Raw genomic sequence first — 144,179 nt, forward strand, 5'->3', positions numbered from 1 at the left:
TTGTACTATCTATCCTTGCCACACTCTGCTTCGTACAAGTACTAAAGTAGCCGACTAGGTTCAGGGACTGTTGACACTGTAGATGTATCCCTGTTCTCCAGGGCTCTTAAGTATGCGGTTTTTAATATGAGGAAGAAAATAACTCATTTGAAATGTGATGTTGGAGAAAAGTTCTGTGAATACCATGGACACAAAGGGAAAAAAATCAGTTTTGGAACAAATCAGACTGAGAAGCCAAGCTGAGACTGTCATACTTTGGCCATATCATGAGAAGGAATTACTTTGTGGAAAAGATTGTAATGCCTAGTTATATGGAGGGTAGTAGGAAAAGAGGAAGATCCCATTCCAGTTGGATAGACTCAAATCAGGTATGACGACTTGGATGTCTCTCATTGATATGGTCACAAGTCAAAGTCAACTTGAAGGCAGTTAATAATAATACATATGATACCTGAGATCAGGTCTTCTTCCCTCCTCAATTGCCCACAAAACACCCTCAATGTATTTGGAGGCAGAAAACAACAGACAAAATAATGCACGGTTTCCCATAATATGTTCAAATATGAATGAAGCCACTTAATATGCATCTGTGTATATTTATCTGAATTTTTCATCACCATCTGTCTCTTTCAAAAATAATACAGGCTGGCATCTTGGATATGATTGACATATGTATTAAGTTTCCTTATGGAAGTACTTGGGCATTTCCATTCCATGTGGAAGTCTGTATTCAGGTAAAGATCGTGGAAGCAGAGTGGGCCACCGGTGCAAAATGGCTTTGGAGTGCGTTTGTGCTACATACAGGGCAATTCTGGAGCCGGCCACTTCACCTGGTGCTGATGCAGCCTAGATCAGCCTTCAGACCATGGTGCTTGCCATGCCACTGCTTTAAGCAGGAGTTGGGGCTGTATTGTCGAAGGCTTTCATGGCCAGGATCACAGGGTTGTTGTATGTCTTTCGGACTGTGTGGCCATGTTCCAGAAGTATTCTCTCCTGACGTTTTGCCCATGGGGATCATGGCGCCTTCAGCCCCATGGGGATCAAGAGATTCTGAAATTCATCTGCTTCAAGCTGATTTTTCGGAGTCATGGGCCAGAGGCAGTGGGTGGCTCCCATGGCAGTGAAGTCACCAATTCTACTCCAGGTTTTAGTGCAAAGGTATGTGAGTTGCCAAACCTATTTCAGGGATAGCATTCAGGACAAAATCTGGACTTTAGTTTAACCTGAGTCATTGTTCCACCAATGTAATTGCTGCTGACTCTAGTCTAACTTTTTTGATTAAGCCATCCATTGTTTTTTATTGGCTGCGCTGTGATCAACTGAAGTTCAGCTTGAACATTTCCTGAGTCACTGGTCAATCTGTTCCTTAATCTCCCCACTGCTCCCTTTCATAGGAAAGCTGTGGCCACAGTTCTAATATAATCGAGCCTTAGTCAATTTACACTGACATTTACATTTACATTTAATGCAGTTTCAAACTGGTACTGAAGGAAGTGCTTCATTGTGTAGATGATTACATGTGCAGATTACAACCTAATGGTTAGGTTGTCTAAGACATCTTTCTCCCTCTCATACACACACTTCATTGGTGTGGAAATATGAGTATCATCCACTATGCAGCAGTGAACTTTGATTTTAGTGCAGCATCCATCCACCATTCCTTGTGGCATGATCTGTTAGAAATTACAACATCCCAGCCACATGGCCTTAGTTGGCAGAACATCTCTTGAGATTAGTTGCTTTGGAACATGCATTTTAAATCGCCCCACTGACATAGATAGCATTGCCATGGTAATTAATACTAACACAGCGAGTGAACAGCACGCTGAGGATTGTGTGTGCACAGTGATGAGGATGGGATGTCTCTATTTCACAAAGAGAATCTTTTGGATTTCCTGTTTTGGAGAGGATGGTTGTTGTTATTACTGACATGCCACCTTCCCTAGTATTACTAAAGGCTACGATTCCTATGCTGAAGTCTTAGCTATCAGTATACATTCTAAGGGACCATTTTGGAAAATGAGAGCAGGAAGCAAGAATGTAAGTTGCTGGATTCATAAAGATACTCTTCTGTAATGCAAATTTGCATTATAGAAAATCCACAGGAGAATATAGAGAGATGGATGACAAAAATAGAAGAATATGGAAAGGTCTCAGGCCTACAGATAAACAAAAAAAAGACTATGATATTGACTAAGAATATCTCCAAAAAAGGACAAGAAAAATCAAAGAATTAACAGGCTTACAGGTTACCAACAAAATTAAGTACTTAGGGATAACCCTAACAGCGAAGAATGCCCAATTGTTGAAGAATAACTACGAAACAAAATGGAAAGAATTAAAAAAGGAGATGGAAAAATGGAGATATTTAAATTTATCTCTAATGGGCAGAATAGCAACTATCAAAATGAACATACTCCCCAAAATGTTATTTCTTTTTCAAACAATCCCAATATTAAGAAGTCCACAATTATTTAAGAATTGGAACAAAGACCTCGCCAAATTCATCTGGCAAGGCAAAAAGCCAAGAATAAAACTTTTAAATCTAACAGATGAGAAGAAAAGAGGAGGATTCGGCTTACCCGACTTAAAATTATATTACGAAGCTTCTACTATGGTATGGATCAAGGATTGGTCCAACCTAAAGAAGACGAAGATCTTGACATTAGAGGGATTTGATCTCAGAGGGGGCTGGCATTCGTATCTGTGGTACGACAGGAAAAGAATTGAAAAGAGCTTTGGTAATCACTTTATAAGGTCAGCCCTCATCAAAACGTGGGAAAAATATAAAAATAGAATTTACCAGAAAACACCACTATGGGTATCACCGTTAGAAGCGATACAAAGAAGAGAACTAGCCTGGGAAAAATGGCCGACGTACAAAGATGTATTACAAAAAGTAAACGGTAATTATACTCTAAAAAACCAAGAAGAAATAAATAAAACATTTAAGAATGTATCCTGGTTCCAATACAGGCAACTTAAAGAATCTTTCAATAAAGATAAAATAATAGGCTTCATGGAGAAAGAATCTTTTTGGGACAAGATAATTCATTTAGAAAAGAAAGAAACGGCAAGAATATATAAAGTACTATTGGAATGGTCAACGGAAACAGAAATGGTAAAAGACTGTATGACTAAATGGGCCTCTAACATAGGTCATCCAATAAAAATGGAGGACTGGGAAAGAAACTGGAACAAAAGATTAAAATACACATATGCATATGAACTAAAAGAAAACTGGTATAAAATGATGTATCGCTGGTACCTCACACCACAAAAACTGGCAAGATGTTATAAAAACCTACAAAACAACTGTTGGAAGTGCGAAACTCAGGAGGGATCCTTTTTCCATATGTGGTGGTCTTGTAAAATTGCAAAAAAGTTCTGGACAAAAATTCATGGGAAAATTCAGGAAATATTAGGAATAAAATTCCAAATGAAACCAGAATACTTCCTTTTAGGAATGCCAGATTTTGAAATGGATCTAAGCAAAGACATACTATTCAATTATCTGGTGACAGCAGCTAGAATGATCTACGCCAAAAACTGGAAACTGAAAGAAATACCCCAGATAGAGGACTGGTTTTTGAAATTGCTAGACATTATGAATATGGACATTTTAACACAATACCTCAAAAGGAATCAAGGACTACCAAAAAAATCAGCCGACTGGACTCTATTGAAAGAATACTTTAAATAACACAAGAAGAAACCCAAATCTCTAACAACAAGATTAATATGACTAATTGGGCGGAGGTGTTAAAGATAAGACACGTACATCTTCAGATGAACATTTGGTCTTTATTCTTCTTTTTCCAAACCTCGATGCAAAAGATCGGAAGTGGACAATTCTTCCCTCCCCCTTTTGTGGTATAACTGTTTCTCTATTTTTCTATTTTTTTTTTGGAACCATCTATGTTGTTGTCTTCCTTTAGATTTTGGTTTTTTCCCTTTGCTTTGTTTTGGTTTGGTTTGCCTTGTTGTTGTTTTTTTGTTTTTATATATATATAGGGCTTCACCCTCATCCTATTTTCCTACTTTCCTTCTCCATTTGTGTTCTCCTACTTTCAATGTAAAGAAAAATACGTGCAGACGGACTACTATATATGTCAAATGGAACATACTGTTTGTTTGTTTGTTGACCTCTTTTTCTTTTCTTTTTTTCTTCTCTTTTTTAATGTATCCCTAATATTTAATAAAAATTAAGCAGAAAAAAAAGAAAAAAAAAGATACTCTTCTGACATTTTAGCATTTTTAATATTTATTTAGAGAGCTTGTTTCTTTAAACATTCAAACTGACCAGTGCTATATGCACATTAACATTCACAACAGAAATTGAATCATGGTATAATAAGAAAATGGTGAAGAGTGCAAAGCTAACTGCAACAGAACACGATAACAGCAGTTTACAAAATAGCCTTCATTGCTCACTAATATAAAATAATTTTGAAATGGCACGCAAAACTTACAGGGTTGCTATCAGATGAATAGATGAGAATTGAACCTTATGAACGAAGCACTGCACTTGCAAATGCAGGAGGAACTGTGAAGATGCAACATCTGGGCAGTAGATAATCCTTAAAAATGCCTTATTTGGTGCCAAATCATGTGCTAATTTCTTTTAAGGGCAATCAAACTGTGTATCAGGAAAAGCTGAATTCTGTGACTTGTGTAAATTAAATGAAGTGAGCTATCCCTGCTTACTCCTCAGGGTCTATTTTGCTTCTCCTGATTGTGGAAGGAGGGAAAGAAAAGGACTGTGCTACGGCAGGAGGAGGAAAATAAATAACAGATACAGCAGCAAAAACAACAGTATGATCTTCTGTTTATAAATAATCCTAAAGCAACCCAAATTGTTAGGTGTTCCAAACAAACAAAGTCTCCTTGTAAACTTATAGTCTATAAATACAAAACATATTAGGAAGGGGGAAGGAGAAAAAGGCCAATCAATGACAGATTAAGGCTAATATATGTGGCTTTAGAAGTGTTTGAATGCAGTAACAGAGGAAGAGAGTCTGCAAGGGAGAATAACCATAGGTGAGGAATATGGTTTCATTCTTTCACGGGGAAGAGGGATATATAAAGACACACTGTGCAATTTTTATTTGCTTGGGTATTTATATTTGAATTTTAAAGATACACTACCTCACTTGTGAGAGTGGCTTATATCTTATAGCCAAATGAATACAAAGAAAAACCAGGGACCTGCAACAAAATCTTGCCATGTTGAATGCCTCTGGGGCATTTCATGGCAGTGTTTCCTTTGGGTTTTGCCTCTTTTGCATTTAAAAAGCACAGTATGGCTCCATATCAGGGAACCGCTATATGTGGTTTCAGTTATCTGATGTTTCACTTATTCACTTAGGACCCCCTTTACAAGTTACCACCTCTTCTTGGTACCTCTGTCATGCAAATGTGAGTAGATCAATAGGTACCGCTCTGGTAGGAAGGTAATGGTGCTCCATGCAGTCATGACTACATGACCTAGGAGCATCTACTGACAACGCCGGCTCTTCGGCTTAGAAATGGAGATGAGCACCACCACCCCGGAGTTGGACATGACTAGACTTAACGTCAAGGGAAAATCTTTACCTTTATCTGTAAGTAGAGAATAACATTACACATTCACATTACAGGAAAAAAGGAAAAAGACATTTTTCCACATATTTGCTCATATCATTCTGGTCTCGCCTGTATTTTTAGCCCTTCCATTAACTATAATTGCCTATTACTTGTTTCTATGTTTCCTCCTCAATCTCCCCCCTCCCTCCGAGAACAGTTGTACCTTTCGTTTTTAAAATATTATTTTATTTGTTCAATCATGAAGATTGTCTGATTCACTTCCTTGTATTTTCCTTTCCCCTTTACTCTGGCTATCATCTATTTCCATTTAGAGTCCCAGTTCCCTTTAGAATATCTGTTGGTATATTTAATTTTCCTTTCCATAATATAATCCTGCAGCATATAATCTGCTAAGTATTCTTACCACTTTTTATCTCCTTTTTTGGTACTCTTTCCATCCCCTAGGCTACCATTGCTTGTGCAGCTTCTATCATATATTTTGTAATTTCAGCACATTTATTCCCACATTTTCCTTCTATTTTCTGGGTAAAAAAATGTTTTTTTATTTATTTCTAATGTTATACCTAATATCTTTTCATTTTTTAAAGTAAAGGTTTTGTACCTTATCACAGTTCCACCACATATATATATATATTGGTTCCTATTTTCCCACATTTATGCCAATGTAGTTTTTAAGTACTTTTTTGTAATATGGGCTAGTTGATGTGGGGTTTGGTACCCTTTTTTCAAAATTTTCCTTTGTTTCCTTAATCGTTAAGTGTTTAATTTTTAAAATTGTGTTTATCTAATTTTTGATTTCCTCATAACTATTTAATTTCTCTTTCCATACCTCGATCAGTATATGTTTCAAATTATATTGTTTTTCTACTATCTTCCTATATATATCCTACAATATCTTTCTCCTTCTCTATTTTCCATTTTAAAATTTGATCTAGATCTGCTTCTGGGCTTTCTCTTCTCTTCCATTCTGTGAAGAGTTTGCTATTTTCCGAGGTTTTATATGTTCCCCTTCGTCATTGCCAAGGATATGCAAGTCATAATGTATTTCTACAAATCCAGGGTTCTTCAAGTATACTGTAGCTACCTCTGGAGCACAGGTGATGCCATTTTGACAACATAACTGTGTTTTCTATGCATCTCTATGAGAGTTAAACAGTAAGAAATACAACAAATACATAGAAGTTTGCATCCTGTCTTAGGTATGCATGGAATAAATATCCACAGGTATATTTCTGTATGGACTGTTCTCTGCAACTCTTGGGGTGAATGGCAGAGAGTCAAATGAATGTGTACCAGAATGTGCAAATGAAAGCACAAATGTACATCAACCTGCAGAGGGATGCTAGGAGCACAGCTCCTGATCTGCAATCTTGAATTGAATGCAAATGTTTTAAATCAGACAAAACAAACAAAATCCAATGTATATATACATTTCAGCAGGATTCTGGTCAGCATGTTCTGTAGGCTGAATGATGATTTGAAATCTATTGGTTAATCCTATCTAAAGAACACCCATTGACTCAATTGTTGACGAGCTGACACACAGATAAATAGCATTCGTTAAATGAGTCTACTCCAAGTAGAGTTAACAATAGAGTTGAAGGCCATATTCTATAGCAAATGGGCTTGATAGACATTGTCACTGTATAATAACAAAACGAGGTGGGCCCTGTCTGCTTACAGTTCAGTTGAAACCATTACCAGATCCTATGGTGCTTTGGTAGGTTGCAAGAGAACCACCAGTGTCCCACCCCAAATAGTTCTGTGAAATAGTTCATAGTTTAGCCACTCTTTGTTATTCTGACACATGTGAAACATGGCTATCTTAACTAAGAGCTATGATGGTCCTAACCTCCATGAATTTATTCAAGAATTTGAAAAGCCATCTATGCTGGGAACATATGGCAGTGAATTCACGTTTACTGAGTAAAGAAGGGTGCTTTTTATTTGAATTTCTCACTATTTGGGTTCTAGGCTGAAAGAATAAAATACTTTATTCATTAGGCATACTATGCACTAGCCCCAATACAGATAGTTAAGATTCAATTGCTCATATCCTTCCCCTGAAAAAACTGAACATTTATCCCTGTGCTGCTTGCTGTTCTTTAAGAGGAAATTTGTCTGCCTCTAGCATTTAAGGTGGCAGGGACATGACAACCCATCACCAGATCAAATAAATTAACAGCTTCTATTTTCTTCAGTGTTACTTTTAAATTAACATCTACAATAATGGAATAGAGGTGTCTTTTAAAGCCATCGTTCCAAGTGCATGAAAAACCAGACAACTGAACTTTTCCATGTAGTGTTGTGGCCTGGTCAGATTCTGGGTGCCCAGATGAGGAGGAAGGGGATGCTGGGAGAGATTTAGAGGGCACAGAGGACACTGGAACCAGTCCCAAGAGAGATGTTTTGGAATCTCCTGGCAGTTCCCAAAAGAATGGTGAAGCCGATCTCCGTTCCCATGGGAACCTGCCAGAAGTGCAGACTAAGGGAAATCTGGGAGACGAGTGTTTGTCGAGGTCAAAGAGATTGGAGTTGAGAAAACAGGGCCTGCAACTAAGAGACTAACTTCTCCAAGCAACTTAGAGATAAGGAATGGGAAGGCAGGTGCAAGAGAAATGATCTCATGGGAGGGATTCTGGATTTTGAAAAGTGGTTTTCACTGGTATGATCTTTGTGAAAGTAACACTGCATTCAGGTGAAGAGTTCTCGGTTCCATGGGCCTTGTTAATTCATGTAGTCAAGGTTTCAAGCTGTTCCTGTGTTCTGGTCTTGTGAGACATAATTTTACCTGCCTTGGATTCATTTACCTCGTCTCAAAATATTTCGGTGGAATTGTTTTAGAGACTTGCTTTGAATTGATTTTTGAACCTTTGGCTTTTATGGAAATAACATTTTGAACTTTGATTCCCTTGTCCTTATTTGCTTGCTTTTCATATATTCAGCTTTTATTATAGCCTGCTTTTAATAAACACTTACATTGGATCAACTGGACAGTGCATGGTTTGTGATGAAAAGAGGCTCCAGGGCCCTAATACAACGTGTAGGATATTTACATGGAAATTAGTTGGTTTAAAAACTCCATTTATTTTATTTTATTTAAATAGCTGAAGGACCACTTTCAGCCAGTGGTGGCAGACTTCTCAAACTACCACATAGTTATGCAGTTAACCTCATGTGAAGCCTTGAGAAAGCAGTCTGAGAGGCCATGTTATAGGATTCCCAAGCACCCACTCATGCTGTGGGACACTTCCCCTCACAGGCATGTAGGGAGGAGACCTCCTTCTGGGGAAGTGTGCCATGCAAGTCGACATGCTTATGGGCCCAACGGCCACAGCTTCACAAAGTTTGAGCTGGAACTGTGCGTTCGGCTCTGTAACCAGGTTTGGGTATATCAAACTAAATTCTATTCTAACGTGTGAAGCTGGGTGCTTTCACCAGCCAATGATAAAATAAGTGCTGTCCAAACTCACTGCATATATAATATGCATGTGTACTGGGCTCACACCAGTAGCCATAAATGATGGCAACAACTCTGTCTGCATCCCGCTCCAAATGATTTCAAGTTTCTAATTGCCATTCCTTTCTTTGTAAAACTCTCCTAAAGGAGGCTTCTCACTTACATGAATCAAGTTTCTTATATGTGGTTTGATTATTTTTCCCACCCCCTAGTTCTAATTTTATTTCCCATGCTCCTAACACAATTCAGTGCTTATTCTTATTTTTTTAGCAACTTTGGGGCAATGTTGGTCTGGAACCACATGAAGCTGAAGATGACGCCCATTGTTTTAGGGAAGGTTTCATCAAATGCAAAATTCATGGAGTCCTGAAGAGGTATTTCCACAACTTCAATCAGCTCTCCTTCTTCCGGTTGACCACCTCCTTCGCTGGCTTTCATCTCATCGGTTACTTCGGCATAAAATAATGTCTGCTTTGATCCCGTCACACCAACTCCAGATCTTTAGGCACACAAAGCAAACAAACATGAATGGATAGAATTTAGACTTAGGTTTATTTTATGTCCTCATCAAACTTAATAGAGCATAGGCTGAACATGAGTCAACATTATTATGCAGCAGTTTTAAAAAAACGTGATTCTTGGCTGCATCAATAGACATAGTGTCTAGATTGAGGGAAGTCAAAGTCCCACTGTATTCTGCTTTGGTCACCTGGAATAATCCTGTGTTTAGTTCTGGGCACCCCAATTCAAGAAGGATATTGACAATCTAAAATGTGTCCTGAGAAGGGTGACCAAAATGGCCAAAAGTTTGACAGCCAAGACCTATGAGGAGCTTTGTTGTTCACACAATGAAAGAGATATTTATTCCTTTCCCCATACTTTAAAAGTGTAAAGCTTCCCTGAAAGCATGAAATTTATTCTGTAACAAAATAAACAGTAATTTAGGTGAAAAAAAATATTCTGTTTATATATATCTCTTTCAGGGGGGAAAGGGAAGGAGTGAATGAAAGAGAGACTGATACCATGCTTATCAGCAAATCCAGGATCATGCTATTCTTTGTTCTGCATTCCAAATCCATGTATTTTCATAATGGGTCAGCTGATTAACAACTAAGGTAATTTTCCAAGGTAATTTCCTCAGAGCTTTTAACAGTTCTGAGATTGTAAGTAGCAGGTGCTGGAAACACACACACACACACACACACACACACACAAAGAGCAATTGAGACAAAATTATTTCATATTATGGTATCTGCAGACAGGTGTACCAGCAGGTGATCTTGCTAATTATAAAGCATTTCATTGTACTCTGGCCATTAACAACAATGCACTGAGGTTAAAATTACATTTGTACATAGATTACCACATAGAGTACAACGCTATGCCACATTAGCACTATATATTGGCAAACATCAAAGCCAGCCTATTGGTTAAATTAAATATGAAGTGAGGCCTTGGTATATGATTTAATATGCTTTGGAAACGTGTCCACAATTTGAGGGAGTATAGCATTATATAAGCATGGTTTAGGGAGACTGATTTTAGCCTAATGTAGCAGCCCCACTTTAAAACACATTCATCCATGCCCATGCTTCCAACTGTCCCAGGCTTAATTCTCTGCCATCTTCCAATGCTTTTCCATTGTACCAGATTCACTTTCTTCCTCACAGTTGAAGAAGCTGAGGACAAAGGGTTATCTCTTTGTCTCCAGCTTCTTCAATTGCTTCAAACCGAGTGAAAAGTGCAAGTAGTAGCTGTCATTCAAATAACTCAGCAGCAGGAAAGGACGAGTGAGATCTTGCCCTTCCCAGTCAGAGCAGGCAAAAGCAAACTGCTGCAGCATCTCCTAGCTTTTCTGTTCATTCTCAGTAATAACCCTTACCATGTTGGCCAGGCCCTGATGTTGCTTGGCCACATGTGTTCTTGTTTACATCTGTGAAATGTTGAGGGGTATGACATACTCAGTGAGCATGTCCACTCTATTTCATGTTGCCACCGAGGAAGCCATCAAAGGGAGGCACATCACATAAGCAATTACTACTCCAGTTTATATTTTCATCAGCAACTGGTGGACTTGTTGCTGCAGAAGTGGTGAACCAACTTTGGAGCTTATCACCATAATCCATTCAAACTAGTGCAGCTGTGAGAACTGGCTGTAAATTCAGATTGAATTTGTTCTCTCCCCATAGTGAATGATCCTACTTCAAGTCCTGAACTAGTGGTGACATGGAAGAACACAAAAGCCCCATTAATATCCTAGAAAAGATGAAGCGTCTCCACTTCAAGTACTTTCAAGAAGTTTGGTTGCTTTTTGTTGCTCAACCACATGCACAGAAAACTTTATTTTGTTCATTTGTTTCAAGAAAATATGCTTCTGGAAATATGGTCAACTTATATTAATATATATGCATGGACAATGCTCAGATCCTATATATTTTCCTTCCCTCTTTTTACTTTTTCTGTTTTCTCCCCATTTTTTCTTTAACATTTTTAACGATCATTGCATCTTAACTGGTGGTGATGTGAATGCAGCCACACTGGTGAGTTATCCCCAGCATCTCAAGGCATTCATAATATAACATAGCCCATCTTTAGATCTATGTTCCCTCTTTCAGGCCAGGGATAGGCTTTTGGTAATCACTTGGTAATCACTGCCTTATAATACCTATAAATGTTGCCACTCTGTAAAGGTGAACTTTGTGGTGGAATGGAGAAGATAACAAAGATGTTGTGAAGGATCAAAACGGCATGTGCTCAAGGGACATCAAGCCTATTTTCCTCCTTTTTGAAGATGCATAATCTCAGACCAGTAATTCTGAAAGTTGGCAATATTTGAATTTTCAGTCATTCCAAATTATGTGGCCATAGAGCTCCTCTATTTGCGTGACTTCTTTTGATTGCTGGAGAGATCAGATCTGGACAGTTCAATATATACTGTGCATATACTCATACCTGAGTCTAGAATTTTAATCAAAAATCATCCTGCCCCCATATTCACATGTCAACGTGTTGTGACTGCGCCTTCGGGGATTATGGTTGATGGTGATGGAATTCGAAGAGGAAGAAAAAACCCTCGTGATGAGGGTTCACTGGAGGAGTTGCGCAGGAAGCGACTTAGAGAGCTATATGGGGGATCTTCTGAGGAAGATTCAGATGGGGAGATGGATGCTGAGGAACAGGTGGTGGCTGGGGAAGCGGGCACTGAATGGGCACAGCCACCGGAGATGTCTGGGGATTTGGGGCTTATGGATACTTCTGAACCTGGGGTTTCTGCAGGAGCTGATCCCAATTGGGATGCTTGGAGAAGGGAGGATGGTTCTTTAAGTGTTCATGGGGCTAAGTGTGGGCAGGATGATTGGGACTCCGGCGAATTGCTAGGTACTCCAGATCCACGAGCTCTAGCTGTGTGGAGTTCAGACTCTGAGTAGATTTGGGACACCTGGTGTTTGGGTGTGAGTGTTTGGTCACCCAGGAGGAAGGGGAATAAAATGGGAATGTTTGGCCACTGCACTTTGCGTGTGGCAAGGTGTTGCTGAGGCGCCATTGGGATCTCTGTGTTTCCATGAAGACTGAACTTGGACTATGATTTGAATCTGCTGATATCATCTAGCTTGGCTCTCGCTGTGTCTTATCGTGGACCTGTTTTGGATGACTGCACCCTCTTCGGACTTTGGATTGAATTTGACCTGGCTTCTGTCTACGCCCTCTGACTGACGGCTACTCCCGGCTTCTGACTATTGATTTGTCTTTCGGAATTTCTGCTGCCTCCTGACCTGACCTTGGATTCTTCTGACGACGGCTATTCATCATCCCTTTGAGGCTCTCGGCTTATCTGCACCGTGGAAGCAGCTTTACTGCTTTTCTAGTTTGTTTATTTTCCAGCAATTAACTCTATTTGTTTTCCAAAGCTGAATTGAAGCGTTATTTAGTTTTTTATTGAATGCCAGCATGGGAAATTAGCGTGGCTCGTTTTTGAGTTATTATTGTCCAATCTACTCTCGAAACACTGAAAAGTGAAGTGTTTCAAGGATATTTCCTGTGTTTATGTTATTTTTTGGCTTATCTTCGGAATAAACTTTGTTTTGTATGTTAACTGGCGTCTGACTCTTGACACAACGTGAGTATTATACCTTAACTTTTATCAACCCAGCCAGTTTTCAAGCATGAATTTTAAATGCGTGTCCTTTGTTTAATCTCCGTTTTGTGTATTTTAATATGTATTTTAAAGAAATACATTTTAATATATGTTTTGGGTTATTTATTTTTACAATGTTTATAATAATAATAATAATAATAATAATAATAATAATAATAATAAGCTTTATTTGTATTTTCCCCCCTTTCCCCAAAGATACTCAATTTAATTACATGTTTTAATTCTTCTGTAACCTGCCTCAAGTCACAAAGAAGCGGGCAAGAAATAAAATAATAATAATAATAATCACAATCAACATAAAAAAGGAACGATTTCCTCCTCTGAACAAATTGGTGAAAAGCGAGAGCTTAAGTCTGTCCCAGGCTAACCTAAAAGAAGCACCAACCTCTTCTACTCTCCCTGTCGTGACACTGCTTCTGGCCTTTTCAAATAAAGGCAAAATAAATAAATAAATGGTGATGGCCAGTGGTGAACTGGCTCTACCCTTGACTTATCCTTGCGTCATATCACAAACCTGCCTTCGACTTATACATGGAGTCGACTTATACCTCAGTATATACAGGATTAAAATAGCACCACACATTCCTTCAGCATCGATGTACGAATGGCACATTGACATGACCAAAATGCAAGAGACGAATTCTGGCCTGATTCTGTGTTTGTCTGGCAGCCAGTTCTGCTTAGCACAGCGAGTGTTATTCCCACGGACGCGTGCCTTTCTTTCACGGTGAAGAAAGCACCTTTTCATCTTGATAGCCCCTTCCTCTAATCTGGCTCCAGGGAGTAACAAGAGGCATCCCCGCTCTTCCCCTCCCCTTCGCCAAAGCTCATTAATCCAGCAGGAAGGGACATTTGCCAGGATTGACAGCTGTGGGTTTGGATTTAATTCTGAGCTTTCTTTTTCTTTTCTTTAAAAAAGAAAATACATGTCAGTGTCCACTTCAACAGAGTCGTCAAGAGGAAAAACCAAAGCAAAGTTTTCCTTCTTTTAGAGTTGCTACTTCTTCAGACATTTCAACATGCATTTCCAAGTCTGGGAACAGATGCTTTTTTCACAAGGCTACAATCTGGGGAGGCAGAAGGCTAGGAGCACATTTTCATTTTAGATTATTTAATTCTTGACATTTTCTTAATTCCAAATACTAGACGTACCCCCCTCCCCGACAGATCTGATTCAATTTACATTTTAGAAAAACAAAAAAACCAAAACAATGTAAAATCAAATCCTTTGTATAACAGTCTCATAATGCTATTATAACAAAATGTATCCCCAAATACACATACTGGCTTTTATAGCACAATATACTGTAGAAACATCCAAGTGCTAGAAAATAATCTCTTAATTCTTGAACCAACGTTGGGATTTATAATTAATCAAACTGTTTTTCTCTTGAGAGTCCAATGTGTTTGTTCACAGAAGAATTTGCCTGCTGTGTATCTGCGTAATTCATTGCTTTTGACACTCTGGCACCTTCTTCCAAACAGCTCTGTAAGATCTTGACCATTTAGCCGTATGTTTACATAGAACTGGACAAGGATGTTATTAGTTGAATATTTCATTCTTACAACCATCTTCAAGGATCCAGTTAGCGGGAATATGAAACGGGGCCTTCTGGGTGTTGTCTCCTAACTTTATAACATTCCCCTTGGGAGACTAGAATGCACCTCTCCTTGTTATGCTTTTGTTGGCATGTAAAGACTTATTTAGTTAGACAGAGTTTTAGAACTGAAGACTTTAAAGGATCAAGCTTGCAAGGGGGTGCTGCATTATTTTTAGCTGCCTTTTAAGCCTTGAACGTTTCAAATTATAATATTTTTCAAAATTTAGTTCCATTTAGAATTTGAAGACCTAAAGATGGTAGTGCACGTGCTGGTAACCTCAGGTTTGGACTTCTGCAATGCACTGTGCATTGGGTCACCTCTGTACCAAGTTCGGACACTCCAATTAGTTCAAAACACGGCAGCCAAGTGGCTACAGCAGCATCTAAGAGTGAGCTTATTATACCAACATTAATGTCATTTCACTGGCTGCCAATGCATTTTTGGACAAAGTACAAAGTGTTAGTTTTGACCTTTAAAGCCATACATAGTTTGGGTCCAGGTTACTTGCCTTCTCCGAGTTCAGCGTTCAAACCACTCCACCAAGATGGCTGTCATGTCAAAATATCTGATAGGCTACGATTTGTATATTTGCATCATATCCCTTGCAGCAGACAGTTCAACAGCTTGGATAGCTTCATATTAATTTATATTAAGATCCAGAGTAGATTCACTGCCCATTGGAAAGCACCAGCTGCCAATGGTTGTATTCATTTTCAGAAAGCTCACACCCATTACCATCTTACCTGTATGAAGTAATCCTCTTCAAGTTGGCGACAGAGACCTCATAACCACATTCTTCCATAACTTCTTTGCAAGCAATTTCTTCCAAAGACAGCTCTGGCTTGTCTACGATACCAGCACAGAGTTCATATGTTACCCCTTCTGAGGCAGGCAAGCAATCTGGAAGGAGGCGCCAGCTCTCTTGACTTTTACTCTCAAAATGTTGAGGACACTTCCGCTCCATCTCACACATGTAGACAGCTGACAAACATGAGAAAGAAAAACTCAGTGTCTTGTCATCTTCTAGAACATGCACAGTCTTTTAGCTCATAGTTTAAGGACAAATAGAGCAAGTGAAACAACCACAAGGATCAGCCCAAGACATTTAGCTGCCAGAGGCAGAGCAGCAAATGGTGGCTCCACCTACCCAAAATCAACCATGTTATTTTTGTATGTACAGTGTTCCCTCACTTATCGGGGTTTTCATGTTTCAGGACCACCCGTGAAAAGTGAACATCCATGAAGTAGGGACGCTATATTTGTGTTGTTTACAATCTCACTGGCAAGTAGCGCTGTCCCCTCTTCGCCTCTCAAGCACGCGCATGCCTTGAGGCGAAAACAAAGCTGCTTCAGCCTCCTTTTGTCTCCCTTTGGCTTCTCCTTCCTTCCTTCCTTAGGCTTCTCTTTGGAAGGAAGTAGAAAGAGGGATTTATAATATTATTTTATGATTTATACTATTATTTTAGTGTTTATTAAAAAACCACAAAACAGCGAGGGCGCTAAAAGCGAACTGCAAAGTAGTGAGGAACACATTGGGGGACTTTCACATTACACACATTATAGCACTAAAATACTACTTCAACTGCCATGGCTACATCATTTATAAATTTGAGATTTATAACTGAGTGGGGAACTGGAACAGTCTGGCATAATTCTAAAAGCCTCATGAAACTAGAAATCTTAAGATCTGATAGGATAGAGTAAAATACTCAAAAGTATTACAGCTGAGTAGTGTGAATGACACCTTGGACTTACTGGATTTTTATAACACTGCTACTTTTTCTTAGCCATTAAAATGACTTAGGTTTACAGCTCAATTGTTTGTCTGATGCTCTTAAAACAAATAAAGGTAAGATCAGACCTGTTAATTAGGTCAACTAATAATGAAAGACTTATATTTCTATTTTTTTTAAATAAAGGAAATATTTGGAAAAAGATGAAAGCATAGTAACTCTAGAATAAGTCATTCATTATCTTTTTCTCCGGTACCACTCCAGGTTTTAATGGTAGAACCATTAAGTAAATACACTTTAATAAAACCCAGTACTTTGCTTTTACATTGCAAAAGATTTTAAGGAGTTTTAGAGGCATGTGTATAAATAATCTGAAGCCACTTAATGCGGTGAGCACATCTGAATTTCTTATAATTGAGCACACAACTGGGAAGTAATAGCTGCACTTAAAAGGGAAATAAGTAGCTAATGTTCTGCGTATTTTGGAAAAGAGGGGAATCGATTAATGTTGTTTAGCAAAACAGAGGGCTTTTATAAAGTTTGATTTCTTTTCCACTGCCAACATTACTTTTTTAAAATTCTTTTTTGGGAGCAACTTCCGTTTCAGTACAACTTTCCTTTTGTCAGCCAACATGTGTATTTCATAGAATTCGCTGATACTTGCTGGGACGTTGGGCTGCACATGATGTACCATGTGCTTAATTATGAGTTTTTCAACCTGTCAATTCAGCTGCTGTTTTGGCAGAGTTATGAAAAGCATGCATGTTTGTTTGAACACCGCCACCCTCTTTGAACATATACTCCCCTCCTGCACAGATTGCTGGGCGGAATTTGCTACAGACTTTTTGCATTAATCTAGAAACAGCTGTTGTGGTAATTTGTTCCTAAAGAACACGCTAAAAGCCAAATAACATCAAAGAAAACACGAAGGAATGGATTCTATCTGTACTATTGATTCGGTTTCTATGCCATTGGGCAGGCTGTTAAAAGACAAAGCATTATCACCGGCAGTCTTCGTTACAGTGATGCTACCTTTATTATTAGTCCTGTTCTTGTTCCTTTAACAGCTGCTGGACATGTACAAAGTTAAACAGCATGAAAAACATCACCTGCTAAATTTGTAAGAGTTAAGTTGTTATTTTTATCAAGTTGTCTTCGACTTAGAGCAACCCTAAGAACGAGAGATCGCCAACAACCCTGCTCAGGTTTTGCAGACTCAGGGTTGTGGCGTCCATGATTCCAGACAGGCCCCATATCCTAGGATCTGATCCCAGGTTTTCTGCTTTAAAGTGGATTGTATGAGTCTGCACTGCCAGATAATCTGGGATAAACAGAAAACCTGGGATCAGATCCTGGGATACAGGGCCTGTTTGGAAGAGCCCTGAGTCTGTCCACTTGGAATGTAGGCTTTCCATTTTTCTACTGCCTTCAGCTTTAACAAGCATTATTGTCTTTTCTAGTAAGTTATGCCTTCTTGTCAAAATTATGACAGTCTCTTTTAGTCATCTTGGCTTCTGGGGCTGTTATAAGAGTGAAGACTGTTGTTAAAACCATAGGAGCAAGCCTACGGAAAATGTTGGCAACTCTATTTTGCAGTGTACCTTTTGAAATGTTGATACAGATGGGATGGGTGAGGGAAGGAAGACTCTTGCAGTCCTTGGCAAGCAAAACACAAAACCCTTGGTGGATCTCTGTACCTTATTAGTGGTTGCCACTAATGCTCAGCTGTCTAAGTCACTGCTTCTTAAACCGTTCAGCTCAACATTGGGGATCCCGAAAAATCTGACAACAGTAAAAGTTTTCTAAATACCATCTAGTGACCATCTTAAATATTTACATTAATCTATTAGCAAAAAGATGCAGCGTTTAGAGTGGACTCTCAATAACATTCTTCAGCTTTACTTCATAAAATGCACAATCCGCCTGTTTAAGAAGCCTTGCAAATGCTGATTTTTTTACCAGAGAAAGTTTGTTTTTTATACCCATTTTGGAGAACTATATATCTGGGGTTGAATAAAAAAATTCAGACTGAAAAGGGTCATGAGTGGTAAATTTTAAGAAGTCCTGGTCTGGGTTAATAACTCAGACTATGGAAAGTTTCTTTTAGGAAAAAGGTGTGTGTATCTTACTATGCATTTATGGACGGCTCTTCCATGCAGAATGATAGTACCTTTTTGAAAACATAACCTTTTAAACTGTGCACATTGTAGGTCTAGGATGGTGTATTGGATTTGCAAACAGTAGGGAGGAGGAGCTTTTCCTATGGAAATACTCATGGTTGAATGGGTATTTCAGCTCCTGTCTTCCAGCGTCCTAGCTTCAAGTATTTACACCACACTGGACGACAACATGAACAATTTTCATGTTGACCAGAAGATTTGGGGAGTGGCTGCCCAAAAGTAACCTTTCCAATCTTTTCTCAGTGACAGAGAAGAATATAAATATGACATATTTCGTCTCTTTCCGAATGGAAAGGCCAAAAGCTGCTGGAGATGTTGACTGGACTCAGGGTGGAAACTCCCAAACAGGCAGATGAGCCACAGCAATTGAACAAGGCTGAATGTAACTTCTTTGGCTGACAGGGGGGAAAAGGTAAAGTAAAACAAAGGAATAGGATTACCTGGACGGAACTGCTTCACCATAACAAAGCATTGCCGAGAAGTATTAAAAATCAGAATGGACACACTGGAGAAGGAGGAGACAAAAACAAAACAGAAAGCCAGATCAATGGACTTGTTAGAGAGCAACTTGCCATGCTGGGAAGGTTTTAATGATGGTAGGGCTAAGCCTTAAAAGTCACAAACACATTAGCTAAGGTAATAATTATTAAATTACAGTTTGAGCAAATGAAGAAGCTGGCACTGAAAGATGTGTAAGTCTGGTAAAAACGTGAAACTAGAAAGCTTTGAAACACCTTTGTTTCTCAAGTAAAACTCCCAGACACCCCCAACCAGCATAGCTAGGAGTCATTTTGGCTAGAGGAAAGGGACACAGGGTTACAGTTATTTTTTTTAAAAAAAAGATTCTCCATGCTCTGCTAATTTGGTGAACATACAATAAAGAGATCTCAATGAATACAGAAATCTGGGAAACATTGAAATGATTTTTGTCCTGCGTTGTGTTTTTCAGCCAATTTGAATGCCAACTTCCTGACAAACACATTTGTGAACTCATTTCCATGATAGCTTGATGATTATCTAATGTTAACTTTGATTGATATTTTGCCCTATCACAAAGACTTAGAAATCTCTACAGATGGCTGAAGGGGTATAGCTGAAAACCAGCAAAGAATAAGAAGATGGGATTTTGTCTTTAGTCCCGCATCTGTGTTAGAAATGATCACAAACCCTTACAACTATGAGTATGGTTTAGGAATGTTTCAAGTGAAACTGTACTATTTCAGGGGAAAAACTGGAAATATGGGCAAAATCCACAAAATCTACATGGCTTCAAAATATTCAGAAATGTGATAAAACTTATGATGGGGCTAATGTTACTTCTCTTTGTCATTACCATCTTGATTGATAATAATAATAATAATAATAATAATAATAATAATAATAATAATAATAAGAAGAAGAAGAAGAAGAAGAAGAAGAAGAAGACGACTCTGGCAGAAACCAGTGCAGGTGGTCCCGGTGGTGATGGGCACACTGGGTGCCGTGCCAAAAGATCTCAGCCGGCATTTGGAAGCAATAGACATTGACAAAATTACGATCTGCCAACTGCAAAAGGCCACCCTACTGGGATCTGCACGCATCGTCCAAAAATACATCACACAGTCCTAGACACTTGAGAAGTGTTCGACTTGTGATTTTGTGAAACAAAATCCAGCATAACTATCTTGTTTGCTGTGTCATACAACGTCGTTGTGTCAATAATAATAATAATAATAATAATAATAATAATAATAATACCTTTATTTTTATACCCCGCCCCATCTCCCCGAAGGGACTTGGGGCGGCTTACATGGGGCCTGGCCCGATAAAACAAACAAATAACAGTAACAAAGCAATAAAACAATTGGTACTTTACTAAGAGCAGTACTTTAAAATACTCATGAAATTAAGAATATATATTCCAACAACACTGGCAAGGGATAATGAGAATAACGTGAAAACAAAAGAAAGTGTCAATTCATTGAAGAATGAGTTATTATTTCTTTCCTAAGACTCTCTCACTTAAAGACAAGCTCAGAACAGATGGAACAATCAGAACCAAGCTGTCAAAGTTAAGGAACGAGATCAAATCAAACTTGAATGAAACTGTGTTTTCATTACAACTGCCTTCTTTTTGTGCCATCTTGAAACAACCAGGAACACTGGAACATTAGGTTGGAAAAATTTACCAGATTAATCAGCAAAAGAAATCCAATTTATTCATCTTTACAATTAATTAGTGTGATTTTTTTTAAAAAAAACAATAATTAAAGGGACTACAAAGGGGTGTTCTTTATGTATTTAACTAAAGATATATATATAATAGGGAGAGGAACAGACACTGTAGCAGGTGGCACAGTGGGCTTCAGCAGAATCCTTCTCCTCTGCAATTCCATGTGTCCCCAAAACCAGCTCTAGGGGATTCTGAAATTTCTTGGGAGTTTTTCTTGATGTGAAAGATAGTGAAGGAGAGAAAAAGATGAATGTGCTGCAAGCTCCATAACAATTTGGATGCAGCCCACTATATTTTACTTATTTATTTGTTGCATTTTACCCCCATTTTCTGGTTGTCAAGTTCTCCCACTGCTGAAGTAAAGAGGATGTAAAAATAATAACAAGATTTGGCTGCATCTACATTGCAGAATGAATGCAGTTTGTCTCTTTTAACTCTCATGGTTCAGTGTGGTGGAATTATGGGATCTGCAGTTTTAGAAAGTCGTTGGCCTTTTTTGCCAGAAGGTGCTGGTGCCTCACCAAACTACAATTCCAATTGTCCCATAGCATTGAGCCATGGCAGTTAAAAGTGATGCCAAACTTTATTAATTATACTGTGTAGATGCACTCTGAGTTAGCCAGAAATTTAGGTTCCAAACTGTGTAATGTGGTACAGTAGAGTCTCACTTATCCAACACTCGCTTATCCAACGTTCTGGATTATCCAACGCATTTTTGTGGTCAATGTTTTTGATATATCATGATATTTTGGTGCTAAATTTGTAAATACAGTAATTACTGCATAGCATTACTATGTATTGAACTACTTTTTCTGCCAAATTTGTTGAATAACATTATGTTTTGGTGCTTAAGTTGTAAAATCATAACCTAATTTGATGTTTAATAGGCTTTTCCTTAATCCCTCCTTATTATCCAACATATTCGCTTATCCAACATTCTGCCGGCCCGTTTATGTTGGATAAGTGAGACTCTACTGTAGATCCAACCCTAGGTAAATGTGAGGGCAAGTAACATGGAAAATGCCTGTACATAAGTAATGGGATGAGAGGAAGGATATCAAATTAGCTTGATTTTTTGCTGCTCCCCAACTGGTTTAAACATTGATTCTGAAGTATGTGTGTGTTTCCACTCAAAGCTAGCAAAATCTCAAGAGGGATTTTTGATGTTCACAAGGAATACTCAAAAAGCCCAAATGTGTGATCTGTCAAAGTGCAAGGCCAGGAAGGGACTCCTTCGCCCAGCCAAAAATCATACATATATCTATATCTATATATATTTAAATGCCCACTTTGGTACAAGAGCAATGGGTGACCACCACAAGAAATAAGATCTATAAGACCTCTCTTATTAGGAAATGATGTCTGGGAGTCTTCTGTCTTCTTCAGCTTGAGAGTGGGGCCTCCGGACTAGGTGTTGCTCTAAAATGGGGCTTTTCTTTTCATCTTGGTACAGACTTAGGAAGACTGGCACAGAAGGTTGGGTAATAACAGGCTGTGTCTGAATATAATTGGGACTAGGGAGACTGGAAGTGAAAGAAATTCACTGAATTATCGTGGCCTGGAGCTGAAGATTGATTTGGTTTGGTCTCCTTCCCTCTCGGGTCCTGTTTAGAGCTAGTTTGAAAGGAAAGCAGACTGAATTAGAAATAAAACAAAGCTTTTTGAATGGAGGAATTTAACATTTCAACTTCTCCCGTAGCCCCATAACGTGAAAATAACATAATCAATTTGACGCTGCATGAATTCCAGTTCAGATAACGAGGAAGAGGTTTTCATCACACATACAGGAGTTAAATTTATTTAACCAGAAGACCTCACTTGATATTTTCCCTATATTGTAGCAGAAACATATTTGGAAACATAATGCACAAAAGATTATATCCGACCAAAGTATTATGTTATCAGAATGTCAAAGCATAACACAAGAGCAGGAAAAGAGCACACTTTCCTTGGAATGCATGAGGCCTATACAAGAATTTAATCTGTAATTGACATCAAAAGGTCCTAAACAATAGGTCTCATGTGCAAACATGCCAGAAATGCATACAATGTTTTTGGTTGTTGTTCTTATCCCCTCCCTAGAGAATACAGTCAACAAAACGTTTTGTTTCAGGTGCAATGGGATGCCGAGAGATCTATGAATCATTTCAAGGGTACAGAAAAATTCATGGGAAGAGAAAACTTGGTTGATTTGAGTCCCGTGATTGCATGTAGTGCACCCTAAAAGGCCTACCAAGAGGTCCTACAGTATAAAGGGAATATAAATACTTAAATGATGAAGAAATAAGAGTTATGTTAAATTTTAAATAACAACAATTTAGGGGTTTTAATCGTTTGGATGGTGAAATTGGCTTTTTCAGATTATTGTGGAAAGAATTTATGTTAATGGCATTCTAAATAGTGCACCTAGTATATTCTTGAGCTGAAGATAAGAAAACAGATTATAGGCTGTTTTAGTCAATAATGGTTGCAGGATAAGTCCTGACTCAAAGGAAGACACAGCCAGAGTTTACAATGATTCATAGGTTCCCCAAATAGGCATGTGAAACCTTCTCAAGTCTTGATTTGCTTAATTCTCCACAAGGAATAAATTGGCCCTTGGTTTGGTATAACGGAGGAGTACTTTGCATTTATCCCTGTTAAAAATCAGTTGGTTCTGGCCCAACTCTTCAATCTATCAAGGTCAAAGTTAGCAACCATCCTGAGTAATCTGGAAATTTAATATGTATGCCTTGTATTCCATCATCTAAGTAATGTATAAAGATTTAGACCACATTGGCCCTAGGACAGAACTCCAAAACATCCCACTAGTCACTTCTTTCCAGGATGAGTACTCTCTGGCTTCAGTCTGTCAACCACCTAAACGTAGCCCACAGTTCACCAGCTTGATTTAATTTCCCGTGTGTGTGTGTGTGTGGCTACATGCCATCCCGATTATAATCGGGATGGCATGCAGCCACCCCAAAGCCCAGCAAATTTCCCCCTAAAAATAAAATAAAAGTTACCTGGCCACCATAACATTCCTCCTTGCGCCCGCCTGGCGTGAGAAAATAACACGGAGTTGACGCCATCCCGGACGTTTAGGCCCCAGGGGCCCCAAAGGTTCGGGATGGCAAATGGTCATTCACCCCTGGGTAGTCCCAGAATTACCTAGAAATGAGTCCCCACAGGCCCAATATCCCATTAGACCTGAGCCTTTCAGGAAGGGGATCTAATGGGATATCTAATTAATTTGGTACAAACCAGGGAAATCCTGATTTGGACAGGTCCGGCAAAACCGAGACAGGTTCCAGTTTTTGGGCTTGTCTGGATGAGCCCTTAGATGCTGAGTTGCTTTTTACCTCTTTTAGACAGAGTTCAGTTGACTGTGAAGTTCTGAATTATATTGGTAGCAGGGGGTTAGGTTAATATAAGTAAACATTATTTAACAAAATAGATTGTAGACTGTATTCCTAAGCATTACTTCTTTAGCATAAAATGTGGTACCATTTTCAGAGTATCAGAAGTGGGAAGAATAAGGATAGAGTCATAAGACACAAAAAAGGAACAGTTCGGCATGTCTCGGCAAACTTTATCCAGAACAAACAATATACCAAGGTAAAATTAAACAACAATGTCAGGGAAATCTTACATAAGTACAGATTTTTTTGAACCTTTTAAACATCTTGAATCTGATTGTGTATTTTTAATTGGTGTTTGTGGTTTTGTCTGTGTTAAGTGTCTATTTGGTGTTTTTTTTAACCTGGTGGTGAACTAGAAAGGAAGCTTATTTGCTTTCTCACTTTTCTTTCTGTTTTGCAATTCGTGCACACTCAGTATGGAATTCTTAAGGCACCTGCTGTTTACTTTACCTGTTGCAGGCACGCACCCACAATTACACAGCAAAGGTAGAATCCTATTACTTCCCAGCTCAAGTTTTATTTAGTTTATTAAATGGTTTTACTGGGGTGGTGGTGGTGGTATTTTATAAAAATGAGCTTTTCGTCAGTGACTTTTGATACTGAATTCTATTTCTATTATCTGTGACCTATAGACTGCAGGATCAAAACTTGAGACTTAGGGATGGCCCTCAATGATGTCATATACCAGGGGTTAAAATACAGCAATTTTATCATCATTGTCATTATCATCATCATCATTTAATTACTTATTAATCGCCCTCCATCCACGATGCTCTAGGCGATTTACAAGATAAAATTGTAAAGGATAAAAATATATACATACAAATATTGATAAAATTAACATAGATTAAAAGCTCTAGTAAAGAGCCAGGTCTTGAGTGCTAGGGTAAAAGGCCCTAACTCACGCATGGCTCTCATATAGGGCAGCAAGGCATTCCATAAGGCAGGGGCAGAAATAGAAAATGATTATATGATTATATAATTCTCCTTGAGGGCTGGAAAAGAAAGTCTGGGTTCTGAGAATTGGGAGTATAAACTATTTGGGAGTATCAACTAAGCAGAGCCACTGAATCTCTTGCTGAATGACAAGTTAACATCTAGAGAAATCTCACTAATTTTGTATGTCTACTCTCACATATCTTTTAAAACGCACATACAAATTAGCTGTGTCTGTGCTGAAACAGAACAAATCAACGGACAGAAGGAGAATACATGAAATATGAACTAGTATGGGTCAAATGAACAGCGATGACTCCCAACATATAGCAGGGATTTTAAAAAATCCCATCAGGCAAAGCAATGAAGCAGAAAAATCCTCGTGGTGCTGCAAGTAACAAGGCCTGCTGCTTTAACAATGAGGCTTGCAAGAGAACGAGAATTCACAATAAATTTTAAGACATGTTAACAACTCCATATGCATCTATCTTTGAGAAATAAACTGCAGATAATTATTATTACAGGGGCTTGAGCTGCCTACATTATTTTATTTAATCAGCATATAAAACAATGAGCTGATGGAGAAAATTTCAAATAAACAAATGCTTGACAATGTATAATAATGGATAAAATATAGAGTGTAAAAATTCAACAACAAAAAAAGGAAATGAAGTGTCGGAACAACATTCAGTATAAAATATACTGCATTAGTCAGAGCATTTTAAAGTACAATATACTCTCTGTGTTTGTGTGTGAGAGATACCTTGGCTCACATCCCAGGATCCACAAGGCAAGGAGACCTTACAATTCAAAACCATTTCTGCTGGGGCGGGGGCGTAAAATAAATTTCAAACCTATTGTGTTTATAGTTTCAGTAAGCTCCCTGATGGTGGTGTTGGCAACACATGTTGTAATGGCCTTTAATTATTTGTGAAAATTGCTTTCTCACAAAAGATACTACACAAATACCTTAACCCTCTAGGAATACAAAACTGTGAAAGCACAGTATAGCTTGCAGTGGTGTTGGTAGAGTGGCAAACTTGATCTGGGATGTAATCTGCATGCAGATAGTGCAGAGAGTTCTGCAGAAATTGAAATAATTATGGAAATGTGTTGGCGCAACATCCTAAAACTCTAGACATAAGCATGAAAGAAAAATTAGGAACAGAAATTTCTCCACACCAGTATAGACTATTCATTTTGCCCCATATCATCTACATAGATTGAAAGCTATGGTTATGAAAAGTTATGAATGTCTGATTATTATTTGCCCCATTTTTTCAGTATCTCACCAACATTCTTGTCTAATCCACATTCCATATCAAATTGCGAGATTTTCACTGCTTCTCTTCCCAGATAGAAATTTGTATATATGTTTATGAAAACTTTGCCCAGCATACTTTAAAAAAATCTGAATATATCTTTTATACAGTTTACTATTATTTGTATTTAGTGTGTGCATTTACTTGCATATTAATCAAGAATATGCAAGTGAATGCAGGAAGGTAGAAGAACCATGTTTTCCTTCTTATAATGGCATACTAAAAGCTATTTCCGTGCTTTTGATATTTGAAAACCACTAATTAGATCTCTTATTTTGCTTCAAATCAAACAAAAGACCTGAAAGAGACCAGCTGTACCTGCTCAAGAAAGGTGCAGGGAAAGCTGGAACTGCAGGACCTTTCTTAATGACAGTTGTGACCATGGGATACAAACAAATCAGATGATTATCTCAGTTGAAAGAAACTTTTGATGGGTGGCTTAGCTCACCTTCTTCAACAAAGACAGGATAAAATTCATGATCCCTGCATCATCCTCGATAAAAAGGTGTCAAGTCTGGACTCGATCACCATCAACAATGCTGATTGCCCAACGTCCCTTCACAGCTTGTTCAAAAAGCCTTTCCTTAATGTTTAACCTGAAACGTTCTATCCTCAGCTTTATATGCCTACATGTTCTGGTCTCAATGGCCAAGGAATATAATTGATATCTGTCTCTTCTAAAGATCTCTTTACATGTTGACAGAAAGTACTCTCATCTCCCCTTAAGCCTCTACTGCCCAAGTATGAACATGCCTTACTCTTGAAACCATGCCACTTGCTTTGTTTTTGGCATCCTTGCTAGTCTCCTTGAAATCTGGATCATGTTGATAGTATTGAGTTATTTAAAGTTACATTCCTTTTTATTATCTTGGTTCACATAACCAATAATTTCCAATGGGAAAAGAATAAATTCCCAAATGACACAACAGTAGGAGAACATGAGGCAACATCAAGAGAGCCACAACACTGTACAATATGTTCCAGGCAAAAATGGGTGCAACACTGTGTATTGTAGTATAACAATGTTGTGTGATAAGCTCCTTTATCTTATGTCTCTGTCTGTATAAGTTCATGCACAAATGTTGTTTTGAGGGCTACGCCTCCCAGACTCCCCCTCTCAGCATGCCTACTTTGAGATATGCTCCTCCTCTTTTGTTTGGGTATTTTCTGTACATGGAAATTATACTCATGTAGGAAAAATGTATATGTTCTATTGTAAATATGAGAATATTGAGACATCATACTTTTGTCTTGGCAGACATTGAACTAAGGGGTGCTTTTGAGACAGAATGCATACCTCAACATCCAAGTGAAGCCTTCCAGATGCTATAATCTGCTATTTCTCTTGCATTGATGTAGGATATGTCCATATTGATTGATTCCATGCATATTTTATTTTAAAATATTTAATGGCTAGTGCAATGCTAAGGTTTGAAAAGTTACATTTTGAATTACAACTCCCAGAATGCCAAAGCCCGCTGGCAGGAAGATGCTGGGAATTGCACTTAATTTAGTAATTGTTCAATTGTTTGGTACAACCTACACGAACCTAGTGTTAATGGCTAAGTAATTAGTGGCTACTCAAATTTGGAATGCTATGGGCACATATAAAATAAACTTGTTGCAATCGTAATGTGCCATTACTATAAAAGGAAAATTTTGTTCAACATGGATCCATACCTTAACTCATACTGCGTCACAATGGAGACCACAAAGATAGAAACAGTTACCAAAATCATTCCCCCTCGGCAACCAACCTCTAGTTATTTGTTGATAGGAAGAAAGAAAAGAAAAAATCAGTAACTTATGAGAAAAGGCTCATGAACGAATCTGTAAAAAAATGTCATACTGTTGCTTCATTCAATTCTAAAAACTTGCTGTCACAGCTAATTTGCTGGTTTCACTCAGGGTACAATCTGCCAATGAACATGGGTTGTTCATGGCATGTAATTTTGCCTACATAACTTTATAATGTCATGGTTTTGAGTTATCATACAGACACAATTTTGCTTGCTCAGTGAATAAGGCAGTTATAGTGGAGGCCAGATGGAGGAACTTCACTCATGATATTGCCTCAGTGCTCGCCCATGGATGCTTTCGATGTGTTCACATTGTAGGTAACACATTCACATCAAGGGAGGGGGAAACATATGTAGACACATTCAATAGTGACTTCTTAAGACCTTAGGAAGGTCAGATTTTAGGGTTACACAAATTCCCCCAGTCATCATGACCCAAAACAATTAGCTCAAGTTCAAAAAGCGGCTGGACAGCTACCACTGGAGATGGATACTCAGCTCTAGCTGGACTTCTTGCATTGAGCAGGGGGGTTGACTCAATGGCCTACAGGGATTGCTTCCTTTCTGGTTTTCTGCATGTAGTTAATACACTTGCTGACTGTAAACTGCTCTGCATTCACAAATTATAGGAGCACAGGGGGGTATGGGGGGAAGCTTCTTCCAGATTGACTGCTCTTGCTTGCGTGCCAGCTTGCGCGCATACCTTGAGATGCCAGATTTGGCCATGGTAGTACATGCCTTAGTTACATCTCAACTGGACTACTGAAATGTGCTCCACGTGGGGTTACCTTTAAAGAGCACTCGGAAGCTTCAGCTGGTTCAGAGATCAGTAGCCATGTTACTAATGGGAGCACCGTACAGGGAGAGAACAACTCCCATCCAATGGCAGCTCCACTGACCCCATTTGCTACTGGGTGAAATTTAAAATGCTGGTCGTTATCTTAAAAGCCCTGAATGGTTCGGATCCAGATTACCTGGCCAACTTCTTCTCCTCATATGAACCTGCCTGGACACTACACTCATCAGGGGAGGCCCTCCTCTCGGTCCCACCCCCATCTCAAATTCAGTTGGTGGGAACAAGAGAGAAGACCTTCTCTGCAATTGCCCCCCACCTCTGGAACTCCCTCCTGAAGGAGATTAGAATGGCCCCATAGCTATCCACGTGTATGAAGATGAGAATATTTAAAAATCCGGCCTCATGAAATAAGGAAGGGAATATGGACATGGTTTTTAATCCTGGTTTTAATGATATTGAGCAATTTGCTTTATTGCTATCTATGTGATTGTTTGTATGGTTGAATGTTTTATGCCATTGTGATTTTATGGCACTGAATGTTTGCTTTTATGTTCTGAGCCACCCTGAGGCCTCATGGTGAGATTGGGCAGGATATAAATAAAGTTTTACTTACTTATTTGCTGCACTGTAGTATAGACAGATGAATGCTAAACCAGCCTCCAAGACAACTGCTCTAGACCTCACTTTCCATGAATGATGGAAGCCAAAATTATTATCTTATCATAGGATAAAATGGAAAGCTGGCATGGAATAATGGCTAGAGCCCCAGATTGGGGGGTCGGGGTCAAAATTCGTATGAATTTTAGAAAACCACTTCTGTGTATTGTATCAGTGGAGGCAATACGAAGTGGAAAGACATGGGAGAAAGCCTTCTGAGCTGTGGAGCCCTTCTTATGAAACACACTTCTCCTGGAGACCTCCAAGAGAAGGGTGTTTCATAAGCAGGGTTCCATAGTTTCCTTCTGGCACTAGGCTAAAACATGGCTATTAATAAACGCCTTTGGGGACTAATATATTTTAAGTGCACATATACATATTACCTTGATGCAGTTTTTTAAAAAGTGGTTTAAACTGATGTTATCTTTAATATAAGCACTATGTGTGGGATTTCTCAGTGGCTGCTTCCAGGCTTGGTCATTCTCTCCCTAGGGAGGCCACAATGGCCCTGTCCTTGCTTTCCTGTCCACAGGTTAGTAAATTTTTTTGCTGTCTGGTTTTGTTCATACTTTTTGTTTAATGTTTCAAACTTTTATCAGTTGTTAAATTGTTTTTAATATTTTTATATTTATTCCTATTGAACCTTTTGTATAGTTTTTTTATGTCATCTTCAAATATGATGTTAGCCTCGAGTCTCATTATTTAGAGAAAGGTGGGATATAAATGCTAACAATAATAAGAATAACCTTAAAGGTATCGGATTCTGTTTGGTCAGCATTATTTAGTCCTTGGACAGAGGAACCCCAAGGAATACCAGGTGCCATAGAGTATATTTCACAAGAAAGAATTGCCACAACCATCTCTGAGTATTCCTTGCCTAAGAAAACTCTGACATTCTGAATGTTGCCATAAATTGACATGCTTTTTGAAGACATGTTTATTTATGCTTTCAATCTGAAAATTGTTTCCAGTGCAAGGAAGGTACAGATGATGAGATTTACTTGAACATAGAACTTATCTGGTATTACCAGGTTTGGGGGACAAACTTGGGAAATTGATAGATGGAATGAAGACATTTTCATTATTCCCAGGATGGCAGCCTGCAGCTTGAACAAGATGGCCTGGCATTCTCTCCAAGCTGAAAGCTGTACTCTGCAATCACTAAAAAAGTTAGAGGATGACAGCTGCTGTACATGTAAAGGCAACAAATGTTATGTGACCAGAAATGACTGGCATGACATGTGCACCTTACGTAATCATGTTCCCAGCTATTCTAAAAATGTCCTGTTAAAAAGCCCTTTAAAACAGATCCTTGCACCATGTCAAACCACACCAAAAAATAAACCAACCCCACCTCCTATCGCATTGGGATCAGGTCTCTTGAATGCTTTTCTCCCCAATAAATATTATTTTAAAAATGGTTCCAATGAAGCAACCTTTTTTTAAAAAAATAGGCAGTGTCATCTCCTGCAGAAACAATTTATGAAATATTTCTGTCTCAGAATAAAGAGAACAGTGAAGTATTGTATTTTCAGCCATCAGTGATCTATATAGTCTTTAAAGACGCAACTTCTTGACATCTAAGTACAATTGTGATTTTTTGGCTTTGCAATCCCTTTTCCCTGGAGACATGAAAAAAGGAGGTGAAAACTAAAACTACATTGAATGGCATGGTTTGTGTGGGAGTGGAACACCTCAGAATGACCATGAGCAGGAGGAATGGCATGTTTGAATACAAAGCCATGTTTGATGTTAAGCAAACACTCCAAGGTGCTGTTTGTCTGTCTATCTTTGTATGAATACGCAGGCAGGCAGACAAACAGGCAGACAGATGGAGGGATGGATGAATTATGGATTTCTTCGAAAACATTCTGGAATATAATATTTAGCCAATAAATATATTGTGTGAAATTTACCTGTCATGTGTCCTCATGAAGTCCCAAATTTTGGGAATCCCATTCTGGAAAACAGAAAGCCATCGCTAACAATTAGTACAGAGTGGTAGTCTTTGATCTTCACTCATATAAATCAATCAATGTAATATACATGTGCAAGTAAAGTATGGTTTAGATATGATTGCAGGTTGAGTATCTCTTATCTAAAATGCTTAGGATCAGAGGATTTTGCATTTCAGATTTGGAATATTTACATGTACATAATGCGATATCTTGAAGATGAGAGCAAGACTAAACACGGAACTTATTTATGTTTCATTATACATCTTATAGACATAGTGGGAAGGTTATTTTATAAACGATATTGTAAATAATTTTGTAATATTGTAAATAAATTTGCACTAGCTTAAAAACGGTCCATGTGAAAGGGACCTATGAGTCCTATTAGATCACAAGCTGAACAGTGATACAGAAACTAAAAAAGCTGCATCAGAGTATAGTGTCTAGACTGAAGGAAGTTATAGTCCCTTTGGTCATACCTCATCTGGAATACTGTGTCCAGTTCTGGATATTGCAATTCAAGTAGGATATTGACAAGCTAGAAAGTGTCTAGATAAGGGTGACAAAATTATTAAAATTTTGGAAGTTAGGGAGCTGGGTCTGTTTAGCTTTGAGAAAAGAATACTGAGAGGGGACATGAGAGCCATGCGTCAATATTTGAAAAGATAGCACATTGAGGAGGTATTCAAATTGCAGGAAAAAAGATTCCACTTAAGCAGAGGCTGGATGAAAAATATAAACACTAGCTAGTCTGGCTAGTAATCACATCTGGTTACAAGATAATTGCAAGAGCAGTGATTGAAGGTTGAAGGACAATGTAAGATAGAGCCATCCTGAAGGGTAACAGGTCTTTAATAACTAGGGAGAGAGTTTTTATATCGTACTTATTTGTACTTTGCATTATGTTTCTCCTTAGGTTTTTGTGGCCTGTTTTAAGATTATCTTGTACATTTTTCTTCATGGCAGAATGCAGTTGGATCGGATGACCCTTGTGATCTCTTCCAACTCTATGATTCTATGACTGAACCATCAGAAAGCAAAGGGATCATTATCTCATTCATCACTGTGGACAATCTTGGAGTTTGAAGGAAAGAGGAAAAATATACCAACTTCTTCATTGGCCAAAAGTGCAGACCAGCCATTATTTACTTCTACAGAAATTGCAATATGGGATACTGAGGATATAAAAATAATAACAGCATCCTGCTTTAGCAAGTGATCTAATGCTCATTATCAAATACATTTTATTGAGGGAATATGTATTTATTTCTCCTAACATGGGGTCCAAATTGGGAACAATCAGGTTTAAACAAGACAAAGCAACAAATCTAGTGTTAAAACAGTTAAAACACAAATAAGTAATTTTGTTGAATGCCATTAATTTTTAAAAAGTATACATTCATGTAAAGACATAACAATAAAACTAAAAATATGACACACACACTTATGTCCCATAGAAAAGACTGTTGAAAAATCAGTCACCTATCTGTGGGACCATTGTCATTTGCGATGTATGACTTGTGTCATGCCTCACCTAATTGCTGTGACCCAACTAAATCAGCAGAGAAGTCATGCCTTGTAAGACAATCCGAACTGGTCTGGTTTGTTGATGGCCAAGAAGTTCTTATGGGCTGAGCTGCTCATTTGTCATTCATTGTATAGTATGGCACAGACCCATCTAACCTCCAAGGTGACAGCTTTCTGTAAGTGTAAATCTTCACTCTCACACTTATTTATCTTTTCTTTAACAAGACTTAGAAATGAATCATATTCCTCTTCCCACTGGAATGTCTTAACAAAGCCCATAGGGGTTTCTGTTGATGCATTTTGAAAGAAAAACTGAGGTGGTATTGAAAAGGTTCAAAATGTCCTTCTTTACTTATGTAAGACTGACATGACCTGGTTGCTTCATTTCATATGTGGAATATTGTTAATTTTGAATCAAATACTTGCTGAAATATGTTGAACTGCTCTTCCTAGCCCTATTCTTTCCATGCTATTTCTACCTCATTTTCTGTTAAATAAATCATACCGAGGAATATTTGTAAACTGAGTTATAGATGTACCTTTCATTGAACTTTCTAGCTGGAAAACAGGTATTTATATGACAAAAGAAAACAACAACAAATCCCAAAACACCGGCCATAATATCTACAGAGTCTGCATTCCTTTGGGGAGGGGGGGGACACACATATTTTTGTATGTTAAACAGTGCAGATAGGTTCCAATGTATCTGGAGCAGAATTCAAAGTGCTGGCTATGACCTATCCAGCCTTTACAGCTTTCATCTACACAATCCTAGATCTGGAGATCAAGGGTCTAGAGAACAAGTCCTATGAAGATAGGCTTAAAAAACTGGGCTTGTTTAGCCTGTAGAAGAGAAGGCTGAGAGAAGACATGATAGCCATGTATAAATATGTGAGGGAAAGTCATACAGAGGAGGGAGCAAGCTTGTTTTCTGCTGGCCTGGAGACTAGGACACAGAACAACGGCTTCAAACTACAGGAGAGGAGATTCCACTTGAACATTTGGAAGAACTTCCTAACTGTGAGAGCTGTTTGGCAGTGGAACTCTCTGCCCTAAAGTGTGTGGGAGGCTCCTTCTTTGCAGGCTTTTAAACAGAGGCTGGATAGCCATCTGGCGGCGGTGCTTTGAATGAGATTTTCCTGCTTCTTGGCAGGGGGTTGGACTGGATGGCCCACGAGGTCTCTTCCAACTCTACTATTCTATGATTCAATTCAAAGGACTATGACTGGAATCCTGTCGGAGACTCACATTAACATAAGCAGATTTACATGTGTAGAAATTAGAGCTGGGCAGTTCCATAATGTCCATGTTCAATAAAGGACTGCAGTCATGTTACTACATAGGGGATCCAGCAAAGTGATTGATGCATACTGTGCATCAAAACACCAGCTAAGAAGTGTGAATGTGCATTGATAAAGCCTGAAGCACATCAAAATGCTGTTGGAGGTGTCCCATTATTCATCTTTGCAATTCGCTTACATAGTTTCTTAGTGTATCTGCTATGTAGATAACCACACATAAAGTCTGATAACGTTAGCCGTGAGTGAGGATTTCAATTTGTATCTCCCAATATAAACCTGCCAAAATGCAAAGATCCTCAACTGAGGGCTTTCTCACGGTCTCACAATTGTCCCCGTCCGTCTGGTGAGGACACATGAGACGGCCTTCTTAGCAGCTGTTTTCACGCACTGGAATTCCCTTCTATGGAAAGTTAAGCTGGCTCCCTCTCATTTCTCCAACAGGTAAAAACTGTTTTATTTCAAAAGGCATTTATCAATTAACTACTTGCTCAGAAATGTTTCCTAAAAGGGTGCGCACTACATATTTTAACAAAATTATTATTTTTTAATCATCAGATTTTAGTTCCATTGTGTTTTAACTATCTTGTAAGCTGCCTTGGGTCCCATATCAGGATTAAAATGGCATACATTTGAAATAAAATAAACAATTTGTGAGATGAATAGCCCCTAACAGCTGCTTAACCCTTTTTTTGGGCGGCAGGAAGACGGTTCTTCTGACAAGACTGGTAGGATTGAGAGCTTCTAAAGCAGACTTAGGTACTGAAAATTATTTTCTATCTACTAAAAGCTAATGCACAAATACTTAAAAGAACTAAATAAATAATTCCACTGTATGTGCTACCAAGAGAACCAGTGTGGTACACTGGTTTGAGTGCTAAACTTGGGTTCCAATCTCCATTCAGTCATGGAAGCCCACTGGGTAACCGTGGGTAAGTTACTCTCTCTCAGCCTCGCAGGAAGACAAAAGCAACCCCTCTGAACAAATCAGGCAGGTAACAAATAAAATATCCTTAGGTTGATTCAGTGAGGAGACCTTTTCTTTCAAATATGTTAAACTAGTTAAACTGATTATTTAGTTATACATTTCAAAACTCCTCTCCAAAGTATTAATAAGACTTGGTTCAGATTTCTGCAGTGCAGATGCCCCTGCGTTGCCATTAGAAAGGCAAGCTGACCGGCACTGACTGGCTGAGGTGTGGCAGGAGGCTTATTTTGGAAACAACAGAGGTGACCTGAGGGGGAAAAGAGGGAGAAGCAGAATGCACAGGCACAGGCAAAGAGGAGGAAGGGTGCCCTGCATTTGTCAATACAGCCTTTTTGTGTGTATCTGTTAGGATTTTCAAATTGAGGCGCACATTACAGTCAATGGCACACTAAACTCGAGTAACTTTCTGGTTTGATCAAGTTATAATATTTAGAGCATTAGAAATGATATGCCTGATTCAAGACAAAGACTGAGATTCCTATGAGGAAGAAACCATCTCTGAACCCAGTGAGGCTTCAGAGTAGACATTTGTCACATTGGTTGATAACATTCATTTTGATGCCACCATTTCCCAGGCACATGGGCGTGGACAGTGCTAATCTGGAGGCACCAAATCAAACTAAAGCTATGTTTACAGGATCATTTGTGGAATGAAAACTTTTTGAAAATATACCTCCTGAGATCCTGTTTCCCTTTCCTATCAAGGCTTGGAAAAGAGCCACCTATAAATGTGAACTGGCCTTCAGAGTTTCCTCCATTCCCATCTTTGTGCTGGCGTTCTGGTAGTAGCACCTAAGTGTGAAAGCAGGTGTAGATATACTTCCTGATCCTTCTTGCTATTTGTTTGCCACTGTTCTATCCATTAAACTATTTGCCCCAAATTTCATTTAGTTATGTGCGTGGTGTGCCTTCAGGCTGCCTGTTGACTTGGTGATCCAAAGAATTTTATAGTTTTTTAAAACAAGGAATACTCAGAGGAATAATGCAGTAAAAAGGTTTCCTGGTTTGTGGACTCTTTGATCTACAATAATGAAGCCATAAATAGATTAAGAGTGCCACTCTTAAGATAATGCTAGTCTATGCATGACTCTGATTCTCCCCATGCAGTGATCTGATAATGCTTGTAAAGGCACCTCGAGCTTATCTATGAATAAAATCCAATTTTATATGGCCAGCTTGCACCTGCCCAAATAAATAAAGCAATAAACAAATGAAACTGCCCAACATTCTATTGTTTGCAGTGGCAGAGACTCAAAGGAGTACCATTTGCTCCTATTGTCCAATGTAAAGTAATTTCAACTTGGCTATATTCTATCGTGCCAAACACTTGGCACCTTGATTAACAGTCTAGGAGAAAATCTGCTAATTATTAATAGCAAGTAAACAGTTACCAATGGTTATATAGCTCTGTGTGCTTTACAGCACACTACATCCAATGTATTTATAGTGATTTTATCAGGTAATGGGCAAGATCAGGACAGAGATTTATCTTCACACTGTTATACAAACTTGTACATTGATAGTGTAATGAAGAAAAAAGGCCCTTTCACACTACAAAGTTAAGGCACTATGATTCTACTTAAAGTTAACATTTATCAATTTGTTCAATGGGTTTACTTTAGCTGGGAATAAAAATCGGATTTAACCTTAGAGTATGCTTATTTGAGAGGGCCTGAGCATCTGTCTCCTTCACATGAACCTCCTTTTGTTTAATTTCTTTTCTTCTTGTCCGCTATGTTCCTTGCTCCTAAAAGGCAGAAAACCATTTTGTTTATCCACTTTCCATTTAGCCTAATGGAAATTGATTTCACATCTATTGTGGTTTGCAAGAGAAGACAAAGTGGAGTTTCATAATTTGATGGAAAAGCATTTTTTTTTTTGCTGGCTGCATTATTAATGCCAGTTACTGTCATGTAGAGTCAACAGCTAACATCTCCAGTGACTATGGCAATGCCCCTGAACACTCTGTACCTTCAGGTCAATCTGAACTCTGTGTGATTCGTTCATGTGCATTTCCATTAGCATACCTTCACCTCTGCATTGTTTTAATTAGCTTTGCTCAGGAGGAATTTGTGTCCAGTATCACTCTGAGCGTGGCCTTCATGTAAATATAATATAATGAGGGGAAAAACAAGGTTTTACATTCACTGTCAATCACCACTTAAAACCATAGGGGATTTTGAAAAGCAGCATAGAGCCAACTCTCTGTCTGATGTTGTGAAATCGGAATTTTGAATATAAATTCTGCCTTGCAAGACAGAGGCAGCACGTTTGGACTTGTACTGATTTCTATGTAACAAACGTAAGTAAGCTACATTCTACACATGAATAAGAAAAACAGGACATCCCAATGCCTCCTGATGGGGAAAGAAAGACTGCTGCTATTTCAAAAGAGACATTTCCAACATTACTTAAGAATGGAGAGCCAGAATGACATAGTTACATGGCTAGATTTGAATTCCTTGGTATATAAGATCACTGTGCTGCTCAATCAAATTTAACCCACAGTGTTCTCCTTGGGATAATTTAAGGTGCAAATACCAACGAGAGTTCCTTGGAAAATGGGTGAAATATAAATGCCATCAGGCCATAAGTGGATAGAGAACTATAGAGCTTAGATTGCTGCATTTAGTTTAGATGTGGGTCTGGGTGATTTAAGGAGCTCAGAAGTGCCCTAGGTTGATTCTCAGCTTCAGTGCAACCCTGGGTAGTTGAATAAATGCGTATTGTGGGAAAAATGTCATCTATACACCTACTGTCTCTTTCCTAATTGTTGAGGTGCTACATGATGCAGAAAGATTACGTACTAAGGTATGCAAGTTACTAATGGAGAGTTTCTTAACCAAGGTTCCACAGAATGATAAGGTACTGTTAGGTTTTACAAAAGAGATGACTGAAAGATAATACAGCTGGCCGTCTATTTTTTCTGGGTTTAACTTTTGTGGATTTGATTATTTTCAGATTTGATCATAGAGTTGCCCTGGAGGACCTAGAGATTATTAGAGAAGTGTTTTCTCTGGTAAAAAGGTGCTTTTAATTAATGATTTTCCCTCACTTTCACAGGGGCCCTTATCCCTTAACCCCCACAAGCTGTAGATTTAATAGTTTTTATTCAGAAGTTCTGCAAGACTTCATAATTATTTCAAGAGTTCCCCTAGGGAAAAATAGTTGAGAACAGTTGAGTGTCACCTAAAAAAGAGTAAAAAAATTACCAGAGAGGACAAAAGGTAGCAGAAATTTTCATAGTATTTGCATGTACTGATTTACCTGTACAGATGCAAATCAACAATTGGGCCACACAGTTTACAGAAAACCCCCACACACAGATAGATAGATACCTACATAGAAACTCCAATCATCACCCAAGTAAAAAGAGAAGTACAATTAAAGCCCTAGCAGACCGTGCAAAAAGAATCTGCGAACCCCACCTCCTCCAAGGTGAATGGAACCACCCAAACTGGGCTCTACAGGCTAATGGATACTCCACCATAGATATCAGAAGAGCTGCACGGCCAAGAACAAGCGACAAGAGTCAAGACAAAGATCCACCCAGAGGAAAATTGTTCTTACCATACATCAAGGGAACCACTGACCGCATAGGGAAGCTGATGAAGAAACACAACCTGCAAACTATCTATTTATTTATTTATTTCCGATATTTCTACCCCGCCCTTCTCCCCGAGGGGAGACCTGTAGATAGTTTGTCATATTTTATATTTAACCAGTTCTGGACTAACCAGCCTTTCTGTCACGACCCAGGCTGCAGAGCACCAATAACCATACACAGAGGCCAGAATCTATCTAATATCTTTATTGAGGAAATATATAAAGTTAATAAAAGCAAGTGTAGGAAATAGTTCAGAAGTAGACCTTTCAGGGAAGGTCAAAATTAGTCCAGAGAAACAATGTCCAATATGAAATATTAAGGTCCAAAGTTGTAATCCAGTAACCGAAACACTCACGTTGCCAAGCAAAGTGAGGGGAGAAGACAAGGTCCTTTAGTCCATGAAACTTAGGCAAGGCAAGGAAATAACTTGATTCTTGGATACAAGGCTTAATTCAAGGCAACAAAGAACAAGGAGCAAAAACAGGATCCGTGGTAAATTCGTGGCGAGGTCCGGAAGGCAAGGCTGGGTTCGTGAAGCAAAACAAGGTCCTGGGAAGCAAAGCAAGGCTGGAAACGGGAGCGTAGTCCACACACAACCTACTCCCGTAGTTGACGAATTGACTCCGCAAGATTCCTACGAGGGCAAAACACCTAAGTAGGGTCTCGTTTTCCCGCCAGAGAACAATTCTCTGGGGAACCAGAACCGAAAGCCATTCTCTGAGTCCAGATGCATGACTCCCTAAAGATTCCCATGGGAAGCAGGTTTAATCAACCATTTGTTTGGCCGCGATTCTCAGGCTTCTGCGATTAGCCTGTTGAGCTCCTCTCTGTTGTTGACAATAATCACGGCGAGAAAAAGGGGGAGATTTCGGCTCAGTGCTTGTTTGGGAAACTTCTGGGAGGCAAATCTCCTAGAATCATAGAATCATAGAATAGTAGAGTTGGAAGAGACCACATGGGCCATCTAGTCCAACCCCCTGCTAAGAAGCAGGAAATCGCATTCAAAGCACCCCCGACAGATGGCCATCCAGCCTCTGCTTAAAAGCCTCCAAGGAAGGAGCCTCCACCACAGCCCCGGGGAGAGAGTTCCACTGCCGAACAGCTCTCACAGTGAGGAAGTTCTTCCTGATGTTAAGGTGGAATCTCCTTTCCTGTAGTTTGAAGCCATTGTTCCGTGTCCTAGTCTGCAGGGCACCAGAAAACAAGCTTGCTCCCTCTTCCCTATGACTTCCCTTCACATATTTGTACATGGCTATCATGTCTCCTCTCAGCCTCCTCCTACACTTGCTTTTATTAACTTTATATATTTCCTCAATCAGCAGGTGCAGGGGCTCCATCTCTGGCTGTGAAAGCTCCAATTCTGGCTGAAACGGTGGGAAACCTAAGTTTTCCTCTTCATCTGTCACAACAGCGCTAGGAACGGGACTACATGGCCCATGAGTCATCACACTTTCAAACGGAGAATGCTTACTAAAATAACAGTTCCCTCTGATAATCCTTCAAAAGTAGGACACATAAGAATTCCAGTAGACTATTACATAATCAGCTTATTATTTATGTGTGCTACCATATAGGGTTTGGACATCAAGTAGTTCAGGATTCATTTTGGTGAAGCATCTGGTGAAGCCTTGCTAAGAAAATTCAAGTATTGGACCCTAGTAAAAAGAAAGGCAATGGATCTCCCACAATGGTATGCCCAGCACATGATAAAATCAGAATGAATTTATTATGATAATGATGTTTATTTCGTGCTTATTATGTTTAATGAAATCACATTATTATTTTAAGTTCATGTAGTTATTCTGTATGGGGACAAAAAGAAGGCATCAACAAGAGGAGGCATATAAACACTTCTGGTTGCTGAATAATGAAAGGCACACATTACAAATCACATACGGTAATTTTTACAAACCGTAACCATGCTAACCTTCAAAGTGGGAGTTATTTTTTTTAACTAGTGGACTGAGATCAAACTGCTTCCAGATGCCTGTGGTGGTATATTTTACTGCTCCAAGATGCTATTTTTTTTACCCATTAGCAGGTAAAACAAACATCTGAGAACACGTTTGCTTATTCGACTGTTAATGTGATACAGTGGAACGGGCCTCTGTATTCGTTTCATGCCTATCAACTCCTAGGTCAAGTACATTAAAACCTGTATTTGCACGTTAGCATTTCTCTTTATGGTTAAGACAATGTTGTAATCATAAGGCTGCTTTTAGGGACAAACTGAAACTCCTTTTCTCCTAAAATTTATAAGCCCTTGATTTACTTTCTGACCATAAAGTAAATAAGTAGTTTATGCCAGCTGAGTGGAGCAGGTAAGTGCCATACTAGGGAGACCTGTGATCAAATTCCCACTCATGATTGAAGATCAATGGGTACCTTTGGGCCAAGTATTATCTGTCAGCCCAATCCATCTTGCAGAATTGTTGGCAAGATAAAATGGGATTGAGTCCATCAAGAAGTGAACAAGTGAGTTAACAAATACGGCCTGTAAATAGGAAATATTAACCAACAAACTGTGTATAACAAGTACCATCACCAACAAAGCAATTTCATTCTTCCCATAAAGCCCATTCTTTTTCTACAAGCAACCATGCATTAGTATATTGAAACCGATACCTGAAATGGGAAGGATATGCTGCCAGCATTAGGAAACGTGATAGGCATTAGGCGGTTTATGTTATGACTTTTATTTTTGCTAACTTCAGTTTACCACTAGGTCAGCAATTACATTAAGGTTACAACTTGGGATAGGGATATAGGGCAACTGGTACCAAAACAAATGAGGTTTAACCAATGAAAGAGCTGATGCCAAATGTTATTGTTTACGTTCATGTTTTTCATAGTTCTATCCCACTCTTCCTACATTTGGGCAGAAGTTCAGCACATGGATGAGAGCAGGTGTACACATAAAATAGTTGTGCACGGCATCAGAGATGACCCTTACTAAAGTAAAGAAGATTTTGATTTCCAATGTTTGTTTTCCAGGGGATAGAAGAATCTTTATTGCTAGAGCCAGCTTTCTTTTGATACACTTGCATTCAAGCATGCATGGCTAAACTCTTCTTGTACAGAAGGGAAAACTGAACAGTAGTAGAACCGGAGCAGACCCCACACAATATATATGCTGTACAGGTAACCTGAGCAAGGATACAAAATGGACAACAGAGATCACTGACAGTTATTAAAATGGATTCAAGAGAATTAAACATTTTTATACTTCCTTTCTGCTGCACAGTGAAGTTTACAATGCAAAATACCAGCTGAGATGCTAATACAAAAAGAAAAAAAGGGGCAAAGAGACAAAAGAAATGCATTGAAGGTATTGACTCTTTCATGAGCTATGAAAATTAAGGATGTAATAGATTCAGAGGCAACAATTTTGGGAGGAAAAAAGCATAATGGAAAACAATGCCCCTGAATCACTTGATGGACTTGGCCATCTTGCCTCTCCTAGGCTCTCAAAGGCAATGTCCATATAGTACATGTTCTGGTAGATTCTACTAAGATGTTTGGCTTTGGGTATGGCACTGTCATCCAAGAACCAGGCTAGCTAAATACAGTGACATCTCTGTGACAAACTTCTTTGTCTCCTTCTCCTCCTTCATCTTCCCTTTTCTATTTATTAGAAACATAGCAAAACATATGCTGAATTCAATCATTAAAATACATTCAAACTATTCAGAAAATCAAAACCACTTAAAACACAACTATTAAAACAATTAATAAACAAGACACATGAGAACCACCACTCCTCTTGATGTTCCTCCAGCAATAGCAAGGGTGTCTCTCTGGGCAGCTAAACCTGGCAATTCTAACTGGATGGCCCTCCAAGAGGGTCTTCCTCCAGGGGCAAACCAGGAATGGGCAACTTGGAAGTCCCTGAACAGACTCAGAAGTGGAGTGGGCAGATCTAAAGACAACTTGGCAAGGTGGCACTACCTGGAGGAATCCTCCACCTTGTGTGACTGTGGAGCTGAACAAACAACTCAGCATATGTATGCTTGCCCACAATGCCCTGCCTCATGTACGGAGGAGGAGTTGTCTAAAGCTACAGACAATGCGGTTGCTGTTGCCCGCTTTTGGTCCAAAACTATTTAGTTGCTTGTGATTTCTTTTCTTTTCTATTTTATTTCCATTATTTGAAATGTATTTGCTGTACCAATGCTTTTGACACGAAATAAATAAATAAACAAAACACAATTTTGCGGGGCCAAGTCACCTTGAGGAAAAAGCATTAAAAGGCATGCCAATTTTTTAAAATAAAAAAGGTCTTCATCTACCTGCAAAAGCAAGGTTACTAGTCTAACCTCTCTGATGAAGGAGTTCAAGAGCATGGGAGCAGCCAACCAGAAGGCCCTCCTCCATTTCCATACTAGATCTACCAGTGAAGGTGGGGACTGAGAGAAGGCCTTCCAGAGGATCTGAAAACATGAGCAGGAGTATAACGAAGGATACAGTCCTATATATAATTGGTCACAACAACTATGTACAAAACAACAGCATGGGACAGTTATGATGTACATATGTGGCAGGATGTCCTGCACCTCCTTCAGGAGAGATAAAGCGAGGTATTTTTTTTCTTTATTTTTATACCCTGCCTCCATCTCCCTGAAGGGACTTGGGGCGGCTTACATGAGGCCAAGCCCAGATAAAAAACAGCAAACCAAAATAAAATAACATCAGGAAATACAGACACAGGTATTAAAATTTAACACTCTAGACATAGTAAAAGTATAAAATGATAATCATAGTAAAACACGTATTTGGCACCCAAGTAATGGGGGTAAAATGAAATGGGAAAAGTGAAACGAGTGAATACTGTAACACGAGGTAGTTGATTGCTATCGTCAATGAGAGAGAAACTTGGAGTGGGGTGGACCCTGTGAGTATAACAACCTGATAGAGCAAGATAAAGTGCAACAGATGAGGAAATGGTCATAGGTACAACATCTATCATGAGGATGGGGAATTCATTCTGTATAAATAAACATAAACATAAACATAAACATAATAATAATAATAATAATAATAATTGAAAGTGAGGGCATAAATATGCCTAATGGCCAAACAATAAAGTGTCACCAGCCAGAGGCCTATAAATATCTGGGCATACTACAGCTGGACAACATCAAGCATGAACATGTGAAAACTGTGGTCAGCAAAGAATACACACAAAGGGTCAGAAAAATTCTCAAAAGCAAGCTCAATAGAGGCAACACCATCAAGGTCATAAACACCTGGGCCATACCTGTCATAAGATATACTGCTGGCATTATAAATTGGACACAGGCGGAACTAGACAATTTGGACAGAAAAACAAGAAAACTCATGACCATTCATCATTCACTTCACCCTCACAGTGATGTTGACCGGCTATATCTGCCTAGAAGATCAGGGGCAGAGGACTCTTACAAGTAAAACAAGCAGTCAAAGAAGAAGAACATGCCCTGGCAGAATATGTAAAGCAAAGTGAAGAACCTGCTTTGATTGAAGGCAAAAATCTGAAACTCCTCAAAGCACAGCAGACAAAAAGGAGAAGACCTGGCTATGGCTCACGAATGGGACACTGAAGGAGGAGACAGAAGGCCTGATCCTTGCAGCCCAGGAGCAAGCCATCAGAACAAATGCAATTAAGGCCAAGATCGAAAAATCAGCTGATGACCCAAAATGCAGACTCTGCAAGGAAACCGATGAAACCATTGATCATATCCTCTTCTGCTGTAAGAAAATCGCACAGACAGACTACAAACAGAGGCACAACCATGTGGCTCAAATGATTCGTTGGAACTTATGCCTCAAGTACCACCTCCCAGCAGCAAAGAACTGATGGGATCACAAACCTGCAAAAGTATTGGAAAATGAGCACGCAAAGATACTGTTACTGTGGGACTTCTGAATCCAGACTGACAAAGTTCTGGAACACAACACACCAGACATCACAGTTGTGGAAAAGAAAAAGGTTTGGATCATTGATGTCGCCATCCCAGGGGACAGTCGCATTGACGAAAAACAACAAGAAAAACTCAGCTGCTATCAGGACCTCAAATTTGAACTTCAAAGACTCTGGCAGAAACCAGTACAGGTGGTCCCGGTGGTGATGGGCACATTGGGTGCCGTGCCAAAAGATCTCAGCCGGCATTTGGAAACAATGGGCATTGACAAAATCACGATCTGCCAACTGTAAAAGGCCACCCTACTGGGATCTGCACGCATCATCCGAAAATACATCACACAGTCCTAGACACTTGGGAAGTGTTCGACTTGTGATTTTGTGATACGAAATCCAGCATGTCTATCTTGTTTGCTGTGTCATAAAATAATAATAATAATAATAATAATAATAATAATAATAATAATAATAATAATAATAATAACTGATTGCATATTTGTAAGACACTGAAGGTAGGAAATGATTAAGCATGCTTTCAAAATGGCTAGTGAAAAGGCTTTAGTAATGATCCTCTCAAAATGACACTGTTGCATTGTCTCTTTGGCCCTATGACCACAACCTAACACCTTCAAAGATACTGAGCTGCTGAAAACTGCTGGAGAAGAGGAGAAATCAGATACATGGCACTGGATAGCAGCAGTTGGCAGGTTATGTTTTGCACATCACCAGTGGCATCTGAACTCCAAGAATGTTGCAGTCCAGCAGCAATTATACAATTCTTTGTTGAGTCGATGAAGTAAGTCGTTTAGCACATCAGATTAAGACCAGGAATGGTCACTCAAATCTTAACTTTGCTACATCACTAACTCTCTCTCCTGAACTACATGACAGGTGAATAAAAAGACAAGCATTCTATTGTGTCGAATTCTACATTCCGCTGAAGGGAAATAATTGCTCCGCAAACAATTTGACAATTTCTGAGCTCTTCTAGGTAAGAAAACAGTGTATACATTTGCAGGTCCTTTGTGCCCAGATACTATGGGAGAACTGGCTTGGAAAATCACCTGCATCAGTGATTTTTTTTCCTAAGAAATTTTTCTAAGCTACCTCGCACATAGTATGTGGGCTCTCAAAAATCCAAATTCATAAACCAGAGGACTTGGAACTGGTGTCCTCCTCCTTTTGGTGCCTTTCTCTGCTTCTCAATTTCCTCAGTACAGGCAGTCCCCGAGTTACAAACATCCGATTTACATATGACTTATTGTTAAGAATGTGGTGAGACAACAGGAAGTGAGTGAAGTCTACCTGTTGGAAGATAAATTCACTCCTGAAAGTGTTATCATGGGATAAAGATGTCTAAACTAAAACTTTCTTGCCAATACTTGTTTCCACAACAAGCCAAAATTTTCAATATCCAATTACAGTGTTCCCTCACTACTTTGCGGTTCACTTTTTGCGGACGAACTGTTTTGCGGTTTTTCAATAAACTCTAAAAGATAATCATAAAAAAATTACAATTTACAGCCTAAGAAAGGGAGGAAGGAGAAGCCAGAAGGAGAGAAAAAGAGCCCAAGTGGCAACAGGAGGAGAAGGAGGTGATTTATCAACACATGATTGGTTGATAAAGACTTAAAATAGTGTTTAACTACTAAAATAATTAATAAATATTAAAATAAATATAGTGTCCCTACTTCGTTGATTTTCACTTATTGCGGGTGGTCCTGGAACCTAACCCCAGCAATAATTGAGGGAACACTGTATCACAGGGACAGAGAGTGAGGTGAAACCTTTTGAACAGGGACACAGACAGCAAAACAAACACCACAGGAGTGTTAACTCTTCCCAACTCTATCCAAAGCTATAGCTGGAGTTACATTTAAAAATGTACTTATTCCAACCTTTTGTACAAATTCAACTTAAGAACAAACCTACAGAACCTATCTTTTTTTTTTGAAATGTAATCTTTATTAAAAGAAAATTTTTCCCATTAATACATTGACCTATCTAAAGGAAAGGTTGGGGTGGGAAGGTCGAGGTAAGTGGGTAAGGGAGGAGGTAATGGGTGGTGAAATGGGTAGTCCTATCCTGTATTTGGGGGGATGAGGAGGCAAAAAGGTGAACTCTCTTGTGGGCCAGAGAGGGGTTCTGGATTGGGAAGGGACAGGGGAATGTTCGGGGAAGAATAGGAATGGGGGCCGACATTCGATTCCCGGATTGATACCCTATCTACAGTGGGGGGAGGGGTTGATTAGATGGAGGGGATGGACTTCCACTCTTCTTTCTTCCTTCTATTCTCGTGCTTCATTTTCCTTTCATTTCTTCTTGTAGGTAAATTTCCAATTCAGACCAGTCCGTTTGTTTCATTGGTTTCCCTGTGCTTCTTCTTGTCAGATAGGTTAATTTATCCATATTTTTAATGTCTAGTAATTTTTCCAACCACATTGTTACCGTGGGGCTCTCTGGGTTCTTCCAGTTTTTTGCTACTACCATTCTTGCGGCAGTTACTGCATATGTAAAGATTTTTATCTTATTTTCTTTTTCTTTTAAGGAGTCTAATGGATCCTGCTCTTGCATTTCAAGTAACCCTAATAAAAAATATTCAGGTTTACATTCTAAATTAATTTTTAGCATTTTTTTACATTCTAAGTGGATTGATTTCCAATAATTTTAAATATTTTTACAATTCCACCATATGTGGAAATATGACCCAATTTGTTCTTTACACCTCCAACATCTTTTGTCTCTGTTTCGATACATTAATCCCAGTTTTTTGGGGGTTAGATACCATCTATGGATAGTTTTTAGCCAATTTTCTTTCAAGTCAATTGAGTAGCAATATTTTATTTTTTTATTCCAAATATTTTCCCATTCATCCATTGTGATGGGTCTGCCTATATTCCTAGACCATTTTAACATTGATTCCTTGACTATTACGGATTCTGTATTCCATTCTATTAATTTGTTATATAGAATCGTTACCAATTTCTTGTTTTTCTGAAGTATATTGTCCCAAAAATTGTTATCCAAATTGAAACCCGTTTCTTTATCTCTGTTATAACTTTCCTTTATTTGGTGGTATTGGAACCAGGATATATTCTTGTATTTTTTTTGAACTTCCTCTATTTCTTTGATACCTACTATTCCAGATATTAAATTTGATTTTTTTAAGATTTCTTTATATGTTGGCCAATTGTTCCAGCCCAATAATCTACGTTGGTTAGCCTCTAAAGAGGAAAGCCACAGTGGAGTTTTCTCATATAAATATCTTCTATATTTTACCCATATTTTAATCAAGGATGACCTCACAAAATGGTTTCCAAAATTTTTATCAATTTTCATTTTATCGTAGCATAGGTAACCATGCCAACCCCATCGCAGATTGAATCCTTCAATTGTCAGTAATTTTTTATTTTCCAATTTAACCCAGTCGATTACCCATTCCAGAGCACACGCCTCATGGTAGAGTTGTAAATCAGGCAGTCTGAAACCTCCTCTCATTTGAGGGGTGATCATCGTGCTAAATTTTATTCGGGGCTTTTTATTTTTCCAGATAAATTTTGACAGTTCTTTGTTCCAGTCTTTGAATACCTTAGCCCCTCTAATAATTGGGATGTTCCTGAACAGATATAACAATTTAGGCAAGACATTCATTTTAATAACCGCAATTCTCCCCATAAGTGAAATATTTAGATTTGCCCAATTTCCTAAATCTTTTTTTATTTCCTTCCATTGTGCCCCGTAATTCAGATCTAATAGTTGGTTGTTTTTACTAGCTATCCAGATCCCTAAATATTTCATTTTTTTTTACTATTTCCAAACCCGATTTCTCCTTTAATTCCCTCTGGCTTCTCATAGACATATTTTTAGTAAGGATTACTGTTTTCTTTTTGTTTAATTTGAAACCTGCCAGATATCCAAAATCCTCTATTTTTTTTAACCAATCTTTTATCGTTTCTTTTGGGTTTTCAATTACACAAATTACATCATCAGCAAATGCTCTAATCTTTATTTCTTGTTTGTCCAATTTAATCCCCTTTAAATTTTCATCTTTTTGAATTGAGTTTAACATGATCTCCAATGTAAAGATAAAAATTAGCGGAGACAGGGGACAGCCTTGTCTCGTTCCTTTAGTTATTTCAAATTCTTTAGTTAATTGATTGTTTACTCTAATTCTAGCGCTTTGCTGATGATATATTGCGTTGATTCCATTTTGAAATTGATTTCCTATGTCTATTTCCTTTAATAGTAGTTTAAAAAAGTTCCAATTGACGTTATCAAAGGCTTTTTCAGCATCCACTGCTAAAAAGCCCACCTCCTTTTGATGATTTACATCGAAATATTCTATCGAATCTATTATTAATCTGACGTTGTTCTTTGTACTGCGATTGGGAAGGAATCCAGTTTGGTCATCTGAAATCCATTCTTTTAGAAATTCGGTAAATCTATTAGCCAGCACTTTTGTGAAAATTTTATAATCGGTATTAAGTAATGAGATGGGGCGGTAATTTGATACCTTATTTGGATCTGATCCTTCTTTATGTATTAAAATAATTTCCGCTTTTTTCCACGTCTCTGGAATGATTTTTTTTGTTAGGGCTTCATTCATTACCTTTTTCAAGTGTTGAATTATTTCATCTAATTGTAATTTATAGAAGCCCGCCGTGAATCCATCAGGACCTGGGGATTTATTGGCGTCTAAATTTTTGATAGCCATTTTTATTTTGTTTTCTGTAATTTCTTTATTTAAAATTAATCTTTGTTCTTCTGTAATTTTTTGCAATTTTAGCTTACTTAAATATTCGCCAATTAAATCTAAATCTATATTATCTTTTTTATATAGATTGCTATAAAAACTTTCAAAGATGTCTCTTATCTTATCATCTATGTATATCAATTTCCCTTGTGATTCTATTTTTGTGATTTGTTGTTTATTTTTCTTTTTTCTTATCATTCTGGCCAACCATCTCCCTGGTTTATTTGCGTTCTCAAATGCGTTCTGTTTTGTCCATTTCAGTTGGTTAGCTAAGTGCTCCAATTCTAAGTTGCTTTTCTGTTTGTGTAATATTTTTAATTTTTTCATAATCTTTCCATCACTTGAGTTTTTTTTAATTGTAATTCCTCTGCTTCCATTTCTTTTTGTATGTCTTGTAGTTTTTGATATTTAATTCTATTTTTTCGTGCTTTCTGCTGAATAAAATGGCCCCTAGCTACTGCTTTATAGGCATCCCAGGTTGTTTGTGGATTTGTCTCTTGGTTATCATTAAATTGAAAGTATTCTATAGTCATCCTTTTAATTTTTTTAATGTCAGTTTCCTGTTTAATTAAATTATTATCCAATCTCCAACTTACCGGTTTCTTTTTATAATTTATATTCATAATCAATGGGCAGTGATCTGAAAGATCTCGTATTAAGATTTTTATCTCATCTACTTTAGGTTCTAAACTTTTAGATGTCCAGATCATATCGATTCTAGACCATGAATTATGGCGATTGGAGTAGAATGTATAACAATCGATAGCGTCTACAGACTACATACAAATTATGCAAAAAAAAAATAAAGTGGCCAGAGACGTCATCGCACATTTTGTAAAGAAAAGTTTTAGAAATGAAATATTATACAATTCCAGAACAAAATCAATTACCTACAACACAAAAAGAATTATGATCCTCAAAGAATTCCCACCATCCACTATCAATAAACGGAAAAAGTACTTTTTCTTAACGGATGAATTGAAGCGCCTCCAAATCAGGTTCCGCTGGGAGAAACAAGAAGGTCTCATGTTAACTTATAAAGGGGAAAAAATTTGGATTAAAACAGAAGAAAAAGCAGACCAATTTTATAGGAAGCTAAAAAAAAGACCTAGCACAAAGACTATCACCACAATCATCGAGTGAAGAGAAAAACCCCAAAAAGGCAAAAAAAAGAAGACAAGTGTCGCCAAAGGAAGTTGTGGAAGAACAACTCATATCAATTTTAGGCGAAGATCAAGAAGCTCTTTCAGAGGAGGAAGAGGAAGGAGAGAAAATGGAAGATGCCCTTAATGAATAGTTTTACCCAATCAATAAAGATATTTTCGAACAACATCAACGGTTTGAACTCGCCCATTAAGAGACAGAGAACCTATAACTACTTAGGTAAGAAAAATTATAATATTATTGCTCTCCAAGAAGTCCATATCGCCCAGAAACACTCAAAATATTTAATACATACTAAATTGGGAAAATTATATTACTCTCTGGACACAAAGAAAAAACGTGGGGTGGCCTTATATATAGATGAAAAATTTAAATCTGAAGAAATATTTAAGGATCAGGAAGGAAGGATAATAGCAGTAAAAAATGACCTAGGCATTGAAAAACTATTAATCTGTAACATTTACGTTCCAAATGGCCCCAAAAGAAAATTTGTTAATGCTCTAAGAACCAAAATTGGGAAGACAGATTTTGACCACATTGTAATTATGGGAGACTTCAACGGAATATTAGATAATAATTTGGATAAATCGGTAAAGAAAAAGAAAAATAATAATAACTCTCTTCCAATAAATTTTTCACAATTAAAAGATGAATACGATCTAGAGGACATTTGGAGAATACGTAATCCTACACAAAGAGATTATACATTCTACCTACAGAACCTATCTTGTTGTAACTTGGGGACTGTCTGCATTGTGGTTGCTGATGCCTCTACCTTCTGTGCAGTTTTGGCAAAGAGGCTTTTATTTATTTGTTTATTTATTGGATATGCCACGTTTTTCCTAGAATGAAATCCATGGCAGCTTCCAAAATCATTAAATAAAAAAAAACATTTACCATACAAATTAAAAAGAATCAAAATTGTTTCATAATACATTTTAAAATAAATTAGAAAACATAAAAAATAAAAAAGATTAGTAAAACATATTCAATAAAAAGTCATATACATTAAAATTTGCTTAAATAAAATTGTACACAATCTTGTCCATAATATGCAGAAGAAAAGAATTGTACAGGGAAAGGATAATATAGACACGTAAATAAAATGTGAATGTATTCTTTTAAGGATTCAGATTTATCATAATGTAAATCATGAGATTTCCCCATGTATGGCATTGCCTCGTTATGGCATGAGAAGTAAACTATTTTAATAATATGCAGCTAATATCTCCACTAAAATAGGATGAATGAAGGCAACAGGGACAGATTATTATTTCACCCAAACAATCCTTCTGTTGGTACACCTGTTGATAGACTCTATAAGCTAGCTGGCATTGCCCCCCCCCCCCCCCCCCGGATGTGCAATGGGAAGTTGCTGCCAATTGCAAGAGAAATAAGGTTGAACACTGTGATAACCACCCACTGTATGACTACCAGCCTCCTCTCAGTAGACTTAAGTCAAGGAAAAGCTTCATGAGAACCACCACTCCACTAAATTTCTTCCAGCAACAGAAAGAATATCCCTGTGGGCGGCAAAATCAGGCAATTCCAACTGGAGGGTTTTCCTCCAGGGGTAAAGCAAGAATGTGCAACTTGGAAGTCCCCAAACAGACTCAGAAGTGGAGTTAGCAGATCAAAAGACAACCTGGCAAAATAGCACTACCTAGAACAGTGATGGCCAACCTATGACACGCGTGTCAGTACTGACACGCCTAGCCATTTTTGCTGACACGCTGCCGTATGCAGATTGATTGGATGACTATGTATTTTGTGGCCAAATTTGGTGTGATTTGGTCCAGTGGTTTTGTTGTTTACTCCATGGGAATTATGCACATTACATTTATATCATTCTATTATCATTCTATTATTACTGTAGTATATTATCATATTATTATTATTATATTATTATATTATTCATTATTCATTATTATTGATTCAATATCATCATTATTGAAACTAGAATAGAGAGAAATCAGCGTGGAAACTGCAAGAGGTACCATAGATTGTTGTACATGGAAATAATGGTAGTAAATAGTTTTTGATTTATTAAATACTACAATTATATTATATATATTACAATTATATATTTTTGTTATTTAAACTATACATATTGCGAAATTATGTTGTTGTTTTTTCTCAAAGTGACACACCACCCAATCATGCTAGGTTTTTTTTTTGGTGAATTTCGACTCACTGAGCGCAAAAGTTTGTCCATCATTGACCTAGAAGAATCCTCCATCTTGTGCCACTGTGGAGCAGAACAACTCAGCATCTGTATGCTTGCCCACAATGCCCTGCCTCATGCACAGAGGAAGAACTGTTTAAAACTACAGACAATGCAGTCGCTGTTGCCCTTTTTTGGTCTAAAACTATTTAGCTGCTTGTGGTTCCTTTATTTTATCAGTTTAAAACTCATTTTATGCAATGCTTTTGACACAAAATAATAAATCCTTCTAACATAATTTTCGCTACCTCTCCTTTATTAAAAAAGAAAGTATATCCAATATTTTTAGCAAAGCACTTTAAAAACAAGAGTATTTTACAGGTGAAAATTCTAATCTTTGGATATTTACAACTGATGTCCTTTTAAAAAAATGCTTTCATATTTTAAATCAGAATCACAGGAATATTTTAACAAGCATCAATATGCTTTGTTTCAAAAGGAATGGCAGTTTGCAAGTCAGCTTCCCCAAAAAAGTTCTAGAGAAGCCATTTTCCGCTCACTTGCTTTGAAAGCCATTAAAATAACTTGATGCAGAGCAGCAGCAGGGGGTTAATGGAAGGCAAGGCTCAGAAATAATCTTTAGATTTTCCCCTAAGACTTTCTCATAAGACCCTCTTTACAAAAAAAGGATCACAAGGACCTTTCACCTTTTCCACTTCTTAACAAAAATCAATATGAAATGGACAGATGCTACCAACCCCAAAATTCGAGCGATGACTTTCATAACACGAGACAATTTACCATCTCTCTAAACTCTGAAAATGCAAAAGATATCTTAGAAGGATAATCTGTTTGCCATTGTTATTGTCATGTTAAATATGTAAAAAATAATCTCCATTCACAGGGTGTCCAGATAAAAACCCACAAGTGTCTCAGCATTGAGAGTGACTTCATCCATACACATTTATTACCTAATGTTTAACTTAATTTAATGATTAAACTAAGCATATAAATAAACATAAACAGGGCTTGAAACTTGAACCCACTTTTTGTAGCTTTGGAAATATCTCACTCCCAGCTGTACAAAGAGCTGTGACCACTGTAGTCTAAAAAGCATTTCAGAGAGCTCTTAAAACACCTAAAAGCATGACAAAACATTCAAATAAGAAAACAGTTCTGAGCTTTACGGTGAGGAAAGATGCTTCAGACCCTTTCTACATCACAGGGTTGTTGCTCAAAAAATCTGAAGCAAACATAGTGGTACAATGAATGGGTGCACCACTATGAGAGAATATAACGGCAACACCTTGATATCTAACACCTTGTAACCTCCTGCTTATAGCAATGCAACTTAAGGCACTGGCTCATGGACTGCCATGAACCAAAGGACAAATTTCCACAATAGAAAAAAATGGAGCTCATGAACACAAATATGGGGGGAAATGTTACTCCTCCACATCAGTTAGCTTGATATGCACTGGTAATCACTTTTCTCCACCTAGCATATATCCTAGCATACATACCGTACACAGTAAATGAAATCAAGTTGGAGGTAGATCAGAAGGGATGTTTACGTTTTGATTTTAACAAGTTCATTTAGACCAGTGGTTCTCAACCTGGGGTCCCCAGATGTTTTTGGCCTTCAACTTCCAGAAATCCTAACAGCTGGTAAACTGGCTGGGATTTCTGGGAGTTGTAGGCCCAAAACATCTTGGGGACCCCAGGTTGAGAACCACTGATTTAGACAAAGGGATTATAACAAATATTGATCATAGAAAACATCAAAACAATCCTTCCAGATGAAGGGAGCTATTTCTTCTCAGTTTGCAATGAGCCCAATATGTCTTCTGTGTTCCCACATATAGCTTCACTTTATAACACCTTGCCATCATTATTCTTCAGAACCCCAAGTATGAGAAAGCTTCAGCATCCAATTTTTTCCCATACATTCATGTCAACATCCACATCTAAGGGACTAAATTTAGTTATCAGCCTGATCAAAATTTCATTTAACATGTCCCCAGTATTCGCATATATGTGGGTAGGATCAGATCTTTAAGCATGCCATGGAAGATGAGATCTTTAACAAATATGATTGATTATAGCATATCTACCTCTGCATTTTCTTGCCTGATCGACACATTTTTTACTGTTTAATTTTTTTATTGTATGTAAGTGACAAGCAAAAGTAGAATTACATTAACTAGCTATATATATATATATATATATATATATATATATATATATATATATTACAATGCTTTAACGAACACTTCCCCTCCTTCCCATCACCCACGAACCACCATCAAACTAGATGTAGCATGGCTATCTTTACATCTGTCTTGTTCTTAAACAAAATCATGGGGGGTGGGGTGATATTAGAGTCTTACTGTCATTTCCTTCTTTTTCCTTTTAAACAAATCTGGCCTAGATGTCCTCTATGAAACAAAAACACACAGTGGCTATGTTTCTACCTGTCATTTTTTTCTTCATGACACTGATTTTTCAAAATCCTGATGCATAAAAGGTAGTCTGTAACAAATTAGCTCCATATGAACCTCACATTTATGATCAGCATCGATGATACTATCTAAAACTGACAGATCTAAGTGGATAAAACTTTTTAATGGGGTTTGTGTGTCAAATGAACACATTCAGAAAAGTCAATCAAGTGTAGGTTAAGGTGTCTCTGCTTTTGTTCAGTTAGCAGCTGCATGAATTCATCCTACTGACTGGTTTCAGGGGCAGATACTGCACCTGCAAGTTACTTAATTGTAGGAGGTAATCTTGGGTGAGAATGGTAAATATCTTCCCTATGCTAATCGCCACTGATAAGAAAGGGCAAGTAAGCACCTGAATCAGACAAGCTCACTTTGGGATCATCTACCTGGATTAGATCACTTCATTTGACCTAAGGGCTGTATTTTTTCTGTCTCAACCTACCTCAACTGGAGGCTGCCCATGACAGTATTTTAAAAGCAAAAATATTCCACAAAACATAAGGAAGATTAAAATCCTCCAGGTAGAACACAACCTGAAAGCCCCTATTGAAAAGTGGGTATAGAAACCCCTCTGAAATGCCAGCAAGAGTTCTGCTGAGCAGACTTCTTTTGGTAACCTGTCTCCACATCTCCCACATGCCCAGGTAGGAACTGAGAATGCCCTACATTCTCTTCATCTCTACACGGATGGCACACAAAGAAGAGACCCTGATGAAATAGTTAAAAGGGTGGGGAGGGAGAGGAAAAGTCCAGGGATAGATAGTTCCACGTGGAAGCCTATGCAAGATATTAAAAGGTTAAAACCAGCAAATTGAAATGGGTTTTCAGATGCAGTTAGTATACTATATTGGTGCATTTTCCAAATAAGGTATGTTTGTTTTTTAAAAAAAGTTCATTTATAGCATTCCTTACAAATTGACTAGATCCAGGCTTGTTTTAATGAAGTTGATGAACCAAAACATCCCCTATATCTTATGTATAGAAATCTTAGTGAAAAAAAATCCTAAAAACATGGACTTATTTATGCATCAATGTGAGTACTGGGGAAAATGGAAGGAAAAAGGAATAGAGGCCGACCAAGGGCGAGATGGATGGACAGTGTCCTTGAAGTGACTGGCTTGACCTTGAAGGAACTGGGGGCGGCGACAGCTGACAGGGAGCTCTGGCATGGACTGGTTCATGAGGTCACGAAGAGTTGGAAGCGACTATGCGACTGAGCAGCAGCAGCAGCAGTGTGTACTGTATCAAACCTCTTGTCAAAAAAAGACCCATCTACTACTCTGAGTAAAGTGCAGAAAAGCAAGATAATAATAATAATAATAATAATAATAATAATAATAATAATAATAATAATAATAATTTTATTTTTATACCCTGCCCCATCTCCCTGAAGGGACTCGGGGCGGCTTACATGGGGCCAAGCCCAGGCAAAAAACAATATAAAAACGTAACAATAAAACAAGTCATAAAACAAATGAGGCCACATACAATAAATATACTATGATAAAAGAGCTTAGTTTGTGCCTGGAAAACCAAGAAGCAGCACCGACTACCTTTCTCTCTCCACTGGTGGTGCCATTTTTGATCTTTTTGAATCCCTGGACAAGGAAATGGCAAGAGCGGCCAGAGGCATCTGCCCCGCTAAGATGGAATTGACACTTTCCCCTTTACATATCATGATTATGGGATATGTTCACTAAAGGGGAATTATGTGTCTTTACGCCCTGAATAGAAGGGAATAAGAGATATGGTCCCTTCTCCCTTAATACCATAGTGCTTGTAAAGGAAAGGGAACATTTTGAACGATTTGCTGTATAGTAGCTGCTCGCTCCTTAGGCTTGAAATTTAATCAAATTGTTAAAATATGACAGGAAGTGCTGGAGACCATCAAAGGATCCAGTAAATTCTCTTAGCATTATACAGCAAAGTTGTATTGTAAAGATACATAAATCAAGGTATCAACAGCAGGCAACAGTGCCTAGGTAACTACAGCTGCCATATATAGTTTTAGTTAAAGCTGGAAGGAATTGGATTTAAGTGTGTGTGTGTGTGTGTGTATATATATATATATATATATATATAGAGAGAGAGAGAGAGAGAGAGAGAGAGAGAGAGAGAGAGGGAGAGAGAGAGAGTCCAAAGGAGAGAAGTTGATTTAAATCCAGTTACTTCCATCTTTAACATAAAATCAGTGGACCAGACTGTAAATATGCTGCTGTAAATATGAAAGGGATGGCAGGGTTCTTGTGCCTTCAGTCACTGGACTGGCAGTCTGTCATACACTAAAATTTTCCTTTAGCACAACTAATAGTTGCAGGTAATACACACTTTTGTTGTTGTCACACTTAGTTGTAAAAAATTCCCTGCCCAAGTTCATATTTGTTCTATGTGACAGAAAACAATCTGCAAAACCAAATGGACTAAGAAAGAAACTGAGAGAACCCTGCTTTACACACTGAAGCTAAAGGAGATAAAACATACTAGTGTCCCAGATAAATGTATTCATCTGTGCTGTTCAATGTTATACACAAACACAGACCATAAATAATATTTTTTTTAATCCCCCAATCTCTCCTACTCTTCTTTTATTCTTTGGCTCTTAGCAGAATAAGGATTTTATTAAAATTAATGTTGAAACGTGAGCCCACACTCTCAAATTAGTATCATCTCTTTCTGCCGTGGATATCCCAAAGGCCATCTTTTGAAAGGCAAAGACTTTCCCATGACTATATTGAACAGATTCATGGAAAGAACATCACTCACCTTGAGGAGTTTTGCCTTTCTTTGGCCTATAATGTATTCATCACCGCACATCACATCTGTCCCTGCAAATCCCATTTCCTCTTCTATTCATGAGGCGAAGCAACCTGGAGCTTTAGTGATTGCCGCCACACTTTTCCCATGGCCTTCTCACCTCTCATCTCCCCCCAAGTACCCCATTCCCATTGTTTATCATCTGTTCTCCCCTGCTGGAAACTGCTGTCAGATGTTCACTTATCCCTAATCTTGCTTGCTCCCTTTGATATTCTTTCTAATCCAACAACCTGTCAACTGGGGCATCAGCCCATGTCCAGGCCAGCTGCTCTGTCCCAGGCTATGAGAGTCTCTCCCAGACTCCACATGAAATATTTAGATGTTTGGGACTCAGCAAGGAAAACCTGGAGCAAATAATTAATGTCGTTTCGATCAGAGCTCATGATGTTGGTGTGCCATTAAGTGAGCCATTGAAGGAAACTAACCTTTAAAAGTTTGTTTAAACTCAAACGTTAATATATTAATGACATTCTGGTCAATGTTTAAAGGACATGTTTGAAGACAAGGAAGTGCTCAATAAAGGCCAGGATAAGATGCTGTCTAAATTAAAAGCAATAAAGAAAATCAAGTTCACATACAAACTTGATATTGTGCACAAAGCTCCCTGTAATCATTTGCTGTTCATAGGACAAAGCAGTACTCACAAAATAGGCATTAATTAGCAAACATGCCTCATCCTGATTGTAAAATATGGATATTAAACTTGAGTAAAGATATGTTACTACAGCATGTTATTTGAGTACAGCAAAATGTCACTTTTTCCTCAAGCCTGGGGTAAAGAACAAGGCTAACAAATCAACAGCCTGCGGGAACTTGTTCACTTTTAAAGTTGGACAGAAGGCAGAATTTCGTCATCTCTTCCCAGTAAAGTTCTGCCATGATGGGAGATGGTCTCTGACTTGATGAAATTCCCCCCTTTTCAGTAAGATTCTTTGTAAAGACTCTGAGATCATTACTCATCATTTCTGAAGAAGTACTCAGAGTCGCTGTGAAGATAATATAACTGTAATAAAAGACCTTTTATATGCAAGGACAGAAGCCAGCAGTTCCCTTCCAAATATTACACTGAAGAAAAAAGCTTTGTCTCTTGAAGGTGGCGTATGCTATTTGGGTTCTACATCCGGCAAACATAGCATATAATTTTTTTTTAATTAATGAACCTTGTGTAATCTACTGCCTCAGAGTGTTGTGGAGTTTCCTTTTCTGTAGGGTCTTTTAAACAGAGGTTGGGTGGACATTTGTCAGGAGTGCTTGGATTGTGTGTTGTGTTCCTGCATGGCAGAATGGGATTGGACTGGAGAATACCCCTTGTGACCTCTTCTATTTCTATGATAATAAACGTTCTTGAATTTAGGGCTTGGCTATACTAATGGGGGGAAATATTCTATCAAAGTTTCCAACCTTGCATAGATCCTGTTGACACTACATACATTACACACATTATTGTATCACCCTAAAAGTCTGTATTTCCAATTCTTTGAATTATTTTCAGCCAAATAGCTATAAACGTTCCACTTTTATATATTTTCTGTTAAGCGTGGATATAATAATAGGGATACACTACAGTGCAAATATCCATGTGCGCACACATCTTCTTTAAACAGCATTAAAACCACTGACTCCTCTCAATTTCACAGTGAAGTGATGCCGCTTGGAGAGGTGGCCACAAGTCAAAACATCTGGGTTTTCTGTAAAAGTGTGAGGTAAAAGGCAGGTTTCTTGACTCCATATTAAAATTCAAGGTACCACATTGCACATGAATTGTCGAAAATATGTGTCAGGATTGCAGGTGAGTACAATTTTTTGTCTGTTCAGACAACCTCTTAATTTCCAATCAACCCATGTCGTTGATTTTCCTCACTAGGCTTTTTTAGAGTTGCAATCCAACAGTATCTACAGCTCACATTACTGAATTATATAAAGTAAAACTAATAAAGCAGCCACTGGATTTCAGCATTTAAATACAGCCATCATTCAATAATTCATACCCATAAACAGAATGCATATTAAGTTATTGTTTAGTACTCTTTGGAGCTAGGTATTCTGGATAACTTTATATAAGAAAGATGACTGGCCTATCTAGCCAAAGACAGATCAGGCTAGCAGAAGCCAGGCAAGGTTTGCTATCTGAGATGTTTTCAAATAGAGGCCAAGATTGCACCCAAGGCTGCAAACAGGACATGTAGCCTTCTATTGAACTTAAATCCCTTCCCTCTTGAGTACAGATCAACTTCTCTCTTTACATCAGGAGCAGAGTATGGCACATAGCTAGTCACTCAAGTGCCAGCCCGACTACAGTCTTGGTGCTATATGACAGGACATTCTGCCAAATGCAGACAGTAGCTCTGACACCTAGCAGAAAAAATGTCTACTTTTAGCATACACAGCTACAAAACAAAAGAATTCCTTGAATGAGTCATGTCCTCCAAACAAAGCATACAATGTAATAGAGGACTGCACATCTGGTGAGCTGGTTTACTGTATTTGAGCTGATAGGTTATGCCGTGTGTAAATCTGGGCTATAACATCAGTATCTTTTGTATAAGGATCTTCATATTTTCTTCCAAAGAAGCAATAAGGTAGAAAACTTGCTGATTTTATCAATTTCCAGATTTGATTATCAGTTCTCGGAAACAAACAAATATGGTTTGTAACCAAATCCATTTTATATATATATAAAAAATCATATTACAACTTCCATTGATACTTTCAGAAACAAATGCGTAGACACGGCAACTTCACAACATTTGCTACAATATACAATTGCATATTTGCATTGGCCACTACTGACCTACAGTTATGAGCTCAGTTGTAACTTTTCACAGAAGCACTGCACCAGATTCATCAGTATTCAATCAAAAAGCCTAGAATGAGGGACATGTACCATCTTATAAATGGCAAGTTGCCTCAGATTTCTCTTATTTTTCCAGAGAGCTCAAAATTATAAAGCTTTATATTTTCATATACAGTAGAGTCTCACTTATCCAACACTCGCTTATCCAACGTTCTGGATTATCCAACGCAATTTTGTAGTCAATGTTTTCAATATATCATGATATTTTGGTGCAGAATTCGTAATACAGTAATTACTACGTAACATTACTGCGTATTAAACTACTTTTTCTGCCAGATTTGTTGTATAACATGATGTTTTGGTGCTTAATTTGTAAAATCATAACTTAATTTGATGTTTAATAGGCTTCTCCTTAATTTCTCCTTATTATCCAACATATTCGCTTATCCAACGTTCTGCCGGCCCATTTATGTTGGATAAGTGAGACTCTGCTGTAGTTATAGAGGCAAGCATCATGCAAGCCGTCCTGTTCTAAAACTCTAGGTATGGCTCAAACACTTAGGGAGAGTGTTAATTATATGTGATTTGAAGGAAGCAATTAACCAATATACTTTTGTATAACTAGAAATCTGAATCAAATCACACAAAATATCTGGATTGACTTATCCTTGAACCTGTATACATATAAAAATGAACTAATCCTTTCTCTGAATAGAGTGGAAAGAACTTAGTCCTTCCTGGAAAACCTAAAAGAAGTTGTGCCGTCGCGCCTGGGGCTGTACTCTTAGTGAAAGAGGCATGGACGTGACATCTTTCCCCAGGGGATTGCTTCTTGCCCTCCTTTAGGGAAACTGGAACTCCCAAGGACCAAAACACTGTAGTTAACTCAAAAACTGGGTTTATTCTTCACAAAGGGGGTAAAAGAAAATATACATTACAGTCTTTGATTGTTTAAGTCCATGAAGCTTGTCCAGATCCCTCTTTCTCTGGCTGTGAATGCCGGAGCAAACTCAGCCTCAGTCCAATGACCTATATCTGAAGACAAGAGTCTTCCTCTGTTGCCAAAGGACTGATGTGAAGGCGCTTGAGACTCCTCAACGTTGTTCAGGTTGGCCCTGAACATGAAGTGTGAGTCCCAAGGGTAAGAACCTCAGAACTGGTGCTGAGAGGTAACTTTTGAAGGGCTTTTTGAGCCAAGCCTCTCTTTCACGTCCATCCGATAAGAGAACTTGCTGATGGAATGAAAAGAGGAAACACAGTCCTACTCCAGGAAGAGGTGGAGCCAAATAGTTTAGCTAAGTGAGCAATGTAACAGGTACAAACAACATTGATTGACAGATATAAATAACCAATCCAACTACATTTACAGGGTAAGGGCAAAATCAGGCATGATACAACAATTCAAATCTTGCAACTTATAGTTCCAACACATAGATGGCGCCACTCGCGCCGTCACAGAAGTACTAACCCACTGAATTATCCATGGATCAAGCCAAACTCAAAAATTTTCACCCCCAAACCTGCCATCAACTTATACATGAGGTCGACTGATACATGAGTATATAAACAATTTTTATATTTTGATTGGTATGGAGTCTTGGGGGGATAATAGGAGAATTAGATTAATTAGAACAAGGACATATCCTGAAATATTTTTTTAAAATATGGATAGATTTTATTTGTTTACAATCTGCCCTTCCATACAGGAACCTAGGGCTAACAACCACCATGAAATCACAAAGCACACTGCAGCACATTAAATGTCATTAATATGAAAGTGAAAAGGGATCAGGATACTCAGCAAAGAGATTAGATTGAAATATATGATACATAAAAAGCTGACTGGAAGCAAGGAGAGGAAAAGACAGAGTGAAAGGCAAATGATACATCAAAGAAAAAACATACAGGTTGCTGCCTCAGATCTTGCTCGGTAGCTTTCTGGAGACATTTATTGAGCCTCTGGAGAAAGTGGTGTGCCGTCGCGCCTGGGGCTGTAAACTCTTAGTGAAAGAGGCATGGACGTGACATCTTTCCCCAGGGGATTGCTTCTTGCCCTCCTTTAGGGAAACTGGAACTCCCAAGGACCAAAACACTGTAGTTAACTCAAAAACTGGGTTTATTCTTCACAAAGGGGGTAAAAGAAAATATACATTACAGTCTTTGGTTGTTTAAGTCCATGAAGCTTGTCCAGATCCCTCTCTCTCTGGCTGTGAATGCCGGAGCAAACTCAGCCTCAGTCCAATGACCTATATCTGAAGACAAGAGTCTTCCTCTGTTGCCAAAGGACTGATGTGAAGGCGCTTGAGACTCCTCAACGTTGTTCAGGTTGGCCCTGAACATGAAGTGTGAGTCCCAAGGGTAAGAACCTCAGAATTGGTGCTGAGAGGTAACTTTTGAAGGGCTTTCAGAGCCAAGCCTCTCTTTCACGTCCATCCGATAGAGTGGAATGAAAAGGAGGAAACACAGTCCTACTCCAGGAAGAGGTGGAGCCAAACAGTTTTGCTGAGTGAGCAATGTAACAGGTACAAACAACATTGATTGACAGATATAAATAACCAATCCAACTACATTTACAGGGTAAGGGCAAAATCAGGCATGATACAACAATTCAAATCTTGAAACTTATAGTTTGACATATAGATGGCGCCACTCGCGCCGTCACAAGTGGACTAAATTTTTTTTGTCTCTATTCATAGATTCACAAAGAAAAACAGAATGATCAAAATACACGCTTTTGCCCACATTAGAGAAATAGCCCTAAGGAACAGAACATAAAGAATCAAACAACAACAAACTTGTGTTCCCAAGCACTACAAAAGGAGTCAGGCTGGACAAAAATTAGTCATCTGGTAGGACTACACAGCCAATATGTTATCACTAGAATTTAATACTAAGAGTTTATTACACAACAATGTTATACCTCAATTAGGCTGCATTAGTCCTGTCTTAGCCTGGGGCTTATTGCACAACATTGTGGTTTTTCAATGCTGTACCATTCTATAAGGCTGTTAAGACTATCTGAAAGTCCATTATTTTCCAAATGGCAAGAATCTGTTAATGATCTGCAGCCTACATTCTCACTTCAGGTGAGAATGCTTCATCCTGTGTTATTATAATACTGGGAATATTGTGGTTGCAGTATATATTATTTCATTATTCCTCCCTTGAGAATTTCCTAAGAATATTTAGCAGTACACGCCCAGACAACTTCTTGTGGTTGCATTAGGAACACAAGCATTTCTAAGAGAACTGCTATAGGCTCATCTACTGTTTTCCAGCTTGATTTTATGAAATTTGTAACTTGGGGATTGCCTGTATATAAAAGTTACATGAGTGATATACAAAGCAGAACTGGGCAAGTGCTGATTACAATTGGAGGGGAGGGCAGAGCATTGAAATAAATGGTGGAAGTGGCATGATGTGTATTCCTCTTCCTGGTTGGGGTTGGAAGTGGGGGTGTTTCCATAACAGAGTCATTATGTAATTGTGTGATTATGCAGTTGCATAATCATGGAGCAGGATGTGGACCAAATGGGACAGTGTAAGTGGTATTGTCATGATTCAGGTGCAAGGAAGCAAGCATGAGAACTAACAGAAATGCAGTGAGGGTGTAAGAGAGCTCACTCCCATTCACTTCCAAGTGTGGGAGAAACAGTTTTCAAACAAAACAACCCAGAATAACTGCCTAGTGTGATTCTATATGAGGATTTGGATGGAATGACACTTCTTTTCTTTAAAAATCATGGAGATGAGTACTTTCTGCATAATTTTTGTGGATACTGAAATAATAACCCACACAAAGCAAGAGTTAGTGATGTAATTGAAGAATTCAGCCCTTGGGTGTATATTTGCTCTTGTGTGCCTTTAAGTAATTTTCAACTTATCACAGTATTTTCTCAGCAAGATTAGTTTGGGGTGGGGGTGGGGATGTCATTGCCTTCATCTGAAGCTGAGAGAGCATGATTGCACATAGTCACTCATTGACTTTCATGTTATTGAACCCTACTTGAAAAGGTCAGTTGGGCTTGAAGGATCTCACTTCCAAATACATGTGCACAGGATTGTATCATTAAAACACAGGTTAAGTGCTCAGCTATTATCCACTGAAAAATACTGAGGAAGAATGAGAACGGACAGCTTGATTTATCTAACTCATAAGCTGTGAACATTTAAAATCAGGAAAACCTGACTTATCCAATGTAAAAATGGATGAACAAAAAGTTGTTCATCTTTTTAAAGAATTACTTGTAACCCCTCAATTCAGAGGAAGGAGCACAAAATATTTTCTGGGACAATTTATTGTTATTTCAACTTGTGTTTTGAATTCACAACAGTGCCGAAGACTTCACCAAGGGTTTTATGTTTCTATTGCAATAGTTGTGAAAACTGCAAGGAGTTTTGAACACTATCAACTTGTTAGAAAAACAGACTTCCACTATTGAAACAGGAGAAGACAACTGTACTGAAGACAAACAATTGGAGGGAGAAGTCTGTGGCCTCTATGCCAGGAATACGCAAATGCTTTGGACTTATCAGTTCCATCAAACATGGTTAATGAAAAAGATTTATTTGGATTAAGATTCCAAAATACTTGGAGGGTAAAACCCCTGCTTGTGGGTTTTTAAGAGATGGTTGGTTGCTACTATCCTATCTGGACGAGGGCTAGGAATTATGCAGCCTTCCAAATGTTTCTCTAGCTACATTTGGTAGCTAGAACTGCTGGGAATTGTATTTCAACAGCTTCCAATTCAATATATTAATATTTGATTTTTTTTCCTTTTCAAAGCACCATGCATCATTGACATCATCAAAAAGGTATACAATGAAACGGAGTGGTTAATTGAATGTCTATTTGGAAGAAGGAAACAAAGACAACTCCAATGGTACCTTTAAAAACTAGCACAGCAAAGACTAAACTGAGGCTGTTGTACTTTGGACACCTCATGAGGTGATGTGATTCATTGGATAAGATAATAAGGCTCAGTACTGCCAATGGTAGGAAGAAAAGAGGAAGACTACGCTAGAGGTATATTGGTTCATGCAAGAATCCATACTCCTAATTTTGCAAGATCTGAGCAGAGGTCTCTTATTCACAAGCTCACCATAAGTCAAAATCTACTTGACAGAAAATAACATCACCAACAACAAGATATAACAGTTGAGCCAAGCCCCCTGAAACCACATAAAAAAAGGCTAGAAGCCATCTCTCAGAATATTACTGAGGCAATTTTGTGAGGATGGGTTTTATATGGGGAAAGGAAAACAAATATAGAGTAATAGAACTGGCAACTTTTACAACTATCACACAAACAGGGAAAGTTTTAATGTTGAAAGAGATGTTAATGACAACACTTTAGGGGAAGGAGAAATGCACTTCTCTTTTTATGCCAGAATGTGCAAGACATTATTTTCACAACAATGTGTGTGAAGGAGAAAAAATAAAATGTAAACATATTTGCAGGTTTTAAAGATTAAGTAAAACACTGAGATAGCAAGGCAGATGAAGAAACGGTCTAAAATAAGATTACAATAGTATTTTCAATCTTTCTCTTTGCAGTAGGAAGTCCATTTTAATTTTTAAATTGTATTATTTTGATTAGGATTTTTAATGGGGAGGTTGGGGGAAGCTAATTTTAACTGGTGTATATAGTGATATAAGTCACATATAGGAAAATTACTATCTTCATAAATTATATAAGAACACTTAATAGTGCTGAAAAAGAATATATTCTTTTTCAGCACTATTAAGTGATAAAAATAAAACAGATTAAAGAGTCAATTCTAAATGTTCCCAGATCTCATATACACAGTAAAATGGCTAAAATGTTAGAAAGGGAGTCCCCAAGAAACTTAAAATAGTTCATAAATTTTCCCAAGCAATAATATTTTCTTCATCTCTGCTACAAAATAAATGACTCTGTGATCATAAATTTGTGACTTTTAGATCCCAAATCCAGGCTCCAGCTAAGGAGATTTGTCAAATGCAAACACAATAAATATATACCATACTGGGCAGGGGCACCTCAAAAGTGAAAGTGTGCAAAAATGAATTAGCACCAATATTTTTACGTCATGTAATGTGGCCCCAAAATGAGAAAGTAGGAATAAACTCCCATCTCCAGCCAGAAGATAATCCTCCGAGTCAGAAATGTTATCCTCTTGGCAGATCTAGAAGCAGGTGAGACACAGATCTCTATATCAATATCTATATCTGAGTGGTTCATGCTACAAATGTGTGTGTGGTTTTGCTGGCGTAGCCACAGTGCTTACCTTTGCTCTAAGAGAGCCACAGTTGTAGGGTGGTGCACTAGGAAGTTATTGCCTTTCTTCTGACCTCAAGCCACCCCTCTGGCAGCACAGCTGGCAGCTGTAAAACCTATGAGGCCAGAATTCCCCTCCTCTGTCATCCCAGAAGGAAAAAAGGATGATACTGAGTCATGCTTAGGAAACAGGCACCCACAGCACACTTAGTCCGTCTGGCAAGGAAGCATTTCCTTTCCAAAAGAATGTGAGGGGAGCAATCTACACAAGCTCTTGAAAGGGGCTACAAATCAATACATACAGACCCTAGGGCAGTGGTTCACAACCTTTTTTTGGCCATGCACCACCTAAGCATCTCTAATACCCTGACCCCCATGACATAGAATTCATATTATTCAAAAACTGAACTATTTATTCATGTGGATAAATGGTCTAAAAGGCCATTAATTTGGTGCAAATAAGCTTCCAAAGAACATGGCATCCATGAAAGAGAAAAGTGAAATAATGCATCGATTTGAATAACGTGCATCAAATTCAGGGTAACCTAAGTGTCCAATTTGGTGAGAATATGCAAGAATGATATCCTGTCACCTGATGTTCATTTTTTTGTGGCCGATAATCTCCCCCCCCCCCCCCCCCCGTTTTTTTTTATACAAAAATATGGATTTACCTATGAAAGTAATAATTGTGTTTTGGATGTTTTCACAGATTTCTTGCTACATTCATATGCAGAACAAAAAGACCTCTTTATATATTTTGCATAATTGTCATGTTAAAAGATCACTGAGAGTGGGGTATATGGAAAGAAAGTGGCCTTTCTTTTCTGGACTCATGTGCTCTCTAGTTCATTTTATGCTCTCTCCACTCCTTCCTCACGATGAGTGGACTTTTCTTCTCTCTATTGTCACTAGCTGACCGCCGTGTCCATTTTGATTTACATTTTTAAAATGTGTATGTCACAATAGATATGTATATATTGTACACAAGTCCCCTAGAACCATAAGAAATGCAAACAAAAATCACTGTTAATAACTCATTGTTGAATTGCTGTCATTAAGAATGAAACCAGGGTTCTAGGGGCAGGAATTCTGTGTATGCTCATAATTGCTTGTCCTAGGTTTCTTTTACATTACACAATTATAAGAGTTTGATATGTCATTCAGGGCCCTTTGGCTCCATCCTACGGAATCCTGGATTTGTAGTTTGATTTCTGTAGCCTCAACAAACTACAAATCCCATGATTCCATAGGAGCTAAAGCAGTATCAGTTGAGTATCCCTTATCTGAAATGTTTGGGAAGTGACCAGAAGTGTTTTTGATTCTTTAGGATTTTGGAGTACCTCTGTTGCATACTATGTCTATAATGAAATATCTTGTTGACGGCATTCAAGTCTAAACATAAGACTCATTTATGGTTCATAAACACCTTATGCACATAGCCCGGAGGTACAATATTTTAAAAATAATTTTGTGCACGAAACAAAGATTGTGCACGCTTCACGATCAGAAAGAAAAGGCGTCAGTATCTCAGCCATCTATGTGGACAAATTTGGATTTTGGAGTATTTGTAATTCTGGATAAGAGATGTTCAACTTTTTATCAAAGTGGTGTTATAACAATGTAGGAGGGGAAGATCAGCTTTTTGGTCAGTTTTTTTCTGGGAGGTGTGTATGTGGTATCTGTTTTAGGGAAACTAAAAATTGGCAATTTCACTAGGAAAGAATGCCCCCAGTCAGAGCTACAAATGCACTTAAAAGCTACTTTTACTCATAAACCCCCCAGAAGGAGTAGGAATGCATAATCTCCTCTTGAGCTAGACTACACTGTAGAATTAATGCAGTTTGACACAACTTTAACTGCCATGGCTCAATGCTATGGAATCATGGGAGCTGTAGTTCAACAAGGACTTTAGCCTTCCCTGCCAAAGAGTGCTGGAACTTCACCAAAGTACAAGTTCCAGGATTCTGTAGCATTGAGCCATGATAGTTAATGTGGTGCAAACTGTATTAACTCTACAATGTAGATACACTGTGGGAGGGACAAGCCCCTCAAATGACCACGTCATTTTGGCTTTTGATTATAATCTTGCATATTTTCTCCTTCCCTTGATAATGTATATTTATGGGTTGCTGTTGTACGTCAGGAGAGAAAGCTTCTGGAACATGACCATACAGCCTGAAAGACTCACAGAAACCCAGTGATTCCGGTCTTCGACAATACAATGTATATTTATATTATGCTTTAAACAATTGTATTTAAACATGTATGTGGTTATCTTTATGATAACAACATTACAAGTTGATAATCCCTTTATCCAAAATGCTTAGGACCAGACGTCATTTAGGATTTCCCCAGATTTTGGAATATTTGCATACACATAATGAGACATCATTAGAGTGGGCTCTAAACACGAAATTCATCGATGTTTCATATACACCTCATACAATGGCCTGAAGGCAATATTTTAAATATTTTTGGGTGTGCAATGAAGTTTGTGCTCACTGATTCACCAGAAAGCAAAAGTGTCATTATCTCAGCCATTAAATAACCTCAATTTGGGAGCATATGGCATTTCTGGATAAGAGATATTCATAGAATTTCTGAATAAGAGATATTTGTTGGAAGAGATCACAAGGGCCACCCAGGTCCACCTCCCTTCTGCCTTGCAGGAAAATACAAAGAACTTCTGATATATGGGCATCCAGCCTCTGCTTTAAAAACTCCAGATAAGGAAACTCCACCATACTCTGAAGCATTTCATTGCCCTTCTCTGGACCTTCCATCTTTTCTTGAATTGTGGTGCTCATCCTGTGTCAACTACCATACTTCAATTGGTGGAAGGGGTAATAATATCAATTACAATGATAATAATCCAGCATTAGGGCATATATACCTTTCTAAAAAAGGAACCAGATCACACCTGATCTTGCATGCTGAGAAGGGCCAGCCCTAGCTATTACTTGGTTGGGAGACCAAAAGAAATTATCAGTCTTAAAAGGGGAGGTATTTTAGCAAGATCGATGGTTTTAACATTTTTAATGCTTTTATTCTAGCAAGAGCACCTATTTTTGATGTTGATGTTACAATATTAATAATAATAATACAGTAGAGTCTCGCGTATCCAACGTAAACAGGCCGGCAGAACGTTGGATAAGCGAATATGTTGGATAATAAGGAGAGATTAAGGAAAAGCTTATTAAACATCAAATTAGGTTATGATTTTACAAATTAAGCACCAACACATCATGTTATACAACAAATTTGACAGAAAAAGTAATTCAGTTTGCAGTAATGCTATGTAGTAATTACTGTATTTATGAATTTAGCACCAAAATATCACGATATATTGAAAACATTGACTACAAAAATGCGTTGGATAATCCAGAACATTGGATAAGCGAGTGTTGGATAAGTGAGACTCTACTGTAATAATAAATAACTTTATTTGAATTCCGCCCTATCTCCCCAGTGGGGACTCAGGGTGGCGAACAACATATAACATATTATGCTATATAGTACAATCAACTAATAAACAAAACATACCATCCATTAAAAAACATTAAATATCGACATCAAACGATAATGAGACAATAATGTTATATTCTTATATGTTTTCAGTAACTGCAATGGTTCTATTTTAAGTTATGTTAATTTGACCTGTGTACTATTGTTTTTTTTTATTGTTTTAACTGATACTTGCTGTAAGCTGCTCTCAGTCCCTTCTGGGAGAGGGGGTGGGATATAAATAAAATTCTTCTTATTATTATATGTCAGAGGAAGGGATGAGCAAAATTTCAGTATTCTTGGCTTAAGAAAGACCTATGAAATTCACAGGCTGAATTAATGTTCACATTTTCATGCATCCACCTTGATTTAATTGCATTGTGTCATGTTCGCTGTCCAGCTGCCTTGAGAGCCCTCATATTGGAAGAAAGGTGGGACAACAATAGAATCATAGACTTGGAAGAGACCACATGGGCCATCTATTCCAACCCCTTGTCATGCAGGAAAAGCACAATCAAAGTAGCCCTGACAGGTGGCCATTCGGCCTCTGTTTAAAAACTTTCAAACGAGCTTCCACCACACTCCGAGCCAGAGTGTTGAACAGCTCATATGGTCAGGAAGTTCTTCTTAATGTTCAGGTGGAACCTCCTTTCCTGTAATTTGAACCTATTGCTCAGAGTCCTAGTTTCAAGAGCAGCAGAAAACAAGTCTGCTCCCTCTTCCTTATGACACCCTTTCACATATTTATACATGGCTCTCATGTCTCCTCTCAACCTTCTCTTCTGCAGGCTCAACATGCCTAGTTCTTTAAGACACTACTCATAGGCATTGATGGTCTCCAGACCTTTGATAATTTCAGTTGCCCTCCTCTGGATGCCTTCCAGCTTGTAGACATCTCTTTTGAACTGTGGTGCCCTGAACTGGACACAGTATTCCAGGTAAAGAAGTCTAACCAAAGCAGAATACAAAGGCGCAATGACTTCCCTCAATCTAGACTGTGCATGGGCAAGCTTCGGCTAACAGCCTACCAGCTGTTAGGAATTGTGGGAGTTGTAGTCCAAAACACCTGGAGGGCCGAAGTTTTCCCATGCCTGATCTAGACACTAGACTCCTTTTGATGCAGTCCAAAATCCCATTGGCTTTTTTAGCTCCTTCAGCACACTGGCGGCTTATGTTCAATTTGTCCACAAGGACTCCAAGATCTTTCTCACATGAACTGTTGTCGAGCCAGGCATCACCCTCCTGTATCTTTGCATTTCATTTTTTCTGTCTAAGTGTAGTACCTTACATTTGTCCTTATTAAAATTCATTTTGTTAGTTTTGGCCAATCAGCTCTCTAATCTATTAAGGTAATTTTGAATTCTGATCCTATTCTCTGGAGTATTAGCTCTCCCTCCTAATTTGGTGTCACCTTCAAACTTGATAAGCATGCTCTCTACATTGATAAAGATGTTGAATCGGGCCTAGGACCAAACCCTGAACAACTTCCAGGTTGTCAATAGAAGTAAGAAACTAAGGTTAAAGGTAGAGGTTTTCCCCTGACATTAAGTCCATTCGTATCCGACTCTGGGGGTTGGTGCTCATCTCCATTTCTAAGGCAGAGCTGGCATTGTCCTTAGACACCTCCACGGTCATGTGGCCGGCATGACTGCATGGAGCACTGTTACCTTCCCGCCGGAGCGGTACCTATTGATCTACTCACATTTGCATGTTTTCGAACTGCTTGGTTGGCAGAAGCTGGGTTAACAGCGGGAGCTCACTCTGCTCCCCAGATTTGAACCTGTGACCTTTCGGTCCACAAATTCAGCAGCTCAGTGCTTTAACACGCTGCGCCACCGGGGCTCCAAGGAACTAAATAACTACAGTAAAGTCTCACTTATTCAACATAAATGGGCCGGCAGAACGTTGGATAAGCGAATATGCTGGATAATAAAGAGAGATTAAGAAAAAGCCTATTAAACATCAAAATAGGTTATGATTTTACAAATTAAGCACCAAAACATTATGTTATACAACAAATTTGACAGAAAAAGTGGTTCATTACACATTAATGTTATGTAGTAATTACTGTATTTACGGATTTAGCACCAAAATATCACAATGCATTGAAAACATTGACTACAAAAATGCGTTGGATAATCCAGAACATTGGATGAGTGTTGGATAAGTGAGACTCTGCTGTAAATAATAATGGCTATTATTATTATCCATACATCCAAGTACAGTAGAGTCTCACTTATCCAACACTTGCTTATCCAACGTTCTGGATTATCCAACACATTTTTATAGTCAATGTTTTCAATACATCGTGATATTTTGGTGCTAAATTCATAAATACAGTAATTACTACATAGCATTACTGCATATTGAACTACTTTTTCTGTCATATTTGTTGTGTAACATGATGTTTTGGTGCTTAATTTGTAAAATCACAACCTAATTTGATGTTTAATAGGCTTTTCCTTAATCCCTCCTTATTATCCAACATATTCGCTTATCCAACGTTCTGCCGGCCCGTTTATGTTGGATAAGTGAGACTCTACTGTACAAATAATCCTTCTAATCTGGCTCCATAACAGTCCCCTGACACTGTTCCTGCCCATGTCCATGGTGCAAACCCCCTTCTACATAAACAACAGCCAGCATGCCTTCCTGTGTTCATCTACACCATAGATTTAACGTAGTTTGGCCCCACTTTCCATGGTAAGGAATAATGGGAGTTGTAGTTTGGCATTCTTGAGGATGCTAATGACACTGTCGAACTACATCTCCCACGGTTCGATAACATTAAAGGTACGGAGTTCAGTAACGTAGGCGCAGCTCTGGCTTACTACTGTCTCGGCCTGGATCGTGAGGCGCCGTAGGCCCCGAGAAAGCCTCGGCCTTTCGTGCCGCGCTTCCCGGCCTCAAGGCGCGGGGAGGCGGCTTGCTCCTTCCTTACCTGCCGGTAGCGGAGGCGGAAAGGCCTGATGTATTGCGAGGCGGTGCAGGGCCCCAGGGAGAGCTCCTCCAGCGACTCCATGGCGGGAAGGAGGCAGGGCGGAAGGCGGCGATTCGGACCTGGAGGGAGCCGCAGGAGAGCGATGCAAGGCGGAGGGAGGAGGAAGAGGCCGCGAGGGAGCAGGCCCAAGCTGAAAACGTCCACACAGAAATGCGGCTGTTGTTGTTTGTGAGGGGAAGCAGTTCCCTGCTAAGCAGGCCTGAGCCAACTTCGGCCCTCCGGGTGTTTTGGACTCCAACTCCCACCATTCCTAACAGCCTCAGGCCCCTTCCTTTTACCCCCCAGCCGCTTAAGCGGCTGTGGGGTAAAAGGAAGGGGCCTGAGGCTGTTAGGAATGGTGGGAGTTGGAGTCCAAAACACCTGGAGGGCCGAAGTTGGCCCAGGCCTGCTCAGTGGGTTTCCCTCAAGACTCCCACCTTTGTATCAGCACCTTTCCCTTATTTTATCGGGCCTTGAGTGCACACACAGAGAAACATTGATAGATAGATATACATATACAAGTACACACCCTATATGTCTCATGTACATATGAGACAGACATATAAACACACATGCACACAAACATGCATTCATTACACATCCAAGACCTTTCATATGTGTGTGGTACATACACCAGTGTGTGTGCTACATACATACACCAGGCATGGGCAAAGTCCAAAACACCTGGTGGTCCGAAGTTTGCCCATGCTTTTTTTTTAAAAAAAAATTATTATTATTTCTTCATACAGATAGCAAAACAATACACTGCAAACCTTTGCCATCTAAAAAATAACACAAAAACTGATTACAAACTTTATGGCTGGGATACAGGTTCCAATTGTGATTCCCTTTACCATATATCTTAATTAATTACCCCTTTAAACCCCCCATCCCCCCACCCTTACCACCCTCTTCCAACCCCCCTCCCACCCCCATCTGGGTTACTTGAATCAATACATTGATTTAATTGTCTGGAAGGCCTGATTTAAAGTTTTGTACCTATCTTTTCCTTCAGTTTTGTCAATTAAACAAGACCATTTCCTATGCCAATCTTGTCTTGACTGATTATTCAAATATTTATTTTTCTTTTCATGGATGAAATTATTAATTAAATATTCAGTGAGATGCGACCACCAGGTTTTCGGGTCCCACCTTGTTTTATCTTTCCATCCTCTGGCAATTGTGGCATGAATAGCAGCTATCATAAATTTTAATATATCTGACCATTGGTTGTTCCCCTCCTTTACCTCTAAGTTAAGGGACAAAAATCGAGCTTTATCCCAATATAACTTTTGCTCTATTATTTCCTCTAGTACTGCTCTAACAGTATTATAGTATTTTTGGATTTCAGAGCAGTCCCACCACATGTGAGAAAAGGTACCAATTTCCCCGCATTTATGCCAGCATTTGTTAGAAATGTTTTTCATAATGTGAGCCAGTTGATAAGGGGTCCTGTACCATTTTGAGATTATTTTCTTTTGTGTTTCTTTTATTTTTAGATGTTTGATTTTTTGGGTTTTATTGATCCAGGAGTTTACTAAGTGTTCATTGAAGTTTATATCCTATTTCCAGGCCTCTACTAAAGTATGTTTTGTATTATAGGATAAGGCTATTAATTCCTTATATATTTCCCCTATAATGCCTTTCTCTTTTTCTATTTTGCAACCAATTATTCTATCTATTGGGACATCTGATGTTTCTTTTCTTTTTTTTTATGTGCTCTTTGTGACAGGCCTATCCAAGCTAACCAATACTTTAAACCGCATTTGTCCTTTATCTTATCCCATTTTTTTAATATCTCCATTAGGTTCCAAGAGGTCTCCTACCTTATTTACTCCATTCTCTTTCAGGGACCTAATTAAGTTCTTAAATGTTTTATCTTTGTTTTCTAGGGTTTCTAGCGGAAAGGGATCTATTTTATTTATTTGTAATTTATTTTGCCATCTTTTCCAAACCTGCAGTGTTCAGAGAAGGGGGCCATCTCTTAACTTTTTAAGCTCCCTTTTATCAATTTTTTCTCCCATAAATGAGCCCTTTTTCCAATCATTTAATTCTTTCTCTAATTTCACCCATTTTTTTCCCTTTCCAGTTCCAGTTCTATTAATTTAGCAATATGACATGCCTCATAATACAACTCCAGGGATGGGGCTCCCATGCTTGACATACACACATGTACACATACATACACACACACACACGTAAATACACAGGTCCCCAATATATATGCAGGATCATGAATACACAACTAGACTTAATGTCAAGGGGAAAGCTTTACTGTGTATGTCTATATACACACACAAAATTAGGTAGATATTTACAGTAGAGTCTCGCTTATCCAACGTAAACAGGCCGGCAGAACGTTGGATAAGCGAATATGTTGGATAATAAGGCGAGATTAAGGAAAAGCTTATTAAACATCAAATTAGGTTATGATTTTACAAATTAAGCACCAAAACATGATGTTATACAACAAATTTGACAGAAAAAGTAGTTCAATTTGCAGTAATGCTATGTAGTAATTACTGTATTTACGAATTTAGCACCAAAATATCACGATATATTGAAAACATTGACTACAAAAAAGCATTGGATAATCCAGAACATTGGATAAGTGAGTGTTGGATAAGTGAGACTCTACTGTATACACATGTACACACATCCTGTATGACCCAGAACCATTCATATACAGTAGAGTCTCGCTTATCCAACATTTGCTTATCCAGCGTTCTGGATTATCCAATGCAGTCTGCCTAGTAGTAGTCAATGTTTTTGTAGTCAGTGTTTTCAATATATCATGATGTTTTGGTGCGAAATTCGTAAATACAGTAATTACTACGTAGCATTACTGCGTATTGAACTACTTTTTTTGTCAAATTTGTTGTATAACATGATGTTTTGGTGCTTAATTTGTAAAATCATAACCTAATTTGATATTTAATAGGTTTTTCCTTAATCCCTCCTTATTATCCAACATATTTGCTTATCCAACATTCTGCCATTCGTTTATGTTGGATAAGTGAGACTCTACTGTATATAGACATACATAATATCCCCATTTCAATACCCTGCTGTAGTGCTGTAATTCCACTTTAATTGCCAAGGCAACATCCCTGGGATGGGTAGTTTAGGGAAGGGCCTAGCAGCCCTATGTATAGAGCTCTAATGCACTTCTAAACTATACCCCATGATTCCATAGCATTGAGCCATGGTAGTTAAGGTAGTATCAAGCTGCATTAATACATCCATGCAGATGCGCTCTAAGCTTTCTCCCACCACCCTCTCCTATGTATGTGGTGGGAATCTTGAGTACAGGGTAGGAAAAAAACAGTAGGATATAAATACCCTTTATAAAAAGATATTTGAGCTAGACTGAATGTCTGCCTTTCCACATTGTGCAAAGAGAATAGTATAGACAATTATCTGTAATCTTTGTAAAGTGGTTATCAGTTTTATTAATCCCATATTGCTAAGGAAAGTGCTAGCATAAGACTATAGTGATTTTATGGGAGAGTGAAAATTTGATTTCCAATATTAGACAGAGAGAGAGAGAGAATCTTCATGTAGGGATTCAGTGCTTATCTTCTACTGAAGCCACAATTTTTCATGTATTACACAAATATTATACTGTAAAGGTGTAGTGGCTCCAGTGTTGGGCTATGACTCTGGAAGCCAGAGTTCAAATCTCCACTCAACTCTTTTGGAAGTCGCACTCTCTCAGCCTAAGGGAAAGGCAAACCCACTTCTGAACAAATCTTGCCAAGATGGAAAATACTTTAAGGCACACAATGAAAAGTGCAAAATATTTTCATTGTGGAACAAAACTGTTAGTTTTCCGGGCTGTATGGCCATGTTCCAGAAGCATTCTCTCCTGACGTTTCAGTCACATCTGTGGCAGTCATCCTCAGAGGTTGTGAGCTTTTTTGGAAACTAGGCAAGTGAAATGTATATATCTGTGGAAGGTCCAGGGTGGGAGAAAGAACTCTTGTCTGTTTGAGGAAAGTATGAATGTTGCAGTTGGCCACCCTGATTAACATTGAATGGCCTTGCAGCTTCAAAGCGTGGCTGCTTCCTTCACTCAAAAAACAAGGGAATTCCAGACAAGAAACAATCAGGGTCAGCTAATGCCTCTTAACAAGCCCCCTCCAGGCAGGAAGCAGCCAGGCTTTGAAGCTGCAAGGCCATTCAATGCTAATCAAGGTGGCCAATTGCAACGTTGACACTTTCCTCCAACAGACAATAGTTCTTTCTCCCAACCTGGACATTCCACAAATATGTAAACCCCAGTTGCCTGGTTTTCAACAGGCCTCACAACCTCTGAGGATGCCTGCTACAGATGTGGGTGAAGCATCAGGAGAGAATGCTTCTGGAACATGGCCATACAGCTCAGAAAACTCACAGCAATCCAGTGATTGCCTTCAACAATAGAAAATTGTTAAAAAGGCAAACCAGATTGGTACTTACTGGTTGATGTATCTCATGTACCTCAATCTGTAATAAATCCAATTAAATCCATTTCAATTTTGGGTTGTAACACAACAAAATGTGGAAATGTCAAGGGGTATACACTAAAAAATATTTTGCATTTTTTGTTGTGTGCTTTTAAATGTTTTCTGTTCTGAATACAAGACATGGCGATTGCAAGAGAATGTGACTAAGCTTCTGTACAGATGTCGCACCGAATAAGGGGACACACATTTTTTTATTTTGCATAGTATTTGCATTACCTGATTTTTATATTTAGATGCAAATATAGCAATCTACTTCAGTTGAAATGGAAATACCATAAATATTGAGGAGGAATATGTCTGGGTGACCTGTGTGCCTGCCGAATGTGCTCTCCAGGTGGTAGCTGCAGATGGGTAGCTTCAAAGTACTCCAGCGCCTGTGGTCTCCTTCCTTTATCCCTTTTTTGCCTTTAAAGTAAACTTAAGACTGAACATATTTTCAAATGGGTAACTGCCCTAGTTTTGTAAAGTAGGACGCAGGACATTGTGTTCTGTTCTTTTAAAAAGTAAAACAGCAAAGAGTCCTCTGGTACCTTAAAAATGAATATACCAAGGGAATCCGGGTGCTTGTGTTAGAACTGAGTTCAACAGAATAGGAAATCAGCACTCTCTAGGAAAGGACAGAGGCACACAGTTTAGGAGACGCCCCACAGAGAAAAGACCCCAAATCTTCCTTTCTTTAAATCTGTATGACTTTCTGCATTTTATTTTCTAGGTATCCCTGTGTCCTTGCTTTGAGGATAGGCAAATATAACAACAACTACTACAACAGTCTTCTAGTTCTTGAATATCTTCCACTTAGCAGCCAGATCAGTGCATATTTTGCTGACACTTTGGCTCCAACTAAAACTCGGTTCATTACAGAAACCAGTAGATCTAACTCTTATCACACAGATCCATACATATATGTGGGTTTAGGGTATATTAATGTCTTGTTACATGGTATAACATGTTTCAAGCCTTTTAAAATCCTTTTTTGGTGTGCAGGGTTCATAATATTTTAAGCTGGCTTGGTTATTTTATTGTACGTTGCCCAGAAATTTTTAGACCGAAGAAAAGATATAAATATTTTAATAACTAACTAAAAGAAATAAGAAGCCTATTTTGTAGTAACAATCCAATAACAATGAGATCTGTACCTTGAAGAAATTATATGTAAAACCACAAGGCAAGGTGGCTTTGGAGATTTTTTTTATAGACTTCGTTGTTATTCACAGAAAGAGCAGAGTAGAAAATTGTTTTCAACATGGATCAACATAAAGGGAAAAAGAAGGGCAGAAAGAACTGAAAATATCCAGTGAGCCTGATGTGAAAGAGACAGAGTTTTGGGATACGTGTGTGTTTGTGTATATTTTTAGGTTTTTGTTCCACAAATGAACTCAACACATTCCAGGTAATAAATATTTGTATGGGCTTCTTCGGGGATTGTTAAAAGATAAAGGCTGGGGAACAATAATATGCTCTCCTTTCATCTTTAAGAGACCCTTAAAAAGTTGTACAAATATTCATTGTCCAATTTGTGGAGTAAAACTTTAAAAAATACATCCTGAGACTCTGGGGGCATCAACACTTCAGAATTAATTCAGTTTGACATCACCTTAACTGCCATGGTTCAATACTGTGGAATCATAGGAGTAACCATTTTATAAGGTTTTTAGTCTTCTTTGTTAATTGATGCTGGTACTTCATCAAAGTACAAATCCCAGGATTCCATAGCAATGACCCATGGCAGTTAGTGTTTCAAACTGCATTAATTCTACAATGTATATGTATGCACGCTTAATTTTTCTTCCACATCATGGTCCAATTCTTTATTGTTCATGTCTATTCTTTTCTCTCCACCTGTAACAAACTAAGGCCCCATCTTCACTGCCATATAATGATTGTAGACTCATATAATGCAGTTCAACGCAGTTAAACTGCATTATATGAGTCTACACTGACCATATAATACAGTTTCAAATTGTATTACATGACAGTGTAGATAGGGCCTGACGGCTTCCAGTTTGAAAATGATTGCTGTGCATCAGGAATAGTTGGATTCTCCAGCTGTTCTAACACAAACAGAATAACTTTGCATACCTCCGTCTAATTTTGTACAACACTTTGCTATTTGGCCTAGTTTGCATATTTTTGTTTTGTTTTGTTTTGTTTTTACTGGTGGCAGTTAATGCCCTGCCCTCGACCAATTCTTTGGCTTCAGAAATTCAAGGATTTCAGCAGATACTTTCTTTGCTCATTCATGCAGATCTTTGCAGCTGTAAAAGCTAGTAGAAACTTGCTCAAAAAAGGGTGGGTTTTGGAAAGCAGCTGAAATTCTCAGCTGAATTTTGTGCTTGGTGCCTGCAGAATATATGCACCCCTTTATGTGGCTGTGTGTAATTATTATCAAATTGGCTATTGTATAATCAGTTTGTACAAACAAAGTATCTTAACTTTATCCTGTTGAAAGATCACTTGTAGAACCACAGTTGGGCATATTGGTATGCCTAGCGTAGCCATCCTTTTCAGATTTTCTGTTACTGGAACATAAGTTATGTGTGTGGGCGGGTATGTTGATTAAAACTGGAGGTGCACAATTGTTGACACTCAGAAAATAATACATATATTCTTAATCAGCTGCCAGTAAACTGTAATACTAGCTAATTTATTTCAGGAATCAAATTTCTGGTTTTCTATTTGAAATCATAGAATTGGATGGGACTATAAGGTTCTGCCATGCAGGGATGTACAACTAAAGCACTTCTGAAAGATGGCCATCCAACCTCTGATCAAAGACCTCCAAATCTGAAGGGTCCAAAACCCTCCAAAGCAAGTGGTTTGATTATCAAACAGCTCTCACAGTAAAAACAGCCTTTCCTAATGTTTTTTTCTTGTAATTTGAATTCATTGATTATTGTTCTAGTACAAAAAAAACAAACAAAACAAAAACAAAACAAGCTAGCTTCATCTTCTACATGGTATTCTGCCGATATTATGCCACTTCTCAGTTTTCTCTAAGCTAAAGAGATGCAACTGTTCCTCATAAGCCTTGTTTTTCATATCTTTGATAATTTTTGATGGACTTCTCTGGGCACATCCCACTTTGTCAATGTTTTTCTTGAACTGTAATGCACAGAACTGGATACATACAGTATTCCAGGTGATGTCTGACCAAAGCGGAATACTGTTGGAACTATTAGTTCCCTCTGTCTGGACACTATGCTTCTATTGATATATTGCAGACCCAATGGCTTTTTTGACCATTGCATCATGCTGTTGATTCATGTTTAGCATTTTGTCTACCAAGACCCATAGCCCCTTTCCCCATGTACTACTTTCAAGCCAACTGCCACTCATCTTATAATTTTTCCTGTCCCCTTTCAAAAGCTATTTGAACCAGTGGTCATCATTCCTTGCAGCGTATAATGAAATATGCATCCCATATGTTGGCTTACCATCTTATGTCACATTTTTGCCCCTTTGTGGCCTGGGCTTTGTTACCTATGAGTAACAAGGTACAGAAGGGTCTGGGGTTGGTGAGGGTGGAATAGGTATTATATCTTCCTTCACAAGTGATAATTACGGTGCCTTTCTTGTAATCATGATGGGAAATCTTTTAACTAAGACCTGAAATGCCAATTAGATGATGTCACTGTCACATTAAAAGACAAAACAGCAGATGGCCAGAATTTCAGAATAGTGTTTTAGTACAATCAATACATTCACCAAGTAGTTTAATGTAGTGATTAGCAAACAGTTGTGCCTGTGGTTCATCTGTTTTGTGGTTGCCTAGAAAGTGAACACAAAACCAGAGACAAATATGCTTTTGACTCATTTTGAACTTCTGTTCAAGGATGCGAGAGAAGTTGTCCTACTGAATATTATAAAATACCAGAACAAGTTTATTTTATGGTCAGCCAAGCCTCTGCAAAAGAAAACCAGGGTGTTGAACCTAATGATAATCAAGTTTGTTGTTTTTTGTTTTTTTAAAAACAAAGCTACATTAAAGGAAAAATGTTTTTAAAAGCTTTCTTTTTTTTAAAATGAGAATAGCTGGGTTTGGTTTTCTGCCAGAGATTTTTGCTCTTTGGTGTTTCCGTTCCAGGTGTTGTAGGCATGAGCCATTCAATGAAAGGATATTTGGTAATCCTTAGGAAGGACATTAATTACTATTCATTTTACAATTCAAGTGATATGTAGCCAATGCTACCTGGTTTGCTTTTCTTTGAATAAGAGATCAATGGCAATTCATGGTATGTTTGAGTTACACATGTGCAAATTAGTAGGTGCAAATCCATTTCTTGAATCGGCCAAATAACAACCAAAAATAATAATGGCGTATCACCTATAATCAGCTACAGTTGGCCCTCCTGTTTGCTGGTTTGACTTTTTACAAGTTAATTATTTGCAGATTTGATCCAAATGTTTTCTCTAGAAATCTTTTTATCTTCTAATGCACTGCTTCTTAAATGGTGGGTCCCGACCCTAAGTGGAGTTCCCTTAGCCCAATGTTAGGTTCTTAAAAATTGGATATAGTGGCTGTTTTAGCCATTAATTATTATTATTTACTTTATTTCTATCCCATTCTTCTCATCCTTGCAGGGAACTCAGAGTGGCATACAAATGGCAATATTCAATGCCGCATATTCAACAGCATAAAATACAATATATCAATAAAAAGCAACAATTTAAACATATAGATATCTTAAAACTATTGAAACATCAATCCCAGTCCTATGGTCATCATTTGCGTGCTACATTGTGCTGGTTCTGTACTGCACTACCCAAACACCTGATTGCAGAGCTATGTCTTGACTTTTTCCTAAACACCAGGAGGAAGGAGGCTAGTCTGATAATTATTATTATTATTATTATTTAATTTTATACCCCACCTCCATCTCCCCGGGGGGACTCGGGGCGGCTTACAAATATAGAACGAACATACAATAACATCAAGTACGGAATAAAAATGTGCAAATGTAAATTAAAAAGACATAAAATAAAGTCACAATCATTAATAAAACACAGGTTAAATTACAGCAATATCACTGGAGAGGGAGTTTGACAACTGAAGGGGCTACTACAGAGAAGGCCCTGTCTCTTATTCCCAACAGTTGCGCTTGCGACGAGAGTGGGACCGAGAGAAGGGCCTCCCCTGCAGATCTTAACTCTCTAAAATAGGGAAAGATACATTCGGACAGATAAGTTGGACTGCAGCCATTTAGAGCTTTATAGGCCAAAGCCAGTACATGGAATTGTGCTCAATTGCAAACTGGCAGCCAGTGGAGTTGACGTAATAGGAGGGTTGCATGTTCCCTGTACATCACTCTGGTGAGCAACCTGGCTGCCGCTCGCTAGACTACTTGGAATTTCCAAATAGTCTTCAAAGGTAGCCCCAAGTAGAGTGCATTGCAGTAGTCTATTCGAGATGTAACAAGAGCGTGGACTACTGTGGCCAAGTCTGATTTTCCAATATGAATCTGTTGTGCAGCATTTACAGTCAACTCTATGGAAGATGCTTCAGTTGTACTTCATAAAACGGAAAATTAGCCTGCTTAGCAACCATTGCAAATGCCAGTTTATTATCAGTATATATTTGATTCTTATATATATCTTATATACAATAGAGTCTCACTTATCCAACATTCGCTTATCCTATGTTCTGGATTATCCAACGCAGTTTGCCTCCCGCCCCGATCCACAGCTGTTTCTCTAGGCAGCAAGGATTGAACTTTTTATGCATTTAATTTCTGACAGTGTTGCTACTGTAAGTTCATTTTATACAATTCTGTCTTTATTTGTAGTCAATTTGTTAGTAGCCAATGTTTTTTATATAAATGTTTTCAATACATTGCAATGTTTTGGTGCTAATTCATAAATATAGTAATTACCACATAACGTTACTGTGTATTGGACTGCTTTTTCTGTCGATTTGTTGTAAAACAAGATGTTTTGGTGCTTAATTTGTAAAATCATAATGTAATTTGATGTTTAATAGGCTTTTCCTTAATCCTTCCTTATTATCCAACATTTTCGCTTATCCAACATTCTGCCAGCCCGTTTATGTTGGATAAGTGAGATTCTACTGTACATATATACCTGGGGTCGTGTACAAATTTCTTGGTTTGAAAGGGGTCATGAGTGGAAAAGTTTTAAAAACCCTTCTCTAATGTGACTCAATGGTCAACTTCGGGCGGCATTATCTTGGGTAAAAAAGCATAGCAATTTTGATACTCCTTAGTCACACGTGTCGCAATTTTCATCAGCAAAACATTGGAGGATGTGGAACAAAACTACCTTTATGTCCTTCCAAAAATACCAAATTTAGTTTCCTTCTCTGCTGAGCCTTTTGTGTTGGGTGGAGAGCCTTCCCCTGCCTGTCTTCTCTCTCATCCTTTACAGCCCCTTCCACACAGCTGAATAAAATCCCACATTATCTGCTTTGAACTGGAATATATGGTAGTCTGGACTCAGATTACCCAATTCAAAGCAGATATCGTGGGATTTTTCTGCCTTGATATTCTGGGTTATATGGCTGTGTGGAAGGGCCCTCTTTCTCTTTCTCTCTCTCTCTCTATTCACCTTAGACTGTCCTTCCCTGCTCATCAGCTGCTGTGCTTTGCTCAGGTTACATTGCTAATAACAGTGTTTGTTTTCACTTTTACTGGCTTGGAGGTTCTGCTGCTTAAAGAAGATGCTTCCAGCGTGAACTTGCTCCCGCCTCCCTCTGCCCTGTTCCCGCCTGAGGCAGCTGCGGAGAGGGCACAACACACCGCCTGGCTGCACCTGTGTGAGCGTGCGGAGCAAGTGAGTCAACCTGGCTGCCCGGTGCCCTGCCCTGCCCTGCCCACCCATCTGCTCAGCCAGCAGCTTGATGTTTATCTTGGACACACAGGAATGTCTCTTGCGGTGTGTCTCCCTTTCTGCTGCAGCTTTTCGCCTGGGTGTCTGAATCGCCTGATTCATTTCTTCCTAGATAACAAACTGTTAAAATGCATTAAAAAAGAAGAGGCCATAGGGCAAACTGTTTTACCCACAGAAATTACAACAGGGTGGCTCAACACTGGGAAAACTTGGGCCCTCCAGGTGTTTTGGACCTCAACTCCCACCATTAGAAAATTAGCCTATGGGTCTGCTGTTTTCTAGGAAAGAGGGAATATCAATCTACAGTAAGTTTCCATAAAGCATGCAGTCAAAGACAATTATGTATGGCTGGTTTATGTCAGTCTTGTTTTAACTCGGTTTATAGTCTAGAGAAGTAAAATCTGCTCAGACTGCCAATATTACTTTTCAAGGTTTGGGGCAGGGGAATTCCCAATCTGGCAAAGATCTTTTTGGCTAGAGGGGGAACTGGATGAAGGGAATCCTCATTGCAAAGCTGATGATCTTCCTGTGTGCTAAAGCTCCTTTTTACAAGTTATATCACGTGAACATTTTGCCAATCTTTGTACCTCCAGATTATGTCCATGCCGTTTTTATCATCCCCTTTCCTCTTTCTAGCCCCCATGTCTCTTTCTTTGGCCTACTCATTCCCTCATTTTCCGATGCCAGGTTTCCCCAATGTAATATACTCCAGGTGATATGATTTATAACTCCCATCATCCTCTGCCAGGGGGAATGAAGGTACACCTCCAAAACATCAACCTATGTTCAGTAGACACGAGATACTGGATGTCATTAGGGGGGGAAATAGAACTTGGTATGTGTGTGCATGTGTATGTATGTTTGTTTTTGAATTGTCATATTTGAGCTTCTTGGGGCTTTATAGAATCTGAGAGTGTGTGACTCAACCATGGTCACTGACTCGATTTCCATGACTGAGTGGGAAATTGAACCCTGGTCTCCAGAATCATAGTCCAGTACCTGAACCACTACACTACACTGACTGCACTATTTGCGTATTCATCATCATGCAGACGGGATCTGAAACTCAAAAGTTGTGTTCCCTGGACCCATCTTGTTCCGCAAGCCATCAACTGCCAGTTCCTATTGAGTTTCCATGAGAGGAATAGGACTAATATGGCACAAATATGGTAGTGGTCCATGGTATACTAGGGAAAAATATTGCTGCTTCCTGCATCTGATAGCTTGAGAAGCCCTGATGTAGACAAGCAGGGACTTGGAACCAAATGTTGCAATGCTCTTTGTGCAGGAGAGCAAAAGCTCCAGACTTCTTATTCCTGCTGGATGATAATGCCCATCATTCTTGTCGAGGATTGGTCATGCTGCTGGGAGCTGGAAAATATTGGAATGTGGCATCAGAAGGGTCACAAATTCTCCGCTCCTTCCTTAGTTGGAGAGTTTTAGGAAAAGGAAAGGGGAAAGACTTGCGTCCTCACACAGGTTAACTTTGCCTACCGCTTTTCTCTTGCCACCTAAACTGGATTTTTATATGCTCCAATGAGGTTGTAAGTGAATGCACTAAAGGCTTAGTCATATCAGTCTGTTATATAATTGTATAATTATGAGAAAAGAATATTTTTTAAAAAGAAAAGAAAAGCAGAGTAAAAGCAACCTGATGTGATCTGGAATAGTGAAGGGGAGAAAGGCAGAGGAAGAGACTCTTATCCATTCATACCATATGACTGAGGTGAAAGAGACCTGTTACAGTATTGGATAATAAATTCCACACCCTATATTTTGCTAAATTAAGCAAAACTAACCCACATAAATGAATGCAACATGCTATCATTTGGAGCCACATCATATTTTACAGTTTCTGACAAAACTGGACTAATTGTCATAGGACAAAGGGGCATCTTATTTTCTCCTTGAAGCAGTAAATAGCTTTTAAAGATCTAAAACATTCAACTTTCATCAAACAATTGATTAACTCATTTTTAAAGCCTTGATGAAACATGTAAGCGAATTAGTGTCCCAATATAGAATGCACAATTTGCATGGGAGTTAATACTAAGTGTTTGGCAGTTTAAATGGTGCCCTTGCTAGTCTGTGGTGCCTGTTGTATCCTGCCATTGTGTTCCTGTGTGAAAGGACAGGGCCTGCCCTTTCCCATAAGAATAAAATCACATTTTCCAAATGTGGAAAAGAGGTAGGTAGGTCTTGCATGGGGTGTATTTTGAATGCGATTTTAAAAGAAATATGTAATAATAATAATAATAAGAAGAAGTATCAAATTGGATCATTCTGCAAACTATTATGACTCCAGAGTATTTCCCATGGATGTATTTCTTAAATTGCGATGATTGCTTTAGAGAACTGAAAATTGAGAAAAAGAGTAAAAAAAAGAAGAAGAAGTAATAAGAATTAAAAATTAGGGCTGTATAAAAGCTTCAATATTTTACTTCTTTCCTTCTTTTGATTTAATAGACTTTTATTCTGCCTTTTAGGACTTAATGCTACGGGACTGGGTTTTGCAAGGTCTTTAGTCTTCTCTGCCAAAGATTTCTAGTGCCTCATTGAACTACAGTTCCCATTATTCCATGGTATTGAGCCATGTCAGTAAAAGTGATGCCAAACTGCATTAAATCTATGACTGGAGTGCACTAAAAATGTGAGCCCTGAAAGTAAACAGTTAATGTAGACACCAAAGTAATTGCAGTAATGAAAATTTCCTCTGATCCTACACTTCACAAAATGATTAAAGTATTGAATTGCACCATAGACTTCCAACCACTGGCAGATGAAGCAATGCTCCTCCAAAAGAGTGATAGGAAACATGCCTAAAAGGCGTGTTGAAAGACGGTTTAGATGTAATTATCCAGAAATTGAATTCCTTTGTTAATTTCAAAGATTTCCGAAACAACAAAAAAAGCAGTCTTATCTACCATCTTGTTATTAAATTATATATAATAAAATTTCTTCCAGGTAGTTGTTTTCAGACAGCTCATGCTGCAGCTTTAAAATGGTTGGAAAGCATCCCTGTCTGTGAGGGACTTTCACATGAATATCAAAATTATCCTGTTGTATAATGGATGGATTCTCCCTTTCACAGCTGTGGTTCTTGGATTATGCTTGAATAACCCATTACGTATACAGTCAGTCCCCGAGTTGCAAACATCCAATTTACAAACAACGGATAGTTACAGACAACAGGGAGTGAGAGAAATGTCCTGAGGGGGAGGATTAAATATAAGACTATCATGTGGATATGTTGTTTGGCTTTAAAGTGTCTTTTAACCTTTCTCCAACTTTAGAGCCACAGGTGCTCTATTATCTCCAGTCCGCATGGCAGATAATAAAAAGTGATGGATGTTGTCATTTAACAACATATGGGGACCCAAATTGGGTAAAAACTAAACAGTAGTCACCACTACCAAAAAAACATTTATAGTTGACCCTCTATATCCATGGATTCTCTGTCCATGGATTCAAAGGCCCTTTGAAGACAGCCATAACACTGATGTGGCCCTTGATGAAAAGAAGCTTGACACCCTTGGTCTAGAATCTCCAGTTTCATCACAGCAACTATAGTCAATGTCCAGCAGAGGTTGATCATAGAGAAGCTGGAGGAATCTCTAGGTCTTCCAGCTTGATTGTATTATCAACATCTAGCAGAAGCTGAACATAATTTTTCCCAGGAGGATCTACAGCAGTGGTTTCTAACCTTTTTTTGACCAGGGACCACTCTCCAACATTAGTACCAAAAGGATTACGAATAAGTTTTTGGTCAACTTTCAATTCGGTTTCGTTATTTGGGGTCCTGATTCAGAAAATTGCATTGGGATAGACCACATCAGCTCTAGTTTCTGACACAGAACATATGCCATCCAGTAGTCGCCATCTGCTCACCCACAGAAAACCATATTTAATAATCTAGAGCTGATGTGATCTATCCAATGCAATGGTCAGCTCTGTGGAAAGGAGCAGAAATAACATAAATAAAATAAATAAAGAGGAAGGAGGTTCGCAGACCGGATTTTCGTTATCGTGGCCCACAGCTGGGCCATGACCCACAGGTTAAGAACCACTGATCTAGAGACTTCTAGAGAGAACATATTAATAAAATCTATAAAAGTTAAATCTACAAATGTGGAGGAAGGACTGTGGTAGTTTCCTGGGATACCCAAGCTCGGAGTTGGCCCTGCCTTGTGATGATGAGTAGCAGAGCTGGGATACATCAGGGTCAACTTCCTGGCAGGAATTTGTTCAGGAAACCAGAAATTTGTATAACAGCTTGCATATGTATTCAAGCTGACTTCCTTAGGTAGTCTCCTTACAGTAGCTGCAGTGTGTGTGCTTGCATATGAATACTTTTCTCTTAGGTCAGAGGTTCAAGTTCCATGTGGAGGTTTAAACCTTGGTGGAAGCATCTTCGGAATGCTCTTTAAAATATTTAGAACTTTTCGTCCACCACCACCCTTTAAAGCTGGTGTACAGGATTCACCATTTCTCCACCCCATCCTCTTATTCAGCGCTACGCCCTACAACAATGGGCTGTAAATTTCAATATTGAGCTTGTACTGTAAACAGGAGGCTCTTTAAAAACTGGAAACAATAAGGGATTTCTTGGAAAACACGGAGTATGTGCAGAAACGTCACCTTCCAGTCCACAGTAAACCGTTTATGATTCCCTCTTGGGACATTTGGAAGGAGATTGTTGTGTCAGTAACCCGAGCTGGTATGTGAAAATCAGAAGCAAGCAAAGTCAAAGGGAGCAAGGGGGAAACATCCTGCAATGTAGAACAACTGCATACAGTATAATGTTAGAAATATGCTTCGAAAGGGAGCTTATCTAGTTAATTTGGGGTGCAGGAAAGGAAATGTCTTGGTCTGTACTCTAAAAAAGTTGAATATGTTCTCTAGTGCAAGACACATTGCCAAAATAGGAGAGGAAAACATCACACAAACAATGAAAGCTGTCCAAACTCTCTTAAGGAGTCATAAAAATTATGAAAACAACACAGTGATATTAATTAATAGCATGCACTCCCAACTGTCAAAGTTTGCTAAGGACAACTCCAGTTAATCCTCAGTCATCCCACTTCCCAAGTTACTTTTAAAGTATCCCGGTTTCTCTCTTCACTATCTGCTTTGTACTCATCTTATTTCAATTGCTGTAAACCTCAGCCTCAGAGCCACAAGTGAAGAGTGAATGATGATTATAAACTACTTTCAAATGGTGAAAGTAGTTAACACTCAACTCAGTAGGACCCAATCTTGCACTTTCCAGTAGACTCAGAAAAAAGCAAACTGGCAGCCTAGCTTGTTTCTACATGATCAACTTTTGCCATCTTGACCACACTGATGTTGTTTGACCATATGTGTCCCAGTTTTGATCTATAAAGTATTGGTGGATATAGGCTTCTTCTTTGTCCTGTAATGCAGGAAATAACTCTGTTGGTGATTACATCAATTCTGTTTTGATGCGTATATGAAAAGAAGGTGGTGGTAGGAATCATGTACGAGATCTCGCTTCCTTCAGATGGCCAAATGTTCTTGTTCATCCTTGAGGAAAGAAAGGAAACATGTCCTAGTCATGCATTTCTTTTAAGATTCCTTTGTTTCAAAAAGAGCGGCTGCACCTGAGTGTGAGTGGAGGCACTGGATTATTAAACAAAGGGAGCTTTATTTTAATTTTAGCAACTACTTAATTAAAGCGGAAACCAATAGACAACTTTGTCTTCCTCCAGCCGCAGGGGAAATGATGACCAAAAAAAGATATATTTGGATATGACTTATGCAACTAGCCTTAAAAAAAATAATCTAGGAGATATAACGATTATAGGATATGAGTACTATCAAAAAAGGTCCGAGGTTTATTACTCATTCTGCAGAATGTGCAAAGACGTTATTTCCTCCCCGTATTCCTTATTAGGTTATCTTAATTAAATTTCCATCCGTTTATCTGATTGGCATGAATTTTCCCAATGGAATTGGGTTTATGTAATGCTACAGGGTGGAAAAAAACAAGGAAGAGGAAATGCATAAGAGGAAGAAAGGAAATAAGGAAAAATATATGAAGCTTCACCTGGATAACTGCACCCAGTGCTTATTTTAGGATGGATATAGAAAAGTTGGAGAGAATTCCGAAAATGATGATGATAATAAGAGGTATCAAGAACAAGCCATATGAAGAGAGGTTGAAGGAGCTGGGCATGACCTGCCTCATGAAGAGAAGATTGAGGGTGACACAATTGCATTCTTTCAACATTTCAAGGGCTGCCCCAGAAAAGAAGGGGAAGGCCTGTTCGCTGCTGCCCCAGAAGTTAGAACTAGGTTAGATGAATTTAAGTTATAAGAGGGTAGGTTTTGATTGAACATTAGAAGGAATTCTTGACAATGAGAATGACTTGGAAATGGAACCAATTGCCTAGAGAGGTGATGCTTCCTCTTTGGATGTCTTCAGAAAGAGGCTGGACATAGGTGTCTTTCAGTGTTTAATTTTGTCTTCATTTGCACAATTGCAGAAAAATAATAAAAGAGAAAAGAGAAAGAAATATAAAAGAAAATAAAAAATTGAGTAAAACCAACCTTGCCCTGCTCTCAATATGACATATAGTCACCTAGTTGCTATATGCATGACTATTGTTTGATGCAGGGTGTCTTGATTAATGTGTAAATGGACTAGATTGCTTCCCTGGAGGTTACTATAACATTAAGCCATGGCAACTAAAGTAGTGTCAAACTATTAATTATGCAGTGTAGATGCATCGTACCTGCATATTAAGTCATCATCAGTTGGCTAATGGGTATTTCATGGATTCCATAGGGTGTTCTTAGGCAAGGAATATTCAGAGGTAGTCCCTTTCTTGAAAATATATACTCTACAGCACATGGTATTACTACAATTTGAGCTTCACTTATTTAAAGTGTCAAAATCTAAAATATTCCAAAATCCAAAATTGTCCACATGGGTGGCTAAAATAGTGCCTTCTTTGCTTTCTGGTGATTCAGTGGAAACAAACTTTCCTTCATGCAGAAAATTGTTTAAAATATTGTGTATAACATTACCTATGTATATTAGGTGTGCGTATATGAATTTTACATTTAGACTTGGATCCCACCTCCAAGGTATCTCATTATGTAGGCATATGCAAATGGAGATATAAAAATATCGCCAAAATCTGAATCCCAAAACATTCTGTTCCCAAGCATTTTGGGTAAGAGACACTCCAGCTGCATAATAATAGTTGCAAATTGCAAGAAAAAAGATTCCATCTAAACCTTAGGAAAAACCTCCTGTAAGTAAGAGCCTAAGGGACTGCTTTGGAGGTTAGTGGATTTATTTGGAAGTTTTTTTAACAGAGGTTGGATGGCCATCTCTTGAGAGCATTGCGTTGCATCTTCCTCCTTAGCAGGGGGTTGGACTGGATGACCCCCTGCAGCCCTGTCCCACTTCTTTTTAAAACTCTTGCTTCAAAAGATTTTAAAGGAGCCAGCATGCCCAGTCCTAGGATATTTTATTTTCCTTCTGAAAGCCAGAGGTTTCCTGAAAAAAAAAATCTGCAAAACAGCCAGAAGGAGCTCTGTCTTTTTTTCTTAAGTCACTCAGGAAATATGAAAAGGAAACACAGTTCCAAAAGCTGGCACGGAAAAAAGAAGCCATAGAAGTTGCACGAATCCCTCAGCCTCCATGAACTGAATGTAGAGTTCGAAAAAAGATAACCAAAAGGGTATCGAAACCCAGAACCCAAAGAAGGTGGGATTTAAGAACCTTCATGTTTTTTTCCTGTGTTTTCAAAATGGACTTGAAGAGAATTGATCCTTCAACCACTTTCAAATAAGAGCCTGTCCTTTACCAGTCTTTCAAATACATGAGTGTCCTATGTAAAGGAGGGCTCAAGACCATCTGAGTTGTTTACCACTGTGACAACACATAAGGACTGTAATCTGGCTTGGATTACTGTTTAGATTTTGGAATTTCCTAGCCAAAGAGAAAGGTCAGAGGGCGCAGATGTGTCTGCTGACTTCTGGTGTCCCGGCAGCTCTTACATCTGCCTTTTTCCATACTGTTGCTCTAAGGAGGCTGTGGAATTTATGGAGCTTTCTCCCAGGTCACAGCTTCTGCAAACAGTCCATTACCTTCCTGTCCCGGTTAGAGTCCTGAACAGTAGCAGCGCTGCCTGTCTCAGCGGAAGTGTGTGTGTGGGGAGGAGGGGGGCTGGGGGCTCATAGGTACACATGCATCTGAGAAAATCTCCATGAACCCCAAACCTGCAAGGTTTATCTGTCCATCAATAGCTTGTCAGAATCTGGACTCTGCTTTTATTAAAGAAATAGACATTTAGAGCCTTATTTGTGTAAGGTTGGGATAAGATGAGCTATAAATAAGTTTGAGCCTGCTTATTGAGAAAGCAAAACCTGATGTTATCTATAAATGTAAAACTGAGCAGAAGGACTTTTCTTTCTTATCCCTTTTGGACAAAAATGCAATGTATTGTTGGTTGTAGGCTAATCTCATGTTGTTCTGGCAGCCCCTCACAGCCACAGATAAATCCCTGTTCTTTGTAACAAGGGTCCTGCCTAAAATGTTTATATGACAGCTTCCTTGCTTAGTTTCTCCATACCTCACAACCTCTGCCATAAATGTGGGCGAAACGTCAGGAGAGAATACTTCTAGAACATGGCCATACAGCCCGGAAAACATACAACAACCCAGTTTTCATACTCTCCAACTTTCTTGCGTTGGAGGGGACAGTCCTAATTTATCCTTTGTCATCCCACTTTTTCTACTGCTTTGAACATTTCCCAGTACAGGCAGTTCCCAAGTTACAAACAAGATTCTGTAAGTTTGTTCTTAAGTTGAATTTGTATGTAAGTTTGTTTTATCATGTTAGAAGTGACTTGGCAAGTCACTTCTAGTGTGAGAGAATTGGCAGTCTACAGAGATGTTGCCCAGGAGACACCCGGGAGGCTTCTTTCATGTCCCCACAAGTTAGAGTTGACAGACGAGAGCGAGAGCTCATCCCATCTTGTGGATTTGAACCAGCAATCTTCAGGTCAGCAGTCCAGTCGGCACAAGGGTTTAACCCATTGTGCCACCATAACTCCATAACTCCAGCTATAGCTTTGGATAGCATAAGGAAGGATTAACACTCCTGTGGTTTTTGCTTTGCTGTCTGTGCCCCTGTTCAAAAGATTTCACCTCACTTTCTGTCCCGGTGACAATTGGATTTTGAACAAATTGGCTTGTTTTGGAAACAAGGATTGGTAAAAAAGCTTTAGTAGAGACACCTTTCCCCCATGATAAGTCTTCCAGGAGTTAATTTCTCCTCCAAGGGGGTAGATTCCTCTCACTTCCTGTTGTCTCACCCCTGAGTTATTTGTAAGTTGGATGTTTGTAACTCAGAGACTGCCTGTATCTCTCTCCTCCTTCCACTTTCCTCTTTTTGTCCTCACTTTGCTTTGATTGCTTCAAATGGCTGTGGATTTTAAGGGTGCATCTTGACAGGGCAGAAAGGGCAATGTTGATCTGGAGTGGGATACTTAGGAGATGGGTGGCAACCGCACTTCTGACTGGCAGCGGGACAGGTTTGGCACTGTTCGCCCACAGCCTTAACTTTGGCTCCCTCGATCTGGCACTTGCGGTGCCACTGGGCATGAAAATATCCAGAGAAACAAAGTGAGAGAAAAAAGAAAAGACAGACAGAAAGGTAGGAGATGAATTGCCCCTTTCCCCTCACTTCTCCAATCATCTTATCACTCTGGATGTCATCAGGCACTGAGTGGTGTCTGGTGCCATTTTCATGCCAAGTGGCACCACAAATTCCAGATTGAGGGGTCAAGGTATGTGTCATTCCCTGTCCCCAGGCTGCTTGATCCCAGAGAAAACAAGATGGCAGTGTGAACAATCATGGTCACTTCCGGAATAGGAAGCGGGACAGCTGTTTACACATACCCAAACTTGTGGGTTACTACAGAAATTTGGGGAAGTTCCAGAGTATCCCACAATTTCTGCTAATGTTTTTAAAAGGCGTTAATCTGCGTTAAGCCCCTGGTGGCAAAGCGGGTTAAACCACTGAGCTGCTGAACTTGCTGACCAAAAGGTTGGAGGTTTGAATCCAGTGAGTGGCGTGAGCTCCTGTTGTTAGCCCCAGCTTGTCAACCTACCAGTTCGAAAATATGCAAATGTGAGTAGATCAAAAGATACCACTTTGGCAGGAAGGTAACGGCACTCCATGCGGTCATGCCATCCACATGACCTTGGAGGTGTCTACGGGCAACCTACGGCTTAGAAATGGAGATGAGCACCAACCCCTAGAGTCAGACACTATTGGACTTAATATCAAGGGGAAACCTTTACCTTAACCTTAATCTGAATCAATTCCATGCATCATACAACTGCCACGGAGCTGATTCTGATCACCTTTGTGCAAAGTGTCAATGAAGAGGCACCCTTAATAACTTAGTCGGAGAGGAGAGTAAAGAAGGGGTGAGGTTTTGCTTTTCCCAATTTACTCAGGCATGCACAAACTGTCACAGTTTCTTATGGTTTGTGTGATCATTCCTCTTTAATAACTTTGGACATTTTGATCACAATGTAATGTTACTTAGTCTTAGTTTTTTGTCTGTGAAACATTGGAGGGTCTTCAACTTTAGGCACAGCTATGAGCAGGAAAAAACGGACCATTCTACCAGGTTGAAGCCAAGCTTTGGCCATATAAGTTTTGAGAATGGCGTATCTTGGCATTTCAGTCTGTTTCAAATGGCTTCCTGTCACCGAATGCCTGTTAGGTATCAGCAGGAAATTACACATTATGAGTGATTTACTTCTAAACAAACACGGCTACTCAAACAATATGTTATTGAATTGAACTGTTAGCTTTTTAAAGTATTCCAGTGAAAGATTGTAACAGCTGTCTCAGCTGATAACTATTGCTTTGGATAAGAATATTGTTGATAGAAGTTATTAGGCAATTGTTTCATTAAAGTCCGACTACTGCTTTAGTACGAGTAAGGGGAAAATATTTTTAAAACTTTATTAAAGCATTGCATGTGATTTTCTTTTGAACAGCATATATATCTCTCTCCAAAGATTAGTTATTTGGGTGGGAACCTTTGACTTAAAACTTGTATCATAGATCATATCAAGATTTTCTTCTGAAATTTGAATTAATTGAATGCTGGAAAAGCCATGAAAAATATTGAAATAAGGATACAATTGAAATCAGGGTTATTTTTGCTGGAGATGTCTAATGAACAATTTAATGGTGTGAAAATTAGGGTTTTTTACTGTATGATATTAGCTGCAAGATTGTTACATGTTCAGAAATAGAAAACTAGGGATCTACCTACAAAATAAGGTTGAATTCCGAAGATCATTGCGATGGTAGAAATAGACAAATTATCTAATTTGGATTAGAAAGAAGAAGCTGGATACATTTTTAAAGTGCCAAGAGTTCTTTTTGAACAACATAAAGAAGAATGAATGAAGGAAAGATTACATTTCTGGGATTTGAAAACTGATATGTATGGAATGTTCTTTAGTTAGAAGAAAAACAGTTTACTTTGATATATAGAAAAGTTTTAGAAACATTTAGATTTAGATCTTTGGGTTGAAGGATGAGAAGTCAATTATGTATATTTTTGTCATAGTTTAGTTAGTGTTTGGTGATCATTCTTCAATATTAGTAGTGGTTTGAAAGGTTGCTATCTGGTAGATGTGTGTTATTTGTTGTGTGTGTGTGTGTGTTTTTTTTTTTTTGGTAGAATGAAGGCAAAAAAGAATATAATGCTGGGAAAGGCAGAGAAGAGAGAAAGTTATGGAACAAAAGCACTTTACACAAAGCTTGGATTAATAAAAATGTGAAGGTATGCTGCCATGACTCCATGCTCACATGAAATTAATGATATGGTAGGGGAACAAATTGTTTTTGCTGCAAGAGTCAGATTATGAAAGTTAAGATCCAAAAGTCTGCAGGTTTCTACATTTATGAACATTAAGAGTGCTTCCAAAGACAGGTCAATTGCTTTGATCTTTCTGAGAATCAAAGAATACCATTCTGAAATAAAATGAGCTGATAACAGAGAGGAACCTTCTCAGATGTTTTGTTCGTATTTGGTTCTTATAGTCTCTACATCATATACACACAAATGAAGCATATGTTTCTAAAATTATTCTGTTTTCTTGCACTTACTAATATATTGTAGCCTAGAGCAGGGGTGTCAAACTCATTTTCATCGAGGCCACATCAGCCTTATGGTTGCCTTTAAAGGGCTGTTGAATCAATGGGCGGTGAATCCGTGGTTATAGAGGACCAACTATACTTTTTTTTACATAGTGGTAGATGCTCTTTCGCTTTTATCGACAACTCTTATTACTTTTGATGATCTTTCACATAGACTGGAGATAATGGGAATTGCAACCCAACAGCACTTGTGGCTCTGAGGTTGGAGAAAGGTTAAAGGACACTTTAACCTCAGGCATCATATCCTCAAGCCTTGTATATAAATTCAAACCTTACAGCCTTCCAGATGTTACTGTATCCCAATTCCCATCAGCTCTAGTCATGATATCTAATGATGAAGAATACAAGAGTTGTAGTCCGGTATCTTGTGGGCCATGTAAAATGACATGGCGGGCCAGAGGAGTTAGACCATATGGACCAGAAAAACTGGCAAAAACACTTCTAAATATGCTTTACCCTTAAAAAAAATTGTATGAAATTCATGGGGCTACTATAAGTTGACAGATGATTCGAAGGCACATATACAGTTAGTCCTCCTCATTCGCTGGGGTTAGGGGCTCAGAAGCCATGCAAAAAATGGGGAAACCATGGATTAAAAACTACTATTACCTTTAGCTGAGGAAACACCTCATTTATATTGAAATGATCTTTGAAAAAAATCTTAAAATGTATATAAAATAAGCAAAGCATTTCAGCTTTGCCTTCTTCATATGTGAAAGATAAAACTGGGCTGCATCCAATGTGGCTGTTCTGAGATGAAGTTCTATCATGGATAAGCCAAATAATGGGGGAAATACTAATGTATTTAAAAGTAAGAATAAGGATTTGTAAATAAAAATCTTATATTACTCACATTATGTGCCACAAGACTTTAAGTAGTCAGAACTTGGAAAACAACAAGTTTTGGTCTATAGTCCTATGAAAAAAGCTAACCTATAAATTGAGATTAAGCAAAAGGAGAAAAAAGAAGTCTATGTGATAATCTTTGGAAACAATTTATTAGCTCCATATGTTAAATTAATGGCGAATTCAAACCACCAAATGGCCAAGAAAGATTAGGGATGAACAATTAGAAAATACTTTCCAATAATTATATGTAATGAATGAAATTAGATCAAGTAGAACAGACAGTTGTATTTTTATAGCACCATGTGAATGATGTTGGAGACATGGGGTAGTATAGATTTGAGAATAGTAGATGTAACAAGACAATTGTAGTATGTCAAATGATTTGTAAAATTAAAAAATGAAATAAATTAGAAACTATTCATCAATGGATGATGGTACAATTGATGCAATGCTTTGAATTGCAAGAATGTAATTCTGGATTGGTGATGGGAATTTTCCAAGGATGTATATATACCTACACATACCTGAGCTATTCCAGTAATTTTCCAGGTCATGGACATTTTCCAACATAATCTAAATTGCTGAGATCCCACCCATCTCATCTGTTTACCCCCATCAGGCAAGCATTTACGTGTGCAATCTCCCACATTCAATCAGTTCCCGGAAGAGCTTTACGACATGATTTACTATTTGTCTAGACGAGGTCTTACTCATCATGTATGGCACAGCAAGGAAGGAAAGCTGAAGGGTAACGGGGTGGGTTTTTTGATCTTTTTTTAAAATAGACATCATATTTGGAATATTTCCTGTGATACTTTTACAGTTTAGAGTCCTGGACTGATTCATCAGCACCTTGGCTTGTTGTTCTTTGGTCTCTTTCTTTTGTTAAAACAATAAAATCTACAAACAACAAAAAAGGATCTCAGTTCTGTGTTGACATAACCCTGGGGCTTCAAAGCAGACACAGACAGATAGAAACGTCATCCAAAAGATGAACAAGGTGCTTGGGATTTGGCAAGTTTTCCATAGGAAGGGGATTGTAACTAGACGTTGTTGTGTGCTTTCAGGCCATTTCTAACTTGTCACAAAACCTATATAGGGGCTGAGAGAGTGTGACTTTCTCAATTCTTTGCTAGATCTAGCGCCAGGGTTTTTTGAGAGTTTTTAAACTTCCTAACCACTAACAGAAAGAACTCCAAACTATACTATAAATCCTGGGTCTCTGTAAGATGGACCAGTGACCATGGAAGTAAGATCAAAGCACACTAGACTCTTGGACTGTGGCTGGATCTACACTGCCATACAATTCAGTTTGGAACTACATTATTTGGTCAATGAAGATTCATATAATGCAGTTCAAATTGCATCATATGAGTCTCCAGTGGATCCTAACCTTTGGTCCTTCAGGTATTTTGGACTTCAGCTCCAACAGTTCCTAACAACTGGTATGATGGCTGGGGTTTCTGCGAGTTGAAGTCCAAAACAACTGGAGTAACAAAGGTTGGGAATCACCGGACACTCATATAATGCAAATTGAACTGCATGATATGAGTCTTCATTGACCAAATAATGTAGTTCCAAACTAAATTGAATGGCAGTGTAGGTCCAACCATGGACCAAGAGTCTACTGTACTTTGATCCTACTTCAAATTGCATCATATGGGTCCACACTGACCATAGAATAAAATTCCAAACTGCATTATTTGGCAGTGTAGTTCTAGCCTCAGTTAACCAGCACACATGGGAACTGGTAGATGCAAATTAAATGTAGTTTCTGGTTTTCAAACAACCAGAAACACATAGTTTCTGGTTGTTTGAAAATAGGCATAACTAAAACTATTCCTCATATCATAAACTCTGTATTGACTTGATATTAATATTGAAATATAGTAATTAAAAGCAAATGAGGACAAATGTAACTTAATGTAACATTTCCTCTAAAATGATTTAATTTTAATTTTAAGTATTTGTTCTTTGGATTTTTTGGCCAGTTGCTTGAGATTTCCACTTGCTTGAGCTCTGGTTAACTGAGAGTCTACTGTATCATTATTGTAGTGCGTTTTGCCTCTGGGCAATTGTTAGTCAATATTCCATTACTACTGAGCTTAATAAAGTATACATGTGGGGAGCACACAACTTAAAAAAACTAAATGGGCCTTTCACATTATACAATTATAAAATTATGACTCCCAGTTAACATGGCAATGTCCTGTCAAAAGTTTGGTGAAGTACTAGTTCAGAGGTTGTGTTCAGTGGGATTTACTTCTAGTTAAATTTGTGTAGAATTAGAAATTATGAGCCTTTGGCATGTTAAAATAACTGTGCCATTTTGCATCTTGTTAAATCTAGCCTGCATAATTTCTGAATTCAGGTTTAAATGCTGAACAAAAGCAATTGGATATCACAGGTTTTGTTTTCCAAGTTAAACCATTCCCCCCCCCCTTTTTTGTACTTGGATGTTCTTTGTAACAGGAAACCTTGATTTTTATGAAGCTCTTTTATTACATGGAAGTTAAGTGAGCTGTCTTCAGATTTTTATTCTTCGAGACAAGGTCATTTTTCAAAAGGTTTGAACATTTGATCATCATAATAATGTGGGTCGTGACAACCTGAACTCTGGAAAAAAGGCTTTTCAAAAAAAGGGAGTTCTGGCAAGGAAGGTGTTTTCAAAGAAAGGAAACAGCTATTTACAACTTGTCCATATATATATATATTTATAGGACTTGGTCTCCAACAAGGAAAAAACAGAGATAGGTTAATTTTTATTTAGTTTGGGTTTGATAACAAGTTAACACTCTTCACAAATTTCATTTTTTTCATAATTATGAAGAAAAGAATTTGAGATATTTATTTTGGAAATTAGCGTATGGAAGTGTTGCTCTGTAGCCCTGGTACACCTTTTCACCCAACACCACGCTATATCAAGATAATTTAATAAGTAAAAGTTTATTAATGAATAATTATAAAAGGAAAAAGGCAAGTCAAAAAAGAAGCAGCAAAAGTACAAAAAGTAATTACCAATGAGTTCAAGTGTCCATCAGCTTTTGAACCAAAGCACCAAAAAGCAATCCACAGAGACATAAGTTAGCACCAAGCAAAAGAATTCTGTCCAAAAGCTATATCCATAGACATAAAAACAGGAACACAAGAAAGGCAAAATCCCCAAGAACATGAAGTCATAAACAAGAATCAAACCAAGAATCCTGAAATATATGAACCAAGAACTTAGGACTAGAAACCAAGAGCTGTTTCCCCCTTTTACAACGTTCCCACCAAAGGCCTGAGAGCCCAGAAACCACTTACAAGGCCTCAGTCCCTCCCATGACATCACTTTGCATACACCTGCTTTTTCTCTCCTTATCTTTAAGCCTCCGAGAAAAACAAGTTTGTCTTTGTTTAATATTCTGCCGCCTAAACTCAAGGCGACTGGATCTGGACTTCCCCATTCTTCTCCAAAGGCCACTCTGGCCTATTCTCATGGGAATTGATATGACTTTCTCCCATTGCCTGGAAATGGCCTGGAGATTCCAAAACATCTTCCTGCAGGCCCCTGCTATCATCCACAGACTCCTCAGAAATTATAGGTTGCAACCCATTAGACCCTTCCTCATTCTCTGAGTACTCAAAAAGCTCATCCGATGCTTGCCAGGCTACAACAGGGAGGAACACATCCATCCAGGTCCAGGAGCTTTTGGAACATTATTCTTTAAAACTCAGGTTTAGTCCACCTTTTTTTAAGCAGAGAGAACAAATTCCCAGGAATATCTTAAGGCCCCCATTGTGACTTTATGGTTAACTTTCCCCAGAAGGACCTACACATTCATACAGAGAACATATTCATCAAATTCATGAATAATCAAATCTGGGGACATTAAAGACACAAAGAGGAGGGCTGGTTGTATATTCAGTTGTAGTGCTCCAGTTGCAATGCTAGTTTTCATGCCTTGTGTAATAATGTATTTTTCTTTGTCAGGGCTGTAGCTGGGGGTGGGGTGGGGTGGGGTGGGGTGGGAGGTTAGGGATTCAAACTTCCCCTGAAATATTTCAGTTTTTTTTATTAAAAAAAACATGGTTTACTCATGAATTTTAACTATTAACCAAATCCCCATGAGTGTCCACTGACGTTTATCTGTCTTGAGTGTCCACTGAAGTTTATAGATAGCGCCTGATTTCTAAATTATTTTGCATTATAGAACTACACTTCATGATTAAAAAAAAAATCAACCCCCCCCCCCCCCTCGAATTTTTTTTCTGGCTATGGCCCAGCTTTCGGTAATCTCTTAAGAGAGTTGTGTGAATATTTCTTTCCCAAATTGTATGAAGTTATTTTGTTGAATAATGTTTTCAAACATCCTGAGACTGGACTTACATCCCTTTAGTGATTTATGCAGTTGGAAGTCCAACGTGCATGTGTGTTGACTAATTTTTTCTCTCGTTGTGGAGGTCACAATTTTCTGCCAACCTTGTGATCCAACGCAGTAAAGGATCATTTCTTTATACAGTTACCAAGTTACTGACAAAATAGATTCTGTAGGTTTGTTCATGAGTTGAATTTGTATGTAAGTTGACACATTTCAAAATGTAATTCCTGCAATAAAGCAAAGAAAACAGGGGTGTTAACAATTCCCTATGCTATCCAAAACTTATACTGTATATACATTCCTGCCTGTGTCTGAATTCAGAAGATTTCACCTCACTTTCTGTCCCTGTAATTTGGGTTTTGAAAAAAAAAATGACTTGTTGTGGAAACAAGGATTGGGGATAAAGCTTTAGTGGGTTAGGGACGTAGAACACCAGCAAATGTGGAAAAACTGAATAAAAACTTCGTTTTGATGTGAGAGAACTTCTCTCTAGGAATCTGTAGGTCAGTGGTGTTCGGAACCTGTTGCCCGCTAGATGTTCTGGGACTTCATCTCCCAGAATTCCTGACCTTTCAACAAGCTGGGTAGGGTTTTTGGAAGTTTAAATCTCAAATACCTGGAGGCCCACATGTTGTGCATCACTGCTCTAGGTCAGGCATGGGCAAACTTCGTCCCTCCAGGTGTTTTGGACATCAGTTTCCACAATTCCTAACAGACAGTAGGCTGTTAGAAATTGTGGGAGTTGAAGTCCAAAACACCTGGAGGGCCGAAGTTTTCCAATGCCTGCTCTAGGTCCTCCAGCATAATTCTGTAACCAAATTCAGCTGGAAGTTGACACAGACAACGATCAAATCTGCAAAAGTTAGCCCCATAAATGTGAAGGGCATTGTACTATACTAAAATGATCTTGCCCTGGAAGCCATACCCTGCAACATTGATAAACTTAGTTAAGTATTGAAAAGTAACCTCATAGTGTTGTTAAGATGGCAAAAGTCATTTAAAAAAAGAAGAACTCCCAAGCTAGGAGACAGCAACAGTTGGCTTCGTGTAAACCTACTGGGAAGTGCAGGCTCCAGCCTTCCTCTCTACTTCTTCTGCAATGATTGGGTGCATAATAATTACTTTTGCATTTTGAACTTATGCCCCAGAAAGAGTAAAATGAAGACAAAGGGGAAACATGGAAGGAGGAGAAGGAATCTGGGACATTTTAAAAACAGGTGAAAAATGAGACAACAATGAATTAATTTGGGACATCCTTGGTAAATTGGAACAGTTGGAGCGTTTGTCTGGAAGCCAGTTGACCATATTCAGCCTCCAATCTTCTTCATTCCTTACCTGAAACAGGACAAATCACAATACTGGTTAATAGGATCCTCTGGAAGGAGTGGGTGAGTAAGTAAGGTAACTTGGTTTGTAGATCTTGGAAAAAACAAAACTTTTCTAAATGGTTCTGGGTCTTGAAACAGCAATAAAACAATGTTTTCTTAAACATAATGTTGCTTGCATTCCACACACGAAACCATTGCTACAGTTGTAGTCCATTTGAATTCGAAATAGGCTGTTGTTAGCAACTCCTTGCATGGGGTGGAATTTGAATCAAAAACTGTAACTGGATGGCAACAAGAATAATAATAAAAGAAAGCGCAGTGGCTGGTTAGCCCAGGCTGCATCTTTTCTACTGCCGTTAATTCAATCAATAATTAACCCGCCTCTTAGCAGGACTTGTTATCATAGCAATTCAAGTAGAAAAAATGCTGTATACCTGAATAATTTCTTAAGAAAATGTCTTCAGGGTGTAACAACAAGCCAACTTACAATTTGAATGCGAACATGTCGTGCAAACCGTGAAAAGCTTGTCGACATGAACGTGGCAATCAAAATCTGCCCTCTATCCAGAAGCAAAGGTTTGCGTGACTGAAAGAGTATGTGGTTGGCTGCTTATTTATAGCTCAAGATGTGAGAAGACAGGAATCTTCTTCCACATTTATTCCAGCAAACAAGACACTGACCAAGATTCTGCAGCATTAGATGTAGCTGTGATGATAGAGATCCATTGTTGTAGCTATTTCTTAACCCCAAACCCTATCTTTTAAACCAGGGACTGCCACAACCAAAGGGTTTTCAAGGTGCTGTATATTGGGGTACTAGGGAACCTTGGCTCAGGCATTAATCAGAGTGGAGACTACAGTCAAGAAATCAGAAGAGGACTAAGATGTGGAAGGCTATTCTGAAATAATATACTCTATACTGACGTTAGGGTGGTTCCTGCTATTATATCTCTCATTTCTATGTATGGTTGTGAAAGCTGGACAATGAATAAAATTGACAGAAAGAAACTCATTTGAAATGTGCTGGAGAAGAACTCTATAGATACAGTGGACTGCTAAAAAGTAAAATAAATGGACCCTAAGACAGCTCAAACCTGAACTTTCTCTAGAAGCCAAGGCTGTCATACTTTGGACATATCATGAGAAGACATGCTTGACTAGAAAAGGCAATAATGATAGAATGCATTAGGAAAAGAGGAATGCCATATTCCAGATGTATAGACTCAAACAGGGAAGGCACAGTCCTGAGTCCGCAAGATCTGATCAGGGCTGTGGATGATAGCATGAATTGAATGGCTCTTCTCCATGAAGTCATCATAAGTCAAAATCAACTTGACAGCAGTTAATAACAGCAAAGAAATGATGAGTGCAGTGTTCTCTTGGTCACGAAGAATACTGAAAAAGAGAGTTGGAGAGTTGAGGTCCTACATAACTGCTTGTCTGAACACACCTTGTTGTAGTTTTTTCCTAACACACTGGTGTACAGTGCCTTGGCAACTCATTTCTGGGATCATATCTCGTCACTAACAACCATAAACATGAGTTTGTGACATTGTAAGTCCAAGTCATCATCTAGCATATGGGATTTCATCCAATGACTCTTTTTCCCTAGCCCTTTCAGGTTGGGATGAGTCACTAATTGACCACCTTTTCACCGTATTATATGGAATGGTAATCTTAGTCCAATGACTGCCCCCAATTAGAATAGAATAGACCAAGAGATTTAACCATGTTGCAATTTCTTCTTGAGAGCCAACATGGCAATGTTGCTAACCTGTAGAGCAGGGGTCCTCAAACTTTTTAAGTGGAGGGCCGATTCATGGTCCCTCAGATTGTTGAGGGGCCGAATTATCATTTGAAAAAAAAAATACAAATTCCTATGCACACTGCTCATGTCTTATTTGTAGTGCAAAAAAAAATAGCATTATATATTACTATACTGCACTATAACATTATACCATAATATTATTAGTAATATTACATTTAATATTTAATATATAATTAATATTATTATATTATACAATATCATTATATTGTATTATTATTATTAGCCACCCTGAGTCCGCTATTGGGTGAGAAGGGCGAGGTAGAAATACTGTAATAAATAAATAAATATTATATTGTATTAAATTATTATCAATATTATATGTGTACACAATATATAATATTATTACCATATTATTCATTTACAATATTAGTAAAAGAAAGAACAATACAATATTTAAAAATAAAAACAATTTTAACCAACATACTGTAAACTTATCAGGATTTCAGTGGGAAGTGAGCCTGCTTATGGCCAATGAGATAGTCAAGTAGGATTGTCGTGTGCCTTCAAGTCATTTCAGACTTTGGGCGAGCCTCAATCTAAAACTGAGGGCGGGGGCCAGGTAAATGGCCTTGGAGGGCCGCATCCGGCCCCCGGGCCTTAGTTTGGGGACCCCTGCTGTAGAGCATTACAGAAGGCAAATATACACATTTGATGATTCTGACACCTGCAATATCAAAATAAGCTATTTTGATGGGATATCCTTCATACATTCAAAAACATGCCATGTTCTTCATACTTGAGGAATTAATCATCCTAAAAACAAACAATGGTCAGAAGGTCCACCAGAAAACTCCAGGTGGACCTTATGAAGATCCTCTTTTTAAAAACTGATTTATGTATATCTGTCTCTTTTAGAGTTGTATGTAATTAGAATAGGGATGCGTGTTTGTAGGAGATATTGTGTAGTTAGTTTCATAGTTGTTTCCTTATATGTATGTACAGTATATATGTATAAGTATTATAAGTAAATAGCCACCCACTTTTGTGGCTGGCGGATGAGTCTCCAAAAGTAGATGGGAGGGCTTTCTCCCTCAAGTGTTCATCATGTTTGTTTTTGCCCAAAGTGTACTTTTCTCAGGATCTTGTGTCTTGACCCTAGTCAGATATTTCCACATAAAACACTTCAGAAAAATAATAATAATAAAGGTTGCTTCTTGAATTTGACCTGAATGGACATGAAATGAGTTTGTTGTTTGGTCTCCAAGGTGATAAACCACTTTAGCTGAGTGGCGTATGATCAGCGAGGCGGCCTTCGCACTGTATTTTCCCCATTAGTAAAGTTGAGAACAAAATGAAAACATATGAATTGCACATATTCCGAACAACAAAATACACCATCTGACCCTGAATTTGATAGCTCTAGATAGATCAAATGAAAACTCCTCCATCATCTTCAGACAGTGGAGTCACTGGATGATATACATCTTATTTTGTTTTAAAATGGGGAGAGGGAAGAGCAACAAGTCAAAGCTGCTAAAATTGAAAGGAAATCTAGAATATATGAATTTAAGAAAGGCAAAACTCTACCCCTTCCTCTTGCCTCTCTCTGGCTGAATTTATTGAATGCAAAATACTTTTGTACTTTGAACTTGGTTTTCAGCAATTGAAGCAAGCTTGAGAACAAAGGGGAATGAGGAAAGCAAAACCAGGGCATTTAAAAAGCAGCTGGGAAAATGAGCATGAAGAAGTTTAATTGGGCTTATCTCTGCCAAACTGGCATGTTTGGAGGGCATGGAGATTGAGATGCACCAGTAAATTCCAGGTTGATTTAAAGTAAAGCAGCACGGGCATCAGCTTCTCAAATGTTTTACAACAGAAAGTAAAAATGGCAAGAAGCAGGACAACTATGTGCCCATCCTCACTACACATGATTCCACATTACCAATTGCCATAGGTTCATCCTATGGAATCTTGAATATTTGCAGTTAAGGTAATTAACAATCTCAGTCAGAAAGCTCCGTGGGATTCTCTTGGATGCAGCTACAGGAATAAAGTGGGATGATAGTGTTATAGTTGTCTAGTATGAAAAGGCCAATTGTCATAAACTACTTGACATTAATAACTCATTTCTCAGCCTCAAGAGTTTCTCATATAAAAATTGCATCCCCACTGGATATCAACATCTAGGCATATTCAAGTTCATTATATAGTGGCATAGTAAATGGTGTCCCTTATATAAAAACAAAATCAAGCATATTGCTTTCTGGATTTTGGTGACCTCTTTAAAACCATGGATGGTTGAATCCATGGATATTGAGGGCCAACTGTATCCAGAATTTTTGAAGGGTGATGGGAAACCTTAAATATTTGTGCTTTCTGTAATGATGGAACAAGAAAAGTGAAATATTTGAGGAACGGAATCCACACTGCACCCAAATATCAAGAACTGGGTGCTTCTTCTAGAAAAAACTTTCTTCAGATGGGTGCCCTCTAGATGTGTTGGATTTTATGAATTAGTCTCCTGTTTTAATATTGTATGTTTTTTGTATGCTTCTTGCTGATTTTAACGATTGTTTTATTGCTATTGATGTTTTACTGGTATAATGGTTTTATAGTCGTGCTATCGATATTGATTGTTTTATCGGGCTAGGCCCCATGTAAGCCGCCCCGAGTCCCTTCGGGGAGATGGGGCGGGGTATAAAAATAAAGTTATTATTATTATTATTATTATTATTATTATTATTATTATTATTATTATTCGTTCATTGTGGAGAGAAGACTGATTGTCTATTTATTTTAACATGGGATGGGAACTGTCAGATTACTCTATGTTAACATATGGTGTTCCTGTGGGTAGATTTGAAATGTGCCTTCATGCTCCTTTTGTCAGTATTAATCCTCTTGCATGAAACTTTTACGGTACTTATAAAAATAATTCTTCAGGAGGTGGGTGATTTCAATATATTACCAGTTTGCTGTAGCTATATTTCCCCCCCTTATAGATGTAGATTTCACACTTCTGCTATTCTGAGTTTTCCCCTTTTTAATTAAAAAAGAAAAAAGGAAGCTGTATGGGCAAGGACTACACTCACCTGTGTGAAAGCTCAAAACATGGAGGATTATTGTAGAAATGGACAAAAGTATATCACATGTGATGAGGGTGAATATATTATCAGTTTTCCTTATAAACTGACCAAAAGAAGACGATTCCCCCAACTGTCCGCCTCTTATGGGATGAGGTCTAAAGAAGAGACTGGACCTCTTCTGGAGATGATTAGAAAAAAGCCAAATCTGCATGCAGACTGTCATTAACAGATTTGTAAGTTGCTACTTTTTGTCGACTGCCAGTTTATTTTCTATCCCATGCCTCAATAACAGGCTGGGTCTACAGTGCCATATAATGCAGTTTCAAACTGCATTATATAGTCAGTATAGACCAGGCATGGGCAAACTTTGGCCCTCCAGGTTTTTTGGATTTCAACTTACACAAGTCCTAACAGTGGAACTCGCTGCCACGGAGTGTGGTGGAGACTCCTTCTTTGGAGGCTTTTAAGCAGAGGCTGGATGGCCATCTGTCGGGGGTGCTCTGAATGCGATTTCCTGCTTCTTGGCAGGGGGTTGGACTGGATGGCCCATGAGGTCTCTTCCAACTCTATTATTTTATGATTCTATGATTCTAATTGTGGGAGTTAAAGTCTAAAATACCTGGAGGGCCAAAGTTTGCCCATGTCTGATGTAGACCATTATAATGCAGCTAAAGTGCGTTATATAGGTCTACACCAGAGCTTTCTGAACTGTGTGTTACATATTGTGTGGCTGCAATGTATAGATATGTCACACAAACGTAACAAGAAACTTTTGAATCTATGTAAAATAAGCAAAAAATAATATATTTAAAAAATATCAATGATTGGTTTTCATGAGATATGTTGTGTCCCCATACATTTTGTTATTATGTATTTGTCCATATCTCTTATAAGGGGTTGGTTTAACTTCTGGTTTGCTACCGTGTTTCCCCGAAAATAAGACAGTGTCTTATATTAATTTTTGCTCCCAAAGATGCGCTAGGTCTTATTTTCAGGGGATGTCTTATTTTTCCATGAAGAAGAATTCACATTTATTGTTGAACAAAAAAAAGAACATTTATTATATACTGTACAGTAGTTGTCATCACAAACCAGCATAACCAGACAAACTGTGAATCCTATCAAGAATTTCTTGTTACAGTAGAGTCTCACTTATCCAACACTCGCTTATCCAACATTCTGGATTATCCAACGCATTTTTGTAGTCAATGTTTTCAATACATTGTGATATTTTGGTGCTAAATTCATAAATACAGTAATTACTGCATAGCATTACTGCGTATTGAACTACTTTTTCTGTCAAATTTGTTGTATAACATGATGTTTTGGTGCTTAATTTGTAAAATCATAACCTAATTTGATGTGTAATAGGTTTTTCCTTAATCCCTCCTTATTATCCAACATATTCGCTTATCCAACGTTCTGCCGGCCCGTTTATGTTGGATAAGTGAGACTCTACTGTACTACCATTATTTCCATGTACAACACTCTATGGTACGTACGTTTCCTGATCCTGCATGCTCTGGTGTTCTGTTCATTGGGCATGCTTCCAAACAAAAACTTTGCTAGGTCTTACTTTCGGGGGAGGCCTTATATTTAGAAATTCAGCAAAACCTCTACTAAGTCTTATTTTCTGGGGATGTCTTATTTTAGGGGAAACAGGGTAGTAATAACTAAATTACTGTGTCACAAAATGATGCATGTCTAAAAAGATGTGGCACCAACATGAAATCTTTGGAAAACCGGTCTACACTGACCATTTAATGCAGTTTTAAACATTATTACATGGCATGGTAGTTCCAGCCTAACTCTCAGGGCAGTATCTCACAAACAAAGCTTCAGCAAGGCAAGTTGAGAACTGTACCTGTTTACAAAGTGCTCTAAGATCTTGAAAAAAGGGAGAGGACGACCAACTGTTTCCCCTGCGAAGCATTTCACTTCCATTGCCCATTCTGTAGTGACCTCTACTGGGTGATGGCCGCACAGTGCGATGCTAGACAAACCTCTGTGGCATTTGTTATCATCCGTAAACAACCTGCTTCGATTGCCAACCCCCAGGAATGTACTAGGAATGTTCAGAATTCTGGGAGCTGCACCTACTTGTAGGAGAGGTGTGTGCATATGTGTGTGAGTGTGTAAGAGAGAAAGCATTTGTTTGCATAGGACTCCGTTTGTTACTAAAGTGAAATACGGGCTCGGTTGAGTCAAACTGAGACCTTATTTGGTCCTGTTCAAAGTAAACATTAATAGGATTGTGAAGCTTTGCCAATATCTTTACAGGAAACTGCTTTTTCTTTTTCTTTGTCCAGCCTTGTCACAATGTTGCTATCTTAGGGTGCATCTACACAGTATAATTAATGGAGTTTGACACCACAGCTCAGTGCTATGGGATCATAGAAATTGTAGTTTTACGAGATCTTTAGCCTTCTTTGCCAAAGAGTGTTGGTGTTCCACCAAAATACATCTGCCATGACTCCATAGCAATGAGGCACGTCAGTTAATGTGGTATCAAACTGCATTAATTCTACAGTCTGGATGCCACCCTCTGATACTAAGGAAAGGAAGTTGCTTGAAAGTTATTGGATTCCTTCTTTTATAAGGCTCAGAGAAGCATTTGTGCTGGCATGACCACAGGTTATGCCTAGACAAGCCACTAGAAAGACTCTGATCTTAAATTACCACCCTGTAGTCTCAGGAGTAGGTTCCTTTCAATGAGTAAACATGCATGGTTTTGTATTGGCAGGGAAGGAAGAACAGCTGCTAACTGTTAAATAAATGGACAGAGCTTCACTATCCTGTGCACGTTTACTTTAAGCAGCACCAAAAAGAATATTCTGAATGCAAAACATCTTTGCATGTTAAACTCAATTTGCAGCAATTAGTGTAAGAGGGGGAAAGTGGGAGGAAATGACAGATACTGGGGCATGTGAAAAGCAGCTGAAAAGTGCAATAACAGAGGTTGAAGCAGAACTGTCCCTGACAAATCACAGAATAGAATTACTGTATATACTCGACTATAAGGGCTGAAAAAGCTCCCCTCGGCTTATACTAGAGTGAGGATTCTGGTTGGCTTATGTTCGGGTCAGCTTATACTCAAGTATATAGGTAATCAGACTTAGACAGTCTTATCTTATTAAATTATTATTATTATTATTATTATTATTATAAATTACAATTTTATATAAACATTCAAAAAATGTAATAATGTAATTTTATTAGTACAGTAGAGTCTCACTAATCCAAGCCTCGCTTATCCAAGCCTCTGGATAATCCAAGCCATTTTTGTAGTCAATGTTTCCAATATATCGTGATATTTTGGTACTAAATTCATAAATACAGTAATTACAACATAACATTACTGCGTATTGAACTACTTTTTCTGTCAAATTTGTTGTATAACATGAAGTTTTGGTGCTTAATTTGTAAAATCATAACCTAATTTGATGTTTAATAGGCTTTTCCTTGATCAGTCCTTATAATCCAAGATATTCGCTTATCCAAGCTTCTGCTGGCCCGTTTAGCTTGGATTAGTGAGACTCTACTGTATATATATTTATTTTAATTTTGAAATTTGCCAGTAGCTGCTATATTTCCCACCCTCATCTTATACTCGAGTCAATAGGTTTTCCCAGTTTTGCGATAAAATTAGGTGCCTTGGCTTATATTCAGGTTGGCTTATACTCGAGTATATACGGTATGTAGTTGGAAGAGACCACAAGAGCCATCAATTCCAATCCTCTGCTAAAATTGGGCCATTTGAAGGATATGAGTCCAATGATTACATTGGCCCAGATTAAGGATGCATCTACACTGTGGAATCAATGCAGTTTGATATCACTTTAACTGCCAAGGCTCATTGCTATGAAATCCTGGCAGTTGCAGTCTGGTGAGGTACCAGCACTTTTTGGCAGAGAAGGCTGAAGACCTTGTAAAACTACAATTCCTATGATTCAATAGCATTGAGCTTTGGCTGCTTTGAAATCATGGAAGTTGTAATTTTACAATGTCTTTAGTCTTGTCTGCTAAAGAGTGCTAGTTTATCCCAAACTGCAAATCCCAGTGTTCTCCTTCATTGGTGGACTCTCCTTTTCTGGAGGTATTTAAACAGAGGTTGGATGGTCACCCTTTGGAAGTGCTTTGACTGTGCATTTGTATATAGCAGAGGGGTGGACTGGATGGCCCTTGAGGTCTCTTCCAACCTTATGATTGTATAACATGTTAGATCCTCCAATGCAACGTCTGGGGGAAGGATAACATAGAATCACCCAGAGGCCCTAATAAATTTTCAGAGAGACTATTGATTGTGGTTTTGAAATTACAGGGGTCCTATTGTATAATGCAAAGCTAGGCCATCTGCTTTTGTCAGAGGAAGATCAGGCCTAGAATTTCTAATGCAGACCCATATTAAGTAACACCGGCATTGCCCTGGCACTTATTCAGATTCCCCGCAGAAAGCTTCATTGTTGGAACTTGCCTCCATACTTGTTTTCCTTTCTTTGATCCCAATTAATCATTTCTATTCACTTTGTGGATGGCCTTGTATGTATTCTACAAAGCCTTGTTTACTTCTGTTTTGCCCGTAGCTGTGCTGACTTCTCCGGCACAAAAGGCTGCCTTTTGATTCCGATGAAGGGCACTGACAATTCTACCCACGCCTGAATTCACAACCTTACAGAACGCCTGTCAACTTCCAAGCTGCCAATGGGTCTTAAACCAGGTGACCTGAAGAATACCAGGTAGGAATTCCTCCTGCATGCTGTCATGTCCCAGATTGGCTCGAAAAAGGGAAATGCAAGGGCAAAAGTCAGGGAACTCTCCTTGCAACAACAGCAATAGCAGAGCGGAGTCAAAGCTTCCAGATTGTATTTCTTCACAGGTCTAAGCAAAGGGTAGACTTATTTGCATCCCCCCACCAACTGTCCCAGTTTGGCCTCTGATGATCTTTTATTTTCCAACTGTCCTGATTTGGCATGGACAGGCCCAACTAATCCTCCTTCATTCCACTTTTTCAGAATTTTGAAAAATATTCCAGTTTCCCTCTCCTCCTCCCATCCTTTGTCCTCAGGCAAAAATATCCCCAATGCCACAAGTGGAGGCATTTGAAGACCAATTTCCTTCCCACCGCTGTCTTTGGAATGACTCTCCTCTTTATAATGCCATCTTTTTTTTCTTCTCTAGTTAGCATCCCATTCTGAAAGGTTGGAATGCCTCTCCATAGGCTTATTTCTGGCAGCAGCAGCTTCAATGTAAAATATGCTGGTATTTTTCATCTTACCCTTTTGCTTGCCCCTAGAATGTGGTCCAACCTTTGATGCAAATGGAGATGGAGTGGAATCAAAAGCTCTTAGTGGCTATACTTTGTAAAACTATGCGGCTCTTTCCCTCCTCGTGCCTTCCCTTCTTTCCATGTGTTTAGGATGGAGGAAGGCAAAACATGAAGCTCCCACCACACTCTTTCTCACACATATCTGCACAAATATTCAGATGTAAATACATACCGTAGGTCATAGATTTGGAAGGAGCCTCAGTGCAGGGAATTTAACTAGAGAATCCCCAGCAGGTAGTTGTGAGCTTCTTTTTGAAGATGTTCAGAGGCGTGATCCTCCAACTTTGGACCTCCTAGAAGTCTTAGCTGACTTGGCCAATAGTCAGGAATTCTGGATGCTGAAGTCTAAAATCTCGGATGTCCAAAGTTTATGATCCATTGTGTTCAGAGAAAGAGCTCTCAAGTCAATTGGTTCCATTGTCAAATCACTCTTATCATCAAGAAGTTCCTCCTAACCTTCTAGTGTTCAATTGAAATCCCATCATTAAAAACCATCGAACATTTGGGGGAGCAGAGAACAGGTTAATGTATTGTCAAAGGCTTTCATGGCTGGAATCACTGGGTTGCTGTGGGTCTTTTGGGCTGTATGGCCATGTTCCAGAAGCTTTTTCTCCTGACATTTCACCCACATCTATGGCAGGATGCTCTGAGGATGCTTGCCATAGATGTGGGCAAAACGTCAGGAGAGAAACCTCTGGAACATGGCCATACAGCCTGAAAGACTCACAGCAACCCAGCGAACAGGTCTCTTGCAGCTCTTGGAATATTTGAAGAATTCAGCCATGTCACTTCTCAGTCTTCTCTTCAACGTACTGAACATGTCCCAACTGCCTCAACATTTCCTTATATGTTTATTCTCCATATCTCATATCATCTTTGTGACCTTTGTTATGTGCTAGTTTAATCTCTTTCTCCTGCACTGATCCAACTGTCTGTACAGTGGATCAGGCAAATTGACCCAGTGTAGTGAATTCTGGAATATTCCCTGACTTTGACTAAAGTGCGACAAAGACAGATCAAACTCTCAGGCCCTATCTACACTACCATACAATGCAGTTTCATAATGAAGTGCATTATATGGAAGTGTAGATTGGGGCCATGAAACTCAGAATATTCATTGAAAGTTGCTGTGCATCATAGACCCTGCACTGATCTGCACTGTCATATAATTCAGTTTCTGAATCCAGATTATCTGATTTGAACTGGATTATATGGCAGTGTAGACTCACATAATCCATCTGATTCAGAAACTAATTATATGGCCGTGTAGATCCAGCCATAAAGACAGATAGCCATGGGTTCACAATGAGTCCTGGTTGTTTGACCAGTGTAGGCAACCTCTAGTTTATTAAGCATTAGACAGCACCCTTGTTCTAACTTCAATATGACATCCTTTCAAATATTTAAACATGCCTATCATGGTGCTTTTTATCCTTCTCTTCTCCAGGCAGCTGTGTGGGAAAATCTACAGAATAGCAGGATCTCACTGCATGTTAGAACAGGAGGCACAGATCAGGTCGGTTTGCCTTAAAATTCACAAAGAAGAAGCTCCTCAAGTGTCCCTGTTGATGCCTAGGGTTACTCAAGTATTCCTGGGAAGTTTTCAATTAATCATGAGAACAGGGAACATGGTGAATGTATCTAATTTGTGTTTTAAAAAAGAACACGCCAGAGAACCTAATTCTTCCCTCCATGACAGTGATGGTCTTTGAGGCTTGTTTTGAAGAGCACTTGGGATTGAATAACTGCTGAAATAGGAATGAACTCAACATGTGTGTGTGTGTGTGTGTGTGTGTGTGTGTGTGTGTGATGTGCCTTCAAGTCAGCTATCGATCTATGGCTACCCATGAATTTCATATGTTTTCTTAAAGGAGGAATAATCCTAGGAATATTCCTTCCACTGAAATACAGCCTCCAGCACCGGTAGTTGGTTGTGGTCTTACTACCTTGGGTTCTATACTGAAAGAAAGGTGGATTGTAAATTAATTGATTAATTTCAAATAATATCTAGGGATGAGCCTACTTAGCTGCCAAGATCAGATGAGATCGGGTGCCTTTAGAATATGTAAGTCTTACAATTTGATGTATAGGAGGATTCTGTTATTCTTTCCTAGCAACTATTGTTGGAAATGCAACCTTCTTCATGCCTCCATTAGTTATTTGTTAGGTATATGATTCAGATTGCTTACTGTACTGTATATGTGTATATTGGTTTGCAGTTTTTTTAACTCCCTGCTGTGGGAGGGGCTGCAGACCATGTGATCAGGTCTGGGCTTGTTCAGGACTCAGACTCCATTTTAGAAATAGTGCAGTTTGGAAGACTGTAGAAGATGTATTGTTTAGACTTCAGTGGGAACTGTATGCTTAGAGACTCCATTGGACTTTCAGACTAGACAGAGACTCTGTTAGACTCTCAGAACAGAGAAATCTTTGGACTATTGATTCTAAGAAAGATACCCTATGTAACTACTTCAAGTCCTATTTGTAATTGGATTGATAAGCAAAGTACCTGTATGCTGAATCCATGAAGTTTGTGAGTAAACCACCTATGTTACTTTTAAAGAAGTCTGCTTATTTTTGTCTCTTGATTTAAACCAAGATGATTTAAGGGAGAGTAGATGTTTTTGGGTAACTAAAGGAACACTTCTGAAACTCTGCTGTGTATGTATGTATATATGTTTTTTGTCCCTAACTGTTCAAAGACATACCTGGGTACATAAGGTGAAGACCTGGCTTTGTGAGCAAGCGTTTAGTGAGTGAATTGTGTTGGCTATGACCTGGTCCGGATTAAGGTTTACGTGCAAGGTTTTGCAGATGAATGGTTTAAGTATTTTATATTGTTTTAAATGTATTTATTATATTATGCTAAACTGTTTAATTGTTTTAATTGCTTAACAGATTAGAGAGATGGGCCGAAACTAACAAAATGAAGTTCAACAGGGACAAATGCAAGATACTTCACTTCGGCAGAAAAAATGGAATGCAAAGATACAGAATGGGGGACGCCTGGCTCGACAGCAGTACGTGTAAAAAAGATCTTGGAGTCCTTGTGAACAACAAGTTAAACATGAGCCTACAATGTGATATGGCAGCGAAAAAAGCCAATGGGATTCTAGCCTGCATAAATACGGGTATAGCATCTAAATCCAGAGAAATCATGCTACCCCTCTATTCTGCCTTGGTCAGGCCACATCTGGAATACTGTGTCCAATTTTGGGCACCACAGTTGAAGGGAGATGTTGACAAGCTGGAAAGCGTCCAGAGGAGGGCAACTAAAATGATCAAGGGTCTGGAGAACAAGCCCTATGAGGAGCGGCTTAAAGAGCTGGGTATGTTTAGCCTGCAGAAGAGAAGGCTGAGAGGAGACATGATAGCCATATACAAATATGTGAGGGGAAGTCATAGAGAGGAGGGAGCAAGCTTGTTTTCTGCTGCCCTGGAGACTAGGACGTGGAACAACGGCTTCAAACTACAATAAAGGAGATTCCACCTGAACATGAGGAAGAACTTCCTCACTGTGAGAGCTGTTCAGCAGTGGGACTCTCTCCCCGGACTATGGTGGAGGCTCCTCCTTTGGAGGCTTTTAAGCAGAGGCTGGATGGCCATCTGTCGGGGGTGCTTTGAATGAGATTTTCCTGCTTACTGCAGGGGGTTGGACTGGATGGCCCGTGAGGTCTCTTCCAACTCTACGATTCTATGATTCTATGTTTTTATTCTTTGTATTGTATATTGGCATTGAATCTTGCCAGACTGTGAGCTGCCCTGAGTCCCTTCGGGTGAGAAGGGCAGCATAGAAATGATGGAAATACATAAATAAATAAATTTTACAGTTCAGAAACCTAGTTGCCTTGCAGGAACATCATTTTTCAAAAAGGTTATGACTTCTAACGAGGTCATACCTTTCCAAAAATCATAAAATCTCCAAAAGGTTATGGAGATTTTCATTTTCCAAAAACTATACTTAAACTTAAGTAGCAAGTACTTCACTGTGCATAGGTTGCAATTATCTTTCATTTGATATCTCCAAAGCCTTTGGTATTATTAAACTTTTGGAGATGGAAACATTGTGTCTGCCCTTTTAAGTGATGCTGCTTGTTGGAAGTGGTAAACCTCCAATATTATTATTTATTATTATTTACAGTATTTATATTCCGCCCTTCTCACCCCGAAGGGGACTCAGGGCGGATTACAATGAACACATATATGGCAAACATTCAATGCCAACAGATAAACAACATACAGTAGAGACAGACACAGAGGCATTTAACATTTTTCCAGCTTCACGATTCTGGCCACAGGTGGAGCTGTTGTTTCACTGTCCACTAGTGGCTGTACTTCCTCATTTCTTTCGTTGTGTTTTGCTGGCAGTTTTATGATGTTGTAAATTAGTTAAATTAGCCTCCCGCATAAAGCGTACCTAAATTTCCCTACTTGACAGATACAACTGTCTTTCGGGGCTGCATAGGTCAACAGCAAGCCGGGCTATTTAATGGTCGGGAGCTTAACCCGACCCGGGCTTCGAACACATGACCTCTCGGTAAGTAGTGATTTATTGCAGCTGGTTACTAGCCAGCTGCGCCACAGCCCGGACCTTATAGAAGTTAACTCAAATGGATGCATCTACCCTGTAGCATTAATGCTGTTCAATGCCACTTTAACTGCCAGGGCTCAGGTCTGTGGAATCACGGAAGCTGTAATTTTACAACTTCCTTAGTCTTCTCTGCCAAAGAGTACTGATGCCTCACGAAACTACAAATCCCAAGATTCCATAGCGTTGGGCCATGGCAATTAAAGTGGTGTCAAATTGCTTCAATTCTATCACGTAGATGGCTTGTTACGTGGTACTTTATTGAGAAAGACTATGAATCTTTGGGCTTATGCTTGACAATCTGGGTGGAAAACCAAGAGGAGGTTTAAAATCAGAATGTTTTCTTTTAATTGCCTTTCTTTAAAATAAATTAATATATAACCAACAAGGTGTTTTTTCTTCCTTATGTCTCATACCTTTTTTCTTTAAAAATGGAACCTACAGGAATAGAAATTTAATTTTGACATATTTATGGAAGCCAGAGACTTGTATAAAGTTAACTGGAAAACCCACCCTGTCCCAACATGTAGCGAGAAAGCAAGTTTGCACAATTAAGGTAAATGCACTGAGGCCTCCAAGCCTGATTTTTTGAAGTGATAATGCAGATCATGTTTAAGGAGTTTCTCAGGAAAACAAGAACACCTTCACCTCTAAAATTAAAAAGCCTTGCATCCCCTCATTTCCTTTATGTATCTACAAAGTGTTTCAAGGTTCAAACTCACACAGATCTAATGCAACTGGGCAGGTGTTGCTCAATGTTCAATGTTCATGTTATAACTATGAAGCATGGTCTTAAATGAGCACCCCCCCTCAATAAAATGCTCATTAAATTTGTCTTCATTTCCCAAATGCCTTGCACTGCAGAAGGTTTTTTCTCCCCGTCAGGAGCAACTTGAGAAACTGCAAGTAGCTTCTGGTGTGAGAGAATTGGCAGTCTGCAAAGACGTTGCCCAGGGGACGCCCAGATGTTTGATGTTTTACCATCCAGTGGGAGGCTTCTCTCATGTCCCCACACGGGAAGCTGGAGCTGACAGATAGGAGCTCACCTTGCTCCCCAGATTCAAACCACCAACCTTTCAGTCAGCAGTCTTGCCAGCACAAGGGTTTAACCAATTGCGCCACTGGGGGCTCCTTGCAGAGTGTTAGGTAGTAGGGGTCGGGCTGTGGCGCAGGCTGTTGAGCAGCTGCAATAAATCACTCTGACCGTGAGGTCATGAGTTTGAGGCCAGCCCGTGGTGGGGTGAGCACCCATCAATTAAAAATAAAAAAAATAGCCCCTGCTCGTTGCTGACCTAGCAACCTGAAAGATAGTTGCATCTATCAAGTAGGAAATAAGGTACCACTTATAAAAGTGGGGAGGCAAGTTTAACTAATTTACAACCTGGAATGAGGAAGTGCCGTCAGAGTGGATGATGAAGCAGCTGCTCCCCTCTGTGGCCAGAATCGAACATCCCCTCAGAAGAAGGTTAAATTGCCTCTGCGTCTGTCTGTCTCGGTCTCTGTTTGATGTGTTTATGGGCATTGAATGTTTGCCTTATGTGTGTATAATGTGATCCACCCTGAGTCCCCTTCGGGGTGAGAAGGGCGGAATATAAAATACTGTAAATAAAATTAGTATCTCTACTGCAGAATTACAACCGTTTGACACCATATTTATCGCCATGGCTCAGTACTATGGACATATGTGGCTTTTTTTGGTTGCAAATTGTTTAGAAAGTACCAAAGTATCCTAAAGAAAGAATGACAATTAAATAGGTTTGATTCTGTGCTGTAGAGAGGCAGTCAGAATATCTTTGAGGAGCTGCAGTGGCGTAATAGATTAAACCTTTGTGGCGCTGAATTGCTGGCCTGAAAGTTGGCGGTTCGAATCCCTGAGACGGGGTGAGCTCCTGTCTGTAAACTCCAGTTCCTGCCAACCTAGCAGTTCAATAACATGCAACTGTGAGTAGATAAATAGGTACCACTTCTGCGGGAAAAGGCGAAGAGACGCTCCAAACAATCTTGCCGACCACATGGGAGAAAAAAAGCACCTTCCTGGAGCCAAAGATAAAAACCGGAAATGAAAGGATAAGCCTCTGCCTTTGTTTGTATGTCTCATTTGTATTTGAATGTAAAGGCATTGAATGTTTGCCTAGGTAAATGATGTAATCTCCTCTGAGTCTCCTAGGGGAGAAGGGCTGAATATAAATAAGGTGTATTATTATTATTATTATTATTGTAGTGTGAGGAAGTAGTCTGGTGCTCACAAATAGAATTCCAATTGCCCTACCAAAGTACAAATTCCAATATTCTGTAGGATGGAGCAATGGCAGTGAAAGTGGTACCAAATCAATATAATTGTGTAATCTGGAAGCATATCTTGTAAGCCAGAAACCACAAATCCAAATCTTGTTGGATTGCTGCTTCCAGCATCCTTTGTCAGGCTAGCCAATGCTGATGAATGTTGGGAATTGCAGTACAACCACGTCTTCAGGTTACCACAGCTCTTCCTCTGGAGTGAACTATAACTGGTGTCCTGATTGTAAGTCTTAATTAAAATAAATCCATTGACCCAATTGAAGAATGGTGACTCAACACACACAGTATATAAATCTTCCTGATTCAGTAAGCCTACTTTAATAGCAATAATTTTCCTTTGACTCTTCTCCATCTCCATATTTCACCTGTTTATTTATATTAATATATCTATCATGCCAAGTGGCAGATTCTCTTGGCAACCAACAATGCAACATCTCAAACATAATGTCGTAAAATGTATTAAAATGAACAATAAAAACACAACTAAGCCAACTGAACAGCATCCAATAACATCGACTTTAACTGCTCCATCTGTATTTTGCAATGTGCTAATTCTGTGCCTCTCCACCATCTTATACCTATAACCCTAAATATATCTTAAAACAAAGTCATGTTCACTAGGTCAAGAAAGAAGAATAGAGGTGCTCACATCTTTGGAAATGACATCTACCCAAACAACAATATGATTCTTCCCAGGCTAGATGGTGGCAGGCATGAAGCCCTTTGAAAATTCAGGAGTGAGTGTCACTTTGAAGCTTTAAATTTTAATCAGGGAGGTTAGAAAATGCAAGTAACTAGAACACCAGGATATATATTTCTTAGCTACAGTTGCTGAACCTGTTTGACTATTTACATATTTAATGGAGGGCAAATAAAGCCTGTGCCATGCAGCGGATGCCTTGCTTTGTGCTGCCAGTAGTCGCACACCTTCCATGTGCCCAACAGCCTTGCAAGTACCTCGTTGCACATCAATAATGCATTGGAGACGACTTGTCATTTCATATGAATAAATTACAACACTTCTTGAATTTCCAGATTAATGGATGACACTGTCCCTCTTGTAGCACTGTGTGTTGGTGTGCACTTGCTTTGCATTCAGACTTGTATGGATGCAGGGAGAAATTTGGACTTGAAACTACCTTTAATTAACTTTTATTCCATTATGGTTGGAGGTATTACAACAGATTGCTTTCGTATTGCACTCATTTTTGACCTTTGTAGATTTATGGGCCATTTAAAACTGCATCCTTGGGACATAACCGATTGTCAACATGGATAGAGTCTGTGTGTTTTAACTCTGCTAAAAGACTTATTCTCCAGGATTGGAATGATGAACATGATGTATCAATTCTTCTAAGAGCTAGTGTGGTACAGTGGCTCCAGTTGTACTAAGGCTTTGGGTTTGCATCCGTGATAATGCTATAACAATGTAATGAGATTGGGCCATGGAATCTCATTGGGTGACCTTGGACAAGTCACACCTTCTCCATCTAAGGAAAGGGCAATAGATCTGACCAAGAAAACCCTAGGTTAGAGTTGCTATAAGAGGAGTTGATATCAAGGCTCAACGGCAACTTATGTTCTCCAGTGCAATTTTATGGCCAATTTCTGCCAGACATTGGCCATAGAGTCAGGCTGAAGGACCTAGAGATCCACTTAGAGTGATCTCTAACCTGGCTCTGTGGCCAACATCTGGCAGAAATTGACCATAAAGTTGCACTGGAGAACATAAGTTGCCGTTGAGCCTTGATATCAACTCCTCTTATAGCAGCTCTAACCAAGGATTTTCTTGGTCAGATCTATTGCCCTTTCCTTAGATAGAGTGAGTATGATTCGTCCAGGGTCACCCAATTATTAATAAAATCCACAAAGAATGAAATCCACAAAAGTTTAACCCCCAAAATGTTGGGGAACGGCTTTATGTGTGTCCTTTTGATTTTTAATTTTACATTTATATCTGTATTTATGTTTTTAAGTAGCCCTTTAGGAAAACAACTGAAATATATACATAAGCCGAAATTCGCCGGGCTTTTTCCAAAATAGAAAAGCAAAAACAACCACTCACCACTGAACATTTTGACATACATATAACCACCCCCTTGTTTCACAACATAAAAAGTAGTGTAGTTTTATCTTCAGTATATATTTAGATCTTTTTGTAATGCTTGTTGTTATTGTTCTTGTGGCTCATAACTGATTTACAGTTTTATTCTGGTGCTTTTGATTTGATTTACATGGATCCCAGGCTTTATGTGTGCATGTATTCATAGAGTCTTAGAGACTCCAAGGGCTATCCAGGCCAACCTCTTGCCATGCAAGAACACAGAATCAAAGCACTCCTGACAGATGGCCATTCAGCCCCTGCTTTCATTCAGGAAGTTTTTCCTAATGTTTAGGTGGAATTGCCTTTCCTTTGGGGATGGTACCATCTTGTATCTGCTTGCCACCTAGGTATTGAAGAAGAGAAACATCTCAGGCAGTTGGTCCCCTAATCCAGTACTGGAATGACAGTAAAACTCCAGAGGTAGGCATATCAAAGAATCACCTGGATGGCCTAAAGCCTATTAAATCAATGAGTCTACTCTAGTTGGGACTACATTTTGCTTGTAGTTAATGTAGAATACAGATCGTTCATATTAATCTTTTACAATTTAAGTTCTGCAACTCATGAGCCTGGGGGGTTTCACCTTAAAAGACATCTTATGAATTTTTTAAATAACAAGACGGAGCAAAGTCAGGCATGTACTTTGATGCCTATTTAGCCCATTCTGTCTCCAGAGTTTATGGTTGGACACCTTTGAACAAAAAGCCATTAGGACACATTAACATGTAACCTCGTTTAGTACCCCAAAGACAGATCCTAAGAAAATGCATTATTGGTCTAGATCTTAGGCTCTATTACTCAATTTGTGCAGATCCCTTGTCCAACCTGCGGCCCAAGGACACCTATGAAGCTGAAAACTGACTTAAGATATTAAGATTCTTTTTGGAACTCAGTCATGAGGTTCTTGAATGCAAAATTTGTAGAAAACAATTTGTAGAACAGAATGGAATAATCAGAGTATGTTATGTCTACAAATACTGGATTATTATCCATAATTCACATATAATTGCAAACAGTTCAACCAGAAGACCTGCTCGACAATTTTAAAACACCCTCTGAACAGGGAGGTGCATAATTAGGATTTTCATTTGAGGATTTTTGTTTTGTTTTGTTTATCTGTGGTGGTGGATATTATGAAAATTATGCACAGATCTTTTTCTTCTTTTTCTCATGAGTTATCATTAGTGTTAGCTCTTTTTAATGTATCCCTTTCTTCTAATGTAGCCCAGAGAAGCAAAAAGGTTGGAACCCTTGGTAATACACTGGTGAAGTAAAAGGAATAAAGTGGAAATAAAAATACAGAGTGAAAAGATGAAGTGAAATTATTATTGTGGTTGCTGTTGTTATTTACATTGAATTTTATTGAAGAGTTGGGTTGAAATTGTGCATTTATTTATTATTTTATTTATTTACAGTATTTATATTCCGCCCTTCTCACCCCAAAGGGGACTCAGGGCGGATCACATTATACACACATAGGGCAAATATTCAATGCCCATAAACACATCAGACAGAGACCGAGACAGACAGACGCAGAGGCAATTTAACCTTCTTCTGAGGGGATGTTCGATTCTGGCCACAGAGGGGAGCAGCTGCTTCATCATCCACTCTGACGGCACTTCCTCATTCCAGGTTGTAAATTAGTTAAACTTGCCTCCCCACTTTTATAAGTGGTACCTTATTTCCTACTTGATAGATGCAACTGTCTTTTGGGTTGCTAGGTCAGCAACGAGCAGGGGCTATTTTTTATTTTTAATTGACGGGTGCTCACCCCACCACAGGCTGGCCTCGAACTCATGACGTGATGGTCAGAGTGATTTATTGCAGCAGGCTGTTCAACAGCCTGTGCCACAGCCCGGCACAGCGTTGATCCAGTGTTGAGTAGAGATGGGAGGAGGAAAAACCATCTTCAGCAATGACTTTGGGAATGGACTATGTAAAAAGAGATGAGAAGACCTGTTTATATGCCAAGCACAGGTGCTCAGACTGAAGTGTTGTACAGTTATATATCAAATGTCATTCCTTTGGGAAAATACTAATCAAAGGGATCTATTTTGACCCATGAAATTTCCCAGACTGCTTTATCAGATACAGACTAGCTAGAGGGTCACGACAAAACAAATGAAATAGTGGCAGCATGACAAATTTTGGGGACATCAAGATGCGATGAAGCAGGATGATATAATGGCTTTTAGAAGACATAACCAGAAAACAATATTATTATTTTTTAAAGGGAGATGAAAAGAAATGATAATAAGAATCAAAATGTTGAATGATTGAGGGCATAAGGGAAATAGCTCCATGTTCTGGAGCGGGTGGTTGCCACGCAGCTCCAGGAGTTCCTCGATGACACTGATTTTCTGGACCGCTCGCAGTCTGGCTTCAGGCCTGGGCACAGTACTGAGACGGCTTTGGTCGCCTTGGTGGATGACCTCCGCAGGGAGCTGGACAGGGGGAGTGTGACCCTGCTGGTTCTCTTGGACATCTCAGCGGCTTTCGATACCATCGACCATGGTATCCTTCTGGGGAGGCTCTCCGGGATGGGGCTCGGGGGCACGGTTCTGCTGTGGCTCCAGTCCTTCCTGGAGGGTCGTTCCCAGATGGTGAAGCTGGGGGACACCTGCTCGGACCCCTGGCCATTGAGCTGTGGGGTCCCACAAGGGTCTATTCTATCCCCCATGCTATTTAACATCTACATGAAACCGCTGGGAGAGGTCATCCGGAGTTTTGGAGGGTGTTGCCATCTCTACGCAGATGACACGCAAATCCACTACTCGTTTCCATCTGACTCCAAGGAAGCCCCTCGGATGCTGAACCAGTGCCTGGCCGCTGTGGCGGACTGGATGAGGAGGAACAAGCTGAGGATCAATCCTGACAAGACAGAGGCCCTCCTGGTCAGTCGCGCGTCGGATCGGGGTATTGGGTGGCAACCTGTGCTGGACGGGGTCGCACTCCCCCTGAAATCACAGGTCCGCAGTTTGGGGGTCCTCCTGGACTCAGCGCTGACACTTGAGGCTCAGGTGTCGGCGGTGGCCAGGAGGGCCTTCGCACAACTCAAACTTGTGCGCCAACTGCGACCATACCTCGTGAAGTCTGACTTGACCACGGTGGTGCATGCCTTAGTTACCTCTAGTCTGGACTACTGTAATGCACTCTATGTGGGGCTTCCCTTGAAGACGGCCCGGAAACTACAATTGGTCCAGCGCTCGGCTGCCAGGTTAATTACGGGGGCGAGTTACAGGGAGAGATCTACTCCCCTGTTCAAGGAGCTCCACTGGCTGCCTTTTATTTTCCGGTCCCAATTCAAGGTGTATACCATCACATATAAAGCCCTAAACGGTTTGGGACCCACCTACCTTCGTGACCGTATCTCCTACCACAAGCCTACACGATCCCTTCGCTCATCAGGGGAAGCTCTCCTGTCCCCACTCCCGATATCCCAGACCCGCCTTGTGGGAACAAGGGAGAGGGCCTTTTCTGCTGTGGCCCCCCGATTGTGGAATTCTCTGCCCGCGGAGATTAGGCAAGCCCCCACACTAGCAGCCTTCAAGAAAGACTTGAAAACATGGCTCTTTCGCTGCGCTTTTGGAGAGTAACCATTTTATATTTCTTTTCCGTTGCTCCCTCTAATATCTATCCTCCAGAATACCCCACTCCCTTATGACCCTGTTCGCTGTGGTTTTTATTTTTATGTCTTTCTCACCCCGAGTTTTAACTTAATGTTCATGTGGTCTGCCCTTGTTTTTATTGTCTCCTTGTTTTATTTTGTAATGGATATTATTTACTGTATTGTTTATTGTATTGTGTTGTGCTGTTCTTTTATATGCTGTTTACATTGTATTGTTTTGGGCGTGGCCCCATGTAAGCCGCCCCGAGTCCCCATTGGGGAGATGGTGGCGGGGTATAAATAAAGTTTTATTATTATTATATTATTATATGTTGCAACTGTAAAGAACCAAAACTAGAGCTACTGCCATTTTGAGTTGAGCGATCATAAGAGTTGTCTTAATAGTTTCTTTGGTTTCCTGTGGCATTGTGTTATAAAGTTTGCAGCCGGAAATATTATTGTACTGGCGTCTCATTTAATACGCTTAATTAAACACACTTAGAAAGAGCACATAAACCTGAGTTAAAAACTGTAACAAATATATATACTCTATTAAAAAAATAGGTATGGACATTCATATCCTCTTGTTCTTATCTACTTCTTGTTAAATTTTATTTTAACTGACAGGGAGGACTTATTTGCTAGATGTAAAAAAAAACCCTTCAGTCTTGATTTCATTGGGGTTCTCCAGATGCCACCTGCATTCTCTACCCATTCCAGATTTGTAAGATTGGTTTCTTTCTTCCCCAAAATTGTATGCATTTTCGAATACACTTTTTGTACATCTAATATAACCTTTTTCCTATTAAGTATGCATATTTGTTCTAAATTTTTTTGCTACTTTACACATTTCTAGCAATTTGCTTAACATTTCTGCACAATTTTTGTCTATTCAAATTGTCCATAGTTTTGTCCTCAAATATATTTTAGAGATAAGAGAAGCTTTGTCTTTCAATTGTATTGTAATTGTCCTGTAATGTTGCCTATTCAGATAGGACTCCTCCATTCCTGTCCCAGCATGTTGGCAGTTAAGTTAAGTGATGTTAAAGTGGCAAAGGCCTATTAAACATCCTTCACCCCTTCCCCTCTCTATTCCCATAATGGTTGTTTTTGTTTTGTTTTATATTATATACGAGGGTTATCCAGAAAGTACATTACATTTTGGAATTAAAAATGAACAAAGTATATGAGAAAACATTTACCATATGCAGTTGAAAGCCACACCCAAATACCACTTCTCAACATAGTCGCCATTCAAATCTAGGCACTTATCATAGCGATAAATGAGCTTGTCAACTCCTTCCCCACAAAACTCTGCCACTTGCATCCTCAACCAGCCGGTCACCCCTTTCCGCACGTGTGCATCGTCGCCAAAACGCTGCATTGAGGACGCAAGTGGCAGAGTTTTGTGGGGAAGGAGTTGCCAAGCTCATTCACTGCTGTGATAAGTGCCTAGATTTGAATGGCGACTATGTTGAGAAGTGATATTTGGGTGTGGCTTTCAACTGCATATGATTAATGTTTTCTCCTATACTTTGTTCATTTTTAAATCCAAAACCTAATCTACTTTCTGGATAACCCTCGTATATTAAGGTAAATAAAGGTAAAGGTTTCCCCTGCTGTTAAGTCCAGTTGTGTCTGACTCTGGGGATTGGTGCTCATCTCCATTTCTAAGCCGAAGAGCCGGTGTTGTCCGTAGATACCTCCAAGGTTATGTGGCCGGCATGACTGCATGGAGTGCTGTTACCTTCCCGCCGGAGCAGTACCTATTGATCTATTCACATTTGCATGTTTTCGAACTACTAGGTTGGCAGAAGCTGGGGCTAACAGCACGCACTCATTCCGCTCCCCGGATTCGAATCTGTGACCTTTTGGTCTGCAAGTTCAGCAGCTCAGTGCTTTAACACACTGTGCCATTGGAGGCCCCTCTTATAAATGTTAGAGTTGTGCAATTGTGCTAAAACATTTTTTAAAAAGGAACATCAGTAGTGCAGGAAGGCAAGATTAGGAAGATTGATTACAGTACCATGGATTTGTGAAATAGCACAACTGCGGAAATGAAGAGAGGTGTGATATCAAAGGTACTCAATGAGTATGTATCTGATATCAACAATAATGTGACTGTAATGGAGTAGCAGGTTCATGTGATAAATTACACTGCTTTCATTGCCATGACTCAACGCTGTGGAATCCTGGGAGTTGTTGTTTTACAAAACATTTAGCCTTTCCTGCCAAAGAGTGCCGGTGCCTCACCAGACTCCAGCATCCAGGATTCCACAGCATTGAGCTATGGCAGTTAAAGTGGTGTCAAACTGCATTAATTCTACTGTGCAGAGACAACCTTATTCATGAACAGAGCTTAGGAAATTTACGATTCGTAACTACAGTAGAGTCTCACTTATCCAAGCTAAATAGGCGGCAGAACCTTGAATAAGCGAATATTTTGGATAATAAGGAGAGATTAAGGAAAACATTAAACATCAAATTAGGTTATGATTTTACAAATTAAGCACCAAAACATCATGTTATACAACAAATTTGACAGAAAAAGTAGTTCAATACGCAGTAATGTTATGTTGTAATTACTGTATTTACAAATTTAGCACCAAAATATCATGATATATTGAAAACATTGACTGCAAAAATGGCTTGGATAATCCAGAAACTTGGATAAGCGAGGCTTGGTAAGTGAGACTCTACTGTACAACTTACAGATTTAACATTTGTAACTATAACCTTTATGAGATATGGTGAAAAGTGGTATGAAAGCTATCTTGTCTAATGGGAAAATCCCTAAAAGTGACTTTTGGAAGCTCTGTGAACTTCAATACTGAGAGTGAATAAGATGTAAGAAAGGCTATACAATTATCCTTGTGTTTTCCCTGTGGTCTTTTTGGCCATTGGGTGCTGAACTTGGCAGAGCTTTGGTGTCGCCGAGCAGGAATCACTTTCTGTTCTTAGATTCAGACCCGATCTCATTCTGTTTGCCGTACGGCTGAGGTTACCTGGCATCGTGCACCTGGTTGGAATTATATGGCCTCGCAAACACCATTACAGCACAGCTGTCGGATGGGACCTGGGAGGTGGTTTTAGTATATTTGATTAGGAAGTTTCAGTTACACTGCGGGAGTCACATGGCTCCCGTGCGTTACATAAAACGAGAGTTGGACATCTGGCTGATCTCTTTATGTTTTCTTCCTTTCTTCCGAGTTGATATATGGAAGAAATTTATTGCTCATGAATTGGGATACAGTGACTCACGCTGACAGAATGAGTCTGCCCCAGGGCAGTGAAACCCTTTGTAAACATCCTTTTCGTCAGGGCCACCCAGAGGTTTTCTGAGGCCCCAGGGCAAGATTAAAACATTTATTTACTACACTGGTACTCTAGCCTTGCCCACGGTCCCTTGGTATGTGTGTGCATACTGTGCAGAGAGGTATTCACCTTTAAACTCACAACAACCTTTTGAGGTGGGCAAGATAGGGACAGAGACCTGCTTATGGCCATCCAGTGGCATCTTATGTAGGGTTGCCACAGTGAAAACTGGTAAAGGCTATTTTGCTTTTACTTGTTGCATATCAAAGCAAACTTTTAGCAAGTGCTGCTTATGAAGCAGCTAGGAACAGGTTGAGCATCCCTTCTCTGAAACATTTTGGACCAAAAGTGTTTGAGATTATTTTGGATTTTGAAATATTTGTATATACTGTTCATAATAAGATATCTTAGAGATGGAACGCAAGTCTAAACAGAAAATTCATTTATGTTCCATTTACACCTTCTACACATAGCCTGAAGGTGATTTTATACAACATTTAAATAATTCCATGCATGAAAAATCTCAGGCATCAATGTAGACAATTCTAGAGTATTTCAAAATTATGGATAAGGGATGTTCAACCTGTCACAAACCACAGTGGCTGAAATTCCCTCCTTCATATGTATAATAGATACAGGAGCCCTCTCCAGTTTTCATTCTGACAGCCCTCTATTTGAACAAGGACTGGCACCTCAGGGTTGTAAGGAAAAAACTTGTAACCATTAAACTAAACTGTCCCATGGACACCAGAGGCCCAATATCTCTATCTATGTTGTTATTATTCCTGCCTGACTAAGGTATGGCTAGAAACTCAATTTACTGGCATGTTAACTCACCATTCAAAAGTTTAATTGGTGATCCCTTGGTATCCACTGAAGTTTGACTCCAGGATGCCCTGTAGATACCAAATCCAGTGATGCTCAAGCCCCATCATATACAATGGTGTTACTACAGGGCTATCAGGGACAATGGTGTCCCAGATATCAAATGGCAAAATCAAGGGGGTTTTTATATTTAATATTTTTCAGCCAGTGGATGGGTGGATCATTGGAGGCAGAATTCATGATTATGGAGGACTAACTATTGCAGAATTTAGAAAAGGCTCCCAAATTACCAAAGTGCCCCAAGACTCTGAGAGGCTCTAAAAGCCATTTGGTTTCATTTGGTAGGGGTCATCTTGTCAAGACACAATGTATCTTTACTCAAGTAGGAATTTGCTGTCCACTCATTTCCTGTTTGGAAAAAAAACCCTTTTAATTAAATTTTACCCAGATGCTCTCACATCCTGGCTTCCAGGATTTAAGTCACTGATCTCTTCACAAATGTAAACATCCTTGACATATAATGACTTTCCGCCTCCTTTGGGCATATTTCTCTGAAAAAGATTTTATTCCTCTACATTCCAGTCAGGTTTCGGTGATGTCTATTATATCATTTTTGTTTGCTGTATTAAGAGTTCAAGTTCATCTTGTTAACTTCACATGCTCTATGTATTAATATAGAGACATCTAAAACCATTGATCATTCCCTCTAACTGCTTATTTATGCCTTTTCTCTTCACAATGTTGGGTTTTTGAACGATTTGCTCTGTTCTTTGTATAACATTTGGGCTATTGCATCCAGCAGTTGATGAACTCCTGCCTTCAAGAATATTGTCTCTCTCTTTTACAAAGCTCTGTTTAAAGCCCTGAGGTTTGTTAGCATCTTGACAAGAATGTATCTGCCAACTGCTGTGAGCTGCAACCCATCACTTCCCAGAAGTCCATCTTCATGAAACTGCAGATCAAGGTCCAAGAAAGCCAAATCTTTCCTGACAACAGCATCTGTGAAGCTCATTGTTCACCTCCACTATTCTTCTCCCCCTTCTTGGGCTGAGTCTTTCAGCTAGGAGGAAAGACAAATTATGTGGGCTTCAAGGAAGTTTAGCATCCTGCCCAAGGTCTCATAATCCCTTCTGATATCCTGAAGTGTCCTTGGTTCCCAAAAGGAAGGAATGACAACCAGTAGGCTTGATCAGTCTTGCCAGCCTTTCTGTTCTATCATGGATATTTTTGCCACAGCACATTTCTTGAGATGTCTGAAGAGGTGATTTCTCCCTTCCCCTACTGCTTTCGAACAGGAAAGGAATGCAGTAATCTACTTGTCTGTTTCTAATGAAGGCCATATGATTAATGACAGTAATTGGTGTAATTACTGTAATGTGAACAGAGATATATCAGACTGGGGAAGACAGGCAAGGGGATCTGCCTAGTATTTAGGTGCTAACTGCCAATGGACCGTTCCAAGGACTCCATATGGTTTTCTGATTGTTTTGGGTCTTCAGCCCAGAAGTATATAACTCTTCAAATAGAGGCCCATCAACTGATATTGAGGAGAATCTATTTTCAATAAAGTTGTACACATTGCCACTTTATAAAGTTGGTGCAAGAGCTAAAAAGTCTGAAAAATACTTTTTTGGACTGAGATTCAGATTATTCCTGCCAACCTGTCCATGTGAGATCCTGGGATTTCTTAGCTATGCTACTGGGGGAATCTGGAAGTTCTTGTTTTCTAACAGTTAACTTTCCCAAGCTCTGGTTGGGAGCTTCAAAAAATGGAACACTCCTCCATAACATAGATTTAAAAAACTGGCTTAGGGATTCTGGTAGTCTAAAAATATACCTTTTCCAAGCTCACTATAAAATGTGCCACAACTGAACCTAATTCTCTCACTCCATGATTTGAATAAATTTGTATGAGGTGGATCATGCTTCTATCATGCCTGAACTTACCTGCACATGCGGTATTGGCATAGACCTCACACACTCTTACCTGCCTTTAATTTGCATGGATAAGATGATTTGCCACGAGTCTGTCCATAAACACATTTTTCACCCTGGAGCGATTCAGGCAGACTCCTAGCGACATGTCTTTGAAACAAGGAGATCCTCCAGCTAGCAGGGAGTTAAACCAGCCCCACAGTTCCCTCCAGAGCTTGTCTTTGCTTGTCTTCCTGTTTGCAGAAGCTTGCTTTCAGGACTGAGCTTTTCCAGACTATTCTCCATGGTGGGCAAGGTAAAATGTTATTTGAGGTCATCAACCAAGTTAATAGTCCAGGATCTTGTTAGTTACTTCCTATTGTTTTTGTGTCTACATGTTGTTTATGACTTATGGCAACCCTATGGCAAACCTATCATTGGGTTTTCTGGGGACAAGAGTGTGTGACTCGCCCAAGGTCACCTAGTGGGTTTTCATGCAGGAATCTGGTTACTATTAGCTGCAAAAGGGAGTATACATGTTAGAGACACCATTTATTTGGACCTATATCTGAAATAAGGTCTGTTATGTTATGAACTTTTGTAAAAATATTTGTTATATCCCAGCTACCTTTGGCCCCTGTACCTGACCCTGGGTTTGCCTTTGACCAGGATGAAGAATATGTTGATATTTCTCCAAGTCAGCAAAACCCAGTTAATTTGCAGCTGCCACTTGTTGATCATACACAACCAGCTCTAATTGAAAGGGAAAGTGTTGTGGATAACTCTACTCCTTTGCCAGATGTCTCTAGCTCGCTGGAGTCTGTGTCCTTCAACCGGAGAGAGTATCTAAACAAGCAGAGATCTGAGAAACAAGCGCGGAGGAGAAGTGCCCGCTTGGCTGAGTGTGGAGACTCTCTCTAGAAGCCTTTCCCTTGGGAACTTTGGGGAGGAAGGCCTCCTCCTTTTGTGGGGAGACTCTGCACTTCAATAAAAGTTTCGCTCCCAGTAGTTTCCCTTGCGGTGTCAACGTTGCTTACAACTAAGAAGGTTCATCGTCTCCAGTTTCCAGCTCCTCAACCCTAGCAGCCAGCAGTTGCCGCTACTCATGAGTAGACCCGGATTTAGGTCTACTTTCCTGTTTTCTCCGAACCAAGATTTATTTCCACGATATCAAGTTCTTGCCTTGCTACTAAGAACTATTCTTGAATATTTGGACCTTGCTCACCTGCCTAGCTTGCTGACTTAATTCCCCACTCCAAGGCTACTATCAGTTTTGGAGTGTGTTTCGGTTTCCGGACTTTGAACTCTAATACTGGACATATTCCTGGACATTTCTGGACTATCTTATACTTTTTCTTAAAGGGCTATCGCTTGCTCAACTTTTCCACCAATTCATTTTGGAATTATTATTTGCTTTAATAAAGATATTAAAAGAATATTGGTCTCTGTGTTGGTTTTCAGTGCTCTCGCTGCCTGGGCTGCAACAATATTGTTATTATAGAAATTAAGGTAAAATACAGTTATAAGATAAATTATTTTTTGGAAGGGGTGAAAATATGGAATATTAAAAGTGACTAGCATTTGGTTGAATGTTTGAAGAGGTTTGGAAAAGCCTGACATACATGGTAGTTAGAGTGAGAGAGATGAGTCTGTTCTAGTTCAGTGCAGGATATGTGTTTGAGTCACTGAGGATCAGTCCAGAATGAGATGTGTTAAATAAATAGGCAAGTATGGTTTGTTATGTGACCATTGGACTATGACTGTGAGAGTGGTGGTATCCTCATCTGGTCTTGTATAACTGTTGTGCAAGCAGACAAATACTTGCGTCGACTGCCAGACCCCTCTATTTTAGGAATAACACCACTGCACAACAGGCATGGACAAGGCACAGTTGCCTGTTGCCTGATTGTTTGCACAACAGTGTGGTTTAGGATCATAGACCAAGATCCTACATCAGGAGATGTTTCTCCAGAACATAGCTGCATGTCTTATGGTGCAGGCCCTGGCCCCAAGCTGACCTTTTTAGCGTGTTGTTGGAGAGTAGGGGAAGCACGTTCAGCTATTTTCCTTTAGCTAGATGCTCTTTGACCAGTATCCTCAGGGACCTCCTGGGTCTGAAGGTGATGTTATTGCTGTGTCTGCAGCCAAAGGAAAACAGCTGGAAACATCTACGTTGTTTTCCTCTGTCTCTACTGACTTGGAAATGACGTATCCCAGGGACAGAGAGGGCTGGCACATGGAAAGGTGGGCTTTGAGGGAATTTCGTTAATGGAGCAGTCAGAACAGAATTCTAGCCTCAGCAACAATTTTTAAAAATGGGCAATTATGGTTTAATTTGGATTTACAATGTCATAATTCACTAAAAGTTCAGGACCATTCAGAAATACATAGGTAAAGTACTCCTGACTGATCACATCCAGTTTCTATTTGAGTTCCTCCAATTAAGGAGAGGATAACATCCCCATGCAACAAATTGAAATATTTTCTTTCCCCTCTCTAGCTCTGCTCAAAATAGTGACAAGAAGAGATCTCACAGGACTTACCATCACCATTCTGAGTAAAAAAAAGATATCTGCAGATAGAACAAGATTCTGGGGTATTTTGGGGATGGGGTGAGGGCATTTTGAATGTCTTTAGACAATTAAGGGGCTTTCTGTGTGGTTTGTGACAAAAATTAAAATGCTGACATTGAGGGCCTTCAGGATCCACAAAAGTGAAGTGTAGGGACTATATTCGGTCCATGGGGAACCCTCTGTAGGCATTTCCTAGATCCTCCAATACAACATTATGGTATATTTCTGTCAGAAGTTCATTATAGAGTTATACTGAATGACATAGTGATGCCTATACGTGTCATTTCTAGGCATTTCCTAGATCCTCCAGCATGACTTTATAGTATGCTTGGGTTAGAAATAGATCAGGTTCACTATAACCCATGGTTTCACGTATCCATGTGAAGTTCTTAAATGTATCCCCCATGGATACAGGGGTGTATACCACACTGCTGCTGAAAACTGCATGAGGCCCATTCAACTATATAAACATATCACTATATTGCACTACCCTAGCACCCACCTATGGAATCCCAGGGCTTATAGTTTGGCTCCTGAGATCTGGGAATACTTGTGGTGGTTGTCTACTAGTTCTAATATCAGAAGCAATATGCCTCTGTGGACAACCTGCTGGAGGCCCTCATGTCCTGCATGTGGACATCTCAGAAGCCTTTGATTGACCACAATGGGAAACAAATTTCTGGACTTGATGAAACATTGGTCTAATGCCCAAGCCCTACCATTGGGCAGAATGAGACAGATGATGGGATGTGGCAATAAGATGTGGAAAGAGAACATTATGTGCCCTGTGCCGCAAACCCACCTGGTTAAAATCCTACAGAGAAGATAGCCTTTCCCCCTTTAAATAGCTCTTTCCCCCTTACTCAGCTGTCCCCCTCATGCCTGCAGGTCAGACCTAGGGCTCTGCTGGACGAGACACTTGCAACCTGACCCTTTGGTCTTCCTCCCTCCCCGATCCACCCAGCTGTTCCTACTTCATTTTCTCTCTGCTGGTGAATTCTTTATGCCTGTCACCGGTACAAGAGGAAGGGAAATAGGGTTAAAGGGCAGTGTATTTTAAACAACCTTTGCAACAAGAAGAGAGAGGGAGATAGCCATGAAAGCAATTCTCCAGGGACAAAAGCAATGTGTGAAATGTACAGAGATGTTTTTGCAAGACAGAGGCCTCACCTACACTGACCATTTAATGCAGTTTCAAACTGGTATTGCAGAAAGGGGTTTCACTGTGCAGATGATTATATTAGGAAATCCTGGAACCAGTATGAGGCCTTGGAGGGTTATTACACAAACCACAGAGCAGTGATGCGCATTAAGGGCTCCTTTCAAGTGCTTTTTGTGTTTGTTGTCTGACTGTCGCAGTTTCAAGCTAGCTTCGAACTGCATTAAATGGTCAGTGTAGATGAGTCCATAATCATTTCTGGGTGGTTGATACCAAGCCCTGGTAGATAAACAAGTCTATTGCATTTTATCTATTTACGAAATTGTAACTCATAATGTGCACCTTGCTTATCTACTATTGCAACCTCATACTGTGTTGTATTTTTTTGGTTATTGTATATATATTATTATTGGTTTTTGTTATTGTTCTTTGATGTTTCATATTTTATCATTGTTTTGTATCTGATTTTGCTGTAAGCCGCCCCGAGTCCCCTTCGGGGGAAATGGAGGTGGGATATAAATAAACTTCTTCTTCTTCTTCTTCTTCTTCTTCTTCTTCTTCTTATTATTATTATTATTATTATTATTATTATTATTATTATGATTTTAGACAGATGGTATCCCTCACGGCTGGGTTTCCATGCTCACAAGGACGCTATGTTGGAAGAGACCAGAGGGGCCATCCAGTCCAATTCCTTACACACTTGAAGCTATTTACCATAATGTTCTGGGGCTGCAACTTCCAGAATCCCAGCATGGCCAGTATGTGAGAATCCATCAGCTTCTAATATAGCAATTTAATAGTCTTTGTGCAGATGTGCAACATTGTCAACTTGTAGTAACCCCATGAATTTCATAGGGCTTTCTCAGGTAAGGAATACTCAGAGGTGGTTTTGTTAGTTCCTTCCCACAGCATTTGATACTTTTTGGTGGTCTCTCATCCAAGTACTAATCAGGGCTGATGCTTGCGTATTATCCAAGATCAGACAGAATTGGGATCCTTTGGGAGTATTTAGGCTTTGGATGGTCAGAATCTCTTATCTTACAGTATGAATTTGTTGACTTGGTTCCTATCCTTTGGAGCAGCAGAAACCAAGGATAGTCCATCTTCATGAGAACCCATCAGTAATCTGAAGATGGCTATTTTATCCCTTCACAGTCTGAGAAGGGATAGGACTGCCATCTTTAAAATAGTGATGGATCCTCATGAAGATGGTGTTTAAGCCATAACCCCTTTTTATCCATTCCTTATAAGAGGTTGGTTTCCATACACTTTGCCATCTCTTATCACCATCCTCTAAACACTTTCCAGCTTGATAGCCTTCTCAAAGTATGAGTGAATCTACACAGTTGAATTTATGTAATTTGAAACCACTTTAACTGCCCTGGCTCAATGCTATGGAATCCTGGAAGTTGTAGATTGGTGGCAAAAGTACTCTTTGGCAAAGAAGACCTTGTAAAGCGTTATGTCCCATGATTCCATAGTGTCAGGGTTTGCAAAGATGCTATGCATGTGTTAACTGGAAAATCAAATGCATGAAGCCCATTGGCTGAGTTTGCAAGGACCTGGGAGTTGGTTTGTAACTGTTGATATCCTGCTGCTGGAGAACCAGTTTGAACAGGTTTCTCTGAGTGTGTGTGAGAGTCTTCTGAGTACTGGTTGGAAAGAAGATGGCTCTTTACTCAGAGAGGCCTGACTAGTTCTGAGGCCTCATTTGCTGCTGATCTTCACTGAAGCAGATCAATGGACTAAGAAAGAATTGCCTACAACTGCTGATTTTTGTAAGCAATCAGAGGGACTATTGTACCATTGTTCTGTTGATCTCTTGGACTTAGTAAAAGTTCCTGAATTACTTTGTTTTGCAAAGTTGAGTGGTGGTGCATCAGTCTGCGGGGTGTCTCTGGGTCACGGGCACATGTAAAAGCTTCCATCTATCATCCACAATCCCCAACACATGGCTATAGTAGTTAAAGTGGTGTCAAACTGCATAAATTCACCACTGTAAATGCAACCTGTGGGGCTCATAAGTAGAAATACAGTAATATTATAAGTCAGGGTAGGCAGCATCGGACCCCTTCTGTTTTTAAAAAAAATCCCATTAGTTGATTCTAGTAAAGGGATTACCAAAGATTTATATTTGGTAAAAAGAAAGAACAAGCTAAAATTCTTCATTAGGAGAGATGACTCAAAGGAAAAAAAGCACGGATAATTCAGTTGAGAGGTGACCCTTGGGCAAGCTTTAAGACATGTCAAAGCAAAGAGTGGGGAAGTTATCAAAGGTAATATTACCTTCAGTGTGTTCCAGAGCTTTCAAGCAACCTTGAATAATTGCAGCCAATTTTTTGATTAACAGAGTGAGCGAGTTGGTGTTATTATGCAGCTTAGCAAGGCTACGTTGTGTTTTTCTTTCCTGATTATTTTTTCTCTACTCTCCCCTCTGTACAATATCTAGTTAATTTTGCTTTCTGAATGTCTTTATCAAAGACAAATGGGATATTTAAAGATTTATCCCCAAGGACTCTTCTTCGTTTGCATGACAGATGTGCATTGGTTCCAGGTAGGAAAATCATCGTTTTAAGGAGGAGAGAGAAAAAGAAGAATGAACATACCTATTTATCTTCTCTATCGTGTATCTAAAAAGAACAAACTTCCAAACTTGTTCTATCCAGCTTTCAAACTTTTGCCATTACACTAACCAGAAACTTAGAAATGACTTAAAAGGTTAATATAGTTGTAGTTCAAAAGCCCAAACTAATACGTCACATTTATAGTTACACAAAGTAACTATTTATCTTGTCAAAAGTGAATTGGGGATATAGTTATAATGTATTTCAATACACAAAGTTAATAACGTGGCATTATACTAGATTTCCTTTGACCAGAAGCTGGCCACTTGGAGTGCCTCTGGTGTTGCTGTAAGAAGGTCCTCCATTGTGCATGTGGCAGGGCTCAGGCTGCATTGTAGTAAGTGGTCTGTGGTTTGCCCTTCTCCACAGTCGCATGTTGAGGACTCCACTTTGAGGCCCTATTTCTTAAGGTTGGCTCTGCATCTCGTGATGCCAGAGGGCAGTTTGTTCAGTGTCTTCCAAGTCTCCCAGTCTTCTGTGTGCCCAGGAGGGAGTTTCTCATCTGGTACCAGCCATGGATTGAAGTTCTTGGTTTTAGCCTGCCACTTTTGGACTATTGCTTGCTGAGGTGTTCCTGTGAATATCTTTGTGGATCTTAGGGCCCTTCCATAGAATCATAGAATGATAGAATAGTAGAGCTGGAAGAGACCACATGGGCCATCTAGTCCAACCCCCTGCTAAGAAGCAGGAAATCGCATTCAAAGCACCCCCGACAGATGGCCATCCAGCCTCTGCTTAAAAGCCTCCAAGGAAGGAGCCTCCACCACAGCCCCGGGGAGAGAGTTCCACTGTCGAACAGCTCTCACAGTGAGGAAGTTCTTCCTGATGTTCAGGTGGAATCTCCTTTCCTGTAGTTTGAAGCCATTGTTCCGTGTCCTAGTCTGCAGGGCAGCAGAAAACAAGCTTGCTCCCTCTTCCCTATGACTTCCCTTCACATATTTGTACATGGCTATCATGTCTCCTCTCAGCTTTCTCTTCTGCAGGCTAAACATGCCCAGCTCTTTAAGCCGCTCCTCATAGGGCTTGTTCTCCAGACCCTTAATCATTTTAGTCGCCCTCCTCTGGACGCTTTCCAGCTTGTCAACATCTCCCTTCAACTGTGGTGCCCAAAATTGGACACAGTATTCCAGGTGTGGTCTGACCAAGGCAGAATAGAGGGGGAGCATAACTTCCCTGGATCTAGACGCTATTCCCCTATTGATGCAGGCCAGAATCCCATTGGCTTTTTTAGCAGCCGCATCACATTGTTGGCTCATGTTTAACTTGTTGTCCACGAGGACTCCAAGGTCTTTTTCGCACACACTGCTGTCAAGCCAGGCGTCCCCCATTCTGTATCTTTGATTTCCATTTTTTCTGCCAAAGTGAAGTATCTTGCATTTGTCCCTGTTGAACTTCATTTTGTTAGTTTTGGCCCATCTCTCTAGTCTGTCAAGATCGTTTTGAATTCTGCTCCTGTCTTCTGGAGTGTTAGCTATCCCTCCCAGTTTTGTGTCGTCTGCAAACTTGATGATCGTGCCTTCTAACCCTTCGTCTAAGTCGTTAATAAAGATGTTGAACAGAACCGGGCCCAGGACGGAGCCCTGCGGCACTCCACTTGTCACTTCTTTCCATGATGAAGACGACGCATTGGTGAGCACCCTTTGGGTTCCACACAGCCATATAACCCAGAATATCAAGGCAGAAAATCCCACAATATCTGCTTTGAACTGGGTTATCTGAGTCCACACTGCCATATATTTCAAAGCAGATAATGTGGGATTTTAATCAGTTGTGTGAAGGGGGCCCTAAGAAGCTGTTTCTTGATTTAAGGCGTTGGCATGCTGGCTGATATCCAAACAAAGGATGGGTCGGAGATGTCAATGCCTTGGTCCTTTCATTACAGGCTGCTACTTCCCGGCGGATGTCAGGTGGTGCAATGCCGGCTAAACAGTATAATTTCTTTAGTAGTGTAGGGCTTAGATATCCTGTGATAATGCAGAATGTCTCATTAAGTCCAACATCCACTGTTTTAACGTGGTGAGATGTATTCCCCACTGGGCATACTTATTCAGGAGCAGAGTAGCAAAGCACAAAGGCAGATGTCTTCACTGTGTCTGGTTGTGATCCCCAGGTTGTGCCAATCAACTTTTATATGATACTATTTCTAGCCTCTGGTGGCCTAGGGGATAAAAGCCTTGTGACTTGAAGGTTGGGTTGCTGACCTGAAGGCTGCCAGGTTCGAATCCCATCCGGGGAGAGCGCGGAGCTCCCTCTATCAGCTCCAGCTCCATGCAGGGACATGAGAGAAGCCTCCCACAAGGATGGTAAAACATCAAAAAAACATCCGGGCGTCCCCTGGGCAATGTCCTTGCAGACGGCCAATTATCTCCAGAAGCAACTCCAGTTGCTCCTGACACGAAAAAGTGCTTGAACAAAGTAACTAATAAACAAACTATTTGTATGAAGTAATTGAATTACATTTTGTCTTTCTTAGAAATATGAATTCAACAAACCATTGGTTTATGGTACATAACACACACTTCCCATCCACTATCAGCAGCACCAGGGACATCAAGAGCCTGCACTCAAACCATGTAATATTTCTCCATTGCCATTTAATAAGGCTGTGTTCTCATAAATAAAAAGGCAAAATAAACAGCATAAAAGTAGTGAAATAATTTTTTTAGTATGACCTTCTAAATTGCTTCTGTTGTTGGGTTTGTTAATAGTTTATATTATTTATTATAATATGTTTCTGAGTACTATTTTATAGCAGAAAGTTGAGATACAAAGAGATAAAAAACATCATTCTTAATCTATCTCCATAATGGGATGTTGTTACTCCTTTATGATGAGGAAGTGGAATTAATTACAAGTAACTAGTTCCAAACTCCAGGCCTTTCGGTGGCATGTACTGGTGAACTCCTTGGTTATCCCAGTGTAAGTATTTTCTTTGGTGTTGTCTAAGGGTGCATCTACATTATTGAAGTAATGAAACTTGATGGAAGGAAAAGACTTCACAGTGAAGGGCAGAAGTTCATCCAAATGGGCACATCTACACTGTAGCATTAATACAGTTTAACACCACTTGGCTCAAAACTCTGGAATCATTAATAGGTCTTTCCAGGTTGACCACCGTCTGATGTTGCTTGGCTAAATGGGTCCCTACTTTTTCATTTGTTAAATGTTGGAGGATATGGAGATATATATTCCAGGAGCTATTGGATGTTGGCTTATGTCTACATTCTAAAAGTTTGCGATTTTTCTTTTCCACTGTGCTCAAAAAGCCTTTTGGAAATGGCACAGCGAATTGCATGACATACTCCTTTGGCTCATGCTATGTTTCCCCTGCGATTGTGCCCAGGCTCCTCCACATCTCCTTGTGCCTCAGTTCCTCCATTTGTTACCTGTCATTTACAGAGCCCTGGCATTATGAGCTTAAAGGTCAAAGGAAAAAATGACTAATGGGTCTCAGTGTCAAACAATGCAAAGTCCAGAACTGATTTGGGAGTGTAATGTATGTGTCTGCTCTGTTTCTTGGAGCTATTATGGGGCGAAATACAATGTAAAGGAAATGTCCTTTCATCTAATATTAACAATTAAAGCCAGGGAGAGGGGAGGGGGCAAAACCCGGTGACCTTAGTGCGAACAGAATCCAAATGAGTAATAATTTCCTCCCATTTTAGGACGGCCGTCAATAAATTTATTGTTTTTCGGTTTCATAAGGTTAGGCTGGGTTGCTGGGAAAGCTGATATTGCTTATCAGGCATATGCCGATCTATTATGAGTCCATGAATAGCACCTTCAGACTTGCTGCTGTTCTTGCGATGGAGCTGATACGGGTAGAGGAGGGTGGGATCTGTTTCTTAAACGTTACAATGAAAAACTGGGCTGGTTGGCACGCTCAGGAGTGGAGACATGCAGCAAATGTAGCGAGACTGAAACAAACATGATGTACCCACTGCCTTATATTAAGCACTATATATGAACCCCAGCCGTAGATGTAGCATCCACCAAGGCTACTTAGTGGAGTAATGAACCAATTCTGGCCTCTAGTCCTAAGTTTGAAGGAGCTACCCTAAATCCTAAGTTTGAATGGCCTGGGGGAATCCGTTGTTGGAAGGTGTTAACTGGTTCTGATTGTTTCTTGTCTGGAATTCCCCTGTCTTCTGGGTATTGTTCTTTATTTACTGTCCTAATTTTAGAGTTTTTAAAAAAAATACTGGTAGCCAGATTTTGCTCATTCTCATGGTTTACTCCTTTCTGTTGAAACAAAGGATTCCTTCAAACAGGAAGTGGCCAGGCTTTGAAGCTGAAAGGCCATTCAATGTTAATCAAGGTGGCCAATTGCAACATTCAACACTTGACTCAAACAAACAAGAGTTTTTTTTCCTCCCATGCTTGGATATATGAACTCAATTTGCCTAGTTTCCAACAGACCTCACAACCTCTGAGGATGTCTGCCATAGATGTGGGCAAAACGTCAGGAAAGAATGCTTCCAGAACATACAGCCTGGAAAACTCACAGCAACCCAGTCATACTGCTTTTTTTTAATGGGGGAAACACTACTCTAGGGATTTCTATGGCCGCATCTATGGCCAAATAATGCAATTTGAATGAAGTTGAACTGTATTATATGGGTCTTAACTGATCATATAATATAGTTTCAAACTGCATTTATGGAAGTGTAAATTTGGCCTAGGTCTCTATTGTGACTCGATAGTCAACTTCCACTGCGGCACAGCAACTCTGTAGAGTGAATGCAGTTTGACAACACTTTAATCTCCATTGTTCAGTGCTACAGAATCCTGGGTGTTTATACAGTCTGTTGTTTTCTCAGCCAAA

The 144,179-nt window shown here is 39.1% G+C and overlaps 2 protein-coding genes across 4 annotated transcripts; one reads left to right on the plus strand and one right to left on the minus strand.

Moving 5' to 3' along the window:
* Nucleotides 1-4,238: 4,238 nt before the first annotated feature.
* On the minus strand, nucleotides 4,239-74,332 carry nudt14 (nudix hydrolase 14). Of its 2 annotated transcripts, XM_062968564.1 has the most exons (5): nucleotides 74,010-74,223; nucleotides 31,757-31,800; nucleotides 19,158-19,222; nucleotides 15,548-15,785; nucleotides 4,239-9,545 (listed from the first exon to the last, which is right to left on the minus strand). In XM_062968564.1, exons 1-5 carry the CDS (start codon nucleotides 74,088-74,090, stop codon nucleotides 9,305-9,307), a joined length of 669 nt encoding a protein of 222 aa, XP_062824634.1. In that variant the 5' UTR covers nucleotides 74,091-74,223; the 3' UTR covers nucleotides 4,239-9,304. The 2 variants fall into 2 exon arrangements, with proteins under 2 accessions (XP_062824634.1, XP_062824633.1); XM_062968563.1 differs by lacking the exon at nucleotides 31,757-31,800 and having other exon boundaries at nucleotides 74,010-74,332.
* Nucleotides 74,333-112,703: 38,371 nt separating this feature from the next.
* On the plus strand, nucleotides 112,704-119,767 carry LOC134295589 (uncharacterized). Of its 2 annotated transcripts, XM_062968565.1 has the most exons (3): nucleotides 112,867-113,754; nucleotides 115,792-115,860; nucleotides 117,243-119,767. In XM_062968565.1, exons 1-3 carry the CDS (start codon nucleotides 113,720-113,722, stop codon nucleotides 117,820-117,822), a joined length of 684 nt encoding a protein of 227 aa, XP_062824635.1. In that variant the 5' UTR covers nucleotides 112,867-113,719; the 3' UTR covers nucleotides 117,823-119,767. The 2 variants fall into 2 exon arrangements, 1 of the variants encoding a protein (XP_062824635.1); XR_010002219.1 differs by lacking the exon at nucleotides 115,792-115,860 and having other exon boundaries at nucleotides 112,704-113,754.
* The last annotated feature ends 24,412 nt before the right edge of the window (nucleotides 119,768-144,179 follow it).

The sequence above is a fragment of the Anolis carolinensis genome, chromosome 1, assembly GCF_035594765.1.
Source record: "Anolis carolinensis isolate JA03-04 chromosome 1, rAnoCar3.1.pri, whole genome shotgun sequence".
NCBI lineage: Eukaryota > Metazoa > Chordata > Lepidosauria > Squamata > Dactyloidae > Anolis > Anolis carolinensis.

What these genes read in the sequence shown, in the direction of transcription:
- nudt14 (XM_062968563.1), bottom strand. Translation starts at nt 74,317, where the DNA reads ATGGTGGGAGTTGGAGTCCAAAACACCCGGAGGGCCGAAGTTGGCTCA. An exon ending in GGTGAAGCAGTTCCGTCCAG is followed by an intron (nt 15,786 to 19,157) that starts GTAATCCTATTC and finishes CATGTTTGTCAG; the next exon opens with CTGTCTACATGTGTGAGATG. An exon ending in AAGAGGATTACTTCATACAG is followed by an intron (nt 9,546 to 15,547) that starts GTAAGATGGTAA and finishes GTGTGCCTAAAG; the next exon opens with ATCTGGAGTTGGTGTGACGG.
- LOC134295589 (XM_062968565.1), top strand. Translation starts at nt 113,720, where the DNA reads ATGGGTCTTAAACCAGGTGACCTGAAGAATACCAG. An exon ending in GGTGACCTGAAGAATACCAG is followed by an intron (nt 113,755 to 115,791) that starts GTAGGAATTCCT and finishes TCTCTTCTCCAG; the next exon opens with GCAGCTGTGTGGGAAAATCT. An exon ending in GAACAGGAGGCACAGATCAG is followed by an intron (nt 115,861 to 117,242) that starts GTCGGTTTGCCT and finishes ATTGCTTAACAG; the next exon opens with ATTAGAGAGATGGGCCGAAA.